This window comes from Chiloscyllium punctatum, chromosome 4 (genome assembly GCF_047496795.1).
Source record: "Chiloscyllium punctatum isolate Juve2018m chromosome 4, sChiPun1.3, whole genome shotgun sequence".
NCBI lineage: Eukaryota > Metazoa > Chordata > Chondrichthyes > Orectolobiformes > Hemiscylliidae > Chiloscyllium > Chiloscyllium punctatum.
The window spans coordinates 88,319,139-88,463,317 of NC_092742.1; the positions used below are offsets into that span (position 1 = coordinate 88,319,139).

A 144,179-nucleotide genomic window follows, 5' to 3' on the forward strand; every position below is an offset into this window, starting at 1 on the left:
GTGAATGGCATTTGGTGTGAGTTAGAAAATAAGACCACAAGAAGTTGGAGCAGCAGTAGGCCATTCAGCCCATTCAGTCTGCTCTGCTATCCAATGAGATCATGGCATCATCCTTCACACCACCTTGCTGCTGTCTTTTCAGCATAGCCCTCGATTCCCTGATTGATTAAAATTCTGCCTATCTCAGCCTCAACTACACTTGAAGACCCAGCCTTGGCAGTAAACTAAATTCCACCCCCTCTGAGCGACAAACCACATCCCCATCTCTGTCTTAAACGAGTGATCCCTCATTTTGAGGTAACAGCTGAGAGAGTTTGGATTAGTTCAGATTTGTGGCCGGAAGTAAGAAGAAAGGCCAGACAGAAGAGCTATGAAGTGATGGATCGAATAACAAAAATGACGGGTGCTGAAGGGTCTGAAACCAAAACAGAAATCGCTGGGGAGACTCTGTTTTCCTGGCATTCTCTGAGGAGAGAGAAACAGAGTCAACATTTGAGTCAAATCAATGCAATAGTTGAGTACTGAAGCAGTGTGGCAGGATGCGAGTTAAAGGCACTTTGTATCGCAGAAGCTGGATTCTGTGAAATGGGTGGCGATGACTTGAATAAATGTTGAACCAAGAGGCATTCCGGGTATAGGAAGCCTGGTGGCCGGATCTGGAATTACTAACCAGCTGCACAATACACTGAAGTGAAATTAAGTCTGTTCTCAGACATTTTTGGACTGTGGGGGTGGGGGGGGGGGGGGGGGGGGGGGAAGGGGGCGGGGGAAGAATCTATTGGAAAATCTACTTCTTCACTTCTGACCTCAGCTAATCTTCTCTACTCCTTTGTTTGCCTCAGCCAATATACAGGGCTGAAAACTCCTGTTGCTGATCTTATCTGTCAAGCACTTAACATGCTCTTAGCAAATTCCTTTCTCTGCTATTTTAATGGAGCATTTGTAGAGTTATTTTAAAAGGAGTAACAGTGCTGTCAATTATAGTGCAGTGAGGGAACTCGATGTGAATTCACACATTAATGTCATTTACATTAATTTCTGTCTTATTTTGGCTGCTCATGTCTGGAAATCTGACACGATCCCCCCCCCCCCCCCCCCCATCCCTTCTTTATAAATTGAAATGAGTTTGAAAACCCAATCAATAATGCCCTACTTTCTATGACATCAGCGGCTTCTAATAGCTTCAAGTCTCAATAAGATGAGGCAAATAAGCTGGTGTTTCAGAGGAAATTGACCTAAGCAGCCGAGAGGATGGGTTGCACTGTGCAGTTTCAATGGCAGAGGTCAGAAAAGATCCATATTGAGCAAAAAAACATAGACACTTAGCAAGGCCAATGGTGCAGAGCCATGGTTTCATATAGGCCCAGAATGGGAGCCCTGGTGGTATAGTGGTTAGCACCGCTCTCTCACAGCGCCAGAGACCCGGGTTCAGTTCCCACCTCAGGCGACACACTGTGTGGCGTTTGCACATTCTCCCCGCGTCTGCGTGGGTTTCCTCCGGGTGCTCCGGTTTCCTCCCACAATCCAAAGATGTGCAGGGTCAGGTGAATTGGCCATGGTAAATTGCCTGTAGTATTGGGTGAATGTAGGGGAATGGGTCTGGGTGGGTTGTGCTTCGGTGGGTCGGTGTGGACTTGTGCAGCCAAAGGGCCTGTTTCCACACTGTAAATAATCTAATCAGTCTGCAATGCTAAACAATATAATTTGCCCCCACATTTTCCATTGATAGAAACATGGGAACATCACAAGCCATTCAGCACCTTAGACCTGCTTCGATTGAAAGCAAAATACTGTTGATCCTGGAAATCTGAAACAAGCACATAGAATGCTGGAAAAACTCACCAGGCCTAGCAGCATCTGTGGTGTGGAGAGAGACATAGAGTTATAGAGTCATGCAGCATGGAAACAGGCCCTCCAGCCTGACTCCTCCATGCCAACCAGGTTTCCTAAACTGAACTCGTCCCACTTGCCTGCGTTTGGTCTCTATCCCTCTAAGCCATCTGTTCAAATGTCTTTGAAATGTTGTAATTGTACCTGCCTCTACCACTTCCATCGACAGCTTATTCCATACATGCACCACCCTCTGCATGAAAAAGTTGCCCCTTGGGTCCCTTTTAAATCTTTCCCGTCTCACCTTAAATCCATGCCTTGGACTCCCCCATCTGGAGAAATGAGCTGGCTATTCGCCTTCTCTATGCCCCACATGATTTTATAAATCTCTTTAAGGTCATCCTCCTACACTCCAGAGAAGGAAGTCCCACCCTATCCAGCCTCTCCTTATGACTCAAACCCTCCATTCTCAGTAACACCCTTGTAAATCTTTCTCGAGCCCTTTCCAGTTTAAGAACATCCTTCCTATGGCAGGATGACCAGAATTGTATGCAGTACTCCAAATGTGGCCTGACTGAGGACTTGTACATCTGAAGCATGACATCCCAATTCCTGTACCCAGTGCTCTGATCGATGAAGGCAAGTGTGCCAATTGTTTTCTCCCCCCACTCAGTCTACCTGTGACACTACTTTCAAGAAACTATGTACCTGCATCCCTAGGTCTTTCCCCACATCCCTAATGTTAACTGTGTAAGTCTTGCTCTGGTTTGTCTTATCACAATGCGACACCTTGCGTTGATGAGTCAGCTCAGGGGAATGTTGAGGATGTGAAGGAAATAAAGAATCAACATCGCTGTATGAATATGGCTCTTGCTGAGAAAAAGACACACTTGGTCAAAGTTTTTCATCTTGAATTCATCAGGACCTTTTTGCAAAAATATCATTTTAAGGGGAAAGTTAACACTAATGCTATATGAGAGGAGAGTACTGATTGGTAGGCAAAATGAGTCTGAATCATAGAGACGTTATCATGTTAATGATGATTGACAGTTAATTGCTGGACTTTGTTTAAATTTTAATTCTGGACTTGAGCTGTCAGGGTGTGGCCATTACCTCCTTTGTTGTGAACAGCGTATGAGATATACTGTTTGATCTGATCCACCAATCTTTGGGACATCTGACCCATATACTTGGCAACGTAACAGCACTGAAATTTATATGCCACGTTATTCATTTGTGTAATAAGCAAAATGTTCTTTTTTGGCTTAATTGCAGCATCCTGTTCATATGATAACCATTTGTATTACTATTGTATAGTAGCAGCGTGAAATAGCTAGCACCTTCCCTCAACATTCCAGTCAAGGAAGCCATAGCTTTCAGCACTATATTGTGTTGATTCATACCCGTCCCCACTGTGGGAATCAATATTCATTAAGCTGATGAACTCAGCAATACACACAATTGAACTCAGTTTTGATGAATATATTCCCTCATAGATGGTCCTTTTATGGGATCTGCACAAGGCCCAGCTTTGTGACTGTCTTTGTTGGATTCCATGAGAAACATATCATTGATGTATTGACATCTGATGTCCTACTTCTTGCATACTCCTGAAGTGTAAAAAAATTTGCACGTTTTGTTTGAATCTGCTGCTGCATTTCTTTAGGCGAAAGTGAGGACTGCAGATGCTGGAGATCAGAGTCGAGAGTGTGGTGCTGGAAAAGCACAGCAGGTCAGGCAGCATCCGAGGAGCAGGAGAATCGACACTTCAGGCAAGAGCCCTTCATCAGGAATGAGGCTTGTGAGCCGAGTGGGTAGAGAGATCAATGGGAGGGGAGTAGGGCTGGGGGGAAGGTAGCTGGGAGTGCGAGTGGAGGGAGTGAGGACTGTGCGTTGTGAGGGTGAGAGGTTGGAGTGGGTGAGGGGGGTGGACAGGTTGAGGTGGTCAACGTCCCGGCGGCAGTTTGAAATAAAGAGATCGGGGGCAGATAACAGCCCAGCACAGTGTGTCCAAATGGATGGGGTGTGTTGGAGGTGGGAGAAGGGGTTCTCAGAAGGTGGGCGGGTGCTACATTTCTTCACCTGTCTTACAGGGGCTCCATCCTGCACTCAAATCCACCTTGAAATGGAACAGTTAAATTAATTCTCTTTTCTCAATATCTGTTTGAGAAATTTGACAGGGCTTTCCCTATTACAGTTTATGACAAACCTACCCTTCACTGGTAAGGATTCCCACATTCCTGTGCACTATATGAGTGCTTTTCATCAACAATCTCATAAATGAGGTTCAAACTTGTCACACACGGTGCAAGTTTGATGCTGAAACAGGATGTATCAAAGTCATTCTTCAGACGACCCTGATCAGATCGTTTCTCACTGCACATCACCCAAGCTTACGGATGGCCCAAGGCAGGTCATTCTTCCCAGTCTACCTCAGACTACCAGTGCTGGTGTGATGCTGGGTATGTAGGTGTTCCATCCCAAAAGCATCAAATGGCGTATCCATTTGCCTGTTTCCAATAAGCAAGGTACTGACAATACCCAACCAGCCTGTACTGGCAAACTCTGGAAAAGGGTTAGATGTTGATTTTGCAATTGTGCAACATTTGCAAGATACTCTTGAGTGCACAGAGAATTACACTGACAATCAATTTAGGATTGTCATGCAAGTTCACTGTGTGGCACATTTGTGTATATTAATATCCAGGGCCTTGTTCTTTGCATTGAGACAGAACACATATGCAGACGACACCTGTTCCAACTCAACAAGATAAATGACAGCCATTTGCTGGCATTCTGACCAAACTCCACTAACTGTTGGCTCAACGGCTTTTGTAGGAACTGTCTGCAAACAGCTTCTCGCTGTTCCATTAGATCTGCCCTGAGGATCTTTGGTGAATTTCTGCACTACATCTTGTATATAGTACACACTGCTGCTACTGAGCACCGGTGGTGGAGAGAGTGGGCGCTTGAATCACACACTCATTACCGAGCATTCTTCGTGATTGCTTGCAGTGTGCAAACAATTGCCGCATTTCCTACACTTCAAAAGTATAGGTTTCACCCAACAGATTTTCAATCAGTAAGGGGATGAAAGATAATGGGGAAAAGGCAGGAAGGTGGAGTTAAAGATTATCAAATCAGTCATGAATAACAGAGCCAGAATCGATGGGCCGAATGGTCTATTTCTGCTCCTATATCTTATGGTCTAATGTGACTTCTCACAGGTCCAGTGCCATTCTCCAGGTAAGGGGTGGTGTTCATGTAGATCTGAACGTCCTGCATTGATGTCTAGTACCTTTGAAATTCACCCAGTCCTGGACATGTAATGGAAGATTGATCTTGTCCATTCATTTCCATCTGCACTAACTGCGTTTTGATTGCTCCTCTTGTTCAGAATGAACCTTGAAGATAAATAGACGGGTGATTGTATAGACTTTTTTTTGTTGAACGAACTTTAAAAGAAGAGATAAGTGAATTTCCTAGAAGACTAGGAATGTCCATATTTGATTAGGTATTCACCCGTGACTCGGTACTGACTGTGGCTCCAACGTCAGTGGTCACATGCTTTGCGGACGCCTTTTGAATAGTCCATTTGTGTCCAGTTTTTAAAACATTTCGAATGTAAGAACATTATGTAATGTGGTTTGATAGGGCACAGTTTAAAACTCACATTATAATTTAACTTTAGCGATCCAGCTCACAAAGATCAAATAGAAATTTGCATTTATAGAGTACCTTACACAACTGCAGGCTACGAATGGGGTAGGCAATGATGGGCTCAGTGGTTAGCGCTGCTGCCTCACAGCACCAGGGATCTGGGTTCGGTTCCATGCTTGGTCAACTGTGTGAAGTTTGCATGTTCCTCTCGTGTCTGTGAGGGTTTCCTCCAGGTGCTCCTCCTGCAGTCCAAAGATGTGCAGGTTAGGTGGATTGGCCATGCTAAATTACCCATAGCATCCAGCGATGTGCAGGTTAGGTGGATTGGCCATGCTAAATTACCCATAGCATCCAGCGATGTGCCGGTTAGGTGGATTGGCCATGCTAAATTACCCATAGCATCCAGCGATGTGCCGGTTAGGTGGATTGGCCATGCTAAATTACCCATAGCATCCAGCGATGTGCCGGTTAGGTGGATTGGCCATGCTAAATTACCCATAGCATCCAGCGATGTGCCGGTTAGGTGGATTGGCCATGCTAAATTACCCATAGCATCCAGCGATGTGCCGGTTAGGTGGATTGGCCATGCTAAATTACCCATAGCATCCAGCGATGTGCCGGTTAGGTGGATTGGCCATGCTAAATTACCCATAGCATCCAGCGATGTGCCGGTTAGGTGGATTGGCCATGCTAAATTACCCATAGCATCCAGCGATGTGCCGGTTAGGTGGATTGGCCATGCTAAATTACCCATAGCATCCAGCGATGTGCCGGTTAGGTGGATTGGCCATGCTAAATTACCCATAGCATCCAGCGATGTGCCGGTTAGGTGGATTGGCCATGCTAAATTACCCATAGCATCCAGCGATGTGCCGGTTAGGTGGATTGGCCATGCTAAATTACCCATAGCATCCAGCGATGTGCCGGTTAGGTGGATTGGCCATGCTAAATTACCCATAGCATCCAGCGATGTGCCGGTTAGGTGGATTGGCCATGCTAAATTACCCATAGCATCCAGCGATGTGCCGGTTAGGTGGATTGGCCATGCTAAATTACCCATAGCATCCAGCGATGTGCCGGTTAGGTGGATTAACCATGGAAATGTAGGATTACAGGGATAGTGTAAGGGGTACTGATCTGGGTGGGATGCTCTTCAAAGGTTTGATATGGACTCAATGGGCCGATCAACCTGCTTCCACAGCTCAGGGATTCGATGAAAGGGATTCACAACCCACAAAGTTCTTCTGAAGTGTAGGGAATGCAGCAGTTGTGTGCACACTGGAGGCAACCACAAATAATGCTCCCTAATGAATGTGTGATTCAAGCATCTACTCCACCCACCGCCGACGTTCTGTAGCAGCACTGCGTACTTTCTACAAGCTGCCGTGCAGAATTTCACCAAAGATCCTCAGACTGCACCTTCCAAAGCCACAACTACTTCCATCTAGAAGGACAAGGGTAGCAGAAACATGGAAACACCACCAACTGCAAGTTCCCCTCCTAGCCACTCACCATGCTGACTTGGAAATATATCACTGTTCCTTCAACATCACTGGGTCAAAACCCTGGAACTCCCTCCCTGATGGCATTGTGGGTTAATCCACTGCATCATGGGCTGCGGCAGTTCAAGGAAGAAACTCACCACCACCTTCTCAAGGGCAACTAGGGATGGGCAATAAATACTGACCAGCCGGCGACGCCCACATCCCACAACTGAATAAATAAATTCCTTATTTTAGTGACGTGACTTAAGGAATAAATACCGGACAGGACATGGAACAAGAACCCATGCAAGACATAGAAAACACTGGATGGGCAGTGTCACCAGGGACTTGTCCCAGACTGTAATACAGATGGACTGAGAAGGCCAGGCGAGCTCAGAAGTGAAAACAATGGAGTAAATTAATGATACCTGCTGCTGAGCAGACGAGTGGACGTTTTGTAGCAGTATGAGTAGTAACAACTGGTGAGAAATAGTTGGCAGGGAGACGTACTTAATTTCATCCCTCTCAAAGTACGTGGAGTCACTGAATGTGTGTGCCCCACCTTTGCAGCCCCTAACCTTCCTCTACTCCGTCACCACCTGCACCATTACTTGACCTGTCTAACATTCTCCAGATTTACACGGTAAACTAATAGGACGGACTGGAACCTCTAAAGTTGCGGTCAGATCTGCTTTTGGAAAAACATATGAACAAATCAATCTGCTCTCAGCTGTGAGATCTGAAACCTGACAGTGTTGGAGCAAAGTGACTGATAGAATTACACTGAATCATGGCCAATAGCACTTCAACTCCCGCTCCAACACTGAGAAACAATAGACTATTTGACAGCCAGCTGACTGGGCAACATCTCAGCTGTGTAAACACAGCTCCGGGCCCAGCAGTTTGAGAGCGGCCTCGGCTTCCCATGGGAATGGTTGCCTCCTCACAGGATATGGGGAAGTGAAGCAACCAGATTAACCCCCAAAGGATTGGAAATTTATTCTCGGAGATTGAGCAGATCCAGTTCGATTTGCAACAAAGAGGTCCCTCGATGGATCTGCCAGTCCCACAGTTTCGCAAGAACTGAAATTCTTTTTGTCTGGGCAGCTTTTGTTTCCACATCTTTTAATGTTTGCTGAAGGGGTTTGGAAGAATTGCTACATTTGTCTGGTGCAGCTCCAGCAACTCACAAGAAGCTCACCAGCAGAGAATCTCTACCGGGTGGAAACAGGCCATTCAGCCTATCGAGTCCTGATGAAGCAGCTCAACCCGAAACATTGACTTCTCCACCTCCTAATGCTTGGTGTGTCCTTCCAGCCTCCTGTCTGTCTATTTGGCTCATCGAATCCACACCAGCCCTCCAAAGAGCATTCCAACCAAGCCTCACCCATCTCTGTAACCCTGCATTTCTCATAGCCAATCCACCTAACCCGCATATCCCTGGGCACTGTGGAGCAATTTCCCATGTCCAATCCATCTAACCTGCACATCCCTGGACACTGTGGGACAATTTCCCATGGCTGATCCACCTAACCTGCATAATCATTAGACAGTACAAGTAATTTAGCATGGCCAATCCACCTAACCTGCACATCTTTGGACTGTGGGAGGAAACCAGAGCACCTGGAGGAAACCCACAGAGACACAGGGAGAATGTGCAAACTCCACACACACAGGCTCTGTGGAGGCTAGAATCAAACCCAGGTCCCTGATGCTGTGAGGCAGCAGTGCTAACCACTGAGTCACCACTTCTTCATCATCATTGGGGCAAAATCCTGTTACCTTGTTCTCAACAGCACTGTGTAAAAATATAACGTTCGAAATAAGAGCTGGACCTTCCCACTTCCTGATGAAGGGTTGTTTTCGGTGAGACTCTTGCTGGATATCCCACCATGATCCCTGTCTACCTTTCTCATGTATTTCCTTCACTCTACAGCTCCTTCATTAAGCAGCTGGCCTCTTTACTGCCCGGCTCAAGGAATTGTGGTGCAGGAGAGGAGGAAGTGCTGACCGCTGCTGGGAACTTGTGAGGTTCTGGCCACTGATGCCAAGCTCAAACCCCAACCCCCACTCCCCAAAAAAGATTTGAAGGGGATTTAAGGAAAATATGCTGTGGGTATCTGCAACTCACTGTCTGAAAGGGCAGGAGTGGCAGGATCCCTTACAACATTTAAGATGTATTTCAATGAGCACTTCAAACACCACAGCTTCCAAGTGCTAGAAAATTGTGCTGGATATGTGCTTGATGACCAGCACAGACTATGATGGGCTGAAAGGCCTCTTTCTGTGCTGTAGAACTATGACTACTACTCAGTCTAACACTGTGACTGTGCACACCTCGCACCAAGGCCCATGGATAGCCATGAGTTCTCACTATTGCTGCATGTCCGTTCAATGGCTCCCTCTTATGAACTATGAACCTCTAGATCAGACTTGGGAACACAGTTGAGTCAGCACATCATTGCCACATTTCTGCAGCTGCTTCAGAGGGAAAATGCCCCAGATCGCTGGCACTCAGAGAACTGCCATCAATCAGGCACCTGCATAGCCCCAGGACAGGACTTGACCCATGGTCTCCACCATTAGTGACTTATTCAGAATGCACAGAGAGTCATAGAGATGTACAGCTCAGAAACAGACCCTTCAGCCCAACATGGCCATGTTAATCAGATATCCTAACCTAATCTAGCCCCATTTGCCAGCACTTGGTCAATATCCCTCTAAACCCCCCCCCTATTCATGGACTCGTCCAGATGCCTTTTCAATGCTGTAATTGTACCACTTCCTCTGGCAGCTCATTCCATACCCGCAATATCCTCTGTGTGAAAAAGTTGTCCCTTATGTCACTTTTAAACCTTTCCCCTCTCACTTTAAACCTATGTCCTCTAGTTTTGGACTTCTCTCCCCTGGGGAAAAAAGACTTTGTCTGTTTACCCTATCCATGCCCCCTCTAGATTTTATAAACCTCTATAGGTTAACCCCTCTGTCATTCCAGGGGAAACAGCCCCGACCTATTCAGTCTCTTCCTATAGCTCAACCCTCCACATATCCTTGTAAATCCTTCCTTCACCCTTTAAAGTTTAACAACATATTTCCCGTAGCAGGAAGGGCAGGATTGAACACAGTATTCCAAAAGTGACCTACCAATGTTGTGTATAGCTGCAACATGACCTCCCAACTGGGTTCAGAAATATCAGGCAGGTTTCCATCGAGATGGTGAACTGGATTGAAGGATGGAAGAGTCCACTAGTCCTGTTACATCCAAGAGAGAGCCAGGTTGAACACACTTAGCTTCTGCTGGATGTGCACAAAAACCTGCTCCAGCCAGAGGTGCTGAGCATCAACTGCAATATGAGAGGGGGCTGGAGCTCATCTTCTCTCTCTCTCTCTCTCTCTCTCTCTCTCGATCTATCTATCTCTCTCTCTCTGTCTCTCTTTCTCTCTAAGTCCCTCTTCCCAGGGAGATAGTGGTGCTGCAAGTAGGAAAACAAACCGTTTTCCCTCCCCCCACCAGAAGCTTCCTCCCAGGAAACTTGAGAGAGACCCAGTATCCTCCTTCATAGCAAATAATCCAACACTTTTGGAGATAGATATTTACTCACACTCCTGCTCTAGTGTCTTTGAGTCACATCCATGAAAAAGATACGAGCAGTTTCTTCAGATGTCCCAATGATCGAAGAGGTTGCTATGGCCAAACATTGCTCCCATATCACAAGCAACTGACTCCTTGATTGTGGATAGCATCAGAGTTGAAGAGTGTGGTGCTGGAAGGCATCTGCAGTCCTCACTTTCTCTGCCCGATCTTCAGCATCCGTTGTCCTCACTTACTCCTCCTGATCTCCAGAATCTGCAGTCCGCACAGTCTCCTGATCTCCAGAATCTGTCGTCCTCACTTACTCCTGATCTCCAGAATCTGCAATCCGCACATTCTCCTCCTGATCTCCAGTATCTGCAGTCCTCACTTTCTGCTGATCTCCAGTATCTTTAGTCCTCACATTCTCCTGATCTCCAGTATCTTCAGTCCTTAATTTTTCCTGATCTCCAGTATCTGCAGTCCTCACTTACTCCAGATCTGCAATATCCCTTTCTCCTCCTGATCACCACGATCTGCAGTCCTCACTTTATCCTGTTCTCCAATATCTGTAGTCCTCACTTTCTCTTCCTGAAGTCCACTATCTGCAGTCCTCACTTGCTCCAGATCTCCAGAATCTGCAGTCCTCATTTCCTTCTGATCTCCAGTATCTGCAGTGCTCACTTTCTCCTGATCTCCAGTATCTGCAGTCCTCACTTTCTCCTGATCTGTAATATCTGCAGTCCTCACTTCCTCCTCTTGATCTCCAGTATCTGCAGTCCTCACTTTCTCCTGATCTCCAGTATCTGCAGTCCTCACTTTCTCCTCCTGATCTCCAGTATCTGCAGTGCTCACTTTCTCCTGATCTCCAGTATCTGCAGTCCTCACTTTCTCCTGATCTGTAATATCTGCAGTCCTCACTTTCTCCTCTTGATCTCCAGTATCTGCAGTCCTCACTTTCTCCTGATCTCCAGTATCTGCAGTCCTCACTTTCTCCTGATCTGTAATATCTGCAGTCCTCACTTTCTCCTCTTGATCTCCAGTATCTGCAGTCCTCACTTTCTCCTGATCTCCAGTATCTGCAGTCCTCACTTTCTCCTCCTGATCTCCAGTATCTGCAGTGCTCACTTTCTCCTGATCTGTAATATCTGCAGTCCTCACTTTCTCCTCTTGATCTCCAATATCTGCTGTCCTCACTTTGCCGTGATCTCCAGTACATAGAACATAGAACACAGAACAACACAGCACAGAACAGGCCCTTCGGCCCATGATGTTGTGCCAAACATTTGTCCTAGCTTAAGCACCCATCCATGTACCTATCCAATTGCCACTTAAAGGTCGCCAATGATTCTTACTCTGCCACTCCCACAGGCAGCACATTCCATGCCCCCACCACTCTCTGGGTAATGAACCTACCCTTGACATCCCCCCTATACCTTCCACCCTTCACCTTAAATTTATGTCCCCTTGTAACACTCTGTTGTACCCGGGGAAAAAGTTTCTGACTGTCTACTCTATCTATTCCTCTAATCATCTTATAAACCTCTATCAAGTCACCCCTCATCCTTCACCGTTCCAATGATAAAAGGCCTAGCACTCTCAACCTATCCTCGTACGACCTATTCTCCATTCCAAGCAACATCCTGGTACATCTTCTCTGCACCCTCTCCAAAGCTTCTACATCTTTCTCTTCCTGATCTCCAGTATCTGCAGTTCTCACTTTCTCCTGATCTCCAGTATCTGCAGTCCTCAGTTTCTCCTGATCTCTAGTATCTGCAGTCCTCACTTTTTCGTCCTGATCTCCAGTATCTGCAGTCCTCACTTTCTCATCCTGATCTCCAGCATCTGCCGTCCTCACATTCTCCTGATCTTCAGAATCTGTTACTCTCACTGTATCCTGAATTCCAGTATCTGCAGTCCTCACTTTCTCCACTTGATCTCCAGCATCTGTTGTCTTCACTTACTCCTGATCTCCAGTATCTGCAGTCCTGACTTCCTCTTCCTGATCTCCAGTATCTGCAGTCCTCAATTTCACCTCCTGATCTCCAGTATCTGCAGTCCTCACTTTCTCCTCCTGATCTCCAGTATATACTGTCTTCAATTTCTCCTTATCTCCAGAACCTGCAGTCCTCACTTTCTCCTCCTGATCTCCAGTATCTGCAGTGCTCACTTTCTCCTGATCGCCAGTATCTGCAGTCCTCACTTTCTCCTGATCTCCAGTATCTGCAGTCCTCACGTTGTCTTCCTGATCTCCAGTATCTGCCGTCCTCACTTTCCCCTCCTGATCTCCAGTATCTGCAGTCCTCACATTCTCCTCCTGAACGACAGTATCTGCTGTCATCACTTTGTCCTGATCTCCAGCATCTGCTGTCTTCACTTTGTCCTGATCTTTAGAATCTGTTGTCCTCACTTTCTCCTGATCTCCAGCATCTGAAGTCATCCCTTTCTCCTGATCTCCAGAATCTCCCGTCCTCACTGTATCCTGAATTCCAGTATCTGCAGTCCTCACTTTCTCCACTTGATCTCCAGCATCTGTTGCCTTCACTTACTCTTGATCTCCAGTATCTGCAGTCCTCAATTTCTCCTGATCTCCAGTAACTGCAGTCCTCAATTTCTCCTGATCTCCAGCCTCTCCAGTCCTCACTTTCTCCGGATCAACAGTATTTGCCGTCCTCACTTTTTCCTCTTGATCTCCAGTATCTGCTGTCCTCACTTCCTCCTGATCTCCAGTATCTGCAGTCCTCACTTTCTCCCCTTGATCTCCAGCATCTGTTGTCTTCACTTACCCCTGATCTCCGGTATCTGTAGTCCTCACCTTCTCCTCCTGATCTCCAGTATCTCCCGTCCTCTCTTTCTCCTCCTGATCGCCAGTATCTGCAGTCCTCACTTACTCCTGATCTCCAGCATCTGCAGTCCTCACTTACTCCTGATCTCCAACATCTGCCGTCCTCACTTTCTCCTCCTGATCTCCATTATCTGCAGTCCTCACCTTCTCCTGATCTCTGGTATCTGCGTCCTCACTTTCACCTGATCTCCAATATCTGCAGTGCTCATTTTCTCCTCCTGATCTCCACAATCTCCAGTTCTCACTTCCTCCTGATCTCCAGTGTCTGCAGCATTCCCTTTCTCCCATTGATCTCCAGCATCTACATTCCTCACTTTATCCTGATCTCCAGTATCTGCAGGCCACACTTTATCCTGATCTCCAGTATCTGCAGTCCACACTTTATCCTGATCTCCAGTATCTGCAGTCCACACTTTATCCTGATCTCCAGTATCTGCAGGCCACACTTTCTTCTCCAGATCGCGAGCATTTTAAGTCCTCACTTTCTCCTGATCTCCAGTATCTGCCGTCCTCACTTTCTCCACTTGATCTCCAGCATCTGTTGTCTTCACGTTCTCCTGATCTCCAGTATCTGCAGTCCTCACTTTCTCCTGATCTCCAGTATCTGCAGTCCTCACTTTCTCCTCCTGAACGACAGTATCTGCTGTCCTCACATTCTCCTGATCTTTAGAATGTGTTACTCTCACTGTATCCTGATCTCCAGTATCTGCAGTCCTCAATTTCTCCTGATCTCCATTATCTGCAGTCCTCACTTTCTCCTCCTGATTTCCATTATCTGCAGTCCTCACTTTCTCCTCCTGATTTCCAGTATCTGCTGTCCTCACTTTCTCCTGATCAACAAAATCTGCAGTCCTGATTTCCTCCTCCTGATCTCCAGCCTCTGCAGTCCTCACCTTTTCCTCCTGATTTCCAGTGTCTTTTGTCCTCACTACCTCCTCCTGATCTCCAGCCTCTGCAGTCCTCACGTTCTCCTGATCTCCAGTATCTGCGGTCCTTACTTTCTCCTGATAAACAGTATCTGCAGTCTTGACTTCCTCCTCTTGATCTCCAGCAGGTGCAGTCCTCACATTCTCGTGATCTCCAATATCTGCGTCCTCATGTTCTCCTGATCTCCAGTATCTTCATTCCTCACTATCTCCTGATCTCCAGTATCTTTAGTCCTCACCTTCTCCTTCAGAACGACAGTATCTGCTGTCCTCACTTTCTCCTTCTGAACGATAGTATCTGCTGTCCTCACTTTGTCCTGACCTCCAGCATCTTCTGTCTTCACATTCTCCTGATTTTCAGCATCTGCAGTCCTCACATTCTCCTGAATTCCAACATTTGCAGTCCTCACTTTGTCCTGATCTCCAGCATCTGTTGTCTTCACTTTCTACTCCTGATCTCCGTATCTGCAGTCCTCACTTTCTCCTGATCTCCTGTATCTGCAGTCCTCACTTTCTCCTGATCTCCCGTATCTGCAGTCCTCACTTTCTCCTGACCTCCAGTATCTGCAGACCTCGTTTTCTCCTGACCTCCAGTATCTGCAGACCTCACTTTCTCCTACGGATCTCCAGTATCTGCTGTCCTCACATTCTCTGATCTCCAGAATTTGCAGTCCTCACTTTCTTCTCCTGATCTCGAGCATTTTATGTCCTCACTTTCTCCTGATCTCCAGTATTTACAGTCCTAACTTTCTGCTGATCTTCAGTATCTGCATTGCTCACTGACTCCTGATCTCCAACATCTGCGTTCCTCACTTTCTCATCCTGATCTCCAGTATTTACAGTCCTCACTTCCTCCTGATCTCCACCATCTGCAGTCCTCACTGTCTCCTGATCTGCAGAATCTGTTGTCCTCACTTTCTCCTGATCTCCAGTATCTGCAGTCCGCACATTCTCATCCTGATCTCCAGTATCTGCAGTCCTCACTTTATCCTCCTGATCTCCAGTATCTGCTGTCCTCACTTTCTCCTGATCTCCAAAATTTGCAGTCCTCACTTTCTCCTGATCTCCAGTATCTGCAGTCCTCACTTTTTCCTGACCTCCAGCATCTGCTGACCTCACATTCTCCTGATCTTTAGAATGTGTTACTCTCACTGTATCCTGATTTCCAGTATCTGCAGTCCTCACTTTCTCCCCTTGATCTCCAGCATCTGTTGCCTTCACTTACTCCTGATCTCCAGTATCTGCAGTCCTGACTTCCTCCTCCTGATCTCCAATATCTGCAGTTGTCCCTGTCTCCTGATCTCCAGTATCTGCAGTCATCACGTTCTCCTCCTGATCTCCCGTATCTGCAGTCCTCACTTTTTCCTGATCTCCAGCACCTGCAGTCCTCACTTTCTCCTCCTGATCTCCAGTATCTGCAGTGCTCACTTTCACCTCCTGATCAACAGTATCTGCAGACCTGGCTTCCTCTTCCTGATCTCAAGCATCTGCAGTCCTCATCTTTTCCTCCAGATCTCCAGTATACTTTGTCCTCACTTTCTCCTCCTGATCTCCAGTATATACTGTCTTCAATTTCTCCTTATCTCCAGAACCTGCAGTCCTCACTTTCTCCTCCTGATCTCCAGTATCTGCAGACCTCACTTTCTCCTGATCAACACTATCTGCAGTCCTCACTTTCTCCTGATCTACAGTATTTACAGTCCTCACTTTCTCATCCTGATCTCCAGAACCTGCAGTCCTCACTTTCTCCTCCTGATCTCCAGTATCTGCAGACCTCACTTTCTCCTGATCAACACTATCTGCAGTCCTCACTTTCTCCTGATCTACAGTATTTACAGTCCTCACTTTCTCATCCTGATCTCCAATATCTGCAGTCCTCACTTTCTCCTCCTGATCTCCAGTATCTGCAGTCCTCACTTTCTCCCCTTGATCTCCAGCATCTGTTGTCTTCACTTACTCCTGATCTCCAGTATCTGCAGTCCTCACCTTTTCCTCTTGATCTCCAGTGTCTTTTGTCCTCACTTTCTCCTCCTGATCTCCAGCAGCTTCAGTCCTCACATTCTCTTGATCTCCAGTATCTTCAGTCCTCACTTTATCCTGATTGCCAGCCTCTGCATTCCTCACTTTCTCCTAATCTCCAGTATCTCCCGTCCTCACTTTCATCACCTGATCTCCAGTATCTGCAGCCCTCAATTTTTCCCCTTGATCTCCAGCATCTGTTGTCTTCACTTACTCCTGATCTCCAGTATCTGCAGTCCTCACTTTCTCCGACTGATCTCCGGTATCTGCGTCCTCACCTTCTCCTGATCTCCAGTATCTCCCGTCCTCACATTCTCGTGGCCTCCAGTATCTGCGTCCTCACTTTATCCGGATCTCTATCATCGGCAGTTGTCACTTTCTCCTGATAACCAGTATCTGCAGTCCTCACTTTCTCCTCCTAAACAACAGTATCTGCTGTCCTCACTTTGTCCTGATCTCCAGCATCTGAAGTCCTCACTTTCTGCTGTTCTCCATTATCTGCTGTCTTCACATTCTCCTGATCTTCAGAATCTGTTACTCTCACTGTATCCTGAATTCCAGTATCTGCCGTCCTCACTTTCTCATCCTGATCTCCAGCATCTGCAGTCCGCACTTTGTCCTCCTGATCTCCAGCATCTGCAGTCCGCACTTTGTCCTCCTGATCTCCAGTATCTGCTGTCCTCACTTTCTCCTGATCTCTAGAATTTGCAGTCCTCACTTTGTCCTGATCTCCCGCATCTGCAGTCCTCAGTTTCTCCTGATCTCCAACATCTCCATTCCTCACTTTCTCCTCCTGATCTCCAGAAACTGCAGGCCTCACTTTCTCCTCTTAATCTTCAGTATCTGCACTCCACACTTTCTCCTGCTCTTCAACATCTGCAGTCCTCACGTTCTCCTCCTGATCTCCAGTGTCTGCATTCCTCACTTTCTCCTCCTGATCTCCAGCATCTGTTGTCCTCACCTTTTCCCTCTGATCTTCTGTATGTGTCCTCCTCACTTTCTGCTCATCTCCAGCATCTGCAGTCCTCATTTTCTCCTGATCTCCAGTATCTGCAGTCCTCACTTTCTCCTCCTGTACTATAGTATCTGCTGTCATCACTTTGTGCTGATCTCCAGCATCTGCAGTCCTCACCTTCTCCTGATCTCCAGTATCTGCAGTCCTCACTTTCTCCTGATCTACAGCATCTGCAGTCCTCATTTTCTTCTGATCTCCAGTATCTGCAGTACACACTTTCTCCTGCGGATTTCCAGCATCTGTATTCTACACTTTCTCCCGATCACTAGAATCGGCCGTCATCACTTTCTCCTCCTGATCTCCAGCAACTGCAGTTGTCAGTTTCTCCTGATCTGCAGTATCTGCAGTCCTCACTTGGTCCTGATCTCCACTATCTGAAGACCTCATTTTCTCCTGATCTCCAGTATTTACAGTCCTCACTTTCTCCTGATCTTCAGTATCTGCAGTGCTCACTGACTCCTGATCTCCAATATCTGCATTCCTCACTTTCTCATCCTGATCTCCAGCATCTGTTGTCCTCACCTTTTCCCTCTGATCTCCTGTATGTGTACTCCTCACTTTCTGCTCATCTCCAGTATCTGCAGTCCTCACATTCTCCTGATCGTCAGAATCTATTGTCCTCACCTTCTCCTGATCTCCAGATTCTGTTGTCTTCACTTACTTCTGATCTTCAGCATCTGCAGTCCTCACTTGCTCCTCCTGATCTCCAGTATCTGCAGTCCTCACTTTCTCCACCAGATCTCCAGTATCTGCAGTCCTCACTTTCTCCACCAGATCTCCAGTATCTGCAGCCCTCAGTTTCTCCTCCAGTATCTGCAGTCATCCCTTTCTCCTGATCTCCAGTATCTGCAGTCCTCACTTTCATCACCTGATCTCCAGTATCTCCCGTCTTCACTTTCTCCACCAGATCTCCAGCATCTGCAGCCCTCACTTTCTCCTCCAGTATCTGCAGTCATTACTTTCTCCTCCTGAACGACAGTATCTGCTGTCCTCACTTTGTCCTGATCTCCAGCATCTGCTGTCTTCACATTCTCCTGATCTTCAGTATCTGTTACTTTCACTGTATCCTGATCTCCAGTATCTGCAGTCCTCACTTTCTCCCCTTGATCTCCAATATCTGCAGTGCTCACCTTCTCCTCCAGATCTCCAGTATCTGCTGTCCTCACCTTCTCCTGATCTCCAGTATCTGCTGTCCTCACCTTCTCCTGATCTCCAGTATCTGCCGTCCTCACTTTCTCCTGATCAACAGTATCTGCCGTCCTCACTTTCTCCTGATCAACAGTATCTGCAGTCCTGACTTCCTCCTCCTGATCTCCAGCATCTGCAGTCCTCACCTTCTCCTGATCTCCAGTATCTGCTGTCCTCACCTTCTCCTGATCTCCAGTATCTGCCGTCCTCACTTTCTCCTGATCAACAGTATCTGCCGTCCTCACTTTCTCCTGATCAACAGTATCTGCAGTCCTGACTTCCTCCTCCTGATCTCCAGCATCTGCAGTCCTCACTTTCTCCTGATCAACAGTATCTGCCGTCCTCACTTTCTCCTGATCAACAGTATCTGCAGTCCTGACTTCCTCCTCCAGTATCTGCAGTCCTCACTTTCTCCTCCTGATCTCCAGTATCTGCAGTCCTCACTTCCTCCTCCTGATTTCCAGTATCTGCTGTCCTCACTTTCTCCTGATCTCTAAAATTTGCAGTCCTCACTTTGTCCTGATCTCCAGTATCTGCAATCCTCACTTTCTCCTGATCTTCAATATCTGCAGTCCTCACTTTCCCATCCTGATCTCCTGCATCTGAAGTCCTCACTATCTCCTGATCTCCAGCATTTGAAGTCCTCACTTTCTCCTCCTGAGCGACAGTATCTACTGTCCTCACTTTGTCCTGATCTCCAGCATCTTCTGTCTTCACTTTCTCCTGATCTTCAGCATCTGCAGTCCTCACATTCTCCTGATCTTCAGAATCTGTTGACCTCACCTTCTCCTAAATTCCAACATCTGCTGCCCTCATGTTCCCTGATCTCCAGTATCTGAAGTCCTCACTTTCTCCTGATCTCCAGTATTTACAGTCCTCACTTTCTCCTGATCTCCAGTATCTGCTGTCCTCACCTTCTCCTGATCTCCAGTATCTGCCGTCCTCACTTTCTCCTGATCAACAGTATCTGCCGTCCTCACTTTCTCCTGATCAACAGTATCTGCAGTCCTGACTTCCTCCTCCTGATCTCCAGCATCTGCAGTCCTCACTTTCTCCTGATCAACAGTATCTGCCGTCCTCACTTTCTCCTGATCAACAGTATCTGCAGTCCTGACTTCCTCCTCCAGTATCTGCAGTCCTCACTTTCTCCTCCTGATCTCCAGTATCTGCAGTCCTCACTTCCTCCTCCTGATTTCCAGTATCTGCTGTCCTCACTTTCTCCTGATCTCTAAAATTTGCAGTCCTCACTTTGTCCTGATCTCCAGTATCTGCAATCCTCACTTTCTCCTGATCTTCAATATCTGCAGTCCTCACTTTCCCATCCTGATCTCCTGCATCTGAAGTCCTCACTATCTCCTGATCTCCAGCATTTGAAGTCCTCACTTTCTCCTCCTGAGCGACAGTATCTACTGTCCTCACTTTGTCCTGATCTCCAGCATCTTCTGTCTTCACTTTCTCCTGATCTTCAGCATCTGCAGTCCTCACATTCTCCTGATCTTCAGAATCTGTTGACCTCACCTTCTCCTAAATTCCAACATCTGCTGCCCTCATGTTCCCTGATCTCCAGTATCTGAAGTCCTCACTTTCTCCTGATCTCCAGTATTTACAGTCCTCACTTTCTCCTGATCTTCAGTATCTGCAGTGCTCACTGACTCCTGATCTCCAACATCTGCATTCCTCACTTTCTCATCCTGATCTCCAGCAGGTGCACTCCTCTCATTCTCGTGGTCTCTAGCATCTGCAGTCCTCATGCTCCCCTGATCTCCAGTATCTGCAGTCCTCACTTTCTCCACCAGATCTCCAGTATCTGCAGTCCTCACTTTCTCCACCAGATCTCCAGTATCTGCAGCCCTCACTTTCTCCTCCAGTATCTGCAGTCATTACTTTCTCCTCCTAATAGCCAGCCTCTGCAGTCCTCACTTTGTCCTGATCTCCAGCATCTGTTGTCTTCACTTTCTCCTGATCTCCAGCATCTGCCGTCCTCACATTCTCCTGATCTTCAGAAAATGTTACTCTCACTGTATCCCGAATTCCAGTATCTGCAGTCCTCACTTTCTCCCCTTGATCTCCAGCATCTGTTGTCTTCACTTACTCCTGATCTCCAGTATCTGCAGTCCTCACCTTTTTCTCCTGATCTCCAGTATATTTTGTCCTCATTTCCTCCTCCTGATCTCCAGCAGCCACAGTCCTCACATTCTCGTAATCACCACTATCTGTGTCCTCACTTTCTCCTGATCTGTAGCATCTGTTGTCTTCACTTACTCCTGATCTCTAGTATCTGCTGCCCTCACTTTCTCCTTATCATCAATATCTGCAGTCCTCACTTTCCCATCCTGATCTCCTGCATCTGAAGTCCTCACTATCTCCTGATCTCCAGTATCTGCTGTCCTCACTTTCTCCTCCTGAGCGACAGTATCTTCTGTCCTCACTTTGTCCTGATCTCCAGCATCTTCTGTCTTCACATTCTCCTGATCTTCAGCATCTGCAGTCCTCACATTCTCCTGATCTTCAGAGTCTGTTGACCTCACCTTCTCCTAAATTCCAACATCTGCCGCCCTCACGTTCCCTGATCTCCAGTATCTGCAGTCCTCATTTTCTCCTGATCTCCAGTATCTGCAGTCCACACTTTCTCCTCCGGATTTCCAGTATCTGCATTCTACACTTTCTCCTGATCACTAGAATCGGCCGACATCACTTTCTCCTCCTGATCTCCAGCAACTGCAGTTGTCAGTTTCTCCTGATCTCCAGTATCTGCAGTCCTCACTTCTTCCTGATCTCCACTATCTGCAGACCTCATTTTCTCCTGATCTCCAGTATCTGCAGTCCTCACTTTCTGCTCATCTCCAGTATCTGCAGTCCTCACTTTCTGCTCATCTCCAGCATCTGCAGTCCTCACTTTCTCCTGATCTCCAGTATCTGCAGTCCTCAATTTTTCGTGATCTTCTCTATCTGCAGTCCTCACTGTCTCCTGATCTCCAGTATCTGCAGTCCTCACTTTCTCCTCCTGTACAATAGTATCTGCTGTCATCACTTTGTGCTGATCTCCAGCATCTGCTTTCTTCACATTCTCCTTATCTTCAGCATCTGCTGTCCTCACTTTCTCCTGATTTCCAGCATCTGCATTCCTCACTTTCTCCTGATTTCCAGCATCTGCATCTCTCACGTTCCCTGATCCCCAGCATCTGCAATCCTCATTTTCTCCTGATCTCCAGTATCTGCAGTACACACTTTCTCCTGCGGATTTCCAGTATCTGCATTCTACACTTTCTCCTGATCACTAGAATCAGCCGACATCACTTTCTCCTCCTGATCTCCAGCAACTGCAGTTGTCAGTTTCTCCTGATCTCTAGTATCTGCAGTCCTCACTTCCTCCTGATCTTCAGTATCTGCAGTCCTCACTTTCTCCTCCTGACCTGCAGTATCTGCAGTCCTCACTTCCTCCTGATCTCCAATATCTGCAGACCTCATTTTCTCCTGATCTCCAGTATTTACAGTCCTCACTTTCTCCTGATCTTCAGTATCTGCAGTGCTCACTGACTCCTGATCTCCAGCAACTGCAGTCCTCACTTTCACCTGAACTCCACCATGTGGAGTCCTCACTTTCTCCTGATCTTCAGTATCTGCAGTCCTCACTTCCTCCTCTTGATCTCCAGTGTCTGCACTCCGCACTTTCTCCTCCTGCTCTCCAACATCTGCAGTCCTCACTTTCTCTTGATCTCCAGCCTCTGTTGTCCCCACTTTCTCCTGATCTCCAGTATCTGCAGTCCTCACTTTCTCCTGATCTACAATATCAGCAGTCCTCCCTTTCTCCAGATCTCCAACATCTGGAGGCCTCACTTTGATCTCCTGATCTCCAGTATCTGGAGTCCTCACTGTATCCTGATCACCAACATCTGCAGTCCTCACCTTCTCCTCCTGATCTCCAGAATCTGCAGTCCTCAAGTGTCTGCTCTCTTTACTTTCTCCGGATCGCCAGTATTTGCATTCCTCACTTCGTCCTGAAGTGAAGACTGCAGATGCTGGAGATCAGGAGCAAGTGAGGTCTGCAGATATTGGAGATCAGAAGGAAAATGTGAGGATGGCAGATGTCGGAGATCAGGAGAAAGTGAAGACTGCAGATTCTGAAGATCAGGAGGAAAATGTGAGGTCGGCAGATGCAGGAGATGAGGCAGAGAAAGTGAGGACTGCAGTTGCTGGAAATCAGTTGAAAGTGAGGACTGCAGACGTTGCAGATCAGGTTGAAGTGAGGACTGCAGATACTGGAGATCAGGAGGAGAATGTGAGGACTGAAGATACTGGAGATCAGGAGGAGAATGTGAGGACTGCAGATACTGGAGATCAGGAGTTGAAAGTGAGGACTGCAGATATTGGAGTTCAGGGGAAAGTGAGGACTGCAGATACTGGAGATCAGGAGTTGAAAGTGAGGACTGCAGATGTTGGAGTTCAGGGGAAAGTGAGGACTGCAGATACTGGAGATCAGGAGTTGAAAGTGAGGACTGCAGATGTTGGAGTTCAGGGGAAAGTGAGGACTGCAGATACTGGAGATCAGGAGAAAATGTGGACATCTGATACTGGAGATCAGGAGGAGAAAGTGAGGACTGTAGACGCTGAAGATCAGGAGGAGAATGTTTGGACTGCAGATGCTGGAAATCAGGGGGAAGAGAGGACTGCTGATCTCCAGTATCTGCAGTCCTCACTTTCTCCTGATCTCCAGTATCTGCAGTCCTCACTTTCTCCTGATCTCCAGTATCTGCAGTCCTCACTTTCTCCTGATCGCCAGTATCCTCACTTTCTCCTCCTGATGTGCAGCATCTGCAGTCCACACTTTCTCCTGATCTCCAGCGTCTGCAGTCCTTGCTTTCTCCCAGTTGATTGTAACCTTACTGCGAAGTGTTTTCCAAGGATGCCTACCTTAAAGAAATTTTGCCCCTCCCTTTCCAGCACCACACTCTTTGACTCTCAATTCCAACATCTGCATTCTTCCTTTTCTCCCTCTGGGTAGCATCACTTTGACAACTGCAGACAAGGCATTGCACTTTAATATGGGTATCGCTGAGGCCAAATGTAATGTTCAAGGAATGAGGCCAGGCCTGCCCTGCACAGAACATCCATATGTCCACCTGTTCCGTGAGTGATGACATTTCACATCTCTGCAGGCAATGGCCCAGTCTGTCTCTCAAAGATGCACGTGGCCATTCCACATGGGAAGCGGAAAGTTCATTCCTCCACTCTCACTCACAGCTCAGTCGCTTGCTGACAGAAGCTGCACTAAACGCTGCCTCTCTCAGGTTAAACACAGTGCTCCAGTATTTCAGGGCAATTCAGCAATCTACCCGAGGTCTCTATTGTTAAAGGTTAACTGATGATGGTGGTGCCTCAGGATTATTCTCAGCTGGCTATGTGTCATGAGAGATCTCCCTACTCAACACTCAAACACCATATACTGACTGTAGCCTTAAAGCACCTAACGTTAGCATCATGCAATGTCAGAGTTCTGCTCTTCTACTTTCTCCCATACAGTGAGGAAGATCTGTAACCTGTAAAATGCACATATTTTAAGATTAAATCAGTTGAAGATAGCATGCATTCATTGATATGGATGATACACAACCTATTAGATGGTCTGACAGTACACAGTCTGTTGGATGTTTCTCCTGCTCAATGTCCTGATCCTCATTCTCAAAGGAATGCTATCAATTTTATCTGCATCCAGGACATCACCATTTTGTTGAGTTGTGAAGGGAACAGCATTCCACAATCCTTTCTGATCACTGTGATCTCACCTCCACAACTCTCTGAGGGAGAGAATTCCAAACACTCACAACTCTCTGGGGGAAGATATTTCATCGCATCTCTGTTTTATGTCGCCCAGTCCAAGATATCCTTACTAGTGGAAATATCTTCTCAACATCTTCCCTGTCAAGTCTCCTCAGAATCTTGTATGTTTAACTGAGACCACTCCTCATTTTTCAAAATTCTAATAAATAAAGGACTAGCCTGTTTAGTCATTCATGACAAGTCAATCACTTCATCACAGGGATCATTCTAGCAAATCCCTTCTTAATTACCTCTGACATTGCCACATCCTTTCTTAACTACAGCAACCAAAGCTGTATACAGCATTCCAGGTGTGGCCTCACTTGTACAGCTACAACAAGAACTTCCTGTTTGCAAACTCCAGCCTGTCGACAAGAGAGGACAAAATGCCACTTTCCTTCTTAATTACTTGCTGCAGCTGCATGCTAATCTTGTCAGTTTCAGGTATGAGAAGACCCAGATGTGTGCAGGTGCTATATGAATTCACCGTGTGGTTGGTTGGGACTCAATATAGCTAAAAGCTAAGGAGCAGATCATTCACATTGGGAAGTTGGGTTTGGGAGCTGTGTAAAGATGGCTTTCTATTTGCAGTGAGGAGGCGTGAGTCCATATTGGATACAAAAGAACCATACTGGATGCTTCCCTGGAGTGCCAGAAAAATTGTACTGAGTTAAGAACTTTGCTCCAAGTGGGCACTCCATTACATTGGTTTCTCACATACTCTGATAGATGACACCCTGAGAGCGATAAACGTCAGGAATGGTAATAACAGATTCACCTCCATGACACAGAAACCAGAAATAAGATTAGATCAGTTATGGCAACCCACTTAATTTAAACATAGTACTAAGTGGAGGAAAATAAACTAACTACTCTTGTAGCTCTATGCAAAATTCAGAAGCAACATTAACCTTGAAATCGATGGCAATTGAGCAGTTAAATTTCACCGGTCACACTTCACTCGATTGAATGATTTAACATCCTGAGCTGTGTAGCTATTACAGATTGCTTTAGAAAATTGTAATTTTTAAAGAGGTTTAATTTTAGTTTCTAAAAAAGCAGACACATCATTTTGCTCATAATTACTGAATTGTCTTTTCCAGATTTTTTTGACCTGCAGCTCCATTTAATTGATGAAAACATTTTATTGTTTGTATAAAGGTAATTATTTTATTCAGAAGGTAGATTTTGCAACTCAGAATGGACAGTTAATACTTTTAATTCCTAATTTTGTTTTGCAGTGGCCCAAGGAGGTCCTGCACTTGACTCTGTCAGGGTGAGACCACATACAACTCATCAGCAACTTGCATTCCTATGGTGCCTGTCTCGAGAATTGGATGATGAACAGTGATGATGGGCTGAATGGTCCCATATTGCACAGTAATCATTCTAGGATCCCATGAGAAACATCCCAAGCTGTTTCACTGGAACATTCGCAAATTGACATGAAGCCAAAGTTGGAGATATTAGGACTAATACTAATAAAAAAGGTGCGCTTGATTTGATTTATTATTGTTACGTACCTAAGCACGGTGAAATGTTTTGTTTTATGTGCAGTAAAGGCAGATCATTCCATACAGAGTGCATTAGGGTAATAGAACAGAACAAAGAATACAAAGTTACAGCTGTGAAAGGAAGTGCACAAAGAGTGAGATCAACATTTAACTTTAAAGTCCACTCAGAAGTCTGATAACAGTACAGTAGAAGCTGTTCATAAATCTGTTGGTACATGTGTTTAAGCTTTTGTATCTTCTGCCTGTCAGATTATAACCAGGGTTGAAGGGGTCTTTGATTATGTTAGCTGCCTTCCCAAGCAAGAAGTATAGATGGAGCCAATGGATGGCAGGTTGGTTTGTGTGATGGCCTGGGCTGCATTCACAACTCTCTGTAGTTTCTTAAGGCCCCGTGCAGAGCAGTTGTTATATCAAGCTTCTGGGTAGAATGCTTTCTATCGTGCATCTATAAAACTTGGTCAGAGTCTTTACAGACATGCCAAATTTCCTCAGCCTCCTAAGGGAATAAAGGCGTTGTTGTGACTACTTGAGCATAACATCAATGTGGGTGAACCAGATTGTCGGTGAACATCATTTGTAGGAACTTGATGCTATCAACCAAGTCTGTCTCACCACCATCAATAGGGGTGTGCCCTCCACTCTAATTTGTGAAGTTAATGACCAGATTTTTCATCTTGCTGATTTTGAGGAAGAGATTATCATCTTTGTATTATGTCACCAAACGCACCACCTCTTTCCTGTATTCTGTCTTGTCATTGTTTGAGACATGGCCAACAACGGTCATGTCATCAGCAAACTTGTAGATAGAGTTAGGACTCATCGTGAATTAAATGCAGAAAAACCAGTCTGAGAGAGGAAATTAGAATTTATACTGCATGGGAAGAGTGTGCTGATTGATTGGATTCTGCTTGATCAGAAAGTGCAACCAAGAACTGCTAACTGTCAATTTTCGTTCCCTGATCCTATTTAAATCAGTCAAATTGACTTTGATTGGTCAGGGCACCATTCTGGAAAGGTAGCAAAAATTGTCTGTCACCATAGCCTTTCTCTCATTGATAAAGGTGCAATGTATGGCCATATTCCTTTACCCCACATAAAAGAGGACTAGCTGTATGAATACTTGTGGCTTTTAGCATCTTTCAAGCCTGACTGAGAACCTTAAATAAGTTTGGAGTGGCATTAACAGCACAGTGGGATTGTTTACTAAATGCTGTCCAATAGCAGAATCTCATATGGATCAATTCCCTCATGTAGTGAAATGGCTCAACCTCCTGGAAAAGGAAGGCAATTTTAAATAATGAAATAAGGGATGCGACTGGCTTCCACCAAGGAGAGAATGTCTCTGAATTCCAGCTGGGAAAATAAAGTCATTGAGATGTACAGCATGGAAACAGACCATTCGCTCTATCTTGTCCATGCTGACCAGATCGAAATTAATCTAGTCCCATTTGCCAGCACTTGGCCCCTCTCCCTCTAAACCCTTCCTATTCATGTACCCATCCAGATGCCTTTTAAATGTTGAAATTGTACGAGCCTCCACCACTTCCTCTGGCAGCTCATCCCATATATGCACCACCCTCTGGGTGAAAAAGTTACCCCTTAAGTCCCTTTTGAAATCTTTGCCCTCTCACTTTAAATCTATGCTCTCTAGTTTTGGACTCTGCTACCTTGGGGGAAAGACTCTGGCTATTTATCCTATCCAAGCCCCTGATGATGATATAAACCTCTAAAAGGTCACCCCCTCAGCCTCTGACACTCCAGGGAAAATAGCCCCAGTCTATTTAGCCTGTCCCTATAGCTCAAACTCTCCAAACCCGGCAATGTGCTTGTCAATCTTTTCTGAACCCTTTCAAGTTTGTAACATCCTTCCTCTAGCAGGGAGACCAGAATTGAACACAGTATTTCAAAAATGACCTGATCAAGGGCCTGAACATGACACCCCAACCCTTATACTGAACGCAAATACAGAACCTGCTAAAAACCAGGCACGGGGCCTTCAGATCAGGAGACCCAATCAAATCTACGGAATCCAAGTACGACGTTCGCAGAGCCATTAAGACAGCCAAGGACCAATACCGATCCAAACTAGACACCCAAACAAACACCCGGCGACTATGGCAAGGACTGAATGACATCACACATTCTAAACAGAGACAGTGCAAGATAGCAGACAATGACACATTCCTCCCAGATCATCTCAATGCCTTCTATGGTTGTATTGAGCAGAATTTCAGCGGAGAGGTAACACCTATTCCGACAAGTCCTGATGAACCTATCCCAACCGTCACTGCATCATAGGTCAGATCAGTTTTCCTTCTTGTGAATCCAAGGAAGGCAATGGGACCAGATGAAGTATCAGGCCGTGCACTCAGAGCGTGCGTAGACCAACTGGCATCTTCAACCTCTCCCTGCAGCAGACCACTGCCTCTGCCTATTTCAAGAGGGCCAACATCATCCCTGTGCCTAAGAAGACTCATGCGGCATGTCTCAATGACTGCAGCCCAGTGGCCCTAACTTCAGTGGTCATGAAGTGCTTTGAAAGGCTGGTCATGGCATTGATCAACTCCAGCCTTCCCACTCCTTGACCCACTCCAGTTTGCCTATTGGACCAACAGATCCATGTCAGATGCCATATCACTTGCCCTTCACTCCTCCCTAGAACATCTTGTCACCAAGAATCCTACTCATTGACTACAGTTCAGATTCAACACTATTATCCCCTCAAGACTGATTACTAAACTTAGTGATCTCGGACTAAGTCCCACTCTCTGCAACTGGATCTTCAGTTTCCTGACCCACAGGCCACAATCAGTGAAGATTGGTGACAATATTTCATTCTCACTAACACTCAACACTGGAGCCCCCCAGGGGTGAGGACCCAGCCCCCTACTGTACTCACTGGAGACCCGTGACTGCGTCGCCAAATACCAGACTAATGCCATTTACAAGTTCGCTGATGACACCACCATAGTCAATCGAATCTCAGATGGCGGTGAAACAGGCTACAAATGGGAGGTGGAAGACCTGGAAAAATGGTGCACTGAGAACAACCTAGCTCTCAATGCTGACAAAAACCAAATAACTCATTATTGACTTTTGGCAGGATGTTACTCATGTCTCCCTACATATAACAACACAGAGGTGAATCAAGTGGAGAGTGTCAAGCTCCTGGGAGTGGTCATCCACAACAAGCTTTCTTGGACTCTTCATGTGAACACACTGGTTACAAAGGCCTAACATAGTCTCTTCTTCCTCAGGCATCTGAGGAAATTTGACATGGCGGCGAATATCCTTATCAACTTTTACAGGTGCGCCATCGAGAGCATTCTGTCTGGATGTATCACTACCTGGTATGGCAACTGTACCATTCAAGATCGGAGACGGTTACAGAGAGTGGTGAACTCGGCCCGGACAATCACAAAGGCCAACCTCCCATCTATAGAATCCATCTACCAGGCCCACTGTCAAGGAAAGGCCGCCAGCATTCTCAAAGATCCATCCCACCCTGGCAATGATTTTCCACAACCTCTACCATCGGGGAGAAGGTACAGAAGCCTGAACACATGCACCAGCCGGTTTCGAAACAGTTTCTACCCGACTGTTGTTGGAATGTTGAATGGACTCACAAACTCTTAACATTTGCCTGTACCTATATTTTTGTTTTTGCCACTGTTTACCTATTATTTACTTATCTTTGCTACTTAACTCTGTGATCTGCCTGTATTGCTCGCAAGACAAAGCTTCTCACAATGCCTCAGTACACGTGACAATAAATTCAATTCAATGAAAATGATGGAGCTCCCTGAGTGAATGGTTTGCTTACACTCATTTCTGAATTCAGGCAAAGAGAATTTAAACTAGGCACCTGGAAAAGCACTACGCAAAAGTGAGGACTGCAGATGCTGGAAACCAGAGTTTAGATCAGAGTGATGCTGGAAAAGTGGGCCTCCTCCATCGCCGCTCCCTCACCACCCGACACCTGGAGGAAGAACGCCTCATCTTCCGCCTCGGAACACTTCAACCCCAGGGCATCAATGTGGACTTCACCCGTTTCCTCATTTCCCCTTCCCCCACCTTACCTCAGTTCCAACCTTCCAGCTCAGCAGTGTCCCCATGACCTGTTCTACCTGCCAATCTCCTTTCCCACCTATCGACTCCACCCTCCCCTCTGACCTATCACCTCCATTCCCACCCCCATTCACCTATTGTATTCTTTGCTACCTACCCCCACCCTTCTCTCTAACCTATCACCTCCATCCCCACCCCTAATTCACCTATTGTACTCTTTGCTACCTTCTCCTCAGCCCCCACCCCTTCCCATTTATCCCTCCATCCTGGAGGCTTCCTGTCTCTATTGCTGATGAAGGGCCTTTGCCCGAAACATTGATTTTCCTGCTCCTGGAAAAGCACATCAGGTCAGGCAGCATCCGAGGGGCGGGAGAATTGACGATTCAAGTATAAGCCCTTCATCAGGAATCCTTGTAGAGAGAGGAGCAGAGTCTCTTCAAGGTATGCATCCTATATATTGGAGACAACTATGGAATTGTACACAACGGTGTGCTGCAACCTTGAAGAGAGAGAGAGAATAATGGAAAAGCAGATCAATTAGAATTATCAACCGACATGAACTGGCAGACAGATGCAAACCAGCTGCAGTTTCATTGCATAGATGTCAATCTCTCCAGGTCTTAGCCTAACAGGTCTGTGCATTCCTGACCTGAAAGGTGAGGTTGGTGAAATACCTGTCATGCTTTCATCATCATGATGACGGTTATTGGTTGCTCAGCCAAACTTACTAGTGTCAGCTACAGCTCCCCATCTCGTAATTAAAGGTACTGCTCCACAAAATCCAGGCTGCCCCTCTGGGCCTTTAGGGGAAACTGTCCTCTGGATGACTTAACAAAGCAAGTGTCTGCCCTTTTGTGAAATATCCCAGAGCACCCTTCATCAGAGAACATGGTCATTCTGCATGGTGTACCCTCAATCAATATCATCCAAAGAGATGTTCATATTGCTGTACACAGAAACTTGCTGTGCACAGCTTGTTTCCCATATTGCAATGGTCACCACGTTTGCTTTTCATTGGCTGCAGAGTGTGGAATAGTCTTCAGTGTAGCATTGCTGAGCCATGGAACCTACAAGAGGTTGTGATGGAGTTGGTACTTTCTGGATGATTGAGCTACGAGCAGCTAGCCAGCGTTCCCCATCTCCATCTCGCCTTCACCTAACACTTCAGAAGTGTCTGAGAGCTGGAAGCAATGCCATGCCTTAGACTTTTCTCAGCTTCACGAACACTCTTGGCCTCTGAAACAGAAGAAAACAGGCTCAAACGCCACAAAATTAGCCAACGGTTTCCTCCCACAGTCCAAAGATGTGTGAGTTGGCTGGATTGGCCATGCAATGGAATTAGAAATGCAGGGTTACGGGGGGAGGGTAAAGGGGTGGCGCTGAGTGGGATGCTGTTTGGAGGGTCGCTGGGCTTGATGGGCTGAGTGGCGTGCTTCCACTCTGTAGGAATTCTATGATTAGCATAGACTATTTACATCTGGGAGCTGTGCAGAAAGGACACTAATATTTATGTGTTTAACAGGTTTTATTTGCTGCTTTAAAATGTCTGCTCCATGTACACATCTCCAGCTGCAGGCGTCTTCTATAATTCATTTATTTTGCTTCACACTCAAACCTACTGAGAGTCAATAGTGAACAGCCTCACATAGTTAAACACGGTGCAGTCAAACATTGTAGTCCTGAAGTGGTGAAAGGTGCTACAAAAATGTATGTCGTTGTGATTCCTGCTGGAAAATATATGTGTAAGGGTGATATGTATGGAGGCCTAGATGAATCTCAACTTTATTTGCAGGCACCTGAATGGCTGCTTGGCTGATGCACTGGAGAGCAATGGACAGCTGCTCCATGCACAGAGGGGCCAAAGGAACCTACAGCCACAACAAAAACATTGCGCAAAAAAAACCGAAAGAACTGCGGAAGCTGGAAATCTGAAACAGAAACGGAAATCACTAGAACGTCTCAGCAGTTCTGGCAGCATCTGAGAAGAGAAATCAGAGTTAGCGTTTCGAGTCCAGAGACCCTTCCTCAGAACTGATGGTAGCTAGGAAAAGGATGATTTTTATGTAGAAGACAGAGGGGAAAGAGATAGAGCCGAGAGAAAGACAAAAACAGCTGGACAGACAAAAGAGTGGATAAAGGTCAGCCTGGGTGAATGAATAGCTACTACAGGGGACAATTAGTGGCTAACAATGGGTTGTGTGTAATAGACCATATGATAACAAGGCCAGATGTGTGGGGTTTAGAGTAAAGACATGGGAAAGCTCAAATCTTAAGTTGGCTGACTCAATGTTGAGTCCAGAAGGCTGTAGATTATTCAAGTGGAAGGGGAGCTGTTCTTCCAGATTGCACTGAGCTGCACTGGAGCATTGCAGCAAGCCTGAGACAGAGATGTTGGCCAGGGATCAGGGTGGTGCATTGAAGAGGCAGGCAATTGGAAGCACAGGGTCATTTTTGTGGGCAGAACGTAGGTGTTCTGCAATGTGGTCAATCAGTCTACGCTTCGTTTCCACAGTGTAGATGAGACCACACTGTGAGTAGCGACTGCAGTAGACCAGATTGTGGGAAGTGCAGGTAAAACTCTGCTTCACCTGGAAGGTCTGGTTTGGGCGCTTGGATACTGAGGAGGGAGGAACTAAACAGGTGACACTTTTTGCCGTAGCAGGAGAAGGTGCCGTGGGGGTTTGGTGTTGTGGGGGACATGTTGAGGAGGAGTGGACCAGGGTGTCCTGTCCTTGCAGAAGGCTGACCAGGGAAGGGAGGGGAACATGTGTCACATGGTGACAGCTGGAGGCGGTGGAAACGGTAGCTAATGATCCTCTGGATGTGGTTGCTGGTGTGATAGTGAGGACAAGGGGGACCGTATCATTGTGGCAGGAGGGAATAGAAGGGGTGAGGGCTGAAGTGCAGGAGATGGGTCAGACCCAGCTGAGTGCCCTGTTAACTATGGCACTGGGGAATAATCGGTTGAGGAAGAAGGTGGACATTTCGGAGGCTCCCTTGTCGAAGGTCTTTTCATCAGAACAGATGCGATGGAGATGAAGGAACTGGGAGAGTGGAATAGAGTCTTTACAGGAAGCAGGGTGCGATGATGTATAATCAAGGTAACTGTGGGAGTCAGTGGATTTGTCGTGGATGTTTAGTGACCAGTCTATCTCCAGAAATGGAAACAGATGCCGAGGAAGGGAAGGGAGGACTCAGAGATGAAGGTGAGAGCTGGGTGGAAATTGGAAGTGAAATAGATAAACCTTTCCAATTCCAGATGAGAGAGGGAAGCAGCACCGATGATATATCAGAGAAAGATGTGTGTGAATGGGGGGGCTGGAGTAGGAATGGAAAAACGAATGTTTTACATATACCCTACAAAGAGACAGGCATAACTGGGGCTCATTGTAGCATTTCTACAGTGATTTTAACATAGTAAGTTACGTCGTCCTTCACAGAAATGTTGTGAAATAAAATCAATATCAATTCACATAAGGAAGTGATCAATGAGGTGTCTTAATGTTGGGGAAGAGGTGTCTTGGGAATCTCTAAAGCATGAATGTAGAATCCTGGAGACCTTCTCTGTCAATGGTAAGGTGAATAAAATCAGAGCTGCACAAGAGGACAGAATTGGAGGCGAATGGTGTTGTTGGAGAGTGTTGGGGCTCAAGGAGGTTCCAAAGATAGAAAGGGAGAAGAGAGTTTGATGGATTGAAAACCAATGACGAGAATTTTAAAATTGAGGCTTTGCCAACCAAGAGGGAATGCGACTCTGTAGACACACGGTTGGTGAGTGACAGGATTTGGGGCATGCTTGGGACAAGGGCAGCCAAGGTCTGGATAACCTCAAGATATTGTTGCGAGTGCAAGGTTGGAGGGCCTGCGGGAGAGGAGAGAGAAAAGCGAGCACCGTGCTAAAACGTGATGGAGCAGAGTACTTTGATGGAACTGACGGGGTTAACTGTGCCTGTCAGATAAACGGAAAATTCTGCTGCTGTTATTTTTAGCGATAGAGGGTCCCTAATGATTAATGAAGGAATGAAGTACAAGGCCTGCATTGTTTTCTCTGTCTGTCTACACGTGTCCTGCCCCTGGGCCTGAAACCTAATCCCCAGCTGCAGCTTGACCTTTGTATGAGCTGAGGTCAGCAGAATATAAAGATATGCCTAGACTCCCCAACTTCACTTTAACCCTTTAGATACTCAGCTTACTAATGGAGCTCTGAAGAGCAGCCAAAGAACTTGTGTTAAGGAAGTAATAACATTTATCAACCGATCAAGTTTTTGAAAAGTTATTTGCTCCTGGGATAAATGTATTTATTACCGAGTGACATCAACTATATCATGGGTGAGAAACAGAGTTTTATCGCCAATTTCATCACCGTGACAATGAGCCCTGAAACTCCCTCCCAACTTTTCTGGTTCTCTACTTCCTTCTCCTCTATGACACACCATTCGATGAAAAGCCAATGTGGATTTATATGGTGTGTTTCATGATCTCATGAAGCAAATTACTTCAGAACAAACGGTGAAGTATAGTTGCTGTTACAACGTAGAAAATGTGGCAGCTAATTTGCACGCAGCAACTCCCCACATACAAGTATGTGATATGAGTATATATATAATCTGGCCGATAGTGGCAATGTCACTGGTACGAGTAACACAAGTGGTTTCAAATCCACTGTGGTCGCTGGTGGAATTTAAGTTCAAGGGATAATAACCATGTCAAATGTAATGATTATTGTTAATTATAATACACTGATTGTTGTAAGAAACAGTCTCATTCACTGATGCCCTTTAGGGAAGGAAATCTGCAGACCGTATGTGGTGCGGCCTACACGTGACTCCAAACCTACAGCAATTTAACTGCCTTCTGAAATGGCTGAGGAAGACAATTAGGGGGTGGGCAACAAATCCTGGCCTTGCCCATGACACCCACATCCCCCGGACGAATTAGTCACGCACTCCTGCGAAAGCGGCGAAGGCCCTACTAATTGCCAGGACAGCACGGAGAGAGAAATCAACTGTTCTTCAAATCGTGGGGAGGGCAGATGGGTGGAATATCTTGTCTGGGAGGGCAGTGCAGCACTCCCTCAGCGCCCCCATTGGGAACCGCCGGCCCAGATTCTGTGCCACCCTGAGTGAGACTGAAACACACAATCTTCTGGATTGGGAGGCTGACTGTCTGGGCCAGGCTGAGTCAGGGTGGGAAGAATCTCCGTCTGCTCCTTTTAAAAAATAAATCCGATGCCGCATTCTGACGTGTGTCCCCTCCTCCTCTGCAGGTATCACTAACCCACGTTGAGGTTATTCACCCTCTAATGCCGTGAGTCTAGCTAGGTGGGCTGTTTGGCAAGGGGGTGAGCAAGCTTATTAGCCCTGCCTTCTATCCAGGGCTTAGTTGTCTGTCACCGCTTGCAAACTTGGCTTGTTTGTCAAAGAAGGGCTACATGTCTGTGGTGGCGCAAAACCAGTGGAGTCGGATTCCAAGAAAAGAGAGAGAAAGTTTTAAAAAAAAACTCAGGGCAAAACAATAACAACCAGTCCCATTAATGTCCAAGAATTAGCAGTGCACATATCCCTGACAGCAGCTGTGTACTGGCTCTGTGAGAGAGTGTAGAATTGGCCCATTGAGCTCCTCGAGGTTTAAGCCTGCTGCACGGCACTAGCTAAAACCGTGCTATCAAGTTGCATAAATTGTCAGGCCAGACACAGAAGTCATTTTCCACCCTGCTTCCATTCAGCATTGGTTGAGGTGCAGGTGGCAGTCTGTGAGTTCTCAAACTGGTCAACACTGTCCCCTGTTGGACTCTTGTTGCAAGAACAACTCATTAAGCCTGGAATAGGCCATTCAGTCCCTTGAGCCTATCATTCATTACGATCATGGTTTATCTGTTCGTGGCTTTAAACCTACTTTTACTGCATGTACTCCATGACCCCTGACACTCTTGTCAATCCCAGAGATGAGAAATATTGATAGCTGGATGAGTGAACTAACTGGACAGAGGCCGGTATCCTATCACCAAGTCACTCTTTATTTACTTGTGCACAGTACACTGGAAGGGGTACACAGTTTCCTGGAGGGGAAATTAACATGAACACCACAAGAGGGAAAGAGAACCTCTCCAATTTTGTTCTCTTCAATAACCAAGAGTATTGGCTCCACACTGGCTGTGGGGTTGCACAGCACCTGTCCACCATGTACTTGTAACTGCCACGTGCATGAAGAGGGATTTATAAAACCATATCGAATTATGAAGGGAATAATTCTTAATTATTGAATTATTCATAAGCAGTGAGATTGTTTCCACTGGTGGGTGAAACTAGAACTAGCGGGGATAGCCTCAAAATAAGGGAGAGCAGATTTAAGACTGAGTTGACGAGGAACTTCTTCACCCAAAGGAATGCGAATTCCCTGCTCAGTGAAGCAGTTGAGGCTACCTTGTTGAAGGTTTTTAAGGCAAAGGTAGATAGATTTTTGAACAGTAAAGGAATTAAGGTTATGGAGTGAGGGCAGGTAAGTGGAGTTGAGTCCACAAAAAGATCAGCCATGGTCTTAAGGAATGGCAGAGTACGTTCGAGGGGCCAAACTGCAGCTGGTTTGCAAATCTCTGCACTGAGGAAGCTATTGTTGTAATATAGGAAATGTGGCATGCAATTTGGGTACAGTGAGATCCCAGAAACTTAAGATGATAACGAACAGATCGATTACAATTGTTGCACGCAGTTGTTGCAAAACACAAAAGCCAAATTTGCAGCTCAGGATCTATGGGTTTTTTGGATTTGGTGGGGAGGAGGGTGTTGGGGGTGGGGTGGAATGGGAAACTGTTGCATTTTTTCGAATAGCGACTTGACCTAGTCCAGGAGGGTGACAATTTATCTGCAGAACTCCACTGGAACCATTGTGCATTGTGATGAAGCCAAGGTATTTGTATTTGACGGCATTCCCAGGCTGCACCCACTTCCGTGAAATTTGACAAAGAATACTTGGATGATTTGAATGGGGAGCATAATCATCAGCAGGAACCTGTTGACCTGTTCTGGGATGTTTGTCAGGTAAGTCTTGGTAATAGAGAAGCTGAATTGTGAAGGAAAGGTTGTTCTTGTGTGGACAAGTAGGGTGGGAAGGACAGGGTGCAAATTACGTCGAAATGTTGTGACCTACACCTCTTATACTGACATCTATGGGCAGGAAAGACCACTGTCTGAGGTCTTCCTACTGAAGTTAAATGGGAATCATTCAGTTTTCAGACCCTCCTGGTGTCTTGTTTTATACAAGTGGGGGATGCCTTTGGTTTGTTTGTTGGATAGAGTTAAACTCCAATGTTTGCTTGTTTTCCTCAAATACTATTGTACCAAACTGTGTTTGTGACTTTGTATACATAAATATAAAGAGATTTTTAATGAATAAAGTATATTATTGAAGATAAAAGAACCCAAAACTGGAGGGCTTGCATTACAGCATAACCACAACAGAATTAAGGCCTTCCCCAAATCTAGCCTGCAGGCATTCAGTTAACACCACTAACATCTTCCCATAGAATTTCGGTTTTTCCCGAGTGAGAAGTTAAATTAAGATCATTTTACCCGGCTTTAATATTTGTGATTCCACTTTGAGGAAAAGACCCGAGATTTCTTGGGGTGATACGTAAATCAAATGCATGGAAACACTCAGCATCCTAAGTTGCACCTGTAGAGAGAAAGTCAAGTGTTGGTGTTTCAGGTGTGGGACCAGACATCAGATGGCCTGCCCAGGAATCCCAGCACTTTCTGTTTTTATTTCAGATCCCCAGAATCAGCAGCAGATTGTCAGGTGATGCACTGACCCACACAAGTTGTTTCACTCATAACAAATCAACATGGTTGAAACGCTTTGAGATATATTAATACAGTAAAGCTCGGGGTAAACATTTGAGCCAATATTGCCCTCTGCTGGAAGAGGAAAAGATCTATTGAAGAGAGATACTATGAAGAGTGGTGTGCTTCATGATTATTTTGAATGGTGTAAAAGTTGTGTAAAATCGGGAAATGTTCAGTGACTATTTTGGCCACTTTTATGGACACTGGGAGAGGATGGCTACCCATCCCCTCATGTTACAGGTCTCATTCCAGCAGCTAACATCATTTTGCCAGTCTCCTGGGATATCCCAGTCTGTAGCTGCACTGCTAGAGAGTGAGGACTGCAGAGGTTGGAGATCCGAGTTGAAGACTGTGACGCTGGAAAAGTACAGCCGGTCAGGCAGCATCTAAGAAGCAGGACAGTCGACAGTTCAAGCATAAGCACTTCAGCAGGAATGAGGGTGTAGCGCAAGGGGGCTGAGAGATAAATGGGAGGGTGGGGGTGTGAGGGTAGGGCTGGGGGGGAAGGTAGCTGGGAATGCGATAGGTAGGTGAAGGTGGGGGTGAAGGTCAGAGAGGAGGGTGGAGCAGATAGGTGGGAAAGAAGATGGACAGTTCAAGAGGGTGGTGTCATGTTGGGATAAGGTGAGGTGAGGGGAAATGAGGAAACTGGTGAATTGATCCCATGTGGTTGGAGGGTCCCAAAGTGGAAGATGAGGTGTTCTTCCTCCAGGCGTCAGGTGGCTAGGTTTTGGCAGTGGAGGAGGCCAGATCTTGCATGTCTTTAGCGGAATGGGAGGGTGAGGGGTTAAAGTTTTCGGCCACAGGGCGGTGGATATGTTTAGTGTGGGTGTCCCAGAAATGTTCTCTGCAACGTTCCGCAAGTTGACGTCCTGTCTCCTCAATGGAAAAGAGACCACATCGAAAGCAACGGACACAGTAGATGATGTGTGTGGAAGTACAGGTAAATGTCTGTTGGATGTGGAAAGAATCTTTGGGGCCTTGGACGGAGGTGAATGGCGAAGTGTAGGCTTAGGTTGTGCACTTCTTGATTTGAAAGGGGAAGATGCCAGGAGTGGAGGGTGGGCTGGTGGGGGGCATGGATCTAACAAGGGAGTCGCGGAGGGAATGGTCTCTGCGGAATGCAGACAGGGGTGGGGAAGGAAATATATCCCTGGTGGTGGGTTCTGTTTGTAGGTGGTGGAAATGGAGCTACACTGAGTCTTGCTCATAGAGTCCTCAGTTCCTTTGCCGAACATAATCCCAAACTAAACTAATCCCAACTGGCTTCTGCTGGCCCATATCCCTCCAAACCTTTCATATTCATGTACTTATCCAAATGTCTTTTAAATGTTGTAATTATACCCATACCCATCATGTCCTCAGGAAATTCATGTCACACACAAACCATCCTCCTTATAAAAAGTTTGCCCCTTGTGCCACTTTTATATCTCTCTCCTCTCACCTTAAAAATATGTTCCCTGGTCTTGAAATCTAGAAGAAATGGCACTGATGACTTGCTTTTAGGAGTTGGTGATCACATAATAGGGTAAGGGAATGGGTCTGGGTGGGATGCTGTTCGAAGGGTCGGTGTGTACTTGTTGGCCCGAATGGCTTGTTTCCACGCTGTAGGGATTTTATGATGACAGTTAGGCAATGTTTTGCAAGTAATATAGGTAATGAGTTTGTGAAGAAGTGGTAGTTTAGATATGAGACATTAGTTAGATAAAGTATACATCAGTGACACCTGGGGATGGTTCACTGGACCCAAATGGGCTGTTGGCGAGGAATATTTTGATCGTGTTAAAGTGGTGGGGGCAACATCCTGCTCTCCAGCCGGGATGTTAGGAACTCCTTTCCCTTGATCTTCCACCTCTTTTTCTGGTCTGTCTTCTATCTGCCTGATGAAGATTGCTCTCTGGGGAAACTGCCCCTCCAGCCCTGAGTCTACTTCATCATTGGTCCCTGTGCAGATCCTCCACTGTGGATTTGTCCCAGCCCCTGTGTGGTTACTCCAGCGTGGAATCTGGCTCCTGACCTCTCTTGGTTTCTGCACTACTCTTGCGTGCAGATGTGGCTCCTCTATTTTGTTGGTCCCAGCACAGGTCTCCCAGGTCATTTTCAGGCTGCAGAAGTACTGAGGAAATGTCATTGAGAGCAATATACTGTGAACCTCCTGTAACCTCCTGCACATGCTGGCAGAACCATCAGCTCTGAGCTCTTCATTTGGAAACTGTGTGGCATCTACTAGAAGTTGGCCCAGGGGTTGCTGGTGCATCTTTTGCTGCTCAGTCTCTCCATGTCTTTGTTGCATATTTGCCCATATATATTGTCACTGATAACGCCCCCTTGACTTCTATAGAGCTGACTCCCAAGGACTGATTGTGGTTCAGCTCCTCCTCCAGCATTCCCCCCTCTCCAAACCAACTTGGGCAGATAGCCCCAACTAATATGTGACCAGACCCCTGACTGACTTGTGTGCAACACCCTGACTGAATTACTCCGAATCTCAATGCAGATTAAAATGGATATAGAGGGCTGAAGAAGGTCTAACCCTGAAATGCAATGATTCAGACACCCTTGACCTGACTGAGGATCACTCCCCTTAGACTTTGAGACATGATCATTCAGTTTAAATGCGTACTGGCATGTAGCACAGAGCAGTACAAAAACATGTTAACTCCCTTGACTGATCGCTGCTGATAATCATGAAAAGTTGCCTGACTTTCTGTATGCACCGAAAGGCGAGGCAAGACACAAGTACCGTGAGCCTGTAAGGTCTAGCTGAGGGAGCAAAGCAGAAAACGGCAAGGCAAGACAAAGATGCTGTGAACATCCAAACAGGTCCAAAGTGGGTAAGGGCTAAAAGAGCAAAGTGAGGAACTCTGACATGCATCCTGTTCTAAACCCTGAAATGCACCCAGTTCCAAATCAAGTTCGATTCTTGCACCTGCCGGCACAGTGCCCTGACACCAGCTTTTCAATGAGAGGTGCCAATGTCCTGCAGTGTTGAATTGCAGAACTGGACTGTGAGTTGGGGATGTGACATGAAGATGCATTGAGACTGGTGGTTGTCTGATGGTATTGTCTGTGGACAGGGGACTGGGGTTGGGGAGGTTGCATGCTCTGTGATGTTGCTGATGGGAGTTGCAGGGTGTTGCATGCCATGGAATATTGCTGCTTGGTGTCCAAACAACTCTCTGGAATCTCTAAGTTACCGCTCTGACATTCATGTTGGGAATTGTTTGTTGCTGTCTAGTTTCTAACAGGCAGATGGGAGGACAGAAAACTGCATTAACAATGAAATGACATTAGCTAAAAATTAGATGCTCATGGAAGCTAATGGTTGCATATTAAGTGTCCTGCTGCTCACTTGCAAGAATTCAACACTTGGTTAGAGAATCAGATGTTTTACTTCTAGAAGTCAGGAATCTCATTTCTGTGAATTTCTCCATGATTCCCAAATTTCACATCAAGTGCCCTTTCATCAGAACTGAAAGCAGCTGGGAAATGTTAGTATTTAAGCTGATGGAAGGAGGTGGAAATGGGGGACAGTGAGGGGTGAATCGAATTGTTGGAGACAATGCCCCAAAAAAGGAAATAAAAGAAGCAAAGGGACTGCTAATGAAAGCAAGCAGAGATACATACTGAATGGGTGCAAACAGGAAGTTTGAATAGTTGAAACCTAGGATGAACCCATACAGATCAGGACCTGGCAGTGGGTAATGAACATGGAGAAGGATGTTCGTGCTCTGAAATAGTTAAAAAGATACCTAGGCAGAAGATGAGGTGCAGTTCCTTCAGCTTCGCTGGAGCAATCTGGCCTAAGACAGAAACATTGACATAGTAAGACGGAAGCTTGGGGTTATTTTTACAGATAGATTGGAAGTGTTCTGAAAAGCGGTCACCCAATCCATGTTTTATCTTCTCATTGTAGAGGAGACCACATTGTGAGCATTGAATACTGTAGACTAGGTTAAATGAAGTGCAGGTAAATCACTGCTTTACCTAGAAGGTGTGTCTGAGATATTGGTTAGGCAAGAGGAAGGAAGTAAACGGGCAAATGTTGCACCTTCTGAAAATGCATGGAGAGGTGTTAACAGCGGAGGAGGCATTGTCCCTGCAAAATGCTGACAAGGTTCAAAGCTAAAAATCACACAACATCAGGTTATAGATGAACAAGTTTATTTGGAAGTACAAGCTTTCAGAACGCTGCTCCTCGGTTGTGTGATTTTTAACTATGTCCAACCCAGTCTAACACTGGCACTTCCACATCAAGATTCAAAGTGAAGAGTGTGCAGCAAGCGAGTTAAAGGAACAGCAGCCCCTCAATCACATGAAAGCAAAATAGGGTGGATGTTAGGAATCTGAACCAAACGCAGAAACTCAGCAGGTCTGGCAGCATGTGTGTGTGAGAAAAACAAAGTTCAAATTGCTGCAGGTACGACCCTCCTTGAGGAGTCAATCCCTGCAACCACCTGGAGGGCGTGGGGGGTAAGAAACTACATCTACCAGAATGCACCGCACCGTTAGCCCCCGCCTCCCCTCAGCAGCAGCCAATCAGAGGCAGGAAAAGCAAAGGGGGAAGAAAATGGCAATTTAAAACAGGAGTTGTAAAGTCGGAGAGCAGATAGGGTTGAGAATTATTTTACACATGGTGCATGTAAAATAAGAAAAATATTTTTTAAAAAAAGGAATTGGTTTGGTGTCAGGGTGGGTAGGGCTTGAGGGAAAATCTAATCCAATCAGGAACGAGGATACTGGCCGATGAATGACGGTTGGGTTTTGAATTGTCGGCGCGAGCGGCTCGGACACACACACACACAGAGAGAGAGAGAGAAAACTCCTACAGACAGAAACAAACACAGGGACACAGAACCATAGGGTAAGGGGGCCAAGACAGCGGAAACACAGACAGAAACACGGAGGGTCAGGTGGGGGGGAGTGGGAGCGGGGAGGGGGAGTGGTGTAGAGGGGGCCGGGGGCCGGGGGCCGGGGGCGGGGGGCCGGGGGCCGGGGGCGGGGGGCGGGGGGCGGGCAGGGGGCCGGGAGTGGGGGGGTGTTGCGGGGAGGGGGTGGGGAGTGGGGAGTGGGGGGTCGGGGAGGGGGTGGGGAGTGGGGGGTCGGGGAGGGGCTTGGGCAGGGGGCGGGGAGGGGGAATGGGGGGGTCGCGGGGAGGGGGAGTGGTGCGGAGGGGGCGGGGGGATGGGGGGGTTGCGGGGAGGGAGTGGTGCGGAGGGGGCGGGGGGTTGGGGGGGGTTGCGGGGAGGGGGCGGGGGGGGGTCGCGGGGAGGGGGGATGGGGGGGGTCGCGGGGAGGGGGAGTGGGGGGCGTGGGGGGGGTCGCGGGGAGGGGAAGTGGGGGGGAGAGGGCGGGGGGATGGGGGGGTTGGGGGGGAGAGGGCGGGGGGATGGGGGGGTTGCGGGGAGGGGGCGGGGGGTCGGGGAGGGGGAGGTGGCGGGGGTGAGCGTGGAGTGGGGGCGGGGAGGGGTTCTGTTCAGAGATGAGCAGTTTAGGTCTTGCTGAGTGCATTCAGTCTACTTGCTGAATCTGCCCCGTTTGTCTCTGAGCCAAATGTATGAGTTTGATGTGGTCTGGAATCTATGGTGCTACAACTGATGTGTTTGTAACCTAATGGATCACAATATGTTAATTTGTATATACTGGTAGATAATAGCTAGGACAGCTGTTTTTAGAATATAAAAGATGTCCATCTGGAGGATCCACGTTGCATTTGATATATATTGTGTCAATCATGAAAAGTCAAATAGGTTACAAGCAGATGGCTTATCATATGTGGGCAGTACTGGTTTCTTGAAAACCCTCATGTAAGAAGCATAAAGGGATGGTACTTGTCTTGGCACCAATATTGATCTTGGCATTTGAGACCACTCATGTAGCGGTAGTAGGCTTATTTGGCCCATTGTGTCTGCTTTGCCATTCAGTGAGATCATGGCTACTTCTTTCCAGTCCTAAGGAGATGTCCTTAACTTGGTACTGGGCTGGCCACGTAGTCTTTGAGGCTTGCAATCAAGTTTGGATGGAACAATATCTATCTTGCTAATTATACTGTCTGCTATCTTCCATATGGCTTTAAAATCTGAACTACATGTAGACACTTTGAGTTGGATCTTCCACATCAGCTGGGAGGACAGGTGTACTAATATTGACATGCTCAAAGTAGCCAATAGCACCAGCATTGAGGGCATAATCATTCAAAATCAATTCTGCTGTGCTGGCCTCATATTAGGATGCCTGAGTTCTAACTGCCAAAGCAAATAATCTTTACCCAACTCAACGAAGACATTTGAACAAGAGGCGTACAAAGGGAGCATTTGAAAGGCTCCCCTGAAAGTTTCCCTCAAAATGCAACAAGAATGTCAACATGTGGGAAACCCTTGTTGAGAAGAAACTGATTTGGAGGAAGCTCCTGTATGAACAGGGCAATTCTTCAAAACTTGTCAACAAGAGTACAGAAAAGGAACCAGATAAAGGAATACCAGCAAATTCAAGACCAAGAACCAATTCCACACTCTGGAAACATCTGCCAGATGTGTCAGTGATGCAGCTCCAGGACCAGGATAATCAGCCACTCGAGGATCTACAGAATCCATGACCAGTGATCTGGAGTTTCCAAGGTGGACATTTATACATGTTAATGAGTGGTTGCTGATGACTGACCTAGCATATATTCCAATTTCCTCTCTCCACTTAATTGGCTTCCTGTACCACAGTGCTGCAAGCTGTTTGCTCATCTTTCCCACAGTTTCCACTCATCCACACAGCTTGCGAGAACCTTCCATAGATAATGGGCAATTGCAAGGGCTGAAAATCCTCGAGCACTACCCTAAGGTGTTCATGCTTGCCTTAACTATAGTCATATCTACCTGGAGCAAAGTGTAAATATAACATACCCCCTATCTGAGGTGGTGCAATGTCTTCAGCTTGTCAACTTTTTATCCAAAGTTCCTCAGGCTGCAAACAGTGCAGATATATTCATTATGGATCACCATGTTCAGCAGCAACACGACTTGTCCACATTCTGACCTATTTAATCTCTTCATTGCTCTTTACAATGCATGTTTGCCATTCTTTCTGGGGTATATCACTTGGATATAGGTAAAGTCTTTCAGCTTTCTGACTGCTTCCATGTGTCAATTTCAGACATATTGTCTGATTCCAGTCTGTAAGCTGTTATTGCTATTTCCCTTTGCCACACAACAATGTTGACTGTTGGAAGTTTATTAAGCACTGTTCTTTGGTTAGATCTTTGCATTTTTGTGGAACATTGTGTTTATTTTGGATTTTTCCAGACGGTTGAACTTCACGGTTTAGAAGCTTTTTCCTCTTTTGGAAACACCGCTCTCATAGGTCATGAAATACTGGAGACTGTCTCACCCACAAACTACAACTCGTACAAGATTTGGATGTTTGAACCTGTTAAAGGCCATGATAGTTTTTCCAGGGTCAAACACTTGCAGATGCTGCTGACTTCACTCAGCTACAGGATGTGTTTTCCAAGACCCTTCAGTCATAAATTGCAAACTATTGTTTAACTTGTAAAAATGTAATATTCTCATTAACCAGTTTCTGTATATCCGTGAGTATGATTTGAAATTTTTTTGGGGAATCGTGTGTGAATAAGTAATCTTTTATTTTAACCCATGAGAGTGTTGTCAATTATTCAATTGTCCCCACACTGTAGGCTTAAGAATCCTGGACCACTTCGTTTTCCAAAACACATTGGAAACAGATGTTTGTTCTTCTCCCATTGTTGTCTATAACAGTGTAGAATCTGTTTCCCCAAGCCTTTTGAAATATGGATCCCAGATAATAATAAGCTTGGTCTGTTAAAAGCCCTTCCATTTGTAAGTGAAGAGTTATGGTTGGTTAGTGTAGTCTCTTGTAGTGATGTAACTGTAATCAAAAGATTAATTTTGTAACTGCATATGTATTTTTGGCATTAACAAAAATTGAACTTAATAATTCAAGGTCTGACATTTAAATTGTATAATTACACCAACTTTATGACTCTCGGGCTATTGGTGTGTCATGACATTTTCAGTAATTTCTCTCTATCTATTACCCTACTAATCCTTCACAAATTTATCTTAATTATTTAAATATGTATGTTGTGCTTTTAATTTTCAAGGTTCTGCTGTTAACACTATCTAACGTGATAAGATGGCAGAGGCAGACTGGGAACTGAGTAAGGAGAATGTCCAGCCTTTGAAACAAGGCCGGGATGTGAATACACTTAAGGATGTGCTTGCACAGCATGAAGCTTTAAGTCATATCAGTATTCAAGAGCAGAAACAGTGAGTAATGCTGTTTTGCTGTTTATTTGATTTGTTTACAAGGTAATTTTGATAGGGAACAGGAAACTGGGCTGGAGTAGAAGCACTGCATTATTCAAACTTCAGAATAGTTCTAAATATAGAAGGGAACAAGCCACTTTTATACATTTTGTGACAAATGATATTCTCAAAGAGAGCTAAGTAGATCATATTTCGACCATGCACTGTGCAATATTACTATCATTACACTGCTCTATTGATGTTTCCCTTACCTTTTTTTACACCAGATAATCTTGTTAAGTGTTTTCACCTGAGGAGACATCTGGTCAATCCACATCCAAAGAACCTGCTGTGAAAACCATGCTCACGTTTTGACAACTGATACATTTCACAGCAGCCAAGATTCTAAAACAATCAAATTTCTTTAAAACAAGTTACAATGTTTTTTAAAAAAAGGTTCTAGATGTTGTTCATAGTTTAGTTTTAATTGCTTTTCCCTACCTCCCTGTAGAAAGAAAAGCTGCCTTACTTCATAATAATTGCTTGTACAAGTTAAGTTGCTTGCAAGCCAATCCAGGTGGCACTGAAAGTGACCCTTGCTTGGTGGGTTATGGTTACATCTTGCCCATGATGAGAGGGACTTGCAGATTCCTTTTTGTTAGACATCAGCACATAAGTCATGGCCTAGATAGAAGCTGGCAGTTTTTGTGGTCACTTTGCATGGCGTCAATCAACAAGTTAGCAGATTTCAAGAAATCAGTTTCACAATTTAGCATGGTGAGATTTGAACTAATGACTTAGCAAGTTGCTAATGGGGAAAAAAAAACCACTGGCAACATTTTGTCAAATATTAATTTCATATCCATGTTCAATAAATCAGACTATCCAGTCTGCTCTGAAAGCGGAATATTGTCCATATTTGCTACTTCATTCATCCTTGTAACCAATCGTTTTGTATTGAATTGCCTAACAAGGAGATTGATTAGATTGCCAAAGCTATCATCTGGATGAGCACCATCTGATTTAAATGAAAGAACACTGCTTAAGAAATGGGAACAGGCAGATTGACGTCTTGGGGGTGGGAGGCCAAGTTCCTTACCAAATTCAGCCCTGATTGGAGCAGTCCTATTTAATACGAGTGAGGAACGGTAGTGGGTTGTTTGAACTTTTGAGTCTGTAATGCTATTTGATTAATATCATGACCAATCTGATTTTAACCTCCACTTTATATTCCTGCATACCCCTGACTAATCTTTCACACTTTTTATAATCTACTTCTGCCTTAAGTATTTAAAGATTTCTGTGTCCACTGCCTTTTGAGGAAAGATTCCAAAGGACTCAATTTCCACTCTACACATGCCATTCACAATCTTATAAACTTCTTCTATCAGGTCTCCCCTCAAATACCTGCATTCCAGTGAAAACAATCCAGTCTATCTTCATAGCTAAAATCCCCCATACCAGGCAACATCCTGGTAAACCTTTTCTGTACCCTCTCTGAAGCATCCACACCCCTGTGGTAGTGTGGTAACCAGAACTATATGCAATATTCCATGTGAGAGACCTAATCAATCTCCTTGTTAACTAAAGAGACCTTGGCGTGCAGGTTCATAGCTCCTTGAAAGTGGAGTCACAGGTAGATAGGATAGTGGAGACGGCATTTGGTATGCTTTCCTTTATTGGTCAGAGTATTGAGTACAGGAGTTGGGAGGTCATGTTGCAGCTGTACAGGGCATTGGTTAGGCCACTGTTGGAATATTGCATGCAATTCTGGTCTCCTTCCTATCGGAAAGATGTTGTGAAACTTGAAAGGGTTCAGAAAAGATTTACAAGGATGTTGCAAGGGTTGGAGGATCTGAGCTACAGGGAAAGGCTGAACAGGCTGGGATTGTTTTCTCTGAAGCGTTGGAGGCTGAGGGGTGACCTTAGAGGTTTACAAAATGATGAGGGGCATGGATAGAATAAATAGACAAAGTCTTTCTTTTCCCTGGGGTTGGGGAGTCCAGAACTAGAGGACATAGGTTTGGGGTGAGAGTGGAAAGATATAAAAGAGACCTAAGAGACAACTTTTTCACGCAGAGGGTGGTATGTGTATGGAATAAGCTGCCAGACGATGTGGTGGAGGCTGGTACAATTGCAACATTTAAGAGGCATTTGGATGAGTATATGAATAGGAAGGGTTTAGAGGGATATAGGCAGAGTGCTGGCAGGTAGGGCTAATTTGGGTTGGGATAGCTGGTCGGCATGGACTGGTTAGACCGAAGGATCTGTTTCCATGCTGTACATCTCTATAACTCTAAAGTTCTGTAAAGCTGCAGCATAATTTGCCTATCCTTATACTCAATGCCCCTTCCAAGGAATTCAAATAAATTAAACATTATTTCCCTTTGACAAAACCATGTTGGCTCTGGCAGAATACAGAATCACAGAATTGTTAGAGTAGGAGGTAGTCATTTGGCCCATCCTATTGATCCGGTTCTATTCCGTTGTGCCCATTTCCTGTTCAAATAAAGATCCTCTACTTTCTTGACTGCCTCCAGTTGAATGTGCCTCCTCTGTTTCCTGGTAGTGATTTCCATGCACTAATTACTCACTGAGAAAGTTGTTTTCCTCACATAACTGAACATGTCACTTTAAATCTGCCCTTGTTCTTTTTTTTCTGATTGGGGACAGCTCCCTAGCTACTCTATTCAACTCACGCATGATCTTGAAACTTCTACTAAATCTCCTTTTCGGGTGCCGCCTTTTCAAGAAAACCAGTCCCAATCTTTCCTCAATCCTGGAATTATTCTTGTAAATCGCTTTTGCATTCACATTTTTGTATAATGTGGGGCCCTCAACTGCTGAAGTCTAACAGCTGTCTGTCTCTGTCTCTTCTACCCCCAAAAAAGGATCCTTCCCCAACTGTAATGGATTTTGAAAAATTAAGATTAACACATCAACTATACCACTTGTTTCTTTTTAAGGATCTAAATCCATCAGGATCCACAGACATGCCAACTCATTGTTTTACATCTCGCGTTGAGGACACATCTGGAATGTGCATTATCCACCTGAAGATACTGATTGACCTGTTTGTGTTCTTAGCTTTTTCTAGCTTCAGCATTTGTAGTATTTTGTAATTCCTGTTCAGAGGTTGCAGTGATGTATTTGATCACTATCCCTATTCCCTTGTTTGTTAGATTTTCTTTTGGAAGGGTTGAATGCTTTCACAAGATAAGTCTTCAAACAACTGCATAGATGTGGCGTAAAACCAATCATTGTGTTGAAGGCCCTTTTAAATTGGAGGAATTAAGTCACTATTGGCTCTCTCAACTTCTAGATTTGTGATACTGTTTGGAGTTGGAAGCTCCATGGATGAAAAATTAACACTGGAATCTTGTTAGTTTTTCAAACAATTATGATGCTTCACTTTTGACAGCCTGGCCTTGAAACTCTCTCAAGACCTACTCTGTTGGCAGCCTCAGTGACTGCTCAAGTTCTCATAGTTCACCTTTTCTTTCCTGGAGCTTAACTCCCTTGAATTTGTAAACTGTACTTGTACAGTGTTCTCAGACTGCTAGTTTCACTAAACTGGATATTTTTTCAAGCTGGATGAGATACACGAAGCATTTGCTGCTTGTGAGTTTTTAACTCCTGTTCTGAGCCATAAATTATAAAAAGCCTGTTTTTTGTATCCAAACTCTTAACACTTAGCTGCCTACTAACTCCCAGATCATCTGCCTGAGTTCTGACTGCATAGAGCTCTCCAACTACTCTTGATTCTCACTGACTCTGAGTAGACCTCTTTTATGGCCTTTTCAGCTGTCCAGCTCAATAGTTCTTTTGTACATAACACTTCATGCCATGTTATCTGTTTCTCTAATTAACTGTGTGTGATCTGAGACTGGTCTTCAATGACCCATGAACCCTTTTTTTTCAGTCTGTTGAAAATTTTGCAACTAGGACTATCCTTAAGCAATATTGAATATAATTAATTTTGGAACAGTCAAATGTAGGAACACCTTTGAACTGTCTGTTCCTTGAATGTTATGATGTACAGTGTGCTGGCCCAATAACTTAAAATGCATATTTTTTAAAACAAAAATAATTTTTCACATTCTACTGACTCTCTCTGAGCTAACTTTAAATCCGCTGCCTCTGGATATTTGTTAGTATGTATAAAATATTTTTTCATCTTGGTCTTAGTGGCAATTGCCATGCTAAAATATATTTAAAATTTATTTGTGTTGCTGGCACAGCCTGACTTGCACACTTCAAACGTGGTGTTTCTAAACCACTTCTTAAGCCATTGCATTCTGTATAATTTTAATCCATCAGCAATTTAAAAAAAAAAGCAATGATGCATCTCCAGGTCAGAATGGCATCTGACTTGGAGGATAGCTTGAAGTGTTTTTATGCTGTAGCTACCCTTGTCCTAAATGGGTGAAACTTGATGGTGCTGGAGGTTTGTTTACAGGCTATATTAAATTATTCAGGACCTTGCTTTGAGTAAGCAATGATTCTTCTTGGCTAACTCAGCACATTGTTAATATCATGCAGAGCAGTAAGAAATCTGGTTGCCTTATAGTTTTTGACATCTGGATTGTCAAACTTGCAGTTCTCTCTCAGTGCTTAAGTAGTCACATCATATGCAGATGGCTGTCGATGTTCATCTTAGTCAACAATGTTGTTTCGTTGTAATTTCCTTTTTCTGGAGATTGAATCTGGCGGCAGTCTGAACAGTCTGCTGTGTTGAGCTCTGTGCCATACCCCAGGCAAGGTGGGCTCTTACCACCACCATCCCCTCCAAATTAGTCACCCTTGAGGAAGTCTGGAGTTTCAAATAAGTGGAATACCTAGAGCCCCTTTTTAAATCAGGTTTGAGTTCAGAAGCTGATATGAAGACATCAAAGGGAAAGGGTTTAGGGGAGAGCAGCGAGCAGGCATTCCCCTGCTATATCGGGTACACCCGAGGCCATTGCATTGACCCCATGGCAGTGCCCTTGAGTCCAATGGAGCAACAGCAGTTATTAACTGAGTTTACAAACCTCTGAAAAGATCAAGGGAGCGCTGGAACCAATCATTGCCATACTGGCAAAGCATGAGTAGGAGATCCAGACTTTGGATCAGCGCGTGGAGGAGGGGGGGAAGGGGGGAATCTTGATGCCTTTTAGCCGGTTAGGTCAGAAATACAGGATCCCTAATGGGGACCATTTCTGATATTTCCAAGTTGGGGATTATATACAGAAACCACGCTCTTGACTCAGCCCTACAAGTCAGATATAGAACATAGAGTGCTCCAATGTGGTACCATATACCATCTGCAGAGAGGGAATGCCTTGGGGGATATGGAGAGACCTCATGAGATTTGGAATCAGGAGTTGAGGGAGGAAATCTCATTGGAAATGTGGGAAGATATATGGGGGAATGTAAAGATTTTAATATATAATAGGGCTCAAGCGATGCAACTGAAGATCCTCCACAGGGCCCATGTGGTGCCAGAGAGATTAGCAAAATTTAAGAAAGGAACCTTCCTGAAATGTCCCAAATGTGTAAACAATATTGGCATCTTTTATACATTGTTTCTGGTCCTGTTTCAAGGTCAGCGGATACTGGGGGGCCATATTTAATCACCTGGAGAGGATTCTGGGCATGGAAGGTGGGGGGGAACTGGTGTCCCTCCTCTTGGGACTACAGAACCTTCCCTCTCTAGATGAGCATGGGAACAGGTTGTTAAATATTTTGACTAACTGTGCGAGGAAGAACATCTGAAGGAACTGGATATCAAGAAAGCCTCCAGGCCTTGCAGAGTGGCACAGACTGGTGATGGAGCACGTCACTCAGGATTGCTTGACAAGTATGGGTGCACCATGGAACGGAGCATAAGACATGGTGGCCCTTTCTAATTTATATAGACATGGATCTGTCCACCATATTGATTAGGGCCTGGCGAGTTGGGGGGGGCTAGTCAATACGGGTACAATTACTGTTGCTCCTATGGACAGGAGCCTTGATGGAGGTGTAACAAGTGGAGCAGTGTAATATAATATAGTATAACATGATGTCATTTAATTTCTGTGTATTGTAATTTAATTTAGTGTTATCTCATTTAATTTGAGTTGTGCTAATTTGGTTTAAGTTAAGTAAATTTGAGTCGACTGTATCTTGGACAATAGTCTGCAGTTAATGTTACTGTAATAACGTAATATATCATTTCTACTTTTCTGTACTTTTGTACTTATATTATTTTGTATTTTCTTCTGGTTTGTGTTTTTGTTTTAAGGAAAAAAACTTTTTCAGTAAATATATAACAAAAAAAAGTACCTTTTCTTTTCCCAGAGCCTTTGAGACAGAAATCCGATTTTATTCTGGTAATGACCCTCTGGATGTCTGGGACAGGTAAGCAGTTAGATTTTCGATCCATTGTTTCATTGGAAAGAATTTGGGATGCCAGATTATCCGAGATTAAATTTTCTGTAAAGATCTGTTTCTTTCAATAATGTGCCAAAAGTGAATACATGATTATCAAATGCTAGTGTATAGCTAGAGAAATGACCAGAAGGGAACTTCAGTTTTCTGGGCCAGTGGGGCAAGTTCTGAGACAGGACAAAGCTATTTAATATAGATTCTTGAACCTCCACATAGCTGGAGCTCAAGTGTTTTGAGAAAGTAGTGATTAGGCATCAGGATAAAGCAGAAATCGACCTTCACCAGAAGCTGAGATAAATAGCTATAGAATAAAGTACTTCTGGAAGAATCTAGGGAGGAAAATATATTCCAGCCCAAGATGGGTTTAGTCAGAATGTGTATATATAATGCATATATGTTTGGCAGAGGTAATAGCCTAGTGGTAGTATCGCTAGGCCATTATCATTAATCCAGAGACCCAGGTAATGTTCTTGACAGGTTCAAATCCTGTCGTGGCAGATGCTGGAATTTGAAATCAGTAGAAATCTGGCAAGAAGTGTCTAATGATAACTATGAAACTATTGTTAAGTTTTGGGAAAATTAATCCGGTCTCTTGCCTTTAGGGAAGAAAAAAGGCCTGGTCTGGCCTATGTGTGACTTCAGACTCTGGGCAATTAACCAGCAACGTCTCCAGTAGATTAGTAGCTATTGTAATTTCGAGTATTATGACTGAGAAACACACAATTTAAGCGTGGGGCCAGTTATAAACAAAAAGTAGCCTATCATCATCTCTATATCTACAAGTGTTAAGTATTTTGGCAGCATCCACTTCCCCAGAACATCAATGCAGTGTAACAGTCAAGAAGGTGTACCAATGTTAGATGAGATTTAAAAAATTGAAAAGAAAGTACTAAAAATGTGAGCAGTACCCTGCTGCTTTTTTTAAAGCACAAAAGTGATGTATCTTGCACTCCTGTAGGATGTAAGGTCAAAATTGAGATTACAGTTGCAATTGGGTTTGTCCGTATTGCACCATTTGCAACTAGTGATTGTATGCCAGTCAGACAAGTATTGATTGTGAACATTTTTGAACATAAATACAAGCCAAGATTATTTGTGACTTGAGGAACCTCATTGAGGTAATATGAAAATTGTCATGAATTTATTAAAGGAAAATAGTGTTAATGAACTTCAGTTCTTTTGCACTATGGCAGATTATTTGTGGTTTCATGGATTTCAAAAGATATTTGACTAACTATCGCAATAGTTCGCAAAATAAGTCCCATGGACATGTGGTTACGAAGTTGGGTAAGGAGCACAAATCTGTCACAAAAATATTCCTTTGGGATGGAAGGAGAAAATCAAATGGCGTTACCCAGAGGCTCATCATAGGATTAATGTATTTTTGTGTTATTGCATAATTTCAAAATTTACTGATTGACTTTTAAGTCCCATACAACCGAGGACAACCTGTGAAATGTGCAGCCATGTCGCAGATGGTGTTTAACAGAGAAGTGTCAAATGATGAGAAGAAAAAGAAAATATAGTATGCTTAAACCAAAAATATTTAAAAGGGGTTGACGAGCAGAGCTCTGAATTTGAATTGGAACATATGAACACAAAAAGTCATTCAACCTGTTTTGCCAGTTGATTTGTTCATAGGTGATTATTTACATCATTGCCGCATTACTGCTCTTTTTTCCATGTCCATTTGTGTAATTATATCTTGAAATCTCTTTAACGTACTCAATGACACGGTCTCCACAGACCTCTAGGGTAAAAAAAGTTCCAAAGATTCACCACTTTGTGAAGAAATTACTCCTCATTTCAGACCAAGAACACTTGTGTCCCTCACTTTCAAGTTGATCAGCCAGGGGATATTTGTACATACATCTCCGAAGATGGCAGAGATTGTGAAAGCCTTTACTTTAACAGAGATGGAATACAAAATCAAGGAAGTTGTGCAAAATTTTACTAAAAACTGTTGCGGACTTATCCAGAACATTGTTCAGTTTGGTTTTTTTCCATTTTGCTTCATCAAGGACTTCTAGAACTTCTAAAAAGTCTAGATGTTTGCCAGAACTGTTCTGGGGTTGAGGAACCTCTGCTGGAGTACTGTCCAGTTCTGATCACCCTGTTATAAGTTGGAGAGAGTTCAGAAGGGATTTACCAAGATGTTGACAGGAACGGAGGCTTTGAGCTATGGGCATAGGCTGGAACTTTTTTTTTTAACCTGGAGCATAGGAGGTTGAGATGTGACCTTGTAAAGGTTTATAAGATTATGAGGGTTATAGATAAGGTGAGTGGCAGACTTCTTTTCCCCAGGGTGGGGTATTTGAGACTAGGGGCATGTTTTTAAGGTGAGAGGAGAAAAATTATTGAAATAACATGAGGGATAACTTTTAAATGTGGTTCGTGTATAGAATGAACATCCAGAGGAAGTGGTGCATGCGGGTACAGTTACAATATTTAAAAGATACTTTGATAAGCAGATGAATAAAAAATGTTTGGAGGGATATGGATCAAACATAGGGAGGTGGTTTGACTTAGTTTGGGACTGTGGACTGGTTGGACCAAAGGTCGGTTTCCTGCTGTATGACTCTGATTATTAAAAGAATAGAGAGGCTGTAATGTAGCTCTTAGTAGTGAAGGTTCATCAAAATCATGTAGGCTTTAAATGTGGTTTTCAGTGGCAGAAAGATCAGTAATCAGAGGATACAAATTTCACATTATTGTTAAGAGCCAGAATTGGCACAAACTGTTTTCTTTCTTTGTATCTGGAAATACGCTGAATTTTGTTTTGGACTTTGCTTCAAAAAAGAATTTCAAATTCTTGAAGGAGAAACAAACATGGGTCTCTGACAAAGATAAATAACATTTAACTTGAGCAAAGTTTGTGCAGGTCAATTAGGCTAAATGGAAGTATAGGACCACTTGTGAACTGCCCTGTTCTGATTCTAAGAGCATTGTGCGAATTTTTGCATAGCACTGTGTAACTTTGTGATTCACAAACAAGTGCAGCTAGCTGAATTGGCTGTTCAAGTAGTGATAGTTTCGAAACTATCTATTGCTTTGTTTGTTTTCAACAGATATATCAAATGGACGGAACAGACATTTCCACATGGTGGAACAGATAGTAATCATTTAGCTCTTTTGGAAAGGGCTTTGAAACTCTTCCTGAAGGATGATAGATATTACAGTGATCTACGGTACCTCGGTCATTGGTTAAAGTTTGTGAGTGTGCTTTTTGTTCAATGAATCTTGGGTGATCATTGCAGCCCTGTTCTTTCAACATTTATTGCCTATTTGTAATATATTAATATTTAATCATTTAACTGATTTTATTCAACGTTGAGGTGTTTTTGGATAACAACTTCTTAAATTTCTCCCAATGCTTCACCTCATAATTTTGTGCTAAGTTATGACCAAACACTAATGTTCCAGTACTTGTCTAAATTACTTCAGATTATGCAATAAATATCACTGAGACCTTGATGCTAAAAATCAATCAGGCTCCTGTTGCTCACTATCAATGTAAAGTGAGAACCCTAGCTCTGATCCACCATCTCACTTCTCTCTCTTAACCACTGACTGCTTGCTCACCTTTTTCCTTCGGCCACTGTGATAATTTCCCTAAAGTAGGTTACATCCTCCATGAAGTATTCTATATAAAACTCTTCAATTATAAACATTAAAAGAACTGGGAAGGTAATCAAATACCAAGGCTACAATGCTGAAATAGGGAGAATATTTATAAGCATTGTGGGCGGCACGGTGGCACAGTGGTTAGCACTGCTGCCTCACAGCGCCTGAGACCCGGGTTCAATTCCCGCCTCAGGCGACTGACTGTGTGGAGTTTGCACGTTCTCCCCGTGTCTGCGTGGGTTTCCTCCGGGTGCTCCGGTTTCCTCCCACAGTCCAAAGATGTGCAGGCCAGGTGAATTGGCCATGCTAAATTGCCCATAGTGTTAGGTAAGGGGTAAATGTAGATGTAGGGGTATGGGTGGGTTACGCTTCGGCGGGGCGGTGTGGACTTGTTGGGCCGAAGGGCCTGTTTCCACACTGTAAGTAATCTAATCTAATCTAATTTATAAGCATTGTTTACAAAATTGCTAACCTCGCCTTACTGTACTACAGTAATCACAAGTTGGAATGACAAGTATCAAAATCCTTACACATTTTCTGTCTATAAAAATGAGCTTCCAGTTGTTTGCCACTTCAACACACCGCTATGTTCCTACGCCAGCATTTGTGTCGCAGGCCTCCTGTGGTGTTCCAGCACAAGCTCAAAGAACAGCATCTCACATTCTGCCTGTGGACCTGGCAGCCTCTAAGTCTCTTCACTGAGATCAGTAATCTTAGAAGCTGATTCATTTCTGGTCCCGTCATGGCATGGTTTGCTTTTAGCGCAGCCAACACATTCTTGCCACCCTCATTATCACATTACATTGATTGCTTTCAGCAATTTATTCCCTCCTCTAAGCTCTCATTATCACTTTACCTTCTCTTCTGTCCTACTTTTCATAATCCCCTCGACTGCCTATCTCTTTCATATCTCTCACCTATCTGCTCACGTGTCTCCTCCACCAACTCATCCCAATCCCCCCAACCCCACCATCTCCCCTTCAGCATAAATGCCACCCTTTTTCCTACTGGCTATTAGTTCTGATGAAAAGTCATTGGACTGAATGTTAACTCTGCTTTCTCCCCACAGATACTGCTAGTCTACTGAGTTTACCAACAGCTTGTTTTTGTATCAAACCCCTACACTACCTATTCAAACAGTTGGTTTATCTGTTAATTCACTGCACAGAAGTTGAACTTACAACTTGAAATTGCTAATTTCCTGTTCTCTCAACATTAATCGCTTCCAGGTTGACTACTGTACCGATCCACTAGAAATGTTCGACTTCTTAAACAGCAAAGGAATTGGTGTATCGCACGCTGCTCTCTACGTTGCCTGGGCTGAACGGTTTGAGCTTCTAGGAAACACCAAAAAGGCAGAAGCGATTTTACAGGAAGGGATTAGGCTCAATGCTGAACCAGTGGAAAAACTACAGCACAATCTGAGGTAACTAGTATCTGCTATGTCTAAGAAGGGTTTACTTTATTTTTGCTACCAATTGGGCAGAATTGCTGGCTAAAAGATAGAGTGCATAAAATTGTATATTTAAAGGTTAGGAATTGACTGTAGTATCTGGATTGAGATCTGTACGACTGTTTACCACTACAACCCAAGCAGTTCCATTCCCATGATATTTTTTTTTAGAAATGTTTTGATTACACACCTCACCAGTAATCGGTCCCGCAGTTCTATCACCATATTTTAAATTTAAAAATCTGCCTGTTTCCATTGCCGTCAACTTGGATTTTTAATCTGCTTTGGATGCTGGTCGATCACTACGCCACTCCCACTTGCTGCCCTCTTACCGTCCTCTCTCAACCATCCTGCTGTCAATGTTTGAGACTCCACTGATTCAGCCACTGTCCCTCTCACTGTCCGATTGCCCAAGCAGTGCAGTGAAGGGGCTCAGCAACAATGACTTCCTGTTCCAGTGTGGTGACAAGAGATGCTCAACAGATGAGAGCATTTTGGACAAGAGAAACTACTTAACGTTTCATTAGAAATGGAAAAAAGTATTTAGGGATATGATTGCTTTTAAGCAAATGGGAGAGGTGATGAAAATAATCAAAGTAATTCTGTGATCAGTTGAAAGGCAGGAGAGATTAAATGATTGGATCACTGGCATGAATCGATATGACCATCAGTCACTTTTAATTATGTATCTTTTCTTCCACCTTAAAGACTGAGTTATCCATTAGCTACATCAAGGAGTATCAGCTAGTGCATGAGTTTCTATGACTGTACAGAAGGATACTTCGTGCTATGGTGATCAAAGGCTAATGTAGTAATTGGTACCTACATTTTATTTTGTTCTCAGGCACTTCCAGTCCCGGGTATTTAAACAGGTTGTAGCCTCCATAGCTGAAGGAACAAATGAAAACTCCACTCTTGAGCCAACTCAACAAAGAACTAGTCTTGGAGATCTGAAACGGCGAGGACAAAAGAGAGCCATGGCACCGGTCAAAAGGGTTGGCAGTGGAGTGCAGTGTAAGATTGTTTCTGTCTTTCTCCCTTAAGCTCCCCCCTCCTTGTTCTCCCTACAGAGAAGAAACAAAGGGCAGATGTCAAAGCTGAAAAAATAATCACAGGGTGCTTGATGTCCCTGTAATTGGTTTATAATTTCTGATATTTTCTACACCTTATTAATGGCCATGGCATCCTTTCTAAAACCTGGTGCTCTGAACTGGACATTTCCAGCTGAGATTTAATTAGCAATGGTGGCCCAGTGGTTAGCACTACTACCTCAGCACCAGGGAGCTGGGTTCGATTCCTGCCTCCGGCAACTGTGTGGTGTTTGCACATTTTCCATGTGTTTGCTTGGGTTTCCCCCAGGTGTTCTGGTTTCCTTCCACAGTCCAAAGATGTGCAAGTTAGGTGAATTGGCCATGCTAAATTGCCCATAGTGTTCAGCGATGCGTAGGTTCGGTGCATTGGTCAGGGGAATGGGTCTGGGTGCAATACTCTTCGGGGGATCGTTGTATACTTGTTGGGCCAAATGGCCTGTTTCCACATATGATTCAATTAAGATTTATCTTCATTTCCTTCCTTCAGTCTCCTTTTGACATTTCCATGCTCCCTCCTCTAACTTCTGCTGAATTTCAAATGAGTGCTGGAGAAAACATTTTCTTATTGTATTTAAGTTGTAACTAAATTAGTGGTGAGGATGTGGTGGTTATGGAGGGTAATTTCTTTTTTTTTTCCCCCTGTGGAGTTTTATTTATGGATGAATTGAAGTTTTTTGGTTTTAGCACTAAACCAAGGTCTTGGCCACTACGTGGCTCCTGCTCAGGAGCAGTGTGGAACCTTTGAAGTGTTCAATGAAAATCGAATGGGCACCCAACTTGTAGAAGAGCTGAAATCAACAGAGAAGCAGTGGTCTACACTTCCTTCAACTTCTGCTAAAGAGAACGAAATTGTCCCAGGACCCTGGAATACATCTGGAATGCGGGTCAGTGGAGTAGGATGTTTTTAAACTAATAGTGGATTTTACTATTGTAGATAGGTTGGGGGAGGAGGCCTAAAATTGTGACCTGTGAGGGGTGCTGTAGTATCTTCCTTACCCTTTACTGGGGGTTTACCAGAATGGATGAGTTTTTGTTGACCTGTCTATGATATGACTTACCGCTTCAGCTGGAATTTAGTGAATGGCAGCATACCCATTGTGTGGTTTTGGCAGCCATGTTTGTTTGGTGGTGGGTCACTCCTTTATTTCCCCCAACTTCATTGGCCACCTATTATCTTCTTCCAAGGACCGTCCTCTTCTGGGACTTGGGTATACCCCAGTGAAGGCTACTGATCGTCTTTTGCTTCTGGGACTAGACTTGCTGGCCACTTCATTAATCATGTGGCTGCAGGCAAATTCCAGTTGTCAAATCAGCTGAGCTCTGGCGTATTCTGACACCCTAATTAGAAGCTTGAGTTGTAGTCCCACTTCAGGACCTTTGGGTGCACAGTGGCAGTTAACCCTGCAATATTATAATATTTTTGCATATAGTGCGAAACCAAAACCCGATTTGCCTGTTCAGATCAATGTTTATACTGACCAAGCAGATCCAGACTCTTTAAGTTTAAGAATTTCATGGAGTTCACCTAAGGTTTCACCATTCAGTTCTCTCAACCAACCCCACCAAAACTAACTCTTCATTTATCTCGTTGCTGTTTATGAGCCTTCCTGTATTGTACAATGGTTTCTGTATTTCTTTGCATAACATGCTGTACTTACTAAACTGTCTTGATAAAGTACTATATATATGTGGTGATGAAAAAGCAGGACTCATTTGCAGCTAACTTAATTGATGGAATGGGAGGCAAACTTGAGTCAATCTGTATGGTTTGGCACATATGAACTATATCAAGTTTAGGTTTAAATGTCAAAATAAATGGGTTGTTACAATATTGCCAGAAGCAAAATCAAAAGTAAACCACCTTGTGCTGATAGTGAACTTCCTTTACTAATAAAGAAGTTGTAATTAATTGTTAACATTTTATATTCCCAATTCCTTCGTCTCCGCTGCATCTGTTCCCAGGAGGACCAGTTCCAATACCATACAACCCAGATGGTCTCCTTCTTCAAAGACTGCAATGTCCCCCCCCAGATGTGATCGACGATGCTCTCCACCGCATCTCCTCCACTTCCCGCTCCTCCGCCCTTGAGCCCCGCCCCTCCAATCGCCACCAGGACAGAACCTCATGGTCCTCACCTACCATCCCACCAACCTCCATATACATCATATCATCCGTTGTCATTTCCGCCACCTCCAAATGGACCCCACCACCAGGGGTATATTTCCCTCCCCTCCCCTATCAGCATTCCGAAAAGACCACTCCCTCTGTGACTCCCTCGTCAGGTCCACACCCCCCACCAACCCAACCTCCACTCCCAGCACCTTCCCCTGCAACCGCAAGCAATGCAAAACTTGCGCCCACACCTCCCCCTTTACTTCCCTCCAAGGCCCCAAGGGATCCTTCCATATCCGCCACAAGTTCACCTGCACCTCCACACATATCATTTACTGCATCCACTGCACCCGAAGTGGCATCCTCTATTTTGGGGAGTTCGGACGCATACTTGCGGAACGTTTCAGAGAACACCTCTGGGACACCCAGACCAACCAACCCAACCACCCCGTGGCTCAACACTTCAACTCCCACTCTCACTCCACCAAGTACAGGCAGGTCCTTGGACTCCTCCATCGCCAGACCATAGCAACACGACAGCTGGAGGAAGAGCGCCTCATCTTCTGCCTAGGAACCCTCCAACCACAAGGGATGAACTCAGATTTCTCCAGTTTCCTCATTTCCCCCCCCCCCCCCCCCCCCCCCCCAATCTTGTCTCAGTCCCAACCCTCGAACTCAGCACTACCTTTCTAACCTGCAATCTTCTTCCTGACCTCTCCGCCCCCACCCCAACTCCGGCTTAGCACCCTCACCTTGACCTCCTTCCATCTATTGCATTCCCAATGCCCCTCCCCCAAGTCCCTCCTCCCTACCTTTTATCTTAGCCTGCTTGGCGCACTTTCCTCATTCCTGAAGAAGGGCTCATGCCCGAAACGTCGATTCTCCTGCTCCTTGGATGCTGCCTGACCTGCTGCGCTTTTCCAGCAACACATTTTCAACATTTTATTTTAAACCACTAAGTGTCTGAAAGTGGGTTTATTGTACAAAGTTACTTTGAGCTTTTATCCAACTTGGTTTTTTTTTAGATATTTGTCAAAACTTAAATGTTAAGGGTCTCTTTGCACATGAAGTGAATTTTTGTCCCTCGCTGTCTTTCAAATGAGGGACAATTGTAATTTATGTCAACAGCTAGAAAAACCCCTCCAGTCTTTCAATTTAGAAAGCCTTGTTTCTAACTCCTAACCTGGCTTCCAAATGAATGTTGTAATGCCAGATGAAATTTTGAGCTTGAGCTCTGCAGCATTGACTGCTGTGGAGCTAAGACTGCATGTTAATAGTCATGAGGCTCCCTTAAATCCTCTTTTTTCTCTAAAATTGTGAGAATGATTAAGACAGCTAAGCAGGTTCTGAGGGGTGAAATGCATGCCTTTAGTCATCATTTATCTGAAGGCTGAGATAGGAAGATAACAAATCATCCATAAACTGTCTGGGTAAAGAGCACCAAAGTGTTGATATGTCTGAGGACAATCCCATTGATAAGCTTGTTTGCTTTCCCACCAGAGGTCTGGTGAACTTTTTCCTCTTGGTTTTATTTATTGCTACAATCAGAATCCTCATTTCCCTTGTAAGTTAGAAATGATCACTTTGTCAACAATGTTGTTGGTTTATAAGTTGTATAGCTGCTGCACCTAAACCAATTTATACTTGTGGGCGGCACGGTGGCACAGTGGTTAGCACTGCTGCCTCACAGCACCAGAGACCTGGGTTCAATTCCCGCCTCAGGCGACTGACTGTGTGGAGTTTGCATGTTCTCCCCGTGTCTGCGTGGGTTTCCTCCCACAGTCCAAAGATGTGCAGGTTAGGTAAATTGGTCATGCTAAATTGCCCGTAGTGTTAGGTAAGGGGTAAATGTTAGGGGTATGGGTGGGTCGGTGTGGACTTGGGCCGAAGGGCCTGTTTCCACACTGTCCCGTAATCTAATCTTATACAAATATACTTAGGTCCATTTAGTTTATCGAGTTGATTTATTTCATTTATCAGGTGCCCCGGCGTTCCAGTGTCCATGCTATTCCCTTCTCTACAGTCCTGTCAGCCAAGAAACCTGACTTCAAGCTTTATGAAGAGGAATCTTCACATGAAGAGACTATGTATGTATAAAATTAGTGACTGGCCTTTGGATTATATTTCTCTTGACATATGTAAACCATCTCCCCAAATATCCACAGGGAAAGAAGCATCACACTACTATATGGCGGGGCATGCTCTCTTGAGACAGAGCGAAGTGATTAGACATTGGCTGGGTGTGGTTTGCTGATCTTGAAGCAATCCATCTTGAATTGGGAAGAGAGCGATCACCTGAAGTTCCGTTACCTGGTGTTATTTTGTTTTCTCTTTCAACTTGATTTGCTCCATTTTCTTAAAGTTGGGGAAGTTCAACCAATGTTTCCTTATTTTGTAAACTAATTTACAGTTGGTCTTGGCTACCAAAACAATTTTGAAGCTTTTTCTTTTCCCCCAATCCTGCTCATTGCTTTTAATCCCGTGATTCTGATACAGTAGAAGCAGAAAGTTGGATCAGATTTTCTGTTCCAAGCAATACTAAAGGTAGATACAGTTTGACACAATTCACAACAACCAAGAGTGAGAATCCAGAAGGCTGTGTTGCATTCTCAATGCCAGGATTCAGGATACTTGCTCTGAGCTGGAGAGAGAGACATGCAATGGGAGGTGAAGGATCTAATTTTTCCAGTCTATTTAGGACTATGCAGGTGATTCTGCTTGGAGTATGATCAGCTAAGAGTTAAACTTTTAAAAACAAGTTCTCAAGGATTGTACATTCTAGATCATTACATGAACCACAAGCAAATTGGCATAGGGTATGTAAGATTACAGAATTGTACATGTATCTCAGTCAGTATGGGAGAAATGGGTTTTGATTCATGAAGTACTGGCATCAGCATCTGTAGGAAGCTGTACTATTCAAACTATATTCACCTGACATTTCATGGGCCCAGCGTTCTTGCAAATCGTAGAGATTAAACTAAATGAGTAAGGGCAGATATGTAAAATTTAAAGAGAATAGACAAGGCCATGAGAAAGCAATAAGGGATTAATAATAAATAATATGGCGTGCTGTGAAAAAAAATTAAGACTGCACCAGCAGATTGAGCTAGAGATTGTTAAAAACTCTAGGAAGACAAGACTAAGTGCTCTCTCTGAATGAAGCAGCATTCAAAACACAACAGATGAATTGACGCTTCAAATAGAAATAAACGAGAGCTGAGATCCATGATTGGAAGATTACAAAAATATACTCAAAGTTATGCGACCTTTTAGAAGAATGGGAAGCTAGGAAGGTTGTGGAGGGATAACTGTTAAAGATTGACCTTTCTTCTAAAGATCAAGATGTAGAATCCATTTGAGTAGAGGAGGAAGCAGTAAAGAGAGATATCACTTGTGGATTATTGGGCCCCACCAGTAGGTGAGTGTTACAGGAAGAAAAAAGAACCTGTGAGAAAGCTACATGAATGATCATAGTTGATCTTTCATTTTACATATAAATTAGACACATCAGATTGGTAAATGTAGCCCGGAAATTGAGTTCATTGTTCCTTTGGAACTGTTTCTTCTATAAGTATAGACGCGAGCCAACCAAAAATGGTCAGGGAATGTAATGAAATAATAAGATTAATTAATGACTTTACTATGAAGGTGCCCCTAAGTAGTGCTGATTGTAATGATTCAATCTTGCATTCATGTTGAGAAAAAGAAAAATGGTTTGAAATTGTTTTTTGCTTGAGTAAGGACAATTGAAATAATGAAAACAGCTGTCTAAAGAGATTGGGGAAGTTAGGCCAGGGCTTGGTCTGTAGCAGGGATAGATTTTTAAGGAGATTTTTCTCAATACTCCATGCATTTCATGGAGTGAGAGACTCTAGGGAAAAGTATAGACTGTCAAATTGAAAGAAAAAGTGTACATTTCCGTTTGTGGCAGGTCAAACATTCTGTTCAATTATAAAGGCACATCTTGTTTTAAGAGGAGAAATTAAAGTATGGGTAAAAGTTAGCTAGAAATTTTAAAATAGTAATATTTCCTACAGAACTTTAAAAGGGAAAAGTAAATTGGATTTGCCCTTCAGAGGTAATAATGGATAAAATAAATTAAGTATTTTTAGTTTTGACTAACTTATTCCTTCCAAATAGGAGCAAGTTGTATCCTTTTCATTTTACAATCTACAGTGTTATGGAATGACTTATTCTAACACTCTGACAAACTTTTAGTCCACAAACATCTTCTCTAATCCTATTCAAGGAATCAATTTTTTTAAAAAAGAACATACTGCAAAGCTTTTCATCTTGCACTCATAGGATAAATCAAGAATTCTAAATTGCAAAACATCTCAAATTTTACCGTGGGGGAAACGGATGTTGATAGTTAACAAGTCAACTCTGCTATGCCTTTTTCATGGAGAAAGAAATTGTGTTCCCCAGTAGTTTAAAGACGCAAGGCTTGGTTATGTTCTGTTTTCATTTGCAGAGAACAGGACTATGTTAATGTATGTCGCTTCAAGCAAATGTAAATGAGCCTCATTATGAGCTCTTTCTTTTCTTCTATAAAGACACCCAGGATTGTTATGCGAATGCTGCTAATCATGGAATACATCTAATGACAAATGTTTTTTGTTTTGGTTTTGCTATTGCAAACTGGTTGAATATGCTCTGCACTCTGCCTATCACATACAATGGAAGGAGCATGGTGTTTGATTCAATTAGCTAATTGCTGGGGCACACCATCTCTACTTGACAGCACTGTCATTTGTCCAAAGGATGTGTGCCCTCCCTTACAACTTACGAGCCTTGTGTATAAATTTCTAAAGCCCTTTTCTCTTATTAATTGTTGAGTGCAAATTTTGGTTTTTGTTTGCTGAGTGCAAGATAAGCTTTCACAACATTTTTTTAACAATTTGATTACAATGCTCCTTTTGGTTTTACGTGGCTGTGTAGTGTTATGGATCAGGCCAGATCCCCCTGCAAAATGTTGCAAGAAAGTAGCTTGGACCCTAACTTTGCTAGTTGTTTTAAGCAGGTGTAAAGTGGATTCCAGGAAAGAATCAGCTGGTCAAAGCACTTAATTTTAAACAAAACAGAATTTCTTTACAAGATTAGTGAATGAAATGCAAACAACAGAATACTGAATAACTTATCCGAAAAGCCCAACAGATCAACCCAACCTAATGATGCTGTTCCAAATACTTGCAACAATCCCCATAAACACCACTTGGCACAAAAGGTAAAATCAAACAAGATCTTACAAGATAGACATCAGAGAGTACCAGCCTGGACTTCACACTACTGTTTTTAAATAAAACAGAAAAGCTGAGCTGGGAGAACGGCCACACCCCTTGTACAAGTGTTTTTTAACTTTAAGCCTCTTCCTGAGGCAGTATCTGTTAGCTATTATCAAATTGGCCCTAAAACCCTTCAACCTCCACACTTTTTGGAGTCTGTCGTTTACAACCTCTCTCTAGGGGGGGAGAAAGCCAAAGACTGCATAACCTTGTTAAAGGAGTAGCTTAGTCACAGTAGCCATTTCCATTTCAATAAAAAAATCCACAGCCTAAAATGGATTCTAGTTGATCAGAATTTAATTAGATTGTGGAATTGTTGTTCTACTCTGGGACATACACTCTTAGTTGAACAACCTATAAGCAAGGGTAGGGTATATTTAAGGTTTCCATTTTAAAAGTAACTTTTAAAATGTTTTGTTCAAAAATTATTTTCCTTCCATGAAGGAATTGAAATCGAAATGTTGGTACAGTCAGTCTTCTGGTTAAGAGAGTTCTTGAATCCATTCGCAAGGCAGTTTGTACACAAGTCAGAACATAATGCAGGACATTGTAAAGTAGCCATTTGTAAGTACACGAAATGTTAGTATGTCAGATCTTTAAAATTACATCTCTGTATGGGATAGTTTTGTAAGTTGGATGCTTGTAAATCAGCAACCTCCAGTATAATATTTCCTTTTGATGTGTTGCAGGACACCTCGTAAAATTGAGCCCTTGTTTACCCCAGTGTTGAGTGCTCGGAAACCCAGTAAAGAATTGAATCCATTGACTAGAGTACAGGTTCAAAATTGCAATGAAAATAAGGAAGTATCTATGTATTCAAAAGACCAGATCTATGCTGGACTACGTGAATTCTCTTTTGAAGAACTTAGAGCAGAAGAATTCAAAAAGAAATACAAAGCTCGCATGAAAGGTACAGATGTTTTGACAGACTTAATTCTCAATTTGCTGAACATATCAGAAAAAGAACTTGCACTAATATAGTAGATTCTATGCCATTGACAACCAGTTAATACACAAAGTACCTTAAGAGCAATGAGATTCAAGATCAGATACTATGTTGATTGAGAGTTTCATGTCTTAGCTGAAAGCTGGCTCTGCTGACCAATGCAGCTGTGTTACATTGGTGAATCAGTGCAGATTTTATATTCAGTACTGAAGTGGAGCTTTAACCAGTTACCTAGTCGTTCAACTTAATCCAGGCAGAAGTTCACCAAGACTTCTGGGACAGCACCTTCCAAACAAGACCACTATCAACAAGAAAAGCAAGGACATGTCTCTGTTCCAAACCACTCCTCATTCTGACTTGTAATTATATTGTTGTTCCTTCTGTGTCACTGACCCAAAATCTTGCAACAGCTTACCAACAGCACTGAGCGGGATGACAACAAATAATTGTGAAGCAGTTCATGAAGGCAGCTAATTTCCACCTTCATGAAGGCAATTTGGGTTGGTCAATAAATGTTGACTCTCTCAGCAAAGCCCACATCTCATGAAGGAATAAAGAAATTGTGCAAGGGGCTAAAACAAAAAACATAGTATTTGTTAATTGTTGAGCATTTTGATCTAAATGGAAATTAACTTGCTGCAAAGTTGTAACTCTAAATATTCTGCAATCACTAATTTTGTTGTGAAGAGATATTGTGTCATATTATTATGCTACTGATTTAGAATCAACACTTGGCCATATACCTATTGGAATGATTGTTCCCTGTTCTATGATCAAGTTGTAAAGTTTTTAAAATTATATTAATCTTTTTTTTTCTCAATCTGTTGTTTTAATGCCTGATGACTTTTGCCTCTTATTTTCTATATAGCTAGCTGCTAAATAATTCACCTTTTATTCCTACAAAGCCAATATGCAAGGAAATAGGTTGTGTTTGGTGAAGAGGAGTGAGATGTGTGTTTGCTCATAGTTGTCAATATTTGGGTTTTTGTAGAATATTAAACCACTTATTCATAGATTTCATTCTTGACAGTTGGTGTTGTCAGGCCATTTTAAGTTTTCAGTTCTATCACTATTAACAAAGGAGAATATGATCATCAAGAATGATTAGTATCAGAGTGTCATTTATTTCATACACTTGAGAGAGACATAGTCATACAACGTGGAAACAGGGCCTTCGGCGCACTGTCTAGCTGACCAGCAAATACCAAACTACACTAATCTTGTTTTCCTACACATGGTCCATAACCTATCGTACCCACATTTAAGTACAGTCAGATGCTGCTTAACTATTGCAATAGTAACCACTAACCTTTTTTAGGAAATACATTTTTTAAAATATGTAACTGAATTACTTGTGACTGCTATCTCTGTTTTGACAGTCTGACTGGGATCCTGTTTGCTAATTTTAAAATTGGTGGTCCTTCAGGTAACTTTGGATATTGTAGTCTCATCAGTGTAATGTGAAAAGCCTGATTTGTGTGGAGTCCGAACAATTTTAACCTTGCAATAATGTGAAGAATTGGATACCACCAAAATTAGTGCCTACTAATTTGCTTACAACTTGAAAAATAATACTTGCTGGCTTTCCATCTGTTTGTGGACCTCAGTCCCTCTGACTTAAAGTTCAGTACTGTAACTGCATTAGACAACTTAATTGTGATTCTGTCCTAAGGCTTTGGAAGGAATTGAATGTGGCAGATTCTGTCCCCATTTCTGTTGCATCAAGCCCAAATAATCAATCAATCGCATAACTCAGTCCAACCTGATTTTGCAGTTTTTCAGTGATGAAAGGAATATGTTCTGGCCTGGTCACTTTCCGTTTCGATGGTGTACTGAAATGCTTCTGAGAGTCAGACTTGGTTGTAGCCCTATAGTTGGCACTAGAATAGTTGTGACTATATTGTATGTTTTATACAGAACAAGAGGAGAAATTGTTGAAGTTAAAGCAAGAAAAGGAGGAGGTGGAGCAATTAATCCACATGGCAGAGTTGAGAATGAAGGAGCAGCGGGAGCATAGCCAACCAGAAACCCAACAGGTCTGTTGACTGTAGAGATGGACATTTCCTGATTTTTAAGATTTACTAATACATCCAGCTAATAACTAATTTGAATATCATTGAACATTAATTGGTGAATTAAAAGTTGAACTAACTAATCTAGTATGCTCCTATTCCTATTGATGGCAGAAAACATTGCATACTTGGCTTATAATGGATATACTCCTCTAGTACTATTAACAATCCAGTTTCAGCACTTTGATTGCAAATAACTCTTTGTCAGTGACTGAAGGTTAATGTGGTAGCCATTTTGTACCGGGAACCACTATCAAGTGGATAGTGAGTTGGATAAATGCTGATCAAGACAAATGAGATTTAATTTGTGATTTTTTTTTTTGAAAAAAATTAATGTCATGGAACCAAATGCTTGTGAGATATGATAGACTTGTAACTTTATATTCCCGCATTGTATTGTTAGGCGAGTAGCACAACCTGTGGAAAAACCTAAATGAATAATACAAGACAAAACCACAACATTTCATTCCCTTGGATGAGGGGTATGTCTTGAATTATGCTTCCCAGAATGCTTTTTGACATGGCATTTCCCATTATTTGTGTGAACAGTGAACAGTGTGATCAGTGTGATTATCTACATCACTCAAGGCAGTGCCCTACAAATTTTATTTTAAATTTATTTAAACCCTGTGCTCTCTTATGAGCAACAATTGTTAAGTTTTTGTTTGGTATCAAAAACAGGAAAATAAATATAGACTGCTTTATTTGCAATGGGATCCTGTTGCTCAGCTGTGGGTCAGATTGGACACCACTACTTCCAGATGTGTAACAGGCTTGTACTTGCCCTGGTCAAATTTCCTAGATGTATGTTTTCCTGAAGAGTTTAAACTCTGTGCTTTCAAAAGAGGTAGGTTGTGGGTGTAAAAGTCTGTATATCTGTTTTTTAAATTCCAAATGGAGAAACAATTTGGCATTTTGATAAACTAAAATAATTGGATCCACCCAAATGTGTCTGGTACTGTTTGTGATCCATACTATGGTGATGAATGTGGCAACGTTGGGAAGTCTGATTTATGATGCAGAGGTACTTATTCTTTAGTAAGAAAAGTTTCTCTTTACAGCTGATATGTATCAATCATTCATTGTTTTTTGAAAGACAATGTCCACCAGTTTGGACTATTGAAACATTTGATATAGCCTTGTGACTGCTTGTAAGATTGTCTCGTTGAACTCACTCAACAATTGGCATTGCTGTCTGTGAAAAGGGAAGGCTCTCGCGTCAGGGAAATTTATTAAGGGTTGCAGGGAAAAAACATGCAGCTCACATATACAAATGACAATGATTTGCATAGTGAATGCCCTTGCTACAAAACTGAAATAAGATGCAACTTTTAACTTGGCCAGATGTTCTTTAACTGGAAATTGCACTACATTGTCTAACTTTCCCAACTTATTTGTGTAGAATCTGAAGTGTTTTCATATTTAAGGTTTAACTCTGACCTCTTGCATATCAGACAATATAAGCAATCTCTCAACCAATGGATCAGATCTAGGCTCTGCGGTCCTGTCAAATCCAGTTGTAAATTGTAGTGGACAACCAAACAATTCAACGGAGGAGGGGGTGCCATAAATATCCCCATCCTCAATGGTGGAAGAGCCCAACACATCATTGCAAAAGATAAGGCTGAACCGTTTGCAGCAGTCTTCAGCCAGGAGTGCCAAGTAGATGGAAGGTGGCATCAACAGTGCCATCAAGTCTCATCTGCTCAGCAATAGCCTGTTCACTGAATCGCAGTTTGAGTTCTGCCAGGCCATTTAGCTACTGACCTCATTATATCTTTGATTCAAATATGGCCAAAACAGCTGGATTCCAGAGGTGAGGTAAGAGTGACAACCCTTAACATCAAGGCCTCACTTAAGTGTGGCTTGAAGGAACCCTAGCAAAATTTGGATCCGTGGGTATCGGGGAAATTTCTCAGCTGGATGGAGTTATACTGGGCACATAGGTGATTACGATTGGAAGTCAGTCATCCCAGGTTAATATGTATGTTTACTTTCCTTGTAAAAGTACAAGTCTATCTTTTATCGTAGACTCCTGGTAGTATATAGCCAAAACACTGCTGTTATTGCTAGAAATTTGAAACGAGCAAAAAGTACTGGTGAAACTCAACAGGTCTGGCAGGATCTGTAGAGAGAGAAAGATGCTGTTTTGAGTCTTGAAGGCTTCAGAATTCAAGTTTCCAGAGTTTCAAAACTACTTTATGAATGAGTCATACCAGAATCAACATTAGCTCTTTCTCCCAGGTGCTGCTAGACCTGAATGTCTCCAGCATTGAATTTCCTTCTGGTATCAAATCTAGGTTGGCTACATAAGTGGTCTTAGTCCACAATAAAAATTGTCTGAAATATCCTGTTTATTCTTGCTTTCAGAATGAAGCAATTCATGACCCTCTGCCATGCTCAGCGATCACCACTAGGGAATTTGGCACAGACATCAATCTATCAGAAAGGAATGGTGAAGATTCTGATAGAAATGGGTAAATACTTTGTGTTTTATGTTCCTTGTCATTTTTCGTACTGCAATTAATTTGTGACGCAAGAATAGAATACCATTTTAAACTGCTGGAATTGTTGCTTCAATACCTTCAGTAAAGCCTTGTCAAGATAGTGGATGAGCTACCAATCCCGCACATTTAAACTGTCAATAAGATCATGCCAGCTTGAGCTTACTGCTTGTTATTTTCTTGCAATAGACCTTCTGTTTTTGGGTTTAGGTTTCCAAGAGTTATTATGAATCTCATCCTTACTTTGCTGATCCATTTCCTATTGCTTGACATTAGAAATAATTTGTAAAATTGTCACTGAATTACTTCTCACTTGGTTATCAACCAGCTTTGCAGTTGGTTCACCTGGAAAGTTTATGTATGATTTAACTAGAGTTCTGTTCTTTACTCCAGCTCCATTGATATCTCATAATGCATAGATCCTGCTACTCAGTTTTAAGACTTGTAAATCTCTTGCAGTGTGGATGGAAACCATGTGCCTTTTCCCATCTTTTCCAAGTGTTCAGTCTGAGTAGTTTAAGACAGATTAATAGTTTTCTAGATACTAAAGGCATTAAGGAATATAGAAATAGCATGGGTAAATGGTTTTTGACGTCCATGATTAAACATGATCTAGAATGATAGAGCTGATGGTTGCTACTCCTATTAGCGATTTTAAAGATTTGTAGCTCAGGTTGATGATAAGTCATCTCACTGAGATTGAAGGTTTATTTTCAGATGTTTTGTCACTCTACGAAGTAACGTCAGTGAGACTCTCTGAAGCGCTGGTGGTATGTCCTGCCTTTCTATTTATAAGTCTTGGTTTCTTAAGGTGGATGATGTCATTTCTGGTCCTTTTTCACAAAGGAAGGTAGATAAGATCTAAGTCGATGTGATTATTAATTGAGTTCTGGTTAGAATGCCATGCCTCTAAGAATTCTTGTGCGTGTCTTTGTTTCACTTATCCTAGGATGTATGTGTTGTCCCAGTAAAAGTGGTGTCGTCCTTTGTATGTATGGAAACTTGTGATAGGGGGTCGTGTCTTTTGGTGGCCAAGGCGGGACATACCACCAGTGCTTCACCAGAGACACACTCTGATGATGTTACCTAGTATGGTGACGAAATGTCTGAAAATAAACCTTCAAACTCAGTGAGCTAACTTACAGACTCCTATGTTCTGTCCCTTTACTTTCTGATGATCTGTACATCATTCCCTCTTGCTGCGAGTTTGTTTGTGGAAATGTTTTCTCCAATTTCCTTTGTTTGTTAGTCTGGTTCAAGGTATGTAGGGATTTTCTTGTGCAAAGAGGTTAGTTTCCATTAGAGTTTTAGAATAATGAGAGGAGACCTTTATTGAAACATACAAGATTCCTCAGGGCTTTTACAGTGTAGATGTGGAAAGGTTGTTTCTGGCTGTGGGAGGATCTAGGACCAGAGAATGTCATTTAAGATAAAGTTGAGGAGAAATTGTTTCTCGAAGGATAATGAATATGTCGGCATTCCTTAATGTAGAAGACCGTGGAGGCTAGGTGATTATGTATGTTCAAAGGTGGGAGAGTAACTTTTGGTCAGTGATGGAATCCAGGATTATAAAGGTAAGGTGGGAAAGTGACTAACAATGGATGAATAAATATAATGTTCTAGTCAAGGTTTAAATATATATATTATATAAGATGTAAACAACTGGATTTAAATGAATATATTGAGCAGGTTAAAGCGTGTAGGGCATTCTTGGGAGAGAGATTAAGAAGACAGAGAATGAGAACCTTATTTGCCAAGGCTAAAATTAATCCAATTAAATTATACAAGTACATTTTAAGAGCAAGACTGCAACACTAGAGAGTAGGGCCCTTTTAAAGATCAAAGAGATCATCTTTGTGTTGAACTTCAAGAGATGGGACAGATTAAATTAATAATTTACATCTGCTTTTACTGTGGAGAAAGAAATAGAGGCTGGAGAACTCAGAAATAAATATTGATGTTTTGAAAATAGTTCCCATTACAGATGAGGAAGTGCTGGAAGCCTACGAAAATATAAATGTGGATAAATCTCTGGGACCTTTATCTAGTGTATCCCATGACTTTGTGGGAAGGTAGGCAAGAAGTTGCAGGGTCCCATGCAGAAATACTTTATCACTTATAAATACACATGAGGTGCCAAATAACTGGAGAGTGGCTAATGTGACTTTCAGAAGGGATGCAAGAAGCCTGAGAACTATAGACCTCTGATGTCAGTGGTGAGTAAATTGTTAGAAATGATTCTGAAAGGTAGGTTTGTATGCATTTGGAGAGGCAAAGAATGAATAGGGATAGTCAACCTAGTTTTGTACAAGCAAAATCATGTCTCTCAAACATGGAGTTTTTTGAAGTAAGCAAGAAGTTTGAGGATAGAGTGGTAGACATTGTTCACTTGGACTTTAATAAGCCTTTGACAAGGTTCCATATCACAGACAAATTAGTAAAGTTAGATCACCTGAGATTTAGAATAAGCTTGCCAGTTGGATACAAAATTGGCTTAACTGTGTGAGACAGTGTGATGGTGGAAGGTTATTTTTCAGACTGGAGACCGGTGACCAGCAGTGTTCCACAAGGAATGGTGCTGAGTCCGCTCTTGTTTGTCATTTTATACAAATTATTTTATGAGCATATAGAAAGCATGTTAAGGAAGTTAGATGACACCAAGGTTGATGATATAGTGGGCAATGAAGGTTATCTAAGATTACAAAGAGATCTTGATGAATTGGGTCAATGGGCTGAAGAGTGGCACATGGAGTTTAATTTTGGTGAAATGTAAAGTACCACATTTTAATAAAACAAAGACCAGACTTGCACAATTTAAAAGTAGGGCCTTGGGCAGAGAGACAGAGCTTCAGGTACGTAATTCTTTCAAGTTTGCATGACATAGATTGGGTGGTTGAGGTGTTTAGCATATTTACCTTCATTGCTTAATCATTGTATTGGCATATCATTATTGAGGTCGTACAAATGTTGGTGAGGCCTCTGAAGTAGTGTCCAGTCCTGGTTGCCCTGTTGTAGTAAGGATATTCAGTTGGAGAGGATTCAAAAGAGATTTACCAGGATTTTGCCAGGATTGGTGGGTTTGAATTGTAAGGAGAGATTGAATATGCTGGGACTTTTTTCACTGGAGTTTAAGAGGTTGCAGGGTGACCCTAAAGGTTTATAAAATTAATGAAGGGGATAGACAGGTCAATGGCAGGTGTTTTCTCTCTGGGGTGGAGTATGCTTTTAAGGTGAGAGGAGCAAGATTTTTTAAAAAACATAAGGGGCATTTTTTTTAAACAATGGTTTATGTATGGAATGAACTTCCAGAGGAAGTGGTGGATGTAGATACAGTTACTGTTTAAATGACATTTAGATAAGTGCATGAATAAGAAATGTTTGAAAAGATACGAGCCAAGTGCAGACAAGTGGAACTGGTTTAGTTTGGGATTATAGCCAGCAGAGACTGGTTGGACTGAAGGGTCTGTTTCCATGCTGGATGATTATGATGGGCTAATTTCTAACTAATCCATATCTTCTCACATGCATATATATAATCACTCCCCATTCTTTCTAATAGCTTCACAGCACTGAGATTTAGACTGGCCTATAATTGTTCGATCTATCTCTTTCTCTTTTTTTTAAGTTAATGAGATGTTATTAGACCTCTCCTGGCTCGCCTCTTTAGCCAGAGACGATTTGAAAGCTTCTGCCACTGCCTCTGTTATCTCCTCCCATGTCTCCCTCAATAGCTGGGATAAATCTCATCTGTTCCCATGAATTTATCAACTTCAGGCTGTTAAACCCATTAGTATCTCCCCGTTTTTGTTAATTTCTTCTAACGTTACACTGTCTTCACAATGGAACAGGACTGGCACAGTATTCATTGTAGACTGTGCCCCATCTTCCCGGTTTTCTCTCTCTCTAGTTATGTCTGTGGTTCCTCATGGTCCTTCATCTTCCCTGAGTTATTCCCTTGCTCATTCTATATTTAAAAACATTTTTACATTTCTTAAGCTTCTCTAGGCCTTTATTGCCTTTTACTTTCTGTTTGCATCATTCTTTGAAAGAGTTTGACTTCAGTTAAGTCTGAATTTTCTTGTTACACATGTTACATGTATTGCTCAATTACAATAGGTTACTTATTACTTCTAGCATTTGTACGAAATGCTATGATATGTCTGGGCTCTGCTCTTTTTTTTCCCCAACAGAGTTATGTTTTTAAAGTTGAAGATTAAATTCCAAAATGAAGTGTACATGTTCTAATCTTTGTTTAAAAACTTCCAACTTTCAAATCTCAGATAATTAGTCATAACTTAATTTAAATGTCTGTTCTGTTAACTATAAATACAATTTTGCTTAAGTTTATGTTGGCGATCTTTAAAACCAAAAATTCTTTCTCCTAATTTAAACTGCTACATGTCCAGATTTTATTTTAAATTTATGAACTATGGTTTATTCCCTGCGGTTATGAACTTCCTGTGCATAAGTTGCTTTTATGTTATGTGGAACGGAGTCCTCCATGCTCTGAATTCAGAGACCAGTTTGTTGTTGGGAGGCTTTTTCATTAACTTTGGTTTAGCTTTGGGCCGCAGCTGGCTGTGTAGATAGTAATGAAACACTGGTATCAGCATTGCTATATCAAAAAGACAGAGGTCTTTGGCCTATGGAGTCTGCACCAGTTGAACACACCCACAGAAAAAACATTCTAATCCCATTTTCTAGCACTCTTCCCATAGCCTTGACATTGCAAATGCGCATCGAAATACTACTAAACCGTTTGGCTTTAAACAAAGAAGTTCCTTGCATCTCCTGTAAACCACCTGCTCCTTACCTTTAAATCTATGGCTTCTGGTCATTAGTGCCCAAGTCCCTTCCATTTTCCTTCTTCCAGAAACTGCTTTCTCTTGAGGATATCCTTAATTTTCATCTTGGACAAGTAGATAAATTCCATGTTCCCTATTTCCATTTTTTGTTTTGACTGTTACATCCTGCAATGTTTAAATCCCAGTTCTGATTTTTCTGTAACCGTGTTTCAGTTTTCCTCCTGTGCTTGGATTCCCCCATGCAAGATTTCCTGTAGTTCAAGTTAAGGACACCAAATTGCTGTAAAGATGTTTCAATTCAATTGATTCCCTCATTTATGTTTAAACACCTTTTGGGTTCCTGTTCTGTAACATTTACATATTCCCATGTCATCAGTGTCCTCCTTTACCTTATTATTTGCTATATTCTCCAACCCTGCTTTGTTTACGTTTATGCTGCATGCGTTTCTTGTAAATCTGTTCTTGACTGTTTGTTTCTTGTTTTAAAGTAACTATTACAGCTGGATTTACCCTCTTACATTGCAAATTTCTTTCCAATTGCCATGTTATATCCGTTACTTTGGTAATGCACGGGCAGCTCACCCTCGAGTCTGCTTGTCATTGTCTGGGGAAATACTACTATTTTGTAGGTGTGTTGTAGAGGTGCAGGTGTTGGACAGGGGTGTACAACGTTCAATATCTCACAACGCCAGGTTATAGTCTAACAGGTTTATTTGGAAGCACTAGCTTTTGGAGCGCTGCTCCTTTTATCAGGTGTTGAAGGAGCAGTGCTCTGAAAGCTAGTGCTTCCAGACAAGCCAGTTAGATTATAACCTGGTGTTGTGTAATCTTATAGGTGAATGTACACTTACCACGTAGCTCAAAAAACTGTCTGGGAAGGACAGCAATGGTTTGCATTGTGACTATCCTCCCTGTCGTCTTTCCTGTTCTCAGAATAGCAAGTACAAGTGCCTGTTTGATAGAAAAAGAAATCTTGCAGATGCTGCAAGTGTATTTGCTCTACACAATAGCCCAACACTGACCTCATGCTCTACAGTTAGATTAGATTAGATTAGATTAGATTAGATTAGATTAGATTAGATTACTTACAGTGTGGAAACAGGCCCTTTGGCCCAACAAGTCCACACCGACCCGCCGAAGCGCACCCACCCAGACCCATTCCCTTACATCTAACCCTGCACCTAACACTACATGGCCAATTCACCCAACCTGCACATCTTTGGACTGTGGGAGGAAACCGGAGCACCCGGAGGAAACCCACGCAGACACGGGGAGAATGTGCAAACTCCACACAGTCAGTCACCTGAGGTGGGATTTGAACCCAGGTTTCTGGCGCTGTGAGGCAGCAGTGCTAACCACTGTGCCACCGTGCCGCCCAAATGTTCTGACAACATTCCCACATTCTGCAGGTGGAGTTCTGTAAGACATTTAGTAAAGTCCCATCACATATAGTCTGAGTTGAAGGTAAATTATTGATCCAGTTCGGGAGTTGGTGGAGTAGCAGGAGACAGAATAGAAATATTGGACAGATACTCCAGAATTAAATGTATGTCGTCTTGCAATAATATGTTTACTAACCACTCGGATGCTGGAAGAGAAAGCAGAATTTCCAATTTGCTTGTATAGGCATCATCTGCAAATGTTCCAATTAAAGTTAAATGAATGGATTTCAAAGTCTGCAATTGCTAGGTCATGCACCTTTTGACCTAAGATGAGTTTTACAAGAAAATCTAAACAATGAAGGTCCAAAGAAAAGAGCAAAATAATATGGATGCTAGAAATCCGAAATAACATTGTGGATAAACTCCGTCTGGCAGTAGTGTTGATGGAGAGAAATGAGAGTTAGCATTTTCAGGTCAATGGTCTTTTCAAACTGAAGAAGAACAGAAATGATTTTTAAAAACTGGGGATAGAGGGCACAAAGAACAAAGGAGAAGGTCTGTTATAGGGTGGAGGCTAGGTGTGATCAAATAATAAAAGATTTGATGCATCAACAGTGGCAGTAATATTGCAAAGAAACAAAGCTTGTGTTTTAATTGAAGTGTGAATTAATACATGATTGATTACACCGGTCAGTTTTTATTTCCTGAAATTGTTCCTTCTTGATCTTATTTTCACCCCATCTCTTTGCCTGCTCTGCTTCCCTCTTTCAAATCTTGGTCTCTGTTTCTACTCCTTCCCACCATATTGTCTGTCTGCCTGCCTGTCTCCTTTTACCCCCCCACAAAGGTTGGTTTGTTTCCTGCAAAAATATTAGTTTTCCTGCTGTTGCTCTACCAAGGCGCGCACACTAAGAATGTTGGGAAAATTATCCAACCTCATTACTCACCTCAAGTAATTATTAGATGTACATGCTATCCATGGTGACCAAACTCTCCAAGCAAGTCTCTTAGAGACTTAGTGAAATTTATTTACTTAATATTTGGAGTTACCAAGTTTTTGGCCTCCTGACAGTGAATAAAAGGCCATTTAATCAGGACAGTTGTAGCTTGGAGTGGTGTTAGCGAGTACCTGCAGTCCTTGACCTTCACTGGCAGCTGTTGTAATCTAAACTGTGGTGTTTACTGTTTGCTGCGACTTGCCATTATCAAATGACATTTCTTCAAAAATCTTAGATGTGGACTTGAATATGTTTGGGCTAGATATCCACTGACTTTCAAGCCAAGTTTGGAGTAGTGATAATAGCAATTTGCCAACTCTTCCTTTTTCCTTTCTTGAAACACGTTCACCTAACCATTTTGGAAAGGTGCTGATTTTATTTTTTTCCTCGGGTTCTGGTGTTGTCTATAAAAGTTGGAATTCACTTGATAACCCACTGTTTTTCAGATTGAATGAAATTGCGTCGAGACTGAAAAACGCGAATCTGTCAGATTGCACAGGTAACAAGTCATTGTTTTGTCTTATTACCTAGTCTTCATAATTTGATACAATTTGCATACAAACTACTGACTTATACAGAATAATGCTTCGGGGGATTTTGCAGCTTTTCATCTTGTGCTAATCAGAACCATCGTAAGAATACCAACTTTCAAACTATTCACAACAGTTTATTTTGGGGATGGGGGGGAGCGGGTAGTGGAGGGGGTTGTGAAAGGGTACTGATTACTCATATCAGAGTAGACTTGTCAACCAAAGAGAATGCAATGGGAGACAATAGACACCTTGTGCTTCTGGACAATTCAAAAAGAAAAGGCACAGGCTGAACCTATTGCTTTTTGTTTGCAGAGAATGAGTCCTTGCATGTGAATGTACAATATGTCCTCACTGAGAATAGAGATTGCATTCTTAAACAGACTTTAAGTGAAATGATTTTGCAAATCCGTGATTAAATCTGGAACTAGGTTCCAAAACTTATATATGGATCTGATGGGGTCAATGCTGATTGAGTGCCATAAGAGCCACCTATTGTGGTGTCACATGGAACTAGTTGAGAGTAACTAAGGACCTTGAAGGAGTCAGACCTGGTCTTTCCAACAGTCTTGAATCATATGCATAACCTTGTAACAGGTAAATCATTCCAGAGATGCAGTCAACTATATCTTGCTTACCAAAGAGTATTTTCCAGTTTGACCAGAAAGTGGCAATCCTCTCCACGCTACAGCACTTACATCCTGGAGAAGCATGTGACTGTAAGGTTGTCATGGCAGCATGTACAATAGCTTCCTTTGGACATCTCTGAGCTTGGATAAAATGACAAGTTGAAGGATTGTACCATATGTATGTGTGCGATGTGCATCCTAGCTGAGTGACTTGCAACAAAAAAATCACTTATTTTAAGCAACGTATTGTATAAATTCATTTTGGATACACCAGCAGGCTCTTGAGCAGTCCTTCTAGTTAAAAGATGACTTGCTGCTTCTCTGGCTCAATCCATTCTGAGATGGCTGATAAATCCACTGAGTAATCTGCAGGCCCTGCCATATATCTGCAGATTTTTTGAGTTCAGGTAGTTCTGAGGTTTTTGCATTCGTCATTTTGATTTGCTTCTGCATGTTGCCAGTGAAATCTGTTTTCAGTACCTTCCCAAATATTCAATCTCCCATTTTGCTTAGCAACCATGAGTTGAAAGGGGTATCCTTGATTTTTGTATATATGCTTAAGGTGTCTTCATGATGGTGCATATCAGTAGCTAATAGCTTTGATGCTAGGCATGTTAGCTTGAAGGAAGATCTGCTGTTATCTCTTTCTTTCCACTAGAATTGAAGGCATTTTGAAGAAACCAGTGGTGATTTGATGTGCCTGGTGATAACCTGATCTTAGTTTGAGATTCTGGTTCTCTTGAGAATCTCAGTAATTAAAGTTAGGAATTATCTTTTGTGTTGAAATGAAGGCAGCAGTCAACAACCAGTTCCTGGTGGAGTTAATGGAATGAAGGACCAGGTTCTTCATAACCTTAGTTTATCCAAACTGGGAATTTTCTTTTGCTGCTTCCAGTGATCTTTCTATGGCCGTTGCATAGTTGATTCTACAGTTCACTTTGGTGTTGCATTCTTTGGGTCATATAAGTTTCTATTGCCTGTCCCGTGAGTTGGAAACCTCTCCGACCAAATCAAGTAGGTCATGTTTGTGTGGTCTGTCTCTTCAAGTTGACTGTCTAGACATGTTAAGTCTTCATTGGATCGTCCATTTTCATGAGATGCAAGTGATTCCACTGTACCTGCCTCCTCCATTTCATCAATGGAAACCTCTGACACCAAGGTGTTGATTGCACACAGAGCCTCTGTAATAGCATTGTGCAATCTTCATGGCCACTGGCACATTTTGGACCACAATTTCAATCTCACTGTTCAGGCATGTCAAGGTTACTTCTTCCCATGAATCAACAATATTGAACGTGCCCTTGAGGATGTAGCCATGTAAAAAATTCCCTGACCTGTGCCTTGTCATTGTCTTTTGCCTTGAGTTAAGTGCAGAAGAAAGTGAGGACTGTAGATGCTGGAGAGTCAGTCAAAAGGTGTGGTGCTGGAAACACACAGTAGGTCAAGCAGCGTCCGAGGAGCAGGAGAGTCAACTTTTCCGGCATAAGCCCTTCATCAGGAATGTGGAGGGGGATGGGAGCTGAAAGATAAATGGGGAGATGGGGCTGAGTGGAAGGTAGCTGGGAATGTGATAGGTGGATGCAGGTGGGGCTAATAGTGAGAGGTCGATGGGGAGGGTGGAGCAGATGGTTTGAAAGGAAGATGGCAGGTAGGACAGGTCAAGAGGGTAGTGCCAATTTGAAGGTTTGGATCTGGGATGAGTTGGGGAGAGGAGAGATTTGAAAAATGTTGATTTGAATGCTATGATGATTTGAATGCTAGACTAATACACCATGGAAGGTTTAAACTTTAGATTCTTATGCAGCATTTCCATTAAGTAGAGCAGTAAGATGATCTTTGGCAACTTTAAATCTGGATGCCATCTTTCAACCATGCTTTCTGTGGCAAATGTTTCTAAACAAGTCCTGTCTTTTTAATATTAAACCTATGCTGGTAAGTAGCTTCCTTCAAGTAGGCAGAAAATTCATCTGCTTCTACAACAGGACTAGCTGCAGTTCGTTAGACATTTTAACACCTCAGTACTGAAACTACCCTTAACTAGCATTGAAACTTTCTAACTGAACACTCAACTCCCTCATTCTGCAAGTCTTCCATTAGGCTTTTTGCTTTTTCTTGCTTCAAACTGATCAGGTGCCAATTTTGGCCTTCAATACAGGCTCAACCTGTTAGCACTCGAAATTGCTAGTTGTTTTCAGCCGCAGTGTTTTAAAACATAAAGTTTCTCACTTGCTTCCTTTGCACAGCAGGCTGACTACTACTACTTGCTGGGCCCTTATGACTTGTGTTTAAGAGATTCCAATGAATTGCAGCACCAAATCACAAATCTGGAATTAGGGATTTTTAACTCGGTCCTGCTTCTCACTGCAATCCAAGTGAGTCTCAATGCCCGTAAGGAGGGATTTTTAACTTGGTCACAATGAAGGAATGCCAATATGTTTCCAAGTCAGAATGGTGAGTGGTTTGAAGGGGAATTTGTAGGTGCTGGTAATCCGATGTATCTGCTGCCCTTTTTCTTTCTAGATGGAGGTGATCATGGGTTCGGAAGATGCTCTTTTAAGGAGCTTTGAATTTCTACATCCTGTAGATAATGAGAATTGGTGGTGGTGGAGTGGAAGCTTGAGGATGTGGTGGCAATCAAGTGGGCTACTCTGCCATAGATGGTGTCAAGCTTTGAGTGTTATTGGAGCTGCATCCATCCAGGCAAGTGGGGAGTATTTCATCATATTCCTGACTTGAGCCTTGTAGATGGTGGTCAAACTTTGGGGAGTCAGCAGGAGGTGAGTTACTTGATGCAGTATTCCTAGCCAGTGACCAGCTGTTGAACCTGCATGTTAGTGGTGAGTCCTGTTGAGTTTCTGGTCAAAGGTAGACCCCCACCCCCCAATTTTTAGATAGTGGGAAGTTCAGTGATGGACAATAACATTCAAAATGGTATAACCATCTGTTATTTGAGATTGTCATTGCTGGCATTTGTGTAGCGTGAATGTTACTTGCCACTTGTCAGCCTGAAACTTGTCCAGATCTTGTTGCATTTGAACATGGGCTGCTTCAGTATCCGAGGAGTTATGAAAACTGCTGAACATTGTGCAATCATTGGTGAACATCCACAATTCTGAACTTATGACAGAGAGAGCTCATTGAAGCAGCATTGAAGAAGGTCAGTGAAGATGTTTGAGCCGAGGGCACTACCCTAATAAACTTGTGCTGAGATTACTGACCTTCAGCAGCCACAGCCATCATCCTTTTGTGCCAGGTTTGACTCCAATCAGTGGAGAGCTTTATCCTGATTCCTAGATTCTGCAGCCAATGGATCTATTGTGCCTCAGTTTCTTATGAATTTAGGCATACGTTGAAACTATAGGGATGTTCATTTGTATGTTACTGGCTTATTGAAATGTCTTTGAAATGTTTAGTCGACTTTAATGTAGCCAATTGTCAGAAATGACATTGCATGCGAACAAAAGATGCATATTCTAACTTTGCTCCTTTCTGGAATTGCCCCAGGGCTTGCAAGGCACATTTTTTTCTCCTTGACATACATTTTCCAATTAGCACCTGTGGCTCCTATAGTAGAAGTGAACATTGTTTGAAGCTAAGTATTCTTGTGTTCTGATAAGCGTAAGATAAAAAGCTTTGGCAATGAATCTCTTGCATTATTGTACTGGATTGGCCAATGTCAGCTGTGCATCGGATTGAACATTCACTCTGATCAGGATTTGAATATAGACCTATTTGAAACATCACCATAATTTGCTGGATGCAAGGAGCTCATCTGAAATGCATTATTTTGTTCTTTGTGGGTATGAAATCATAAAATTACAACATTTTTATTAAAACATACAGTTCACTCCAGATGCTGCAGGATGGTTTTCAGATATTTATGTGGAGGTGATGAGTATGATGTCAGGTTGCTCCAAGAGTGGATGGAACTTTGTTTTCTAATCACACCGAGATCAGGAATATGAAAACTCTCACTGAATTTTTAAATGGAAGAGATAGTAATTCCCCTGATTAACACTAACACTAATCCTACAGCAAACTTTGTTATGACTGTCACTCGATTAAACTGGCAAAATGTATCTCCCTGAAGTACCAGAAGTTTACTCTATTGTCACGATCTCTTGAGTCAATTGAGGTTGAGTGAGACGACTCTCTGGGAAACTTTATTTAAGGCAAAGTTGCATTATTTAAGTGATTTATGCTGTAAATAAAGTATGTATACCCCTCTCATTATGTTTCTGTTAGTTGGTTTGTTTTTTTTACATGTCCATATAATCAACACAATATTTGATCAGCCAATACACTCCTAGTCCCATAAGTGGTTATTAAGTTTGTTATACATGAAACATTAAACTGTGTTGTTCATTTTATCAATCTCTGTATATTGAGTTCTTTAATTAGTACAATTTTTTTTACTGGAAATCTGTTGCTATGGTGGTCTCTATAACATGGTAACGATAGAGAAAAACTTTCAATCTGCCTCTTGATCCACATGAACACTCTCTGTTTTCTGTATAATGCATTTACTATTCTGGGAGCAGGAGGGTACATAAGAAGCATTGGAATGGTTCAGTCGTGATGCAGAATTTGTTTAACCTTATTCATTTGCCTATATTGAAATTAATTTGGCATTTTATGCTTCAATCTGCACTATTTAACATGTCCCCTGTTTAAGTCAATAGGAAGCTCTGATATATTGGTACTCCGCGGATGCCAACAAATAAATAAAATAAATAATTAAGGCTCAAGCAAAAATCCCTGGTTAAGATGCTGTTCGTTTTGTCCTGCCAATAAGTGGTTCTGTCCGTTATTCCAACTCTCTCTCCTTCCGCTTAGTCAAAAAGTAAAGACGGAGGAAATACTGCCAGACCGTGCTGTGATTTCCAGTATCTGTGGAAAGAGAAGCTAAATTGACCTTTTGCCAAAGGATAGTTACCTTTCTTCAGAACTGGGAATCGTAATGTTTTTTCTCTGGGTAGAGTGTAAAAAGAAAAAGAAAGGGCAAGTCTGTCATTGGGTTAAGAATGGGAGTGAATAAATGGAAATAAATTCATAATTGCCTAATCTGGGCAAAAATGTACCTTTCGTGCCATGGTCCTCTGTTTTAATAATTATTCTTTTAAGGGATGGTCGATTTCACATGTCTTCTGGACATTCATACAAATAACAAGCCTAGTTATTCTCCAGTCCAATATTTCAGTCACATCTCAAAATTTGATCAGATATGACATCATTTTAAAATCCAAGCTTACTGTGTGGTCACCTGAAAATTGAAAGCCACTCAATCTTTATTTGTAGATCTTAATTGTCCACCACTAGATTAGATAATTGGTATTAGATAAACTTGTTCCATTCCACTTAAACAATCAAATGATATTCAATCTAAATGATATGGTTCACAATTGACAATTTTGGAGGGTTTTGCTTCTGGAATATTCTCACCTACCTTTAATATCTAGTCTTGGAAGTCATTTGGTATGGGGTTTTGTCAGTCATGCAGTCATTTTTGTCATTGCTGTTATTGCATTTATTAAGTCCCTATACATGATTCAATACTAATTTCCTCTCGGATGTCTGACATGTGATCCTCTTCCCAATTAGAAATAATGACTTGCATCAATGATTTAAATTGTCATTTCTTTGTTTTCCTATCAATTATCATGGCTAACCAAGGAAGGTATGGTGTACAAAGTTGAAAGTAAAAGCATATAAGGAGTCAAGTCAGTGAAAACCCTGAATACTGGGATAAGTTCAGTGTCAAGCAAAGGAGATCTAAAAAGATAATAAAGGCAGAGAAAATAAACTATGAGGGCAAGCTGGCAAGGACTATAAAAACTGACAAGCTCCTTTTAAGTATATAAAAAGGACAAAGAAAGGTCAAAGTGAACATAGACTCCTTAGGACATGAATCTAGGAGATAGTTATGCAGAAAAAGAAATGGCAGGGGAGTCAAAGATATTTTGCTTTGGTTGTAATTTTCCAAAAATCCTTTGATTTTGGAGAAGTGCCCAGAGGATTAGAAAACTGCCAATGTAACACCCCTTTTTAAATAAGGGAGGAAGACGAAAAGGAGGTAATTATAGGCTGATTAGCATAACATCAGTTGAAAAAAATTGGAGTGAGTTATTAAGGAAGTAATGACATTTGGAAAATGATAATCTAATCATGCAGCATAGCTTCATGAAAGGGAAATAATACTGGGCTAATTTTGAGTTTTTTTGAATAGGTCTCAGCCAGAGTGGCCAGAGAGGAACCAATAGATGTGTTGTATTTGGACTTTCAGAAGGCATTTGACAAAGTGCCTCATCAAAGATTAAATCATAAGAGCCCATGGTGTTGAGGATGGTGTATTGGCATGGATAGAGAATTGGCTAATTGGCAGGAACAGAGTGTGGTGGTTCTTTCTCAAGTTAGTGACCAGTAAGCAGTGGGGTTCCACAGATCAGTGCTGGGACTGCAACTGATTACTATTGCATGTCATTGTCTTGGGGGAAGACAATGAATGTATCATAGCCAAATTTTCAGGTGACACAAATATGGATGGAAAAGCAAGTTGTAGGTGGGTTACAAGCAGTTTAGAGAGATATTGATAGGTTATGTAAATGGGCAAAAAGTTGGCAAACAAAGTACAATGTAGGAGAATGTAAAGTTGTTCCCTTTGAAAGAGAACAAAATATAAAGTTATTTAAATGTAAAACTGCAGAAAGTTGCGACACAAAGGGATTTGGGTATACTTATGCATGAAACAAAGCTAGCACACAGGCACAGCAAGTAACCAGGGAAGACTAATGGATGTTGACATATAGGAGTAGGAAGTCTTACTAAACCTTTACACGATCTATGATGTTACATCTGAAGTGAGAGAAGTTTTGATTCCCTTTATGGAAAGATATCATTTCATTGGAGGCAGTTCAGAAAGGTTCACTAGTGTGATCCCTTGTATGGAGGAATTGCTTTTGATCAAAGGCTAACAGGTTGGGATTCTGTTCACTGGAGTTTAGAAGAAAGAGAGGTGATCTCATCGAAACATATATCAGATTCCTAAGGGGCTTGACAGAGTGAATGCTGAGAGGATGTTTCCTCTCACAGATGAGTAGTCCCAGAGAATACAGTCTTGAAGTAAAGGAGTGCCTGTTTTAAGACTAAGATAAGGAGGGATATCTTCTCAGGGTTGAGTGTCTTTGGAATCCCTTGCCATAGAGCTGTGGGGCCAGAATCCTTGTATATGTTTAATGCTGAGATCGATAAATTCTTAATCAGTGGAGGGATTGAGAGTTGCAGGGAAAACTCAGTAAAGTGGACGTGACGAATGTTGGATCAGTCATGATCCTGTTGAATGATGGAGCCGGCTGGAGGGGCAGAGCAGTTAACCCCGATATATGGTAAGGGGACCACACTGGTCTTATTTGACCTGAGTTAAAGTTGTAACTGTTCTTAAAACATTGAGAATTTGTTTACAGGAGGTGACCAATAGACTTGCATCTGTGTATCTATGAATTTGTTCCTTATTTCTTTGATATCTCAATCTCTTTATTTTAATGCCTTTTCTTTGTGTTCTGCATTTTTTTCTTGTCCATTAGCGCCTCTTTGCCAATGCTCTTCCATCTTGGCATAAGCCATTCTGTATTGTATTTAAAAATTTTCAAAAACAGTGGTATTTTTCTTTTGCTCATTAGAAATTTGCTGAGCTTGGTGTGGGCAGTGTCTGGCTCATTTTGCTAAAGTCACCCCAAAACAATGAGTTGCTTTCTTTTCTGAAAGAAACAAATTGCTATTGGTTAGAAGTCCAAGGGTTCTTATTACAGCCACTCTTTCTATGATGGTTGTGACACCAAAGTTCACTTAGAAATAATGCTCCGACTCTTAAATTGCTGTATACAATATTTGGAAATCGCTGTAATTCAAAGGCTACAGAGTATTGAATTTACTTTGTTCAAACACTACTCTTTCCAAATGTGAAACCTCTTAACTTAATAGCATTCCTACTTTCCTATTACAGATACCATAAATCACATGTCCTCAGACCTTGTTACTTGTTCCCAAATGAGTGATAAAAATCCATTTGATTATCTGGATTCAGGGTCTCGTGATTGCAATAAGGAAGACCTGGAATATGAAGCACAGTTTATGAAATGTGGTAAGGGAGATGATTTGAGGTTTGCCCAATTTTAGTAGTGATATGATTTTTTTTAATGGTGCTGGACTGTAATCCATAAATTATCCTTTTAAATATGTCTGAGCTGAAGTAATAATGGATGAGGATTTTGTTTTACCTTTTGGACCCCTCATCGGTTATAACTGGGCTCCATACTGGAGAATATTCTGTTTTGGAATAGGATGGTGATAATACTTTTGACTCCTGGGATTCTCAACATTGGTTGCATCAAATTCAGATCTTGCATTGCTGATAATTGTATATGTCTTGCTGAGCATATTGTTGAAGAACCCCTGGTGCATTGGCTGTTGATTGTAGAATAGCATTTCGAATGTACAATTAACCTGGTAGTAGCATGTACCATACTGAAATAATTTATTTGTTTTCTAGCTGACAACAGCCATCTAAGTTCAGTCTCATCCCTGATGCCCCCATTCTTGGGCTTGCCTCCTGCATCAGCTGCTTTCAACATTTTTGATGAGACTGCAGAAGCTGAAATCCAGAATAAGTGAGTCTGACTAGATGATATAGCAGAGTGGTATATTTACAGCTTATGTTTTAAATGCTTCCAGCACAATTGTGACGGAGCATGTTCACTGCTAACCTTTTATTGAGTCGGTGACAGCTGCTGAAAGTGAACTTTTGCTTGAGCAATGCCATAATGGTAAATTCTTTCCAATCTTGATTTGTGTTCGGAGATGTCACCACTTAATTACATTTCTTAATAATTACACATCTAACGGTGTCTCATTTTCTAAATCATTATTAGAGGCAAGCATATTGCAAAATCACTTTACTTGGCACTAATGATCTAGTTTGCTGGAACCTCCCCACTTGCCACTTGTTTGGTGTAAGCAAGGAGGAGTGGACCAAGGGGAATGCTGAGCAAAGTGGTGCTATTGTTTAAAGACCAATGTAAACTAACATGAGAAAAGAACCCTTTTAAAACCACGGTTTACAAATATTATTGCATTTTAAATGAAAGCAACTTAATGCTCATTGTGAGCATTGTAACATCAGCTGTGGATTGCACCAGTAGTTACAGATGAACCGGAGCTGAAGGATTGAACTTTGGCTGCTGGTAACAAGTAGCAAATTGGTTTGTGGATTAGTGACCAGTTACCATTAACAAAGAACTTCTTTGCCTTTCTCTGCTGTAAAAGCCACTTGTAAGCTTGAAGAAAAGCAGTTTATTTTTCCTTCAGTTGCTATAAACTGTGACTTTGAATATAAAATATATCTGACTAATCAATTAAGTCAGCAAACATGTGCCTCTTGGACACCAGTGGAAGCTTCAGTCTGACTAGCGCAGGAATCATCTCACCAATCCTATTGAACAATGAATATTGAACTGTTTTCTCAGTTCCGTCTGTCCATAATTACTTTCACTGTTTGAAATATAAATCTGCATCCTGAATGTTGAAGGTATAATATTTCATCTTGTTAACTTTATCTTTCTAATGTGGTGTTACCTTGTAATTCCAAGAAAGGCACGGGAAACTCTAACTTGCTCAAGTGATCACTATTCATAGTGAACCTTGACAATGACTGCAGACAGACTGTTATTTGCTTTGCATTGCGCTGGAGACTCCGTCTTCAGCAGGAATTGTATGCAAATACTTTAGATAATTCCACCTTCTAACCCTCCCTAACCAAGAACACAAAGGAATTATAGCGTTGTTACTGCCTTAGTGATTGAGATAAGCTGATCCATATAGATCAGGAATTTAAACTTGGGCTTTTCTTCTTGGGGAACATTTTAATCATTAGAGAATTTCCTTTTGCATTTACTGAGCTGAAATGTGGATTGAAACAATTAATTCAAATTATAACTTTTGAATTTCCTCTACACAAACCTTTGTTTTGGATTGTTGGTCAGTTTGATTTTTTTCCCCCCCACCAAGGCCACCAGCAAGTTACTTAAAGCTCAATACTCAATGGCGACGTTCAGGAATTCTTGTACCATCACAGCATGTTCTGGCTGAAGGGATCTGTTCTGCTGCATGTGTAAGTTATAATCCTGTAGAAATTCTATTTAAGTTATCCCTAAATTTGTAATTCACCGTGTAAGAACTGAGTTTGCTATTTATGCAATCAGAAGGATAAGGGGCTGGAATTATTTGCAGAAGCTAGAACTGTTCTGTTGTTTGGAGCAGGGAAAGTTATTGGGTGTTTGAGCAGTTTAAATCACCAGAGATCACAATTTAAGACAATTGGCAAAGGTCAGGAGAGAGCAATGTCTTAGATCAGACGTGCAGTGTTTAAAAGGTTAGAGAAAGAAATTCATAAGGAATTGATGTGCTTACGACCATTTATGAGAGCGAGCAGGCTTTGATGCATTAGCCAGCTCTTTCAAAGAGGTAATGCTGTGCACCAAATGACCTTTATTTTAGGCAGGATGATTGTATTATAACTTATACCTATGGTTTCTGTAGGTAGATTGGCTGAGTCCTGTTTTGTACTTTGCCCTTTATGCTATTTGTGTTCACTGCCACAATATATTCTTAAATTTAATCACCCATGAATGAACTCAGAACTTTGGAGTTTTGAAGATAGCTGTTTAGATACTCGTTTCCTGTTGAATTGAGACTGAAGCCTTTTTCAAAATTTTCTGAGAGTAATTGAATTGATACTGAGTGATTCATCCTTGTTTTGCTTTCCCTTTTTAAGTATTGTAATAGCTGAAACTGGTCTAAAACACGTAATAGTACTTTCTGTTGAAGTTTGCATGTTTTTCTCCATTTGACTACAGCTATTACTGTACCAAACTTAAGTATTAGTTTATAATTTCTCTGCATTTTTTTTGTGGCATCAATTAATATTCTCTTGGATGTATATGTGGTTAAATAGTAAGTTCGGCTGTGTCCTATTTTATGTTTTTAAGGATGATTTAGATGGGATTGAGCCCCTGAATGAAGATCACTTTGTGAGTAGTGATTACCCAAACAAGACCCTTGGCCCTTATCCCGAAAACACCTGTGACTTTAGCAGAGGGGCACATTTGGTCTCAACCCCTTTCCACAGAAATACACTAACTGATGACCAGGAGAACTCAATCAAGAAAAACTGTATAGATGGTAGTAAAAATGCTCTGAGTTCTCTATCTCCCATCAAGGAGTCCTTGTTTGACCAACCTCTCCATGCGAAGAAACTGAGGTAAGAAATTTTTGTGATAATTGATTTTTTGCTACCCTTTTGTTAGGCTACATTGAAATTCTAATCTAAACAAGATCTGTGGAATATTTAGCCTTGTTATTCAAAAGGACCTGAGGGAAATCAGGAGGGCAAAAAGGTGACATAGCTTTGGCAAATAGGGTTAAGGCGAATCTATATATGTGTATATATGTGTATTTTGCATCAGTGTTAATATGGAGAAGGACATGGAAGATGTAGAATGTGGGGAAATAGATTACAGAGGATCTGGTGCTGAATTTCCTAAAATGCATAAAATTGGATAAATCTCCGGGACCTGATCAGGTGTACCCTAGATCTCTGTGGGAAGTGAGGAAGTGATTGCTGGGCCCTGGCTGAGATATTTGTATCATAGTCACTGGTGAGGTGCAGGAAGACTGGAGGTTGGCTAACATGGTGCCACTATTTAAGAAAGGTGTTAGGAAAAAGCCAGGGAACTTTAGACCAGTGAGCCTGACATCTGTGAAGGGCAAGTTGTTTGAGGGAATCCTGAGGGGCAGGATTTACATGTATTTGGAAAGGTAAGGACTGATTAGGGATAGTCAGCATGGCTTTGTGCGCAGGAAATCCTGTCTCTCAAACTTGATTTTCTTTGAAGTAATGAAGAGCATTGAGGGCAGAATGGTGGACGTGATCTATATGGACTTCAGTAAGACATTCAACAAGTCCTCATGGTAGACTGATTAGCAAGGTTTGATCTCGTGGAACAGGGAGAACTAGCCATTTGGGTACAGAACAGGCTTGAAGGTAAAAGACAGGGTGGTGGTGGTGGTGGTGGGTTGCTTTTCAGACTGGAGGCCTGTGACCAGTGGTATGCCATAACGATTGGTGCTTAGTCCACTGCGTTTTGGCATTTATATAAATGATTTGGATGTGGACATAGGAGGTACAGTTAGTAAGTTTGCAGGTGACACCAAAATTGGAGGTGTAGTGAACAGCGAAGGAGGTTTCTTCAGTATAACGAGATCTTGATTAGATGGGCCAATGAGCTGAGGAGTGGCAGGTGAGTTTAATTCTGATAAATGTGAGGTACTGCATTTTCGAAAAATAAATCGGAACAGGGCTTATACACTTAATGGGAAGCCCTGGGGAATGTTGCTGAATAAAGAAACCTTGGGATGCAGGTTCATAGTTCCTTGAAAGTAGAGTCACAGGTAGATAGGATAGTTAAGAAGGCGTTTTGTATACTTTCCTTTATTGAACAGAGCATTGAGTATAGGAGTTTGGAGGTCATAGAAAGGGTTTAGAGGGATATGGGCCATGTGCTGGGACTAGATTAATTTAGGATATCTGGTCATTATGGATGAGTTTGTTCAAAGGGTCTGTTTCCATGCTGTACATCTGACTGTAGTCATAGAGGTGTACAGCATGAAAACCGACCCTTCAGTCCAACTCGTCCATCCTGTCCTAGTCTAGTCCCATTTGCCAGCACTTGGCCCATATCCCTCTGAATATTCCTATTCATATACCCATCAAGGTGCCTTTTAAATGTTGCAATTGTACCAGCCTCTACCACTTCCTCTGGCAGCTCATTTCATACACACATCTCCATGTGGAAAAAGTTGCCCTTTAGGACCCTTTTATATCTTTTCCCCCTCTTGCCCTACACCTATGTCCTCTAGTTCTGGACTCTTCTCCACCCAGGAAAAAGACCTTATCTATTTATCTTGTCCATGCCCCTCATGATTTTATATACCTCTATAAGGTCACGCCTCGGTCTCCGCTCCAGGAAAAACTATCCCAGCCTCTTCCTTTCGTTCAAATTCTCCAAGCTAGTCCCTCACAATATAAAAGAAGCTTTATTTTTACCATCCTCATTCAAGAACTAATTTTACTAGCAACTGAAAATCCCTCTCAAGTTTTCTGTGCTGCTTGTTCATGAGAACTGCTTATTGTATAAGGCAGCTGCTTGGAAACTAATGGGCTGAAATTTGGGATGAGCCAGAGAATCGCTGTTAAAGGAAGTTCACATCAACTGACAATACACAGTTGGAGATGGAGCTTCTCTTTAACCCCCTTCTTACAGGAACTATCATTTTTAAAGGGCTTATTTGCTGAATTTATAAATTGCCAGTACTTCATATCTGGTTGATATATTTTTAAATAACTGACTATCTTGATGCTTCAAATTCTTTTTGGAGCAACAAAAGAATGGGGAAAGATGATTTATATAAAAGAAATGTATGTGAATTAAGCAGATCATCTCAAACCTAGGAGTAGGTGATTGAAGACATGGAGAATAAATGAATTATAGAAATTGTAGGTGTGTGTAATTAGGGCTATTGCTTTTATGGAGGACAAACACCAATATTGATTTGGGCCATCAGAACTGTTGGATAGGAAATAAACATGCTTGAGTTGTGGGCTTTGTTGGCTAGACCAGACTTGAATGTCTGTTCTTAATTACCCTGGAAAAGGTGATGGTGTGCTGTTTTACTGATCTGCTGCAGTCCTTGGATATGTGGGCAGCCAAACTGCTGTTGGGAAAATTTTGTGGATTTTGACCTAGAAGCTGTGATGGGGTGGTGATATAATTCCAAGTCAGAATAGTGTGTGACTTGATGAAACTTCCAGGTCGTCGTCGTGATGGTGTTCTCCGGTATCCACTGCCCTGGTTCTTTAGGTGGGAGGGATTGTGGTTATAGAAGGAACTGTGAAAAAGAACCTGAGCAAGTTGTTGCAGTGCACTTTATAGATGGTGCACATTTCCACTGGTGAAGGGAGTGAATGTTGAAGATGGCAGATGAATGCCAACCAAGCAGGTTGATCTTTATCCCAGATTGTGTTGAGTTCCTTGAAGTCTGGAGTGGCACACATTCAGGCAAATGAAGAGGCTGCCATCACATTCCTGTCAATTATCTACCAGACAGAAGTCAGGCATTTTGATAGGTGATGAGTTACTTGCCACATAGTACACCCTGCTGGTTTCTGATCTGTTATAGCCACGACATTTATATGGCTGGTCCAGTTCCGCTTTTGAATGGCAAGATGGCACTCCCAAAATGACAGTGGAGAACTAAGCAGTGTCATTGAATGTCAGGGGTGGTTTTTTGATTATTGTTTTTCATTGAAGATGGTCATCATCTGCAACTTACCACACCAACCCCAGATGTTATTTACCCCTTGCTACATTTGGATATGGACTCTTTCAGTATTTGAGTCTCAAATGGTTCTGAACATTGTGCAGATTTTAGTGAATGTCCCCACTTCCGACTTTGTGGTGAAAGGAACATTATTGATAAGATAACTGAAGATGTTTGGGTGTAGCTCATTATCCTAGAAAACTACTTTTGCAGTGATGTTCTGAGATTGAGATGGTCATCCAATGACTGAGATCATCATTCTTTATTCTAGGTATGATTTCAGCTGTAAGGAGGTTTCTTCTTGACTCCCTTTGACTCCAGGTTTGGTATGGTTCCTGGATATCATGTTAGGATAAATTTGGGTCGTAGATATATACAGCACGGAAACAGACCATTTGGTCAACCTCATCCATGCTGACCGGATATCCTAAATTAATCTGATCCCATTTGCCAGTACTTAGCCCATATCTCTCTCAACCCTTCCTATTTATATTCCCATCTAGATGCTTTTTAAATGTTGTAATTGTACCAGCCTCCACCACTTCCTCTTGGCAACTCGTTCCACACATGCACCACCTTCCTGAAAAGGTTGCTCCTTAGGTTCCTTTTAAATCTGTCCCCTCTCACCCAAAACCTATGCCCTATTGTGGGGACTTCCCCTATCCCAGTGAACCATTTCAGACTCAAATACTAAAGCAGTCCATATCCAAATGTAGCAAGGCCTAGACAATATCTAGGATTGGTGTGGTAAGTTGCAGGTAATGACCATCTTCAATAAGGGAGAATCTTATTTACCCTATCTATGCTCCTCATTTTATAAACCTCCAAGTTCGCCCCTTAGTCTCTAACGCTCTAACACTCCCAGCCTTTTCAACCTCTTCCTATAGCTCAAATCCTCTTCTGCCTTGAAGCCAGAGACAGTCACTGTCATCTCCCCCAAGAAGTTCAGCTCTGTTGACCATGTAATGAAGTCAGGAATGGCCTGTGTTCTTTGCTCTAGTCTCTTGTAGACAGGCAATGAAGGCTTAATGGATCATCTTGTGAAGCTAGTGTATATCTCTCTAGAGAGTGGAGAGACAGCAGGTCTTGGGGTTGGTTTCAGAAATGGGGTGATGAGGGTAGGAAAAGAATGAGCGTAGTTTGCCATACACTCAAAAAAAACAGTAGCACAGGAACAGACCCTTTGACCCACTAGGACTGTGCCAACACATGACACCTCTCAGAACTTTAAAAAAAAGTCTTTTGCCTCTAAGCGTTCAGTATCTCTCTCTTCTCTGCCTATTCAGATATCTGCATCTTAAGTGTTGCTGTTGCAACCACGTCATTCACCACCACCTCTGGCAACGCAACCCAGACACTTACCACCTGCTGTTTAAAAAATACTTGTTACCATTAAACTTACCTTTTTATTTTAAAAAATCCTTAAACCTACGGCTCCTAGAATTAACTTTTTTCTATCCTGGGAAACAAACTTCAACTGTCCATTCTATTGATGCCTTTCATAATTTTGTAAACCCATGTCAGGTTGCCCCTCATCCTTTGAAATTCAAGTGAAAACAAACCAAGTTTGCCCAATCTCTCCTAATAGATACTATCCTCCAAAAAGGTCACATCCTGTTCCTGTACCCCTTCCAAAGCTTCCTCATCACTCTGGCAGTATGGTGACCAGATCTTCCAAAATATGCTACCTTGCATTTGTCTGGATTAAATTCATCTGCTATTTCTCCACCCAAGCCTCTAATCTACCTGTATCCTGTTATATTGTTTGGTTATTCTCACTTTCTGCAGCTCCCCCCAATCTTTGTGTTGGCCACAAACTTCATTAAATATGCTACAAACAAGTGGTTTCTGCACTGATCCATGCGGGACACCACTAGTTACAGATCTCCAGTTAGAAAAGCACCCCTGCACCACTATTACCATCTGTGACTAAATCCGTTTTGTATCCATCTTACCAGCTCACTCTGGAACTTGTGTGACTTCATCTTTTGTATTAGCCTGCCATGAGGGCCTTTTGTGATCTTTAGCAATGTCTTTAACATCCAGTGCCCTGCCTTCGTTAACCATCTTTGTCACTTTCTCAAAAAAACTCAATCAAGTTTGTGAGATGCAGCTTTCCCTGGATAAAGCCATTTTGGCTGTTGCTAATAAGTCCAAATTTTTCCAGATATGAGTAAATCTTTTCCCTAAGAATCTTCTCCAATAATTTCCTTACCACTGCCAAAAGACAGTGAGACAGGGGATCAGTATGGATTGGAATCAATTTAATCCTGTGTTTGTGAATTTTCATGAATGTTCTGTAATTAATCCCGCTATGGTAATGTTCCTTCACGTGTTTGATATGATTCTTATTTGAAACTTGACAGTTGAAATTTACATGTGCTGGGTGATTTTAGTCTTCTCTGTTGTAAACGATGGGACAATATTTGAGTATTAGTTTGTCCCACAGTCCAATTCAGGAAGCAAGTGAAGATGGTCTGTCCTCTGCTGCTACCACCTCCTCTTCTGCGGTTTCCTCTTCTTCCGTGGGAGGACTTGGAACTATGAGTGACTTGAATGTCTTGGAGAAACTTGAACTGGGCCACTTGAACTCTTGTGAGACCAACAGTATGAACTCCACCTCAGGTATGACTTGCTGTCTGTATTTAGTCTCTCATAGTTAGGTATAACATAACCAAGTCAGCAAGACAACTGTTCAGTTACAATTCTTGACAGTGTGACTAAACTAGATTGACTTTTTGTGTTAATAGCTAAGGGTGTATTCTGATTTGGAGGATAGCTGGTGATGATTAGTGTTGAATCCAAGCAGGTACTACAAATATGATCTGATTATTTAAAGAGACATAGTATGAGGTGCTACAATTAACTATATAATTATAGTTTTGGAAATTTTCCGTATTATTTTTTGTATTGGATGTTGAGTGACTATTTCTAAGACTTCCAAATATTTGTTTACAAAACAAAATAAATGATGTAATGAAAAGCATTTTGCCCAGGAATGGATCACGTATTGAATTTTTTTTCTTGATGTCTGATTAGAAGGTAAGATTTATTATTCTTTGCTTTATTTTGTGGAGGTTAAGCACCTCAAGCTCGTTGATCTTTTAGCTCTGGCCAAGGCTGAGTGTTTACATTGTCTACGACAATTGTGCTTTGAGAACCTATCACTGATTTTAAATTGATTTCAGTCAAGTCATTCAACTCAATAGGAATATGTTTTATAGCTATATTTATAATTAAAATGCAAGTCTGCTTTTAGAAAATCAGTGTCATTTATTGAAATCCTTTATTTCTCCCATTGTATTGCTTTGCAAACTTCATTATTCTATGTAGTTTGTAATTCACATCTATAAACCAATGAGATATTTTTAGAAATGAACAGGGGTCCACAGTGCTTGTTGATTCAATTTGATGTTAGTGCTCTCCCAAAGTGGGTCTTGCTGAACAAGGCAGGTTGGGACCAGTATGTCCCTGGCCGCCAAATAGAGGTCAGACATAACACTTTTCCATTATTTCAGTTTTAATCTTACTAAAATCCCATGGATCCTGAAATATTTTGAGGCTCCTTTCTCAACAGAGTCCTGTGAGCATTGACTGCAACCCACTTACCCACCCTTGCAATATAAATTCAACCTGGCAGATGATTCTGTAGTCTGTAGCTATGTTCTTCGGCTTTCTTCAGCTGCCAGCTTGGAATCTTTTTGGAGGGCTCTGTGCCAAATGAGGCAACTGCAGGAGATATGGTTGACCTGTAGTTCTAATTGCTGCATATTTAAAGCAATGTTTATTTTAATTGTATTTAATAATCAAAGCTGAGACAGACATTTGTGGGCTTGGCCAAAGTTTTGTTAGTAGTATTCTTTCCACTGAAGTCAGATCATTTTGTTATGGTATGGGGTAAATTCTCCTGCCTAACTCCTCAGTTTCTTGGTCTACCTTGGACTTCTCCACAATATGGGGTGTTGTGGAAAAGCCCCGAAACATCGATTTTCCTGTTCCTCTGATGCTGCCTTACTTGCTGTGCTTTTCCAGCACCACTGTAATCTAGACTTTGATTTCCAGCATCTGCAGTACCCACTTCTGTCTAGTGTAGGATCTCCCCTTCTCCCAACTACGAACTCTCACAGGATGAAATTCTGGCCGGAAGCTCATCTTATGCACCAATATGTACTCATCTGCTAATCCTGATGCTCTTCTCACTTCCTGAACTTTCTGTTCCTCCACAAGAGTTTTTACCATCTCTTTTTAAACTCCTCCAGCAAAATAATCTATTAGAGCCTCAAAAGTCATATCTATTTTCAAAGTGTGCACCCATCGATCAAAATGACTGTTTAATTCTTTCGAACTCAACTCAACATAAGTCTGACCTGGTTCCTCCTCTGTTTCTGAACCGCAGTCTATATGTTTCTGGTACTAATTCATAAGCATTTGTCATAGCGTGTTTAACCTCTTCATAATCTCTTGATACTTCATCTGACAGCGCAGCAAATACCTCCCCTAGCTCTGCCTGTCAGTTTAGTCTGAATTAGCATTACCTATAAATCTTTGGACCATTCCATCTGCCTAGTCAATTTTGCAAATAAAATAATGAAAGCTTCAACATCTTTCTCACCAAAATGTGGCAGAGTTTTGATATATATATCTATCCTGTTACTTTAGTGCTGACTAAGTTACAACTTCTCGAGTTTAAATTCTTTGTCTCCCCCTTTCTTCTCTCTTCTCAGCTAAGAACCTTCTCTCTTTTTTTTCCCTCCCTCTCCCTCCCTCCCTCTCTATCTTCGTACTCCATTTTCCTCAATTGCAATTTGTTTTACTACCTGTACTGCACTTGTCTGTTTCTCTGACACACCTGGGTTTGAGTAACTCCCTTACAAAGTTTAGCTTTACTTTTGTCCTTAAACCCAAATCTAACTTACTTACTAATTCTAAAAGTATGGCCTTTTTCATTCCTTCTAAACTTTCTTGGCAAATTTGAGAATCTTCCTCCAATTCCAGAACATCTTTAGCAATTTTAAGAGCCATTTCTCTCATTTCTAATTTAATCAACCACAGGTCACCAAAACTAAACAATTTGCTTCATCTATGTTTTATTTAAAGATCTAGGACACTAACCTGCAAGTGTTTTAAATCTGAGAATTTTCGTACCCTGAATCTATTCAGATCTGTGTAAACCAGTTCAAATCCCAGACTGGAGTTCTCAAACTGTTATGACACAGAGTAAACTCTCCTGCTTAATTTAAAACCCTCAACACAGAGAAACTTTATCCCATGCAGTAATCTGTGAAAATTCGAGAGGCCAAGGACTATTTAAAGTAAAAGTTAACAACTTTATTTCTTACCGTATAACAGAGAATAATTAACCAACATCCATTTATAACTCCTTCCTCTTAACCTATCTTTTACTTTCCCTTCTATAATACTAATCTGATAAAACCCCTGATTAAGATTTACAAAACAAAACTACCTACTTCAAAAACAGGCAGCTTTCAGTTTTCTCTGTATTCCTGTCTTCCTTTTTCTTGGGGATTCTGTTTCACAGGTCACTGATCAATAAAGGTACCTTTTTAAGAGAGCTATTTTTCTGGGCAGTGTGCTGATGTCATTGGTTTGGCAGTTCTCTTCCTAATTGTTTCTTTTTTTTTTCCCCTAGTCTTACACTCCCAAAACATCAGATTGTGTCATTGGCTTTTAAGATTTTAAATAAACTCAATTCAAGTTTAGTATTTTTGGGCTATAGTTTAAACAGGCCAAATTCAAATTTGTTTTTTTTTTGTCTCCTAGCAATTCAGCCAGTGCTATCTGTTCTGAACCAAATGTTACATTTTGTCTTATTGAGAACACTTGGGTGCTGTCACTGCTAGCTTTTAACTCTCTCTTAAAGGTACAGTACACCCATATCTTCAGAACAATTTGGCACATAATGTATTCCAGAAGCAGTTAATTTCTCTGATTTTGATTTAAGTATCAAATGAATAAAGCTCAAATTTGTCTTATCTGGCAGATGAGATCAACTTGCAGTTGTATCTAGTGATCTTAAACTCAAGAATGTTGTGTTGCTTTAATACTCATCTAGTACTTTCTAGGCTTTAAGCTTGAACCATTGTTTTGATGGTATAAGTTCCTCTTCATTACAATAACTAGAGCCTCCAGTCTTCACTAGGACATGGCTGCCTATATTGTTTTGACACTGGTACAGTTGCATTTTCTGTTTGAGTTTTAAATGTTAGTCTCCAAGTTGATGTAATTTATCTATCCTATTGTCTCCCAAATTAATATTTAAATATTCATTAAACATTACAGTGTACCCTTGGCTCTGAATTGTTGCACTATTATACAGATCCAAATATGCTTGTGTTCCTTGTTCCTGAAAGATCCATTTTAATAAATTCCAGATAATCCATGGGATCTAGAAATCAGGAAACAATTGCTTTCGTCCCTACTCGTGCCGTTGAGTTCATTCCCAGAATTCCATGTTGAGAATGGCCCAGTACCTACATTTGAAGATGGACTTGAGCTAACTCTCGGTAAGAAACCGTATATGTTGCTGCGTTCAAATCACCAGATGGTACTTTGATACAAGTGGCTTGGAAAAGAAGCATAAATTTAATGAGTTCAAATTTGTAATGGGGCCTGTCTGACCCAAAGTGGTTTAACAGCTGATGTTGGGTAAGTGTTGACTTTAGTCAAACAATTTTATGTTGGATGTCTGCAGAGAAAATTGGGAATTCCATGCACTGAATCTTCAATACTGTATTCACGTCATTATAAATAGCTAGTTGTGTTTATATTTTATTGGCTTTTAATTACAGATTTCGTCTTAGTCTGATTTGTAATGGGTAACCACTTGTTACTTGGAGTAGATGTTCTCATTTGTGCTACTGAAATTTTTAAAAATTCTTCATTTCAGGATGAATAAATGAATGTGAGCTGATTTTTTTCCAGGTACCACTCTAAGGAAACTTTTAACTGATATAACCTTGGACTAAACTGTTAACTTTGCTCTCCAGAACTGTAGTCATGACAATGAAGGTTTTTGTACTCATTTGCAATTAAAGGCGTGACACATCAGCTAGTGAGGATCCATGGAAGTGTAAATCTGAAAAACTAAGTAGAGTAGGTTAATAAATATGAGAAAGTGGGGACTGCAGTTGCTGGAGATCAGAGCTTTCAAAAAAAAAGGAAGAAGGGCTTATGCCCGAAATGTCGATTCTCCTGCTTCTTTTGCTGCCTGACCTGCTGTGCTTGTCCAGCAACACATTTTTAGGTTAATAAATATCCAAGTTGTTGTCATGCTACATGGGAGCTTTGTTAGAGTACATCAAAGAAACTGCAATGTCCTTGTCAGTGAATATCAGTGTGTAAGTTCCCAGCAGTTCAGCACAAGACTTGAATTGTTGGACTTACTGCAAGTGGTAGGTTTTCTTGTGTCCCCCAGCCTGGAGCTTACATGGTATTGAAAACTACCAGGTCATCTTAAAAGGATTTCAATGTTTTGGTCTGCACACAACTATGATGGAAACCTTTGCAGCCAGCAACAGTAGCTTGTGCAATTTTGTTTACAGAGATCTGGGCAAGGATTTTCTTTGAAATAAACAACAGTTTGTCTTGTATTTAACATTTTTTAATGGATTGAAGCATGAATGTAATCAAGCAAAATCTGTCACCTTAAGGTCCCCCATCTAAATATTAAAATGTACCCTGCCCCAAACCTTTGGAGTGTCTTAATGGGCAGATGGGGGCAATGCAGAGTGAGTTCCCACCCAACCTCCCTATGTCTGGTCCTGCTCCCTCACACACACTGGGAAGGGGTTAGACCGGCTAAGAAGATAGCAATGCACCTCTTCTAATGCTTCATTTGCCCTGGTCTGTGCTGTTTGTATAAATGCAAGTCATAACCTCCCTGATGATCCCCTCAGGTTAGTTCTTCTGTCCACAGGCTGCATCTCATTTCTCTTTTCTCCTGCTTCCACTGAACACTATCGCCACCAACTCCAGTAAACCCATCAGTAGCAAATGCAGAAAAAAAGTGGCCCCTAGTATCCTTGCCAATTTTTCCAGTGTTATTTAACTGCATTTGAACAGCAGCTCAGTCGGCCACATTGGACTCCTTGGTAAGGTACATTGAGGTCTGTATGCTACTGGCTGGACTAGCCTAGTTCAAAGCATTTTACTCTTTAAAATGCTTTGTGTACTTATTGGTAAATTCTTAAGTATTTTAATTCTTATTACTTCTGCATTGACAGGGTTACAAACCAGATTCCTTGTACTAGTTCATTTCATGGTAGTACTTCATACAACTTGAAAGCGTTGCCCTTTTAATCGGGGAAATCCGAATGTATCTTGGTTCCAGCCTCTTGGTGTAAATAATGCAGTTATTGATTTGTATGAAAATGGAACAAAGTTGTACAATCTTCAAGCTCTAAAATTTGCTGTTTAAATTATTTTTGGCTGAAGCTCGTTTTTTAAGTATTGGTCATCTATCTAACGATTCTTTTAGGTTTTTAAGGAGAATTTTGTAGGTCACATTTAATATAATTGTCCCATTTTGAATGTGTTTCCTTTTTTTTTGCTGTAATTTGTCAAGTGATATTTAAATTCTGTCAAATGATAGTATTGAAATATTGAGGAATAAGAGCAAAGGCTAACCCAAATCTTGAATGCTGCGGCAACATATCTCGTTTTTAATGGACTTCTTGGCCAGCTGCCAAAGTGTTTTTTTAATAAAGGTATTTGATGTAGTAATCCTAAATCAATGTACCTCAGTAACTATCTGTTTCATTTTTCCTGTTTGTTGTAATTCAAATGATGACACTCGCCTGAACCAAAAGCTAGTGGGTTCGAGTACCACTCGAGAAGGTAGTGCTGGAGTGTCAGTCTCTGTTAAATGTTGCACTGTCTGAAGCATCTGTTTTTAGATAACTTGTTAAAACTCAGGCTTCATCTGCCAGTATGTTGACATAACTGATTACTTTCATTGTTTTGGAGAAGAGCAGTAGTCTTCCCTGGGGCCCTGGCTAATCTTGATCCATCAACCAACACCTCAAAACAAGTTCTCTGATCATGTACATCTGTGTTGTTTGTTCAAACTTGTATGTGAATTAGTAGCCATGTTGCCAATATTAAGTATACTTCATTAGTAATTTAAAAAATGGCTCTTGAGATTGTAAATGGTACTATAGCCAGGTAAATACATTTTATTTCTACAGGTTTACAAACGTTTAATATCAAACTAGCAGCAGTACATGAGCAGTATCGTGTATTCTATGGAACCAATCCAAGATTGAGCTTGTCCAGAGCTATTATTAAGGTAGGTATCTTGTCAATATATTAAAAAACAATAGCCTTTCTTTCCAGCAGTGTCAGGTGTTTTGTAGGTTTGGGTAACAAAAATACTTGGTACAAACTGTTGCTGTTTAGATTTGTTGTTGATCAGCACTAAAGTGTGGCCATTTTGGAAGCTCTTTTACTGGAGAGGATCTGAATGGATATTAGAGATGAATGAATGTGACCCATCTTTTTCAGTCTATACACAATTTAATACATCAATATTGATATTTTGGAAATTCTTTAAAGACCTATTTTGGTAAAATGAAAACCTGCAACTGGTCCAGCAGTCTGTTTTTATTTGCTGTGTAAGTATGGATCATAGAGTCATTTTAGACTTGCACAGTGTTTGAAATGGGAGCATTATCCCTTTTACTATAATTGGTTTGATGGAAGTGTATGTAAGCATCTTGGGGCTAAGCCCTCTCTTTAACAGCTGCATCTGAGGATGTTGTCTAGTTAACCTAAAATTTGTATTTGTACAAAACAAAACAATTCTGTGGTGCATTACCAACCAGTCTTAGGATGTGGGTACCCTACAATTTACCTGTAGATCTCTGTTGAAGGTAAAAAATGAGTCACAACAGGACATGCATTGGAATTTTATCACATCTCTAGTTGCTGGGGAAAAAAATGTTCATTCAAATATGTAATAAATGTCTGAAATATTTCAATGCTTTTCTGATATTTGGCTGTCAATTGAAAACCGGGTCCTGCTGCACCCCTATTTAGCCTGTTTGCACTTGGCTATGCACAACAGAAAATCAGAGGTGTGGAATACTTTCCACTTGCCTGGATACATGCAACTTGAACAATGCTTAGCTCAATACAGTTCAGGAAAAAGCTCAAGTTGTTCCCCATCTCACTTTAAATATGCATTCACTCCAGCGCACACTGGCTACAGTACATGATTTACAAATTGCATTCAACCAACTTGCAAAGCTGCTTGGATACACCTGTGACCACAACCACCTAGAAGGATGAGGTTAGCTTGCATGTGGCGATGCTGAGCAAATCTCTCCATGACACACAGCATCCTGGTTGAAAATATTGATGTTCCTTTGCTGACACAGAAAATTTTGGAACTCCCTTTCTGACAGTGCTGTGGGAATACCTACACCATAAACACTGCGGATTCAACAAGATACCACATCACACTCCAATGAAATTGCATACTGATAGTAAATGCTTCCTTTGCTAGTGACATAAACACTACATGAATGAGCCAAACTAATTGCCAGAAGGGTGAGATATTTGATATCCTATAAATGGCTGGCTTTGGAATAACACCCCAATGTAGGAAATAAATTAAAATTCCATTGAGTAGGTTTTTTAAATGTACTCCGAGGAATAAACTCTGATTGCCTCTGACTTTCAAGGTCTTGTTCCTTGAATCCTGCTTTAGTGTATGTACGTGTGACCTTTCCTGATGTTTGAAGAATGGTTATGGATTTTGTTGTCCTTCTCCTGACTTTACTGAGGGTCAGCTTGAGCTGACTTCACAGGAGCAAGACTGTCTCTGGCAACTTTGGGAAATCTGTGGCATTTTCACAAAACTGAAATTGGTGGAGAAACCATGCAGGTCTGGTGGCACCTGTGGAGTGAAAGCAAAATTAATGTTTTGGGGATCAGTTAAACTTTAGAATTGATATTTGAGCAGTTTGCAGAGGCTGTCTTGGGGTTGCCAAAACTGAACAGCAATAAAGATAATAGTGGACTATAGTTTCCATGAATGTTTTCAAAGGTTTTGAAAATGCAAATGTACAATAATCCTTTCCTTTAGCAGACAATGTTTTGTAGATCAATAGATTTATGACTGTGAAAACACCTGACTAGTGATGGTAATGTAGGAGATAGAGCTCTTCAACTGGAAGAGGCTTCTAAAGTATAGACCATGAGGCCTAGAATTTTAACAATGAACTTGGTGGATTTCCGCTAACTTGAGCTTGGCCAGGTTATGTGGGATTTTTGTGGATGAGAGGAGAGAAAAAGAGGAGGAAGGTATTTAGAATGAAGAAGGTATTAGTATTGAATATCTAGCTTGAGTCCACACATCCTGATTCAATTCAAAAACAACATTCCCCTTTGCAACTTGAATTTATATAGGCCTTTTAACGCAGAAGGTGCTCCAAGAGGTTTCAGAGATATTGGATATGTTTGGGCCTCTAATTGATGGGCAGAAATCAAATTGCTACTACTGTTCCAATATTCCCCCACCAGACCTTTTTCTAATCAACCCGTTATTGCACCCTCTGGAGTAAGTGGGGCTTGAACCTGGGTATCAGGCACCACAAATGCCCTCATGATTGTACTCCTGTGTCACATAAGGACTTAATGTGCTGGTGACCAAAAGCTTGGTTGATTTTAGGTTGGTTATAAGAATTATCTTGGGGGATTTGAGCTTGGGCTTTAAGCATCTGAACATAAGCTATCGACTGGTGAAGTGAAAGAAGTCATGCATGCATAAACAGTGATTTAGAGGAGTGCAGAGATCTCTGTTATCTGGTAGGAACTGGTTGGGTATGAGATTATGGAAGGATTTGAATACCCAGATAGGGTTTTGAAATCAGCATTGCTGATCAGAGTCTATAAGTGGGCAGGTAATAGGTGAGTGGGACATTGTGTACATTAGGGTATGGACAAAGTTTTGGATGATTGCTAGAATTTTACAAGTCGCTTTTATTTGAAGTACTTATAATATTAGGCAGACATCTTCACTGACCTCTTATCATTTTCCCTCAAACAGGTGCATTCACATACAGTGCCTTGGGACTTCTACATCAATCAGCAACTTAAGATGCGGCTCGGTTCCAAGTTTAATAATTACTTCAGTCAGAATCACAGCTGCTACTTGTTTGAGAATGGATGTGTGACAGTGGATCGGGGCAAGAACTGTGAAACTCTACAGGTGAGATAATCACTGAGAAATATAAAACCTGTTGCGTTGGGGTAGTGATGAATAACTTGCTCTAGCTCATACTGGCTGTTCTTTCTTTAGCTATTTTCCCATCTCGCTTGCCATCATTACTTTTAGAGAAATTAGAGGATATGATAACTGATTCATAGATATCTCTCCATAGTGGAGAAAGCCAATGGACTGTGTTCCTTTTGAACAATGTTGTTCAATGCAGATTTACAAAGATGACACCTGGACTTCAGTTGTGAGGAGAGTTTGGACAAATTAGTCCTTTTATTCTTTAGAATTTATAAGGTTGAAGGAGGGTTCTGATCAAAGCATTCAGGGTATTAAGGAAAAGACAGTAGACAAAGATATAAACTATTTCCACCGTTTGAAGATTCTAGCCCTGGGGCATAGTTTAAGAATTAAGGTTACTCAAGAGAGTTCTTGGAAAGCACTTTTATACTCTGTAATAGAGGTTTGGAACTCTCTCTCTCTCTCTTCCTTAAGCAGCGGTCGATCTGAATTCAGTCGTTAAGTTTAAAGCTGACATAGACAAATTTTTATTAAGCAGAGGTCTCCAGGGATAAAGGCCCAAAGCAGGCTTATGAAGTAGGCCATAGATCAGCCATGATCACATTGAATGGCAGAGCAGGCTCCAGGGGCTGCATGGCCTAATCCTGTTTATCTGTTCATAAAAAGTAATTATCTGACAACTGTGGTCAATGACTTAATCAGTACAACATCGGGGATGAATTCATTCATTGAGATGGTTGAGGAAGACCTGTCTAACTTTCACTGTCCTAGTGAAGCTGCTATTATTGTAGCTTAATCGAGGTGGGACAGGAAAAGATAACTCTGACTGTCCAGTCCCAATCTGGTAACTCTCACTTCGAAATGTTTCGTGTAATAAATCAGAACAGTCCAAGCTTTGGTTTCCATTTTCGTGAGTACCCTGCGTGAAAGCAGACCCATTGTCTGCTAATGCTTCATCTTGAAATTGATTTCCATGGTGGTTTCCCTTCCAGTCTCGGGCAAGGTGAGGAGGCAAATCTCAAGCCCATCTCCGTCAGAATGGAAATTGAACCTGTGGGTCTAGGCATTATCCTTAAGCACATATCCATCTCACCAGTTGTGTCCTTGACGTGACTAGCATATTTATTAATTTATTGTCTGAAGGTTGGCTATTTAGGTAAGGAACCAGCGGGCAGCCAGAACATCAGAGCCATATGCTGACTTAACCTTTTTATATATTTTAAGTGGCAAAGAGAGAATGAAGACTTAATAGAAAATTCCAGTGATCCCTGATTGTTTATTTATAGGACACAATAGAGTGCAATTTGTTTTAGTACAATGATTGCATGTTAGAGGTGACATTATAGTTTGTTACTGGTTAGCATTTTGGAATGTCACTTTAGTGAATAGTAAGATTGCTAGTATTTCTTGATTCTTTCTTTTTGTACAAATTATTCTGGGGATTTTTTTGAGTCCTTAACTCATGATGATAAAGCCTAATCCATACCAGTCAAGGCTAAATTGTCTTTGCATTCCAGTAGCTGTTCACCTTTTGTTTTTCTTTTTATAGGGTCTGTCTCAGATGTGGGAAACTGTGCCAGAAGCACTGGTGGTGTTTCTGACACTTGACTTACTGGCTTTAGTGGAACTGATGCACACAGCTGAAATTGTTCATGGGGGCATAGCACCAGAAACACTCGTCATGGATGACAGGTTAGTTTAAAATGATTTACAAAGCTTTCAGCAGTAAATTGCCTTTCTTGCATGACCTTGGGATAATTTGAGCAATAGGTTGGAGCTAGTGTTCAATTTTTGGGAGTTTAGAGTTGGAACTTTGCCTCAGTCTGTGCAAAGCTTATACCTGCCTAATGCTGAAATATTCCTGATGAAGCGCTTTTGCCCGAAACGTCGATTTCGAAGCTACTTGGATGCTGCCTGAACTGCTGTGCTCTTCCAGCACCACCAATCCAGAATCTGGTTTCCAGCATCTGCAGTCATTGTTTTTACCACCTTAATGCTGAAATACGCCTAGTAAGAGTCAGCATAGATTGAGACTTCGAACGATGAAGGAAACCACCACCATTGTCTACTCTATAATGGAAGAAAGGAATGAGACTTTGGTAATAGCAAAGAGTAAGCTGCCATTGTTGATTGAAGGACTGAATACCACAGAGAATTGCTTTTGAATTTTAAGTATAGTTGTTGTGCAATATATCTCCAGAGGATTATAATGGAGTGGTCAATTCAGTACTGTTGAGATACATTTGCAATTTCCAGTGTCAATACAATAATGCTTCGGTCATCCATGGCATGTTCACAACTTTAGCCATTATATTTGACCTTGTTGCTGTGTCCCATTAACTTAATATTGAGCATTGCTGGAATAAACCCATTTTGTAAATGTGTTTTGTCTTGCACTCATTAAGGAAATTTGTAAGAATTTCAATAGAAAACAATATGCTGTATGAGAGGAAATTGGTTGGCAAAAGAACTTCTTTTAATGTTCATTTGAGATCTGGGCATTGCTTGAGTGGGCCAGCATTTTTTCTTTTGCCTGTCCCTAGTTGCCCTTGAAAATGGTGACCTGATTTCTTGAAACACTACAACTGTTATAGGTAGACCCCAAATACCACGCAAGAGAGTGTGTTTCAGCAATAAGGAGCTGTGACATTTTCCCAAGTCAAAATAACATGCAACTTGAAAGTGAACTTGCGGGGGGTGGTTTTCTTCTAAGTTTTCTTTCTTCAAGTGGAACCAGTCAGAGGTTTGGAAGGTGATGTCTGAGTAACTTTGGTTAATTTCTGCAGTTCATTTTAAAGATGGTACACTGCTACAGAGTATCAGTGATGGTGGAGGGATGGATATGGTCCCAATCAACCAGGTGCTGGAAAAGCAGAGCAGGTCAGGCAGCATCCGAGAAGTAAGAGTTGACGTCTTCGGGCATAAGCCCTTCATTCCAAATTTAAAGCTCGCAAGTTGATTCTGATTTGCCTAGAAAACTGAACTAGAGAATTACAGTTACTTGTCTTCTTGAGCTGAAGCAGATGTAATGTATCAGCTTCATTACATTACATTAATGAACAACCTCTATTATCTGAACGAGATGGGTGGGGTATTTTGTTCAGATAACTGATTGTAAACAAAAGAAGCCATACTGAATATAATTACATGAAAAAGCATGCTTACAGAGTTTTTATTTTATTCAATTGATAAAATATGTACAAACACTCAATGTTGCTTAAAGATTCATGATAAATAAAATCACTTTTTGGCTAGAGTTTGACTGCAGTCTGAAACTTTTTGCTGACATTTTCCTGTTTTATCCCGGTCCTTGACAGCAGCCAGCATCTTTTTGTTCAGTGCTGTCCCTCCGTCCAGACTAACCAAGTGTTACCTGTCCCTTCTCAGTGACCACCGAAAGATGCAAAATAAAGGAGAGCACGAGAGAGGGGGGATGATTTTTTTCACTGACTTCAGTTTCTGTCCTGTCTAATCAATGTTTGTTTAGGGGCATAATGTTTTCTTCTTGTTTCTCACCCCTCTTTCCCCACGCTTTCCCCCCCTCCCCCCCCCCCCCCCCCCCCCGTCAAGTTTTCCTCCTGTTTATTAGCAAATCATTACGATTTGCTCTTCTCTCATCAAATAAAAGTTATGTTACATTTTCTTGTCATCTGAAAGATTGAACTACTTCTTGTTTGGGGAAAGAAAAGAGTTGTCATGGGATAATGGGAAGAAAAAGCAACAGAAGAAAAGTGTGAGCATGTTTTTTGACTTACCGCTCTGGAGACTGAGCTGAGGAAAATAATTGTTGGGTTTGCAAAACGGTGCGAGTCATGTTGAGAGGGAATCTCACTGCTAGAGCACACAGCTCAGGCTTGCACATATGATGTTCTTGTGTGTTCACAGTCACAAACTTTTGTCCTCGGGGAGAATAAGTATTGGAAAGCCTTTTTATAAAATGTGTAGACTTAACTCTAATGTCACATCTTCAGTATATATTTGAAGCTAATTATTTATTAAAGTATACTTGCATCTATAATTCCTGTTCAAATTTACAAAATGATGCATTAAATGGATGAGGAATAGAATTTTCCTACTTCAATTGCAATGCATGTACAGGGACCTTGAGATCTTGTTCAAGTAATCTAAAATTTGGATAATTGATGATCGGATAACTGAGGTTGTTCTGTATATATATTCTTTTGGTCTGTCTGTATGCAAAATACAAGGTTCTGTGTATTAATATGTAGCTTCTGGTATCTGCAAATATGTCATCCTGCAACTTGACCAGTCATCTTAAATTGGTTGTCAGCAATGCACAAACTGAATAATGAAAGTAAACCAGCAACCAGCAAATCCCCTGTCGGATTCCTCAACTAGGATATTGTAGAAAGGGGTTTCACTTGTCGGCTCTATTTCAAAGGTGAATTTGAGTGCAGCTTGAAGCTTATTAAGAAGTGGATGGAAACTTTACATATGTAGCTGCAGATCCAAATATAGCAAGTAAATCATCTACATATTGAAAATTAGCATGGGTTAAAAGTTTAGACATCATTGCGTCTAACCACTTTTTTTCTTTTAAATGAGCCCACCAAAGATATTTGCAAGATCAACCATCTATGTGGGCATATAGGGTGTTAAAATTAAACACGACTGCATAGGTTGCTGGGTTCATAATTTCAGTGAATGTTGATTCTCATATGATGTCAGGTCTGGATTGCTGCATCGCACTCTCCTTGAGTGGTACACTGGGGGATAGGCTAGCAATGTCAAATAAACACATAGACATTGTATTTCTTTTGATGTAGTAATTTGCTGAGCTGTTTGCCCGGTTCCTGTTGAGCAGAGCCAGTTGTAGAAAAGATTGAGTGCAGTACTTTTGTGTCTTGGGTATCCTATTCGAATGTGGATTAAACTAATTTTGCCTGTGCTACTCAGCCTCTGAAGCTGGCCAGGGTTATGATTACCTTTTGGACATTTTAGTTTGAGAAGGCCAAGCCAGATGAAACAAACTTGTGCACTCCAAATCTTTACTGTGCTGTTGTGCAAATTACTTGCACTGCACCCCTGATTAACTGAGTGCTGAGTTTGTACTGCTAAACTGATTGTATTAGTGGTGTTTGTCTAAATATAATGGCCTACGTTTCCATCCGCCTCTTAATTAGTACATTGGGTTATTGACATACTGCCCTTGGAAAAAGAGGAAGGTGACAATGTAGAAAAGCAACCCATAATCATCTACTGGTATTTAGAGTACAAACTGGAGTACCCCATTCTGTAAGGTTGACTAACCAACTGTTAATTTTTTTTGGTAAAAGTAAGCTGTTAATGAATTCTAACTATATATCATTGTTGTATCTAATTATGACAATGAGTGGAAAGGGAAAGAAAAAATTGCACAAAGCTTTGCACTATATACAACCTTTTGAGATTTGTCCATTTAACCTGGCTCGTCTGTCTTCATTCCTTAGGTTTTATGAAGGCTCTGCATGCCCCAGTGGTGACGGTTTAGTAAAGCTCACGGATTTCGCCCACAGCTTGGACCTGAAGCTGCAGTCCGGTGTCGTCACGTTTATGAAGTTTCCTACAATGCAATCGCTATCAAATAAAGAGCTCCTGTTTGGGTGCACTAATGCCTACCAGGTAAACTGCTATTAGGGCACTAATTGAGATTGATCTAATACACGATGTATTACCACTTTCTCTGCTATTTAATAAACACTATCTGACTTGTGCTGGCTAGTGCACAATGATCATCTTGCTCAGCAGGGTTGATCTGGTGCAGGTTTACTCTGCTTTGGAGTTAAGACGTGAGCTTTTTATTTTTTCACCAATGTTTTTCTTTCCTTTTCCACTCCTCAACTTCTAATGTGGTGGCACAGTGGTTAGCACTGTTGCCTCAGTGCCAGAGACCCAGGTTCAATTCCCACCTCAGGCAACTGTCTGTGTGGAGTTTGCACATTTTTCCCAGTGTCTGTGTGGGTTTCCTCCCACAGTCCAAAAATGTGTAGGTTAGGTGAATTGGCCATGCTAAATTGCCCATAGTGTTAAGTGAAGGGGTAAATGTATAGGATTGGGTCTGGGTGGGTTGCTCTCCGGAGGGTCGGTGTGGACTTGTTGGGCCGAAGGGCCCATTTCCACACTGTATATAAGTAATCTAATCTATAACATAGTGATATACAGCTACAATTCATTAACAGCTTACTTTACCTAGCAAGCCACAAAGACCAATCAAGTTAAGTCAACTTTGATAAAATAGGGTACCCCACTTTGTACTCCAAATACCAGTAAATGGTGATTATGGACTGCTTTTCTACACTTTCACCTTCCTCTTTTTGCAAGGTTAATGTGTTGTTCCCGACTAGTGAAATGCTACTTGTTAAATTAAACCAGGGCATTTTTCATCTGCATGACTAATTATCAAACTCCATTTGCGTGGTAATAATTAAGTGACTGTCACTTGAAAAAGAGTAAATATTGAGCATTGCATTGCTGTTTGTATGATTTTTGTTGTGTGCATTTTGTTTGCTTCATTTCATACATTGCAAGGACTGCAACTTATGCCACCGACACCTTCCCGAGGGTCAGTCATGGTGGATGATAAACACAGGCCTTATGTATTTGCATTCTGTAAATACATGAATGTTTTACAAACTAAATTTTCCATGTATGGGCAATCCCTGATAGAAGGGGAGTGGCAGTGTAGTAGTTATATTACTGGTTATTTAATCCAGAGGCCTACACTAAGTTCTGGAGACCAGAATTAAAATCTCACCATGACATCTGGAGAGACTTGAATTTGGTTTAATGTGGAATTGTAGGATAATCCCATTAATAATCATAAACAGTGGAAGACACCTAAATTATTTAAAATGGAAAAAAAATAAATACAGTAACTATCACTAAAGAACAATCGCTGGGGAAACTAGATGGGTCTAAAGACTAGGTCTCCTAGACATGATACGATGCATCCTAGATATTGAAAGAAGTAGTTGCAGAGATAATGGATGCACTGGTTGTAATCTTCTAAAAATCCTTTAATTCAGGACAAGTCCAAGAGCATTGATAATTTTCCAATGTAACACTTTTTATTTGAAAGGGAGAACATAAAAGCAAGTAAAAATAGGCCATTTAGTGCCTAACTTTAATTGGGAAATAGATAATATGATCACAGTCAGCATGGCTTCATGAAAGGAAATTGTGCTTGATAAATTTATTAAAATTCTTTGAATGGTAACATAGTATAGATAAGGGGGAATTAGTAGATCTAATATATTTAGATTTTCTAAAGGCATTTGGTAAGGTACCACATTTTGGGCTACTTGATAAAATGAGAACCCGTGGTGTCAGAAGTAGAGGATTGTGTAACTAATAGAAGATCGAGTTAGGATAAGGGGAAGGGGCATTTTCAGGATGGTGACCCACAACTAATGGAGTGCCACAGGGATTAGTTATTTACATAGTTATTTACATTAAGGACATGGATGAGAAAAGTGAATGTACTAAAGCTGTGTTTCCAATTGACACAGCTGGGAAGACAAGTGGATATAGACAAGGTTAAGTGAGTGGGCAAAATTCTGGCTGATGGGAATATATTGTGGGGAAAATGTTATGATGCTCTTTGGCAGAAAAAAATAGAGATGAATGTTAAATAGAGAAATCCTGTAGAAAGTACAATGCAGGGGTATTTATGCATGCATTAAACTTGTAAACTAGTTTTTATTTTAATCAGGTAATTGCAAAAGGGATATGGAATATCGCCCTTTTTATTGAGTATAAAAATGAGAAAGCTTTGCTTAAACTATACAAGGCAGATTTGGGTTCCTTATCTAAGAAAAAATATACTCTCATTAGAGGCACTTCCAAAACTTTTCACTGGATTAAAATGGGATATGAAGGAACTTTGCAGGAGAGGTTGAGTAGATTGGGTCTGTACTGATTTGAAGTTTAGAAGAATAAGAGGTGATGGTATTGAAATACACACAATTCTTAGGGGACTTGATAGGGTAGAAGCAGAAAGATTGTTTCCTCCTCGTGTGATATTGTGAGACCAGGGTGAGGAAGATTTTTAATTCGTAAGGGACTCGAAGGTTCTGAGGAAAAGGCATGAAAGTGGAATTGAGGATTATCCGATCAGCCACGATCTCATTGAATGACAAGTAGACTTGATGGGTTGAATGGCCTATGTCTACAAGATCTTATGATCTTAAACTGCAGGATTGCCCTGAAAACCCATCTGGCTCACTCATGTCCTTCAAGGAGAAAACCTGCCAAACATACCCAGTTTGGCTTGTGATTCCAAATCTACTAATATGGTTGATTTTTGGTATCCTCTGAAATGTCCTAGTAAGAAACTTCACAGACTCAAACCATCTCTAGCGACAAGTGACATTTCACCAGCCTACATAGCCTAAATTAGGCCTGGTGTGATCTGATAGAAACTGGCTTAGTCATTGCATTTTTCATAAGTGAAACTGTTGAAGCGTAACAATGTCATTATGTATATCTTTGTGTATTGTTCAATCTGGCTGAGGTTAACTAACCAGCGGTGCTGTACAGCATTAAAAATGTCATGTTCGCCAAGCTGGGAGGTCGATTTGCAGATCGATTTTTGTCTCGGTGACATATTCAATGCTTTGGCACCTCCTCTAAAGCACTGCTGTACTGTCTTCTGGAATTTATTTGGTTCCGTTTCTGCTGCTTCCGGTTGTCTGTTCCGGTTGTTCGTTGTAGTGACTGGTCTATTGAGTCTAGGTCAATGTGCTTGTTGATGGGTCCATGGCTGACTGCCATGCTTCTACAAATTCTCTGGCTAACTTTTGTTTAGCTTGTCCTATGATTGTTGTGTTCTCCCAGTCAAATATGTGGACCTTGTCATCTGTATGTCTGGCTAGTAGGGACATAGGTCATGGCATTTAGTGGCTAGTTGTGTTCATGAATGCAGATTGCTAGTTGGTTGTCTGTATGCCCTGTGTAATGATTTGTGCAGTATACCGGCCACTACAACGAACAACTGGAAGCAGCAGAAATTGAACCAAATAAATTCCAGACGAGACAGTACAGCAATGTCAGAGTGCTCCAAAACACTGAAGGTGTCACCTGGACAGGACGAAATGTCTGCAAATTAACTTCCCAGCTCTGCGAACGTACCCACAACCACGACAACCCACATCTGAGCTACATATCTTTACACAAATCTTGAGCATTAAAAATGTATCTGTTATCTAACAATATGTTAATATGCATTTTTAGAGATATAAATGACCACTTGCCCAAGAGACCATCTTGGGAGTGAGCTCTGAGTCTTTACAGCCTTTGTAGCCAAAATGTGTGGAACTCTCATTGACTTTTGCATGTTTTATTGACCATTTTAATTTTTCACCCCTCACCTTTAAAGTGTGACCCCTCATTATTGAAACCTTCGCCCTGGGAAAAAGCTTATCTCTATCTACCCTGTCTATACCCTTCTTGATTTTGTAAACCTCAATCAGGTTTCCTCCCCAAACTCCCTTTTTTCTAATGAAAACAATCCTAACCTACACAACTTCTCTTCATAGGTAGCACCTTCCATACCAGGCAACATCCTCGTAAACCTTCCCTGCACCCTCCCCAAAGCGTCCACATCCTTTTGGTAATGTGGCAACCAGAACTATATACAGTACTCTAAATGTGGCCAAACCCCAATGTCTTGTACAATTTTAATATGACCAGACAGCTGTTATGCTCAATACCCCATCTAATGAAGGCAAGCATACCATATGCCTTCTTGACCACTCTATCCACCTGTGCAGCAACCTTCAGGGTACAATGGACCTGCACTCCCAGATCTGTCTGCTCATCAACTTTTCCCAAGGCTCTTCCATTTACTGTGTATAATTCGCTCTACAATTAGACTTCCCAACATTCATCACCTCATATTTGCATGGATTGAATTCCACCTGCCACTTCTCCACCCAACTCTCCAGTCTATCTATACTCTCCTGTATTCTTTGACAGTCCCCTATGCTTTCTGCTACTCCTCCAATCTTTGTGTCATCTGCAAACTTGCTGATCATACCAACAGTGCCCTCTTCCAGATAATTTATGTATATTACAAACAACAGTGGCCTCAGCACTGATCCCTGTGGAACACCACTGGTCACCTTTCTCCATTTCGAGAAACTCCCTTCAACTACTACTGTTTCCTGTTGCTCAGCCAGTTCTTTATCCACCTAGCTAAACACCCTGCACACCATGGGGTTTTCCACAAGGTTTCCCTGGTAAACTAATCAAATATCTTATTAAAGTCCATGTATATAACATCTACAGCTCTTCCTTCATTTATCAACTTAGTCACTTCCTCAAAGAACTCTGTTGGTAAGGCACAATCTCCCCTGCCATGTTGCCTATCACTGATAAGCCCATTCTTTTCCAAATATATAGAGATTTTATCTCTCAGTATATTTTTCAGCAACTTTCCCACCACTGACAACAGGCTCACTGGTCTGCAGTTACCCGGAATATCCCTACCACCCTTCTTGTACAGGGGACAACATAAGCAACCCTCCAGTCCTCCAGCACCTCACCTGTGTTTTGGATACAGTGACCCTCCTTTTGGACTGATTCATAGCTACCTATCATTTACTTCTCCCACCACCTTATCTTTAGCATATTCCATCCTTTTCAGAGCTATAATCAGTTAAACTTGGTTTAAAGTTTAGTTGTACCATCATTAAATTTTAATAGTTACTTGCTATATCAAAATGGATCCAGACTAAAGAATGAATAGGTGAGATGATAACTTCTCTGCCAAATACCCAGATCGAGAGTCCAGATGTAACTAATTGTCTTCAGACGGAGCGATCCAAATCTGTCCAATGTCTCTTTTATAGTTAATACACTCTAATTCTGGCAGCATCCTGGTAAATCTTGCGCCCTCTTGTAGCACAATGTTAAGAGTTCCCTCCCCTGGACCTAGAGGCCTGGGTTCAAGTCCCACCTCCTTCAGAGGTGTAACAATATCTCTGAACAGATTGATTAGAAAAATAGATTAGTTAAAAAAAATAAAGTAAGAGCTCTTTTTTAAAAGAAAAGCAAGTGGTCTTTTGCTGGAGGTCCAGGTTCAAGACCCACCTGAAAAGTAGTGATTGAATAATTAGCTAATTCTGTTCACAGGTGAAGAATCAGTCTCTTGGATAAGTTGCTCTGTGTAGTTTAATGTAAAAGTATTAAATTAGTGGTGAGATTAAGATAATTTTAACATTGACATCAGTCTCAGTGTCCAGACTCAGAAGAGATGGAATAATTGTACTGAAAGCTCTGTGATGCAAACTTTTGTGTTATCTACAATAACATATAAATAAAAGTTTTAACTGGAGTTGCAAATTGTCAGACAATAGTCAGACTTCAGGTGAAGACAAAGATGTTGCCTACTATTAGCGACAGTGTAGTTTAAGAGCAGCCTTGGTTCACGACCAAACACAGTGATTCAAACCTCACGACATTATCAACAACATGGTGTCAGCTCCAACCACCTGAGAACATCAACAACCCGAGATTGAAAATGTATCTGCAAAAAAACTAGTTAGATAAAGCTGAATATCTTTATAGTAACCAGAAAAGTGTGTTTACTGATGCCTTAACTTTGCAGCTCAAAATAAATGCCTCAACTTGTAGATGTAGAAACTAGGCAGCTACTTACAAACTGTCATTGTTAATAGCCAACTGTCTGGTCTATGCTCTAACTTCAATCCTCTCATTTGCTATTGCAGGTTGATCTCCTTGGGATTGCAAACACTGTGCATTTTCTGTTGTTTGGAGGTGAGATAGATGTCAGCAAACAGGGTTCACTGTGGACTCTCGGACCTACATCCTCCAGGTATTTCAATTTTTTTGTACTGTACACTGTTTCTAAATGGAATGGAAAATCAAATGAGTTTAGTTTGTGTTGCTGGCAAGTTGAGCCTATTATTAATGACCTATAAATTGAGCACTTCTGGTTTAAAATGGGCTGGATATTTTGCTGCAAGCACTTTGTGGTCCATCTTTAGTTTTCTTTTGGTATGCTCTCATACCACCCTACACTCCAGGAATTCCTAATGCTACTTCTAACGTTTGGATCAATTGGCCAAAGAGCTGATCTGATGCCTGCCAATGCAATTGCTCACAAGCTAAGTGTATAAAAAGCTTGGTGACTACTTAAGCAGAAACACCAACCCTTCCCTTTAATACCTATATAGCAAAATGGAAATCAGGAATTTCAAGCACTGGGAATTTAAATCTTTTTTTACCCCTTCCACCACATCAATATGTGACATTCCTCATTGGTGTCTTAAATTGTTTTAGCTCATGTTTGTTTTGCAGTCAATCCACTTTATTTGACAAATGGATGTAATTTTTAGCAGAGCTAGTACCCTGTTCCTAGAAATGCTTTAATGCAAAATGGTTTCAACTGAGTATTGCTTTCACCTCGTGAGGCAGAAGGTTAAAGGTTAAAACCTTAATCTGTGCTGACACTGCAATGTAAAATAGAGCAGTACTACCTTTGTCTATAATTGCCACCTTTCTGATGAGATGCTAACCTGAATCCTGTGTGTTCCCTTAGGTGAATTTAATAAAAGTATTTCAAAAGAGTAGGGCAGTTCCCTCTTGCTATCCTAATATCTCGACCATTACCACTGAAACAGCTTGGCTAGTGATTAATTCAGTGGATCCCACCTTGCTCTCGTTCAAATACTTAACTGGCTTCAAAGCAGTTTAGAATGTGAAACTTGTGAAAGGTGATGTATTCATTGGAGTCTTCATATTTTTACAGAATGGAGTTGCTGTATCTGGAGTTATGGAACAATTTCTTTGAAAAGATTCTGAATACAGGAGGTGCATCCTCTGTCTCTACACTGAGTGATCTGCGACAGACAGTGACAGAAGTCATTGAACCAGATTATGAAATTCTGTATAATGATGCTTTCACACTAATGCCCCATGATTAGTGAATGTAAGATTTTTTTAAAATGCTACTGTTTCAGGATCCTATTTTTTTTCTTGTTTTGAATAAAGATGTCCACATATGCTTTTAATTTTATTGTTGCAGTGATTACACCCAAGTGACCTACTTTTTATATTAAATAAGTGTTTATGTTTCATCTAACCGTTTGCAAACTCTGGATTAAATCTCAGGACCTTTCAGGTCTGTGAAGTCCAGCTGCTTACTGCCAGAAATTTACTAAGTTAATAAATCATACAATATTTTCCCCATTTCCTTAACCTTGGTAAATACATTGATCTGGTTTGTAACAATTCACTAACTTTCTATGTTTTTTGATATCCTCACAAAATAATGGGTTAGATATTGCTATAAATACCAGACCATGATATTGATGCACCCTCTCTTCCTAATGAATGTACAAAGCAGCTAATAAATTCAAGGGAATTTTTCAAAAATGCATTGCAAGTTCTGGAGATTCGCACTTTTCAATTTATTCTCTCAGGTGAGACCCCAACTTTGCCCCTACTTTTATAATTTGTGCATTAATTGACTATTAAACAAGGTGTAATTAACAGTGTGGAAAAAGTGAGGACTGCAGATGCTGGAGATCAGAGCTGAAAGCTGTTGCTGGAAAAGCGCAGCAGGTCAGGCAGCATCCAAGGAGCAGGAGAATCAACGTTTCAGGCATAAGCCCTTCTTCAGGAATGAGGAGGGTGTGCCACGGTAGGGATGAGGGACTTGGGGGAGGGGCTTGGGAATGCGATTGGTGGAAGGAGGTTAAGGTGAGGGTAATAGGGCGGAGAGGGGGTGGGGGCGGAGAGGTCGCGAAGAAGATTGCAGGTCAAGAAGGCGGTGCTGAGTCCGAGGGTTGGGACTGAGATAAGGTGGGGGGGGGGGGAATGAGGAAGCTGGAGAAATCTGTATTCATCCCTTGTGGATGGAGGGTTCCTAGGTGGAAGATGAGGCGCTCTTCCTCCAGGTGTCAGGTTGCCATGGTCTGGTGATGGAGGAGTCCAAGCTCCTGTATGTCCTTGGTGATATGGGAGGGGGAGTTAGTGTTCAGCCACAGTGCAGTTGGGTTGGTTGGTGCGGTGTCCCAGAGGTGTTCTCTGAAATGTTCCGCAAGTAGGCGGCCTGTCTCCCCAATGTATAGGAGGCCACATCGGGTGCAACAGATGCAGTAAATGATGTGTGTGGAGGTGCAGGTGAATTTGTGACGGATATGGAAGGATTCCTTGGGGCCTTGGAGGGAAGTGAGGGGGGAGGTGTGGGCGCAAGTTTTGCATTTCTTGCGGTTGCAGGGGAAGGTGCCGGGAGCGGAGGTTGGGTTGGTGGGGGGTGTGGACCTGACGAGGGAGTGGTCTTTCCGGAACGCTGATAGGGGAGGGGAGGGAAATATATCTCTGGTGGTGGGGTCTGTTTGGAGGATTAACAGTGTATCCTTTTAAACAAGTGAAATTTGTTAATGACTTCCAATCTATTTTTAACATTGATATTTATGAAGTCTTAATTATAGGTGATGTAGTGTCAAAATTTTAAATGTTTTCCTGTGTCTCCTTTTATCCTCAATCTAGCTTTTTTGTCATTCATTTGTTTCTTTTTGCCTTTCCCTATTCCATCCCCTTCACCCTGCCCCCCCTCTTCACCCTGCCCCCCCCTTCACCCTGCCCCCCCCCCTTCACCCTGCCCCCCCCCTCTTCACCCTGCCCCCCCTCTTCACCCTGCCCCCCCTCTTCACCCTGCCCCCCCCCTTCACCCTGCCCCCCCCTCTTCACCCTGCCCCCCCCTCTTCACCCTGCCCCCCCCTCTTCACCCTGCCCCCCCTCTTCACCCTGCCCCCCCCTCTTCACCCTGCCCCCCCCCCCTCTTCACCCTGCCCCCCCCCCTCTTCACCCTGCCCCCCCCCCTCTTCACCCTGCCCCCCCCTCTTCACCCTGCCCCCCCCTCTTCACCCTGCCCCCCCCCCTCTTCACCCTGCCCCCCCCCCTCTTCACCCTGCCCCCCCCTCACCCCCCCCCTTCACCCCCCCCTCACCCCCCCCCCTTCACCCCCCCTCACCCCCCCCCTTCACCCCCCCTCACCCTGCCCCCCTCTCTTCACACTGCCCCCCCCCCCCCCCCTTCACCAAACCACTCTTTATGATAGGTTCCATAGCCTCACCACTTAGTGGGACCAATAAGGGTGATGCCGAGTTTCCCCAATGCCATCTAACAAGGACTAATAGCAATGCTCTTTTTAAGGATTTCCAATTAATCCGAAATGAGCAACAGAGTCGTATGGAGTTAGTGGATAGATTTCATGTCTGAGCCTGAAGTTCACAGTTGAAATCTCCAGAAACTTGAGCACATAATACAGAATTACAGTCCAGAGTAGAACAGAGAAAGTTCTGTGCTGTAAGATTGTTCGCTTTCAGAATGAGATTTTCAACCAAGTTTGTCTAGTCTTGAATGAATGAAAAAGATGTCATGGCACTATTGTTGAAGAGCAGTATATTTCCTGCTGTTGTTTGAACGGCATAAATTCCTTAACCAATGCACTTTAAAGATTGCTTGTTTTTGTTTTTGTTTTCTCCCCCTCTTCCTTTACTGCTTGTCTAGGTGTACTTCAAGTGCAGCCATTGCAACTAGGACATATCATGGTACAAAAGCAGACAAGAGATATGTTTTGTCATTTAATTTCTCCTGTCCATTTTATTTCAGACCTTTCCTTTTGCTCCTCTTGTCTCATCCACCCCACACAAATCTTTCACTTGCTCAAGACCCATTGGATTTTTAATCTTGATTTGAAGCTCAAGACTGGAAATATGAAATTTCTCTCTCCACAGATGTCTGATCTGAGCTTTCCAGCATTTACATTTCTGGTTTCTAATGTTTGCATTAGTGTTTCTGCAGATGTGAAGATAAGTTGGACATATACTTCAGTTGTGAACTGAGATGCACAGGATGCCTTTTGTTTGTTAAAACAGTTCAGAATAAATTGGCTGTCAAACTCTACTTTTCAGATGTAGATTTTGCTGGCTGGGCCAGCATTCATCACAAATTTCTAGTTACCCTTGGTGAGTTGCCACTTTGAACTGCTGATGACCATTAATGCAGTGTATCTACAGTGCTCTTAGGGAATTCCTGGATTTTGAGGGCATTCTGACTTTGTCAAAGGTATGATACAAATGCAAGTCTTTATCTGTGTACACCAGCTTGTGCATTCAACAGGCCTGTTTGAGACTGTCTAACTCTAAAGCATTTCCAGTGTCCCTTGAGACACTGAACATAGCAGCTCCGTGAATCTTGGTGCTTTCTGATGCTATCATATGCCCAGCAAAATCAAGGGGAGATGATGGAGTTGATTCCTCCATGCACCCTTGGCTGTGTTAATTGGGGTTCAGACCTCTGATATGTTTGTGCTTCACATGAGCTTTCTCTTTGGAGTGGTGTACTGTTAGGCTGAAAATACTTAACAGGTTCTTCAAGGTTTGATCAAATTGCTTACAAGAAGAAATGTGCTTCAGTATGTATAGCTAATTTATTAGCTTCATTTACTTTGTTTTGCATGAACTGCATATCTAATGAGTGAAGCTATTGGCTTAAACTACTTCAGACATCTTTAACAAACGAGTCTCACTGTCTTCTGCTGTCGCAGACTCCTAGGAGACAGCTGACACTCTAAGCTCAATCTCCAATTCCATGGTATGAGTTGTGTGAACCCCAGCCTGATAGTTTGAAGTCCGTGGCCACGGTCTCTCAAATCCAGTCCAATCCTGAAAGTCCAAGTGGAACTGAGGCCCTAAGATTGATGATATTCTGGATATGTGCTGATTCCCATTTCATAATAACTTCAGTACTTTTCCAGTCCTCAAATAGGTGGAAGACAAGTCCAGGTAGCCCTATAAGATCACATAAGTGGATGGTTCCCATTGATATTCACGGTCCAGCAGTTCTTCCCCCCAGCTTGCATTAGGCCTGTTTTTTGTGTACTTTTCAATTATTACTTCAATTGCTCATTGTCATGTCTACTTAACAACTAATCCTTTTAATGGTCTGGTTTGAAGATATTTTAAGCCTAATAATACAACTAGATAATAGCTGTCCACATTCATTCATACCTCCTACAGGCACCCTTTTTAATTTCTACTTTATATATAAAGAAGCACTTAGTCTCAATCTCTCCTGTTATACTTTACTTACTCTAATTCTACTTGCATACCTTATTGCTTTCTTTCCCATGTACTTAACCAACTTCCCCTTGAATGCATCTATACGGTTTGCCTCCAGATTCTATGTAGTATCATCTTTCAAATTCTCTCCACTTCAGAGTACAGAATTCTCTATTGAATTTTTGGTCCCTATTAAGTCCAATATGGAGCACCTAAACTACCAAGACCCGATGATAAACATGAAAGACCTTTCTGTTTTTTTTAGAAAATAGCCTAGCCTGTGTAGCTTTTCCTAATGAACATTAACATTTCTCCTCCATTTTCACAATTTTTAATTTTTGTACCTTTAGCAAAATGTTGCACTTAATTTATAAGCATAGGAGCAAATAAAGTTTACCCACTTTCCGTGACTTAATATCTCCTTGTGTGTTTCAATATCGGGTTCTAAGGAGACTGGAGAGGTGTGCAGGAAATTCCTGAATCTGGGTCTCAGATGGCAGTTGTGGCTTCAGCTCATGGTTATTTAAAATTTTGAGGATGCACAAGAGACCAGAATTAGTAGTGTAGGAATATGGCCTGTACAGAGATGGGATGTAATGTATATACACCTTTGTACACTGCTGACAACAGAGCAGTAGTCCTATAGGTCAGAAGTATCTGTATTGCCTTCCAGTAACATTATTTGCTATAGCATTATCATAATGCAGCAGTCAATATGATAGTGATTCCTTTTTTAAAGGGAGTAAGGCATTTTTGTATTGAAACTGTGTTAAGTAAAAACTCTTGAAACATCTGAGAATGAATTAACCAAAAAATGTTTGATAAGGTAGATAACCTGATTTTGTAGAATTGAACAGCCTTTATTGTCACATACATTGAGTATAATGAAACATTTATACCTTGCCAATTAGAGTGCTGACTTAGATACAAAAGTACCAAGGCATTTAGTTAAAGATTTAGACAATGCACAAATAAAAGTTCAGTAGAACAGACCAGGCTGGCACCTAGCTTGCAGCCTGTGCTGGTGACACACCATGCCAGGAGGCCTCTACAGGAGGATGCTGCTGTGCCACACTGGGTCAGGAGGTGTCCAGTCCAACACCGGGAGTCTGCTGTGCCTGGGGAGGCCAGGAATTGTCACCGGAGCTGGGAGTCAAAGAAGAAAATAAGAGAAAGCACAGGAAGATCAGAATGGGCAGAGTGGATGAGCTCCAGGTGGAGCGTCCTAGTATACTGCTACCTTTGTAATGACATTTATCATAATACCTCTGGGAGACAGTGGCCTAGTGCTACTATCACTGACCTGTTAATCCAGAGATCTGGATTTGAATCGGTCATGGGAGACAGTGCTATTTGGATCCAATTTTTTTTAAAATTCTGGAATTGAGTCTAATGACCATTAATTCATTACTGGTCATCAAGAAAAACTCACCTGGTTCGCTAAGGTGCTTTAGGGAAGGAAATTACTATCCTGTGATTCCAGACTCCACAACATGGTTGACTCTTAACTGCCCTCTGAGCAATAGGGTTGGATAGTAAATGCTGGACTTGTCAAAGACACCCTTGTCCTGTGAATGAATAAAAAAACTAATCTACACACTCTGATATCAACATAATGACTGAAAATGAGTCTGGTAACTTAACTTTTTAGATATGGACACTCTTTAAAGCATTGCCAGGTCCACAAGTGCTAGTCGCAAAATGAGCTTTCCTGAACTGCTGTGATCTCCCATTTGAGGTAGAGTCCATTGTTTCAGCTGAATCAGGCTCTGCCCACAGAAAATACAATGTAAGACACTGCAGAAGCATGAGTGTAAATGAGTAATGTTGAAAAGCAAACTTAAATTTCCCAAACTGTTCAGCTAGTTCATCTGATTCAGTTTGGATTACATGGATAATCTGAATAATACATGGATAATACAGAAACTGGACTGGGCTTTTAAAACAGGAGGGGCTTTGATTGCTGGTAACAGGATGGTTTTCCTTTTGTAGTAATGACCAGAACAGGTAAGAGATCAGTGGTAAATATGGGAAAGTAACAGCAATAATGTCAATATGTCACAGAGAAGATGATAGTGCTGATAACTGATGCACAAATTTGCCCTTGTTAATGAAACATCCCAAAATATGATTTAATATCTTTTATCATGAGTATCAATCATACAATGTCTTGTATAACTACAAAGTGCACTCTTCTAATTATCTATTCTCACTTATTTGATCACCTTCCTCCATTTCTTTCCATCCTCATGACACCCTTCTCCCTCTACCATTTTATTATTGTAGATATCCCATCTGCCACACTATTGTCCTTTTCAAGAAGGAAATCCACCATCCTTATCTGATCTGGCTTTCATGTGGTTACAGACCCACAGTAATATGATTGACTTTTAATTAGGGGTGGGCAATAAAAAAAATCAAACAATTGATCATCAACCCACTTAGAGTAAATTTATTTAGAAATGCAGTTATATACATAAGACAATTAAACTTAAATTAACTTTGTACAAATATTAAAATACTATCTTCACACCAATTGCAATATACAGGATTCCAAATAAACGTGAAAGCAAAAGCCAAAGATGCACAGGTTGCATGACCCTGACATATTCCACAGCTCCACTCAAAATTATACTAACAGCCAATTCACAAGAAACCATGCTCTTGCATCTGCATCAACAGCAGGATGGCTGTACAACAGCATCCCATTCCTCACTTAGGAAACACCAGAGAAATTCTTTTATTTACAATGAAAAATGGTGAAATCTAATCATTGACACACACCTCCCCACTACAGCCAAGCCCAAGAAACAGTGATTACAAAAAAAAAAGCACTGGCTAATCCAAGTACATCATTTGGAATACATTCACACAGTATCTTAGCATGGTCGCACACAGTCTCTCAGCTGCAATGATAGGAAGGTGGAAACACCAGGAATCTGGTTATGTTGTGCTGCTGCTGAGAATCAGTAGTTGTGGATCTGACTGTTAGCTTGCAGCAGGGATGGATTCATTTCACCTTAGAGAGCTCAGCTAGAAAGTGGCACTCAACACCACAGGGTTGGTTAAGGCAAAGCCAGAAGTGTGAGACCTAAAAGAACAGGAAGTTATGTTGGAGAAGTGGTTCATATGGAGCACTAACCTACTAAAGGTGGACTTACTTGTAACTTGTATGCTATTTTTAGGTCAACATAGCTTTTTTTTCTTTTTAAGAATCCACTTCTGGTTAGGGTATCCATGCTGGTCCTCACTCATGAGATCTCCTGGGGGTTTGAGAGAAAAGTTTTCCAGATTTTTCTCCTTTGTTCTAGTTTTTAAATCTGGTTTCGGCTCTCCCAGAATGCCAAGTGGTTTTGAGGTGGGGTGGAATATGCCTGCATTGCAGCGCACAATGCCTCCGGGTTGTTTGGGACAGGCCTTTCATCAGTTTTCATATGCTTAGTTAGACCCTCATGTTCAGTTATGCTAAACATAACCGAGTTGGGGAGCATTTAGGAATAAGGAGAGACATTGGTCCTCACTTGGACAATATATGTTCAGTTCAGGCCAAGGAACAAGACCTGGGAAATACCCAACTCACCTCCAAGTGTTCAAGCAGCCTGTATTACTGGCTCACTAATGTAAAAACAGAGTATACAGTTAGTGTTGCCAGCATGCATGGGATACCTCCCATGAGTATTTTGGGCTCCATACGTTCCAATTTATCTAGCCCTAGCCTTTTGGGTTTTATCAATGTGCTTGCAATGCTTGCATGTTAAAATTCATTTTTTTGTGTTCAAACCTGTTAAAACCAACACTCTCTTGATTTCTGCACTTTCCAGCTGTGTTTCTATCCTTTAATGCACCCCTATCTAACGAAGCTCAGTATCAAAATGTCTTTGATCATTTTACTGTGATAGTTCAGTAATTTAAAAAGCTTTATAAATGAAAGTGCTGTTGATTGAATTTGGCCAAGCCTAGTTTTCACTTTGTTTGGAAATATAGCTACACAATCTAGTCACTGAAGCCGTACCCTGGAATTGCACTTTTCCAGGCCTGTCAATAAAATAGGTGAAAACAGGAAAATACACATGTGTACGTACGTGTGTATACACACACACACACCCCCAACCACCCATACATACACATCACTCATCAGCAAGGAAAAAAGAGAAAAAATATTTCCATTTAGCCTTTCTGAAGTTTAGGTCAAGGAAGAGAATAGCCACCACTATTTGGTATTCCAGCTATAGAGGACTGCAAGCATTACAGGGTGAATTTTAGATAGACAGTCACAACCTTTCCACTACCAGCTTAAGTGGACAGATTTTACAGAATCAGGGGCACTTACTCACTGGTTGTGATGTATTGGAAAGGCCACAATGACTATCAGGGGAATCCAGACACGATGACTAGCCTTCACTGACCCATAGTGAGCCAAATCCAGAAGGTTATGAATTCAAGCAGTCCTTCTGACAATTGAATACAAATTCTAGCTAGCACTGATAGTGAAATGCAGTACCAAAGGAGTGCTGCACTATCAGAGGTTCTGTCATACAAATGCAACCTTAAACTGACCCTCCCTGGTGGATGTGAAAGATCCCATGGCACTTTTTCGAAGATCAGGGAACATCTCTCCTGTGTCTAAGTCAAATATGTATCCCTCAAGCAACACAGTAAAACAGAATCTCTGGTCACTTAACTGTTTGTGGGACTTCATTGTGTGCAAATTGCCTGTCATACAGCAGCGTCTGCACTTCAAAGCTACTTCATTGACTGGAAAGCATTTTCAGATGCTCTGAAGTTGTAAAAGGTGCAATATAAATGCAAGTTATTTCTTTCTTTCCTCTTTGTTCAACTTAGTTACCACTAATGTTTCCTGGTCACAGATACTGAGTTAAGGGGAAGTCTAGCTTATGCCTGAGGTACGGTGGATCAGTGGATAGCATTGCTGCCTCACAGCACCAGGAACCTGGGTTCAATTCCAGCCTCGGGCAACCGTCCATGTGGAGCTTGCACGCTTCTCCCTGTGTCTCCGGGGGGGGCGGGTTCCCCCCACAGTCCAAAGATGTGTAGGTTAGGTGGATTGGCCATGGGAAACACAAGTAACAGGGCTGGGGTGGGGTAGGGTAGAGGGTGGGTCTGGTTGCTGTTCAGAGGGCCGAATGCGCAGCTTCCACACTGTAGTGAATCTATGTCGCTTGCTTATTTGCCAGAGTTAATTTCTCAAAACAAAAGAGTGGCTTGCACAGAAGCCAAGGGAGTACCTGGCTTTAATCAGCTTTCTACAGGGGTTAGTTATTGAATAGTGCATCCCAGTTTGTGTCTCATTGCAAGTGACATAGGTTTCACTAATTGTTTGATCCCACCCCAGAGGTATATTTGCAGAGCAGCACTCCTTATTCACCCAAACATATCTTTTCTGTTATATATCCCTTAAAAAGATCAACCGTAAACTAGTGTCAGTGACCTGGAAACGCGATTACACCTGGTTTAAATAGAATAAAAGGGTCAAATTGTTTGTTCTGATGTTGAACTTAATCAGTCGATTAACTTCAGGAGCTGACGTTTGTATGGTCTGCCTTGTCTGAGGGAATGGATTAAGTAGTAAATGGAGCCTTCTAACCTATCATAACCTGAACTAGGCAGTGGTGACAGACAGTGGAAGCAGGGATGGTATTGAAGACCAAAACAGGGGTGACAGAAGAGCATTTAAGATGCGCAGGTCGGGACACCACCACCACTCAGCATCTAGTCTACAGCCTGTGTCATGAAGGATGTCAGGTTTATCCGTCGCTCGCTAGAGGGTGACCATTCCCAGCATTACCCTCACGTGAAGGCAGCATCTCCATAGCCAGAATGTGCCCAGTCCTAGGTGTAGATGTGACTGAGTCAGAGTCATGTCCATACTGGGCTTCAGCAGAGTGAGGGGAATGTCTTTACTGCAGCTCCTGTTACAGGATTTGAGTCAGTTGATTGGAGATGGAGAGCCGAGTGTTCAGGAGGTCGAGGAAGAGGAGGAGAAAGCCACAGAGGTCCCCCTAAGCATCCTTAAGCAGAGGAATATCTGAAACAAAAAGGGAACAGGGCTTGAGTTAAGAATCAACTGATCATCAGCTTTTAGTTCGCAGTCTTCCCGCAGGCACAACAACACCTTCATCTAAAACCTTAAGACTTAATCGATAGCTTCCCCCTCCTTATCTCTCTGACCTCCTCCAGCCCCACATCCATCCATCCCAGAGTGCAGTCCTTGAAACCAATTTTGTGCTCCCTGCTGCAATTTTGTTCTTTTTCTCTTTTATATCTAGAAGCGTTCTTACAGACAACAATGCTTTTTCTCCCCATCATCAAATCACCGTAGTATTTATTGTTCATCTATTAAACACTGCCAACAACTTATTCAGCTGGAAACATAGTTGATTTATGTGTAAAGCCTATTAAGCATAACGCAAACCATCTAAAAGGTAGAGGGGGGAAGAGTCTGATATTTTGTGTCCAATCTTGCTCATGTGAAACATCTTGGGTCATTTTACTATGTTAAATAAATCATGTTGTTGCATATTTCTTTATGGAATTTCTTTAGGCTGGGGCTGTTTTCCCTGGAACATCAGAGGCTGAGGGGTGACCTTATAGAGATTTATAAAATCATGAGGGGCATGGAGAGGGTAAATAGACAAAGTCTTTTCCCTGGGATAGAGGAGTCCAGAACTAGAGGGCATAGGTTTAGGGTAAGAGGTAAAAGATATAAAAGGGACCTAAGGGGCAACGTTTTCACGCAGAGGGTGGTGCGTGTGTATGGAATGAGTTGCCAGAGGAAGTAGTGGAAGCTGGTACAATTGCAGTATTTAAAAGGTATCTGGATGGGTATATGAATAAGAAGGGTTGGGAGGGACTTGGGCCAAGTGCTGGCAAATGGGACTAGATTAGGTTAGGATATCTGTTTGACATGGACGAGTTGGAACGAAGGGTCTGTTTCCATGCTGTACATCTCTATGACTAAGTGTCAGAAATGATAAATTATAACATTAAAAGGTTCCTGGTCTCAGTAGACCAAAAGGCTAACTCTGCATTGCTGACTTTCCAATGGGGAGTCTCCCTCCTTCGGTGAATGGGAGTTTAGGGATTCTGTAATTGTCTGGTACAATATCAATGCGCTGCTTCCAACCAATGGGACAGGAAATTATTGCTTATAGAAAAACCCTTTGCCAAAAGGCCCAAATACAAGGTTACAAATATAAAATCAGACAATAGATACATCACAGTCAGAGGCCATGCAGCGTTCTGTGTCAAGACTGGCTCTCTGCAACAGCAATCCAGTCAGACCCATGCCACAATCCTATTCCTAACCCTGCAACTCTGAAAATGTCTCTCTTCAAGTAATTACTGAATGAGCAAATGAGACAGAAGGTATAAGTGAGTACACAATGAGGAATAAGGAAAATGAGATACAAGGAAGGAAACAGATATATATTTACATGCAAATGTATGTTGGTATGCAAATTTATACAATCTAGGACTTCCCACATTGTATAATTCATCCTCCACTTTGTCAGTCAAAGACCTACAAAACATCAAGCCCTGTAGGAGATGCTGCTTACCATCAGTAGATCCCACAGGAGAGGAGAGAGATAGAAGACTCTGGACATCACTGCTCTCAGAGTCTTGGGTGTCAGAAGACAGAGACAGCCTCATCACCAAACTACGAGAGTGAGCAGGAGACGAGAAGGCAGGCTGATGAATCAGAACAGTCTCTGACCGGTTACCACTGCCACGGGCCTCAGAGTCACCAGGACTTTCTGGGCAGTCATCAGCACTTCTGCTGCAGTGGGCACCTTCCTCTGGAGCGTCTTCACCTGGGACTGGCCCTTCCGCCATGACGATCTGTACCCGCGAGCCGGAAGGCGGGATGGCAGCACCTGAACTGCCGTACACAGCTTCTTCATATGATGGAAGAGACACAGGAACCCCATCCACTACAATGGACACCTGATCGCCTGACACTCCCTGATCTCGCCTGGTGACAGATGCAGACAATGTGGTTAAACACAATGCGGTTAAACACAATGCGACTAGCTCATTGGCCCAAACTTCAGGAAACTGTGAGGAGAATCAAAAACAGGAAGGGGCCATTCTTGTCCCTTCGATTATACTCTAGGTGACTTCCCATTATTACAACTCCATACTGCGCAGTTACAAGCTTCCAAAGCCTCCCCTCCCCCTGTCACAGACTGACAATGTCCCTGCAGACAGACATGCACACACATCTGCTTTGACCATTCTTTACTCACCTGCTGTGGTGAAATGACTTCAACTTTGGTTGCAGCAAAACAAATAAAACTACCAGGAGGAGGATCAGGGCAACTGAGCTGGCAGTTGAAGCAACTATCGATAATGTTGGCACTCCGATCGTTGCCCTTGTATCTTTATCTAAATGGAGATTAAACAGAATGAGCTTCAACATCAGTAAACTGCATTTACGCATTCAATAATCTGAGACACTCACAGCCATGACTGAAATTACCAACATACTTCTTGTACATTTTATATACCTCAGAGATGTGCATCGTTGTGAGTGTATCAGAACGATGATTCAATGCTTTAAAATATCTGCTCCACGCTTCCAGTAATTTATACAGTTTGCTTACTCTTTCTTAGGCCACATTCAGGCTTTAATGAATCAAGCATAATAAGCATCAATACTAAATAGGCATCATAGGAGAAAGTGAGGACTGGAGATCAGAGTTGAGAGTGTGGTGCTGGAAAAGCACAGCAGGCCAGGCAGCATCCTAGGAGCAGGAGAATCGACGTTTTGGGCATAAGCCCTGATAAATAATAACCAATAAAAAAATGTAAATCCACTTCAGGGGTTTCTGAACATCTAAAATATTCAGAACATAAATACCACCCTTGCCTCCAATGTATTTTCTAGGGAATTGATTCCATCACAGTAAAGGCTTATAAATGTGGATCTGCGCATTTTTGACACCATATGGGCTAGCATGAAGGGGGCAGACGGAAACAGAGAGACAGAAACAAAGAGTAAAGGACATAGAAAGAGCAAGAGAGAGCTACACACCGACAGAGAGAAATAGAGGAAGTCATAGACAGAGGAGCAGAGGGACAGAAACAAATAGAATGAGAGAGAGAGAGAGACAGATGGAGAGAAGACAGACAGGGAGAGAGAAAGAGAGTCAGACATGCAATTTGACATATGTAGAGAGATACAGAGGAAGACACAAAGAAAGAGTGAAGCTTGTGCACAGGAAGAAAAAAGACTTTTTTTAAAACGTCAATTTAAAACAATGTCACCTGGAACAATTCACATTCATAAGGATGAGACTCCTTACTTTTAATTATTCACTTTCTGGGCCAGAGAGGCTGATTGGCAATCATTAGCAATTGTTATGCTATTAGATAATTGTATTGTTAAATATCACACATCAAATTCTGTGGCAAGTTTAATGTGTATATGAAACAATTTCATGAGACTCACTGATACCCTGACCTGTTCTGCCTTTATGTGGTTGCAGTCCCACACCAAAATCATTGCTTCCCTGAACACGATAAGACCGTAAAGAAACAGGAACGGGGGTAGGCTGTTTGGCCCCTCGAGCCTGCTGCACCATTCAATAGGATTATGGCTAACCTGCTATGCCTGACGACCATTTTTCTGCCCTTTCTCCGTAACCCTTTATTCCCCTCTGATTAAGGGTCTATTTCAGCCTTAAATAGACACAAGGACTCTGCTCCCACAGCGCTGTGTGGCAAAGAGTTCCAAAGACACTCAATCCTTAGAGAGGAAATTCCTCTTCATCAAAGTCTTACTCTTTATTCTGAGACTATGCCCTCTGGCACTAAACTTTCCCATGAAGGGAAACATCCACTTAGAATTTGAGCCTCTTAAAAATCCTGTGCATTTCAATTAGATCACCCCTCGGTCATCTAAATTCCAGTGAGCTGAGTCTCAATCTGTTTAGCCTTTGATCTTATGACTCTATCAGACAATCGTTCCATACCAGGGATCATCGTGATGAACCTCCTCTGAACTGCCTCCAATGAAATGATATCTTTCCTTAAATAAGGGACCAAAACTGCCATCAGTACTCCAGATGTGGTCTCACCAGCACTTGTACTGTTGCAGTAAGACTTCCCCACAGTTATACTCCAATACCCTTGAAGTAAGAGCCTTCCTGGTTACCGTGTGCACCTGTGTGCTAGCTTTCTGTGGTTTCATGCATAGGTCCACACAAGTCCTTTGTGGTGCAGCTTTCTGCAGTTTTTCGTCATTTAAGTAATACTCTGTTCTCCCTTCCAAAATGAACAACATCACATTTCCCACCTTATACTCCATTTGCCAACTTTCTGCCCACTTAGTGCCACCTATCAATATCTCTTCTGTGAACTGATGTATCCCTGTCACAACCTGCCTTCCTACCAATTTTTATGTGGTCTGCAAATCTAGAGAAGTCATAATCCAGCCCAATGCACATGGGCAGCTGGGGACGGGCAGTAAATATTGGCTTGCCCAGCAAACTCCAAGATTAACTGAGGAAAACATTTCGCCTCTAAACTCCACACCGGAACCATGGGTTCAAGCTCCTGAGTTCTGAAGACATGAGCAGATAGTCCAACCCAATACAGAGGAGCCTTGTTATCCGAACGAGATGGATGGGCACTATTCCGTTCGGATAATTGATTATTCGGTTAATCGATTCAATGCCTTTCTTCTGGGGCTCAGAGTTTTCTGTTAAGTCCGCTCCCCGTTCAGGAGACAAGGCAGCAGCACAACACGCGCGAGCCCCCGTGTCCAACACCGCCTCCCACCCACCCCAACCCATCCTGCCGCCCACCCCCAACCCCATCCAACACCACGCCCCAGCCACCATCCGACCCCCGTCCACGCCCCTGCTCCCAGTCCAACTCAGCTGCCACACCCCCCACGTGCCTCCCGTTTGCCGGATAATCTGAAATTTGGATAATTGGTAGTCTAATTGATAGTCGGATGCAATACTAAGGGAGTCTTGCATTGTCAGAGAAGGCATTGAGAAGAGACTCCCTTCTATCAGGCGACCATAAAGATTCCAATACACAACACAGTTTAAGGATGTTCTACCCTGTGTCTGATTTCTGTTTGGGAGAATTTGTTGTCCAAAAACTAGATGCCTCGTCTCTTTCACAAAAATTTCAAAAAGAGGCTATTGTGTGCAATTCCGGTCTCCCTCCTGTAGGAAGGATGTTGTGAAACTTGAAAGGGTGCAGAAAAGATTGACAACCATGTTGCCAGGGTTGGAGGATTTGAGCAATAGGGAGGGGCTGAACAAGGCTGGGGCTGTTTTCCCTGGAGTGTCGGAGGCTGAGGGGTGACCTTATAGAGGTTTATAAAATCATCAGGGGCATGGATTGGATAAATAGACAAAGTCTTTTCCCTGGGATGGGAGAGTCCAGAACTAGCGGGCATAGGTTTAGGGTGAGAGGGGAAAGATTTAAAAAGGGACCGAAGGGGCAACTTGTTCACACAGAGAGTGGTGCGTGTATGGAATGAATTGCCAGAGGAAGTGGTGGAGGCTGGTACAATTACAACATTTAAAAGACATCTAGATGGATATATGAATAGGAAGGGTTTAGAGGGATATGGGCCAAGTGCTGGCAGGTGGGACTAGATTAGGTTGGGATATTTGGTTGGCATGGACGGGTTAGAACGAAGGGTCTATTTCTGTACTGTACATCTCTATGCCTATAATTTCTTTGCTGTGAATCATTTTGGAGCATCTAATCACCATGAAAGGCACACGATGAATACAATTCCAGGTTCTGGCACATACTGACCTGGGTTCAGCCTGCAGCTGATCTCCATCGCGGGTTTCCATTCTCCGTTCTCACAGGTCAGGTACTTGTAGTCTCCCTTCAGAGTGTAGCCCTCATCGCAGAAGTACTCAATGACTGTGCTGGACACAAAGCTGCCACACGGTGAGGGGTGGCACGCAAAGCCTCCATTTTCCGGTTGCAGTGGCTGCCGGCAGACTGCTGGGAGTAGACATAAAGAGTCATTAGCGAACATGGGAAACGGTGCATTTATGGACCTGCCCTTTCGAACGCAACCCAAAGGGCCAGACCCTGTCCCTGCTGCCCGACAGCTTAACTCACACCAAGTACCATTCATCTATCATGTTTGTGCCTGTTTATCTATCATGTCTTGAGAGGTCCCTGCTTTCCTCCAATGGTGACCTTGGTGTTGCCCTGATTTAGAATCCTCTACCACTGGTAACAATGCATGCCTTGGCCCGGAGATCTGACCATCTAAACCTCTTTGTTTCTCTTCCATTCTCCCTTCCTTTGAAGATACTCCACAATCCCCTCTGCCTGACCACACCGTTGGGTGACGGTCCAAGCAGCTGGATCACCACCACCTTCTTCAGGGGGTTTTGAGATGGCCAATAAACACTGGCCCAGCCAGCAATGTCCATATTCCAAGGAGTGTTTTCTTTTTGAAAAAAAATGAAAGGAAGGCAGTAAAAATGGACTAGGCCAAAGAGTGAGAATGTGGGGAGGTGGGTTTTACAGAGTGGTTTAAAAGGATAAGAGAGCAATAAACAGAGGTGGCTTTTGAGTTAATTTTTACCAAAGCTAACAGAACTATGCAAATGCAAGAAGCTGCTGATGCGAGGTTATGTGCATAAACTATAGTGACTCCCATGTTTAACTTTCACCTTCAGGTGATCAACTCAGACAATGAACTAAAATCCTGCTTGGCTAGCTGATTTGGGAGATGTATTGGATGGGCACAGTTGGGTTTTTCATTGGTGCCCAATGCATCAAAATATCTACAAAAGGCCACAAAACTGGTGACTCCAGTAGGGCTTTATGGTATTGGCCACATTGATGGGGCACAGCAGATCAACCTTTCCACAGATGTGCAGGTTCATAGCTCCTTGAAAGTGGAGTTGCAAGTAGATAGGACAGTGAAGGCGGAGTTTGGTATGCTTTCCTTTATTGGTCAGAGTATTGAGTACAGGAGTTGGGAGGTCATGTTGCAGCTGTACAGGACATTGGTCAGGCCACTGTTGGATTGGAAAGAGGTTGTGAAACTTGAAAGGGTTCAGAAAAGATTTACAAGGATGTTGCCAGGGTTGGAGTATTTGAGCTACAGGGAGAGGCTGAACAGGCTGGGGCTGTTTTCCCTGGAGTGTCGGAGGCTGAGGGGTGACCTTATAGAGGTTTACAAAATTATGAGGGGCATGGATAGGGTAAATAGGCAATGTCTTTTCCCTGGGGTTGGGGAGTCCTGAACTAGCGGGCATAGGTTTAGGGTGAGAGGGGAAAGATATAAAAGAGACCTACAGGTCAACTTTTTCATACAGAGGGTGGTACGTGTATGGAATGAGCTGCCAGAGGAAGTGGTGGAGGCTGGTACAATTGCAACATTTAAGAGGCATTTGGATGGAAATATGAATAGGAAGGGTTTGGAGGGATATGGGCCGGATGCTGGCAGGTGGGACTAGATTGGGTTGGGATATCTGGTCAGGATGGACGGGTTGGACTGAAGGGTCTGTTTCCATGCTGTACATCTCTATGACTGTATGTACCCCAATTACATTGTCTGGGAACTAGTGAACAATGTCACTGGGTGTCTGGGAGAATTGTTCTCAGAGCTAACATACCTTCACCTTGAGGATAATATGATTGACTAAAGAAACACAACTTATTGTACACCCTTCATGAAGCTCTGAGCTATGTAGTCAGTCAACTAAGTGCAGAGAACCATTAAGCTGTGTCGATGGGAGCTGGGTGTTACGTTAACACTGGGAATGAAGCCCATGCCAAACTGAAAAGGGGCTTACTGTAGGCTGTGAAAAGTCCCTCCACTCCTGCTTCAACAGATTGGTCCAGTTCAGTAAGAGATTTGGTGCCCTGCAATATTAACAGGGGCCTGGTTGCCACTGTCGTTCAGAGTAATTGAGGTTTGTGGCACATTCACTCCAACCAGTTCCAGGGGACGTAGAATTAATAAGGTCCAATAAATTTGGAATTAATTTTTGTGGATCTCTATGGGGAGGAGGAAATAATCTGGACAGCTGCCCTACCGTGACAAAAAACCTATTCAACTGAAACTTCCTTTCACGGCTTGGTTCACTACCCCAAAAGATAATGGCGGCATGAAACCACCTCGATGGTTCTCTGCAGACCTCAGGATGAGGCCAGTTCCTTAGGTTCATGAGGTGAGGTGGGGTTGAGGGGATGGGGTGGTGATGGAGGAGGGTGCAACTAACGGGCTCTCCCGATTCAAATGCCATGGACCCAACTGACGAGTTGTGCAGGGCAGGGGCATGACATGGTTCCAGGAGATTTTAGATTAGATTAGATTAGATTAGATTACAGTGTGGAAACAGGCCCTTTGGCCCAACAAGTCCAAACCGACCCACCAAAGAGCAACCCACCCACACCCATTCCCCTACATTTACCCCTTCACCTAACACTACAGGCAATTTATCATGGCCAATTCACCTAACCCGCACATTTTTGGACTGTGGGAGGAAACCCACGGAGACACGGGGATAACGTGCAAACTCCACACAGTCAGTCACCAGAGGCGGGAATTGAACCTGGGTCTCTGGCGGTGTGAGGCAGCAGTGCTAACCACTGAGCCACCGTGCTGCCCACATTTTGGACACATGGGGAGACATCTGGCAAGATTTCCCAAACCGTCAACCCACAAGTCCTCCTCCCATCACCCCTTTAAGAACCAGGATACAACTTGGAGGGAACGTTCTTCACAACATCCTGGTTACCATGCCAACCATAACCGGGTGACAAGCCCGGCATCCAATTGTTGTTGTGGGAGCTTGCTGTGCACAAATTAGCTCTTATATTTCCTTCGCTATAACTTCAACACGACTGCATTACCTGTCAAGTGCTTTTGGGAATCCTGAGGTCACAAACAGCACTAAATGATTGACAGCTCTATTGTACTGCAGATACTAAACAGCAAAACAGTCACCATGGCAACAGCCAAAAGACTCATTCAGTTCAGGTACTGTTCAATTATGTCATCAATCCACTGGTATTTATTCAGCATCAAGAAACTAATCTACATTCCAGCGACAGAGCAATGATGTTCAACAATAATATCAGTAATGAAGCATTAACACAATTAATACTGAGTTGATGGGAATGGAGATCACAGAGAGAACCGCCCAAAGACAGTATGAACCCCCTCCGGCAGTACCTGCTGACCATACCCTCTCAGGCTTTCTCACAGTGCCCAATGCCATGTTAATCCAGCTCCCTCACACCGTCACTCAGTAACCCCTCTCTCCCCCAGCGTCCTGTGCTACTGAGGTAAATGAAGGGCTTTTGCCCAAAATGTCGATTTCGCTGCTTGTTGGATGCTGCCTGAACTGCTGTGCTCTTCCAGCACCACTAATCCAGTCCTGTCTTACTGACTGTATCTCTCCTGATGTTAATCCAGCTCCCTCACACCGTCACTCAGTAACCCCTCTCTCCCCCAGCACCCTGCGTTACTGACTGTATCTCTCCTAATGCTAATCCAGCTCCCTCACACAGTAAGCCCAGTCCCTCCGATCCTGTGAGATTCAGATTTATTTTATTGATCCTGTTTAGAAAATTGTGGAACAGATGAGCCTGGACCTCCCAGCTCAGTGGGAGGGTCATGACCAGTGCATCACAACAGCCCTCCTGTGAGATGTTATAGTTGGGTTTAATCCCAATGGGGAAAAAAAGCACCAATTATAGGCTGTCCAAATTGCTTATTCTTTTTCCCAATCCTCCTGTGCATTCATTCATTCACTCATACATGCTCTCTCACAAACAAATATGCACACACACACACACACACACACACACACTCCGCCCAGATATGGGGGAAGGTCAAAGGCAGTATCATTGTGCTCACTATCATTTCCGAGGCAGAACCACATTTGGAATGGACAATATTTCTTCATTTCTTTCCCTCAGTTTTTCCTCCAATGGGTTTTTATGCACCCTCCCCCATCTCATTATTGATACAACTATGTCCTGCTTGGTCACATTACTGTAGGTTTGTGATCACACGTAGACCAGACCAGGTAAGGGTGACACATTTCTCCCGCAAAGTATACTCAAGGAACTTCCGGGTTCTCCCTCCTGCTCACCACCTCTGAGCCTACCTCTCAATTTAACCTATTGATTTTAAAATGTTATCGCTACCATTGGCTGACCTCCTCCAGAAATGCAGATCTCCAAGTTAATCAATTAGCAGCACTGTAGTTATAGTGCCTGTCCCAGACAATACAACAGTGATCTCAGGCAGTTGTTTGAACACTTTCTGAGTGCCAGAAGGGTTAATAATAGCAGCAGGCCCTGACAGCTGCAACATTCCTCTCCAGAGTATGCCCTTAGTGGAATGTCCATTGTTGCAGGATGATCAGAGAAGACAAACAATTGTAACAACAGAATAGACACGGTCATGAACTCACCCTGACTTTACCTGAAACAGGAATAGACTGTGTGGGGAAAGGAGCAGAAAGAGAGAGAGAGAGAGATTGAACAAGAAAAAGGAGAATGAGACAGTCAGAGTGAGGGCGAGACAGAAAACACACAACTGTGACAGACACAGATGTAGACACAGATGTAGACACAGATGTAGACACAGATGTAGACACAGATGTAGACACAGATGTAGACACAGATGTAGACACAGATGTATCCAAGAAGTAGGACATAGACATAAGGGGCAGGCAGGGCAGAGAAAGTGAAGGAGAATTACAGATGCACGAGTACACACACAAACACTAATGTATATACACTCATACGTGTATACACGCACACACAAACACACACGTGCATATACAAACACTCACAGGTACACACACACATTCACACGTGCAAACACACACATACAAACACATGCAAACACACATACACACACAAACACTCACACATACAAACACATACACACGTGTATATAGAAACACAAGCACTCACAGGTACACACACTCACACACAGACATACACGCATAGAAATGAGTGTCTAGATGGCAAGAATCTGACAGAGCTTTCTGTGTCAACAAGCACAAAGGAGAGAGGTTAATGTGACCAAGGTAGAGGAGGAGAGTAAAAAGTCAGCGCATGGCAACGAGTGAAAAAAGATAAAGCTGAAATAAGTGTGAAGGAAATCAGAAATAAACAGCGAAATTGCTGGAAAGACTCAGCAGGTCTGGGAATACACCTCTGAACCAGTGTAATTGCATCACATCCAATTCCGAAACACAGTCACTGTTGCGACATAAATATAAGCCAGACGATCAGTGTCGAACAATAGCCCACAAACAGTAACACGAAAATGATCAGACGGCCTGTATTTTGATGACGGTGGTCAGGGGATACTCACTGGCACGATGCCAGGGAAACTCTCCTGCCGTGAAGGTAGGTAGGCAAAGTGACAGCTACACAGGCAGAGGCAGAGGCGCTGTCCCCACGCAGACTAAGTGACGGTTTAACAAAAATACAAAACTGTGGTTTGGTTAGTTTTGCAACTTGCCAACTCCCCAGTGAATCATCTGAGGATTCCACAAAAGACTTTGTCACGAAATATTGGAAGTGGCTGGATTACTAGACCGTGTAAGGATAATCAGCTCTTTGTGCTGACCCACACAGGGAATGTAATCGCTCCCCCTATTTAAACCCAACTTCAGTAAAGTCAGAGAGAATAGAAAACAATGGGCTCAGCAGCAAGAGGAGCCTGACTGCAGGGAAGTGAGACAAAATTGCCCCCTCAGGAAGAGACTCGGTGAACGAGAAAGATTGTCTCAAAAGTTATAGAGTCATACAGCATGGAAACAGACCCTTCGGTCCAACCAGTCCACACTGACCATAATCCCAAACTAAACTAGCCCTACCTGCCTATCTCTCCAAACATTTCTTATTCATGTACTTATCTAAGAGACATTTAAACGTTGTAACACATCCACCACTTCCTCTGCAATGTTATTCCACACATGAATCAGTGTGTTTAAAAAAAAGATTGCCCCTTGTGTCTTTTTTAAATCTCCTCTCAGCTTAAAAATATGCCCTCAGGCTTGACCCGAGGGAAAGAGAATCTGCCATTCACCTTATCTATACCCCTCAGCATTTTATAAACCTCGATAAGGGGGTAACCCCTTAGCCTCCCACACCCCCAAGAGTGTAAAAAAAGTCCCGGCCTATCCAGCCTTTCCTGACATCTCAAAACCCTCCATTCCCAGCAACATCCCGGTAAATCTCTTGTGAACCCTCTCCAACTTTAATAATATCCTTGCTATAACAGGGCATCCCGAATTGAGGAAAGTAATCACTAAACCGCCATTTAAAAGCTGGAGACAAAACATCTGACATTCCATTCCCAAAGGAAAAACGGCCCAATGGGAAATAAAAAGCTCTTAGCTTTCCAGCCCTTCCTTCCCCTACCAAATAACTCCAAAGGGACATCACGCGTCCTTACAGAAGGAAAGGATCAGCCAGTGCAGGAAGGGTATCAGTACAGAGTCAGTGAAAGCATCCTACACACCAAACGTCAGATAATAGCAGGCACAACAATAACTTACATAGCGCCTTGAACTTCACAGCATTGTCTCACAGGACAACATGGTAGTTAAAGCAAATTTTGATCTGGAGACACAACTTGGGCAGGGGCTAGGGTTTAGACCTTTTGAAAGAGCTTTGATAAGCACTGTACCATTGCATGATCAGCTCAAGATTAAGGAGTATGGTCAGATGATAAACAGAAGAATACATAGCAAGCAGGAAACACTGGAAAGGAGAGAGACTGAGTCAGGGCAAAGGGCTTCTAATTTCATTTGATTTGATTTAATTTTAAACATACTAAAGTCAGCACTTGGCTTAAATTCATCATCCCAGCCAGTGGAATTTACAAGGACAGGACATGAAAGACCATTGCCTTAAAGGGAGAGGGGGAGCAGATGAGTTTTGGGAGGATTTTCTGCAGTTTAGGGAGGAATTTCTGTAGATTAGGTCATCTGCTGCTGAAGGCACAGCCACCAATGGTGGGACGGTGAAAATCACCAGAAGGTGAGAAACAAAACAGTCTCAGACAGTTTTGGGTTTCGGAGATCAGGAGGAACGGAGGTACAGACTAAACTGACCTGTCTAGGAGCCAGCTGTAGGCTGGAATATAAATCTCTCTTTCTCAGCTTCCAAGCCTGGCATCTGTTGTCAACTCGGGAAATGCTGAGTTGATGCCAAGGATAGGTTTCCTGCAGGCCTGTGTGAATCCCTCTGCAGTTCGAGATGCTCGAGCGAGTGCATCACACTCACCTTAGGATTTAGCCCACCATCCTGTTTGCTTTCTGTGCCAAATCACCACAGCAACAGTAACGACACTTCAAAGCAATTTATCTGATGCCCAAGGCACCCCCCAACTTGAAAGACACAAAGTAAGTGTAATGCATCTTCTCTCTCGTTAACTCTGCCTCAGACTCCTAGCTGTGAAGCACAGTTTTTAAATAGATTCAGTCCCCCTTCATTCTCATCAGCAGTTAGAAGCAGAGGAACTGAAGGATGTCCTTCAGCCCCTCAGGTCTGTTCTAGCTCACAACGGGACCAAAGATTATCTGTCCCTCAGCTCCATTATCCTAACCTATTGATAACTTCTGCCATTTTCAATTGACACAACGATCCAGTGACTTAGCTTCAGATTTCCATTCACCTTCGAGTGAAACTAAAATCAAATTGTTGATCCTGGGATCAGCTACGTCCAATCGTTTATTGCAAATCCTGTTTTCTAACAAACCGAATGCATCCTCTGGTGTAAAGTGACGTTCCACCCTCACCAGCCTCGAGGACAAATTGAGTAGATAAAGAGAAACTATCAAATGCTTCAACCATCTTAAACGGCTCAATTAAGTCACTCTGCAATCTTTGGATCTGTCTGCTCACGCCAGTGTACTCCTCACTGAACAAGTTCACACTAATAAGCAGAGTTTTGAAAATTAAAAGCAGTACTTTAATAACTTATTTCTGTATTCTAATGTATATCTATATATGGACTCATTAAAACTATATTAATTGGTATTTGTAACTATATTTATAAGATATATCACTATCAATGCCGATCAACCTTAATCACTTATACTGGAAGAAATACAAAGCTAGTCTTGGTGAACCTGACCTCATCATTTAAGGCGTCTATGAAAGTATAGGATTTGTGAATCTCAGGTTCTAGACTTCTGCCAAACTCATGCAGAATTGGCACATGAATATTAATCACTTTAGTGTAATAGAAGTTGCTGCCCATTGGAAGATATAGATAACTAGGAAATAGCAGGTTGCGCTTTCGACAAAATATGGTGCTGCAACGCACTAGGGTGTTTTTGACTTCACTTGGCTTGAACTCATCATTCCAGCCAGCGGAACTCAGAAGGACAGGAAGTGAAATGGAACACCAGCACCCCAGTCACATCCCACCAGCACCCCAGTCACATCCCACCAGCACCCCAGTCACATCCCACCAGCACCCCAGTCACAT

At 42.3% G+C, this 144,179-nt stretch overlaps 2 protein-coding genes across 3 annotated transcripts in view; one reads left to right on the top strand and one right to left on the bottom strand.

The window, feature by feature from the left end:
• Positions 1-42,500: 42,500 nt before the first annotated feature.
• bub1bb (BUB1 mitotic checkpoint serine/threonine kinase Bb) lies at positions 42,501-119,623 on the top strand. The gene is made up of 24 exons (XM_072569249.1): positions 42,501-42,642; positions 45,910-46,075; positions 52,376-52,435; positions 55,534-55,678; positions 57,319-57,515; positions 58,387-58,556; positions 59,318-59,517; positions 62,727-62,833; positions 66,724-66,944; positions 68,898-69,016; positions 71,423-71,529; positions 79,188-79,240; positions 87,900-88,037; positions 88,446-88,563; positions 89,960-90,062; positions 90,940-91,211; positions 96,780-96,955; positions 100,723-100,854; positions 103,537-103,637; positions 106,401-106,562; positions 108,139-108,281; positions 112,040-112,211; positions 118,319-118,425; positions 119,362-119,623. The coding sequence occupies exons 2-24, from the start codon at positions 45,942-45,944 to the stop codon at positions 119,534-119,536; spliced, it is 3,312 nt and encodes a 1,103-aa protein (XP_072425350.1). The 5' UTR covers positions 42,501-42,642; positions 45,910-45,941; the 3' UTR covers positions 119,537-119,623.
• Positions 119,624-126,107: 6,484 nt separating this feature from the next.
• The window catches only part of LOC140476511 (sushi domain-containing protein 6-like), a 51,093-nt gene continuing 33,021 nt past the window's right edge, over positions 126,108-144,179 (bottom strand). The window contains exons 3-6 of one of the 2 annotated variants that reach the window (XM_072569252.1): positions 135,488-135,682; positions 131,950-132,088; positions 131,260-131,675; positions 126,108-129,728 (exon numbers count right to left, since the gene is read on the bottom strand). In XM_072569252.1, coding sequence (XP_072425353.1) covers positions 129,703-129,728; positions 131,260-131,675; positions 131,950-132,088; positions 135,488-135,682 — 776 coding nt within the window. In that variant the 3' untranslated portion in view covers positions 126,108-129,702. Of the gene's footprint in view, positions 129,729-131,259; positions 131,676-131,949; positions 132,089-135,487; positions 135,686-144,179 lie in introns of both variants that reach the window. The other variant, XM_072569251.1, reaches the window with a different exon arrangement.

Bases quoted from the DNA above. Each gene is read 5' to 3' on its own strand.
- bub1bb (XM_072569249.1), top strand. From the start codon at position 45,942: ATGGCAGAGGCAGACTGGGAACTGAGTAAGGAGAATGTCCAGCCTTTG. The intron at 52,436-55,533 runs GTAAGCAGTTAG...TGTTTTCAACAG, and splicing joins CCTCTGGATGTCTGGGACAG to ATATATCAAATGGACGGAAC. The intron at 108,282-112,039 runs GTTAGTTTAAAA...TTCATTCCTTAG, and splicing joins ACACTCGTCATGGATGACAG to GTTTTATGAAGGCTCTGCAT.